The sequence below is a fragment of the Myotis nattereri genome (assembly GCF_964212035.1).
Source record: "Myotis nattereri genome assembly, chromosome: 13".
Lineage (NCBI taxonomy): Eukaryota > Metazoa > Chordata > Mammalia > Chiroptera > Vespertilionidae > Myotis > Myotis nattereri.
In genome coordinates, this window is record NC_138088.1 from 12469973 (window position 1) to 12610670 (window position 140698).

The 140698-nt window shown below is 58.7% G+C and overlaps 1 protein-coding gene across 1 annotated transcript; it reads right to left on the minus strand.

Moving 5' to 3' along the window:
* Positions 1-6131: 6131 nt before the first annotated feature.
* Positions 6132-106181, minus strand: ZMIZ1 (zinc finger MIZ-type containing 1; the record flags this gene model as incomplete). Its single annotated transcript, XM_081104557.1, has 21 exons — positions 6132-8016; positions 9396-9653; positions 13420-13586; positions 14839-15083; positions 15485-15553; positions 15852-15919; positions 16886-17046; positions 17959-18064; positions 18592-18802; positions 20347-20488; positions 20999-21173; positions 21778-21855; positions 22929-23111; positions 25743-26033; positions 26910-27108; positions 28037-28254; positions 29199-29313; positions 37057-37201; positions 93576-93681; positions 100450-100563; positions 106122-106181. 21 exons carry the CDS (start codon positions 106179-106181, stop codon positions 7909-7911), a joined length of 3219 nt encoding a protein of 1072 aa, XP_080960683.1. The 3' UTR covers positions 6132-7908.
* Between the last annotated feature and the right edge of the window lie 34517 nt (positions 106182-140698).

Consider the following 140698-nt stretch of genomic DNA (forward strand, 5'->3'; position numbering starts at 1 on the left):
GGATGAGTTGGTGTAACTGGCCCCGCCCAGATCTTGAGGGCCTCCCTTCCCTACCAGGGGCCATTATGACCTGGGAAACCTGTCTGAACAGAGCAGCTGGCCCTTTCTGAGGTTCTGCCACTCCTACGGGAAGTTTCCCCCGATCATCACTCTACCCTCCAGCTGCACAAGACACACGCGTTTCAGTGCTTCCTGCCAAGAGGTTTTCCCAAACCCTCACGCTTTGTTTTAAATCACCGACTGAGATCTGGGGCTGCAATTTCCTTTCTTTAATGAATCAGTGACACTTAGCAATAGCCACTCACTTCTGTAGTCTTAGTGGTGATCCTTTCCTTTTCTCTCCCAAACGCCAGAGACACTGTACCAGCTGGCACAGCCCCCTCACCTGTGAGCCATCCCAGTTCACTGCAGGTCAAAAGTCAGAGCAGATGCACGGCCACCCCGTGCCGGTGACTACCTCCCGTGACAGGCACTCACTCCCACCGGGTCAGTGACCCGCCTCCAGCATCCTATCCCCGAGGCCTTCCAGGCCCAGGTCCTGCACCCACGGTCTGGTCTTGGTCCGGTTCCCAGGAGCAGAGTCTGAGACAGGCCTTCAGATCCCCATGATTTATTAGGCAGAGCTCTCGGGAGACACCTGAGATTAGGGAGGGAGGAGACAGAAGAGGAAGGAGAAAGAGTTGAGCAATCATGTGGGCTCAGGTGAAGTTCAGCCCGACCTGATCCCCAGGGGAGACTCTGGAACTAAGTGCACTGCAGCAAAGAGCTGACCTTTGACAGCCGTTAGCTGTGGGCCTCCTGGACGGGGTGCCTCCCTGTCTGCTGGCAGCCAACACCCTTAGCCATGGAGGGATGGGTGCCAACCAGTAAAGGAGAGCTTGAGGGGCCTCCCCAGCCCCCAGTGACCACAGGACCCGTGACGATGGCAACAAGGGCATGGCTAGAGGGACTCAGCAGAACCCAAGGCCCAAAAGAGGGGGTTGTCATGGAACCTCCGAGAAGAGAGTTTCAAGGAAGAAACGGCGGCAGTCAAATGCAGCTGTGAGGCCCCGTCTCCAAAAGCAGCATCGGTGTTGCTGCAAGACAAGCCTCAGGGAGCTTCAGAGCATAAGCCGCTGGGTGTGGCGGACGGCGGTCAAGGGGAGACAGTCAGCGGGCAGCTTCCCAGTTGAGAGGTCTTTGTAAGAAGGAGCAGGGAGGCTGGGCAGCAGAGGGTGGGATGCAGGCTGTTAGACGGCAGAACGCCAGGGCCCACAGCTCAGCTGGGACCTGGAGGGGGAGGGGAGGGTGTAGGAGAGGGGCTGGCTGGTGGAGCCAAGTTCTTCCAGAAGAGGAAGTGCTGGTGTCAGGGGCTGGGGAGGGATACCACTTCCTGTGGGCCTGGGCAGAAGAAGACAGGCTGCGGGAGGATACAGGCAGGTCTGTGGGTGGGGTAGTTAGTGGGGTTTGTGTGATGGGGGTAAGCTGCTTAGCGTGAGGTGGGCATGGCTGAGCAGGAGGCTGGAGCAGAGGACGGGGGGGGGGGGGGGGATGGGTGGGTGGGCACACAGACCATGCCTTGAGGTCAGTGAGGCTGGAGACCCTGGTTTGTCCTGGAATCACCTGCGGGGCCCAGTGCCTCTCCCCAAAAGCCTTATGTGGAGGGACAGTTGTGAGGCTCAGGGCGGAAGCTTTGCAGGGTGGGCAGTGTGTTCCCTTAACTTCCAGATGAACAAACCTCCCCTGCATTCTAGCTTCAGAACCTGACACCAGCAATGCCAACGGCCCACTGAGACCTGCTACTTCCTCCCAGGGATCTGGAAGGAGAAAAGTCCATGGGCAAAGCCCAGCGGAGGGCCTGGCTCCGGCTCCAGGGTGCTTGGAGTTCAGCTCCCGCCCCCGCCCCCCTCCCCCTGCTGCCCTCCCCCCAAGCCCGGGGCCACACATCACATCCTCCAGCCCATGGGTCATCTTGTGTTTCTGTTTTTCCCACTCCTACTTCCTGCCTTTAAGGCAATGACATTCAAACTTTTTGTTTTTAACCACAACCCACAAGTTAATTTTACGTCATGATTCAGCACACATACACGCACATACACGGCACACACACACACCTGCACCGAGTTTCATGACGCAATCCTCACCTTTCTTTTTCTAGGGTGCTCTTGATGTTTCTATTCTCGATTATTTCATTAACAAGTGCTGGTCACAACCCGCCAAACTGATTTTTCAGGTCAGTCAGCGATGGGTGGAGAGGCACTGCTCCCAGGCCATGGCGGGCAGGGTGTGGACGAACAGGGGGCCACTTGTTCAACCTGACAAGCTCAGGGGAGGCCTGCATGACGGCCTTACAAACTCAGAGACTGAAAGCAACCACGTAGGATGGTGTAAAATTGAACCTTCCTAAGTCATGGCATCTAAGATAGTATCCCTTTGGAATGTCAGAGTGAGCTTCTTCTCCAGACCCCTCAGGGCACAGCCACCACCAGAGCAGCCTTCTTTGTTATCCTGTGACTCAAATGCCATCTCTAAGCGCTGTAACTGTTAACTGTCCTGCACCCGTCAACGTAAAAGGAGTATGTGTCTGTCCGTTTTTGTTGTTGATCCTCACCTGAGGATATTTTTCCATTGATTTTTAGAGAGAGTGGAAAGGAGGGGGGAAGACAGAGAGAGAAACATCGATGTAAGAGAGACACACGGATTGGTTGCCTCGAGTCCCTTGACCAGAACCGAACCCAGGAACCTTCAGTCTACAGGCCAACACTATCCACTGAGCCAAACCGGCAGGGCCTGGTTCACATTTTATCCAGTCTCAGAGCTCTCCCTGCTCTTTCTCCCGCCTCCCTAATCTATCACCAGTGAATGTCATGTAAGCCCACATGTCTTCCCCTTTGATTCAGATGCACAAAATACGTAGCAAAACTGCCATTTTCCAGAGCATTTTCTCAGTCCAGTGAGATTTTGCTTCCCTGCAATTGCTGACAGTTTGGTTCAAATAAACTCATAAAAATTCTCGACAGGTTTGGAGATTTCGACGGGGTGGGCCTTCGGAAGCTCTCCCTTATGCCCTCACCGCTCCTCGCCGAGGCGTGTCTGTGCTAAGAGAAAACCCCTCCTGCTCTGTGAGGCCGGCAGGAGGCAGTGCCTGACTGACGTTCAGCAGTGACCAGGATTCCATTAAAAAAAGTGTTTATTGATTTTAGAAAGAGGGGAAGGGGAGAAACATCAATGTGAAAGAGAATCATTGATCACTTGCCTCCTGGATGCACCCCAACTGGGGACTGAACCGACAATCTGGGCGTGTGCCCTGACCGGAAATCGAACCTGCGACCTTTGGTGCCCAGGACAACACCCAACCGACTGAGCCACACTGGCCAGGCCCAAGATGCCATTTTAACGTCATTTCTCCTTCTGTCCTTCACCTTCCATCTCCTACCAGAGAAACTGGCCCTTGGAGAGGCCCCAGAGGTGGGGAATTCCACAGGCAGTTTAGTAGCTGATGCAACCCCGCAGCCTGCACCCCGGCTCACTGCTGCACACACACCTCCTCACAATTAGACCTCACTCTCCTGACACGCAGTCCCCCACACGCCAGGGGACACATTGTGGGGTGCCATCCTTGGACCTGCCCTCACCAGGCCCTGCAGAGGGAAGGCTGCAGCCGCTATTTTGTGGCTTCTGCTGGAAGCAGAGCTAAGTGCAGGCACGGCAACTGGCTGCTGGGCTCCGGAATCAGGCACCCTTCCCTGAACTTGGTGGGCACAGGGAGGGCAGTCAGTTGTGTCGGGTGCTGAGGCTGTAAGGATAGTTAGAACCTTGGCCTGGGGCGGGGCTGGAGCAAGAGAAGCCCAAGTACAGTGCAGTCACAGGAAAGAAAAGCCGAGGTTCCCTTAGAGGGGAGGGTGCAGAACTGGGTGGCCAGGGAAGGAGGTAGGCAGTAGAGAGACAGCCAACAGAGAGAGTGGCTAAGTCAACACCCAGGGCTTGAGGCCTGGGCTTGGTTTTTCATTCCCAAATGCTCTGGACAGCGCCCTCTGGGGCCAAACATGGGGAACAGGCTCCTGTTCCTTAAACCCAGAAAACAGTGTTGTTGGCTACCAGAGCCCAGCCAGCACCCCTGGCCCTGTTCAGGCCCCGCTCCCCACCTGCCTGTCCCACCGCTGGGGCAGGGCCTGCTGAGACAGGGGCCCAGAAGGCGAGGGCACAGGCTCAAAGGCTCTCACCTGGCCCCGGGGTTTCAGGGCCTCTTCCAGGGGCACCCAGGGCAGGAGCTCCTCCGACTCAACACTAAGCCACCTGCTTCCTTGCTTTTTCCTTCGCAGGTGACTGGGCAGGGTGGTGGTTTAAAAGCAAAAACAAAAATGCCCAAACCACTCCTGAACGTTCACAAAATAGCTAATTCGCCAAACCTTCATTTTTGTCCATTTATTTAGAAAAAAATTAACATGGGCAAATGAGATACCTCAGTGTTACAACAGAGTATAGAAATGTCTAGCAATAGTCAAATAATTTGATCTTTAAATACAAAATAACCACATGAACACCTAATATACAGGTTTCATCTGAATACATATTTATTAGATAAATATTAGAAGTTGTCACATCATCTAACTACATACAGCTTTGCAAGACTAGAAACCACAATTACTTTTTCTGAGCAGTTTAAGGTATGAAATGACTGCATTGTACACGATGTACAAAGACGATGGAGATTTCTGTGGGAGTTACTTCGGGCCGCACGGTGGGTGTGTCTATGTGTGTGTACGTGTGAATCACCTGTGATCATGATATCAAAAATTATACAAAGTATGAATTTGGTTACAATTTTCTTCTGAAATCCCCATTTCTTCTCATTATTTCCATAGCACCCTAAAAATACACAGGTGGCAGGACTAGTACACTGAAGCTAAATAGTACATGTAGGTAAAATAAAAACAAAACAGAACAAGTTCCTTTCCACACGGGGTCAGAGTATATTACATAGTGAGACAGATGCAGAGAGACCTCACGAACGCTAACAACAGGATCTAGTTTTTCACGTTAAGATGGAGTTCCAAGCCTTTTGTTTTGTAAAATAAAAACAATACACATTCCGAGGGAAATGAATGCATCTGTTAGCATGTCTCTATTTCTCATTTACATATGTACACACGTCGCTTGAGTCGCTGCTGCTGACATCTCCCTGCCCGGGTGGGCCAGGCGGAGGGAGCAGACAGGTAGCTCTCTGGGGGTGTAGGGCTTCCGTTAGGGAGAAAGTATTAGACGTTTCTCAAAAAATAAAATGGTTACAGGGAACATGATACATGGGTAAAGCTTCAAACCAAGGAGATGGGGTGATTGCCTGCACGTGGGCCTCCCAGCCGGCCGCCGGCGCCCTGTCTGTCCGTGGAGTGGCAGCTGTGGCCTGGTGCGTGCCTGGCGCGGAGAGGGGCTTGCCGAGGCCTCGTTTTTGCTGAGGTTACTTATGGCTCCAAGTGGTCATCCAAACAGGATCAGGGAAGCATCTCCTGAGCTCAGAATTGCCCTGCTGGGGGAGGCTGCCCCCGGAACCTGCCACCAGCTGGGGCTTTCCCAGCCCCGGGGGGCCTTCATGCCTCCCTCGCTCCCTGGCCTGGCCCCCAAATCGCTCTGGAAGAGTTCGACCCAGAGGGCGGCCTTCGGCACCTCGGTTCAGGAAGGCTCTTTGCTGAACTTGCTGGTGGGGGCCCGGGCTTCCCCAGAGAGGGCGGAGGAGGCCTGGAGCCCGGCTGTGGGAGCAGTGCCCTCCTGCACTAGGAAGCTGTGGGCAGGTCAGCTGAGCAGAGCAGGGACACCCCGACAAGAACCAGAACGAACTCCAGGCCTCTCTGGGGAAAAGTACACGGCTGGAAGCAGGAACTTCTAGGGAAGGTGTCTGTAAGTCTGTCTGGGGCGGAACATTCCCACACGCCCGACCCACCTGCCTACCAGCCGGGGCTATGGGCACTGGGCAAGGACGGCCGCGTGCTCCCTGGTGCGTCTTGTCCCACCAGCCTGGGCCTGGCTCTCCCAGTGGGCAGCCTGGTCTCTAACTCACGGCACAGCCACCTCTGCGCTTCGTCCCTTCATCAGTACAAATAGCCCTGGTTGCTTTTTTGTTTTTGTGGTTTTTTTTTTAAAAAAAGGACTCGGTCTTTGTCGTTGAGTCAAGGCATTTTAAAAACACCAGCAAAGGCTATAACCAGGTCATGAAAATGCTAAAGATTATCAAAGACAATACTAAAATATTCACAAAGATATTTACAAAAGCAATTCTTAAAATAATCGATTTGCATACTGAACACCACACTTTTTGAAAAAACCTCAACAACGGGACAAAGGAAACAAGGTGGGAGCGGACAACGGCAGCTTTCCTTCCGGAAACCTTGTGCTGGCCGCTGGTAGTGACTGGAAATCGACAGCTAGGCCCGTCCCGGCCAGAGGCAGAGGAGTGCTGGGACCACCCGCCCCGCCCCGCCCCGCCCCAGGGAGCCGGAGACTGAGAACACAGGTGGACAGGAGAGCGGGAGGCCCCAGGCAGCAGCAGGGAGGGCGCAGCGAATTTACAGACGTGACACAAGTGAGCCGCCGGCCCAGCAGCGTCCCAGGCCGTGCGGTGGAGGGAGCAGAGCACACACAGCTACCTGGAGACTCAGAGCAGTCGGCCGAGTGGGAGGGAAAACCAGAGGCTGCTTCTGTCCGAACCAGCAGGAGTGTGGGGTGAGCTTTCGACGGCAGAGGGACACAGAGGGGAGCAGTGGCAGCCAAGTGCGGTGCCTGAGGCAGCCATGCTAACACCCTTGATGCTTGTGGGCGCACCCCAGCACACACAGCAGCCTCGGACATCGGCAGCCAGACAGCGGGGGCTGGGGATACCGATGCCGGGTTCCTGCTGCTAAGCCTGCACACACCCGAGCCAGCGTCTCCCGTGCCTGTCCACCATCCCACCTTGCCGTCTGCGGGGGACAAAGGGGAATCAGTAGAGAGGGAAGTGGGTGTCCCACATAACAGTCTGGGAGAGGTGGGAGAGGAGCAGGAGGGCGGACACAGCACACATGGGAGAATCGGTCTGCTTGCTGTCCAAGTCCAATGTTCTCTTCTCCAGATGACTTTGTAGCTTTAGGCTGTTGTTCAAAAACAGGAGTGGCTTGGAGCAGTTTTAAGTTGCCGTTCCTACTGACCACCTGGCAGCATTCCCCCGCCCCCAACTAAGGGCACAATAATTTCCGCTGGGCACTCGCTCTCTGCCCTCCTAGGCCCGAGCCCAAAGGTCGTGGAGCCACCTGCTGTGCTGTCCTGGCTCTGAGGAGGCCCTGACCCTCTCCCCACCAGCCCCCAAGCAGGAACGGCACACCCTCTCTCAAACACAGGATCGTGTCCTCCTTCTCTGCTTGCTGAGACAGAGTGTCTACAGGGTATCTTGGCTAGAGGTCAGGGGTCGAGTGGCAACCGTGGCCCCTCCGTGAGTGGGCTTTCCCAGAGGCTTGTGCTTTTCTGTGGTGGGTGACGGTGGTGGGCGGGCTGTTCTCCCTGCAGCCGACTGTCACTGCTCCCCAGGGCTCGGCCGCCTGGGTCTGGGGGCTTCTTTTGGGCTCAGTCACAGAAGGAGGCTCTGGGCCAGGAAGCAGGGAGGCAGGGTTACAGTTTGGAAACTGGAAGAACCTGGCGGCCACTGGAGGTCGTGGGGGTCAGCACACGGAGGGACCAGGAAGCTGTCGGGTGTCCTCTCACCGCGCTCCCATCGTCAGGGTCATCTTCCGGCCGGCTCCGGGCACCGGCCCCAGACCACAGCCTTCACAGGGCACCCTCCGCCCCTCCGCTCTGAGGCCACGGCAGGGGGGAGGGTCTGAGGACTCGGCTCCCAGCGGGAAAGTGTGTGGGACGACGGGAGGGAGCGGAGTGGGGAGGGGTGGCCCCGGTGGAGGGCGGCCTTCAGTTGTTCTCAAAGAGAGACAGGAGGTCATCGTTACTATTGCTCGGCAGGTCGGGGGGGTCCAGGTACGAGAGGAGCTCGTCGGGATTTGTGAGTTCTGGCAGGAGCTGGAGGAGAAATACAGAAGCCAGATGAGGTGCCGGCGGAGGGGCTGGTGAGGGACACGGGGCATCCCCATGCCCGTTCCCTTGCCTGCCTGCCTCCCAGGGTCCTGGCCCGACAGGGGCAACGAGCCGCGCTAGCTGTCCCCAAACGCCCGTGGCCACGTGTGGTCGGGCACCCACGCTCGCTTCAAGCCCACCAGCTGGGAAGGCCCTGGCGGGGCGAGGCTTCCTCGCAGCAGACCCTCTGGCCCTGGCACCTGCCCCAAGGACCTGCAGGTCCAGTGGCCTCCCAGCGGAACCCAAGTGCATAGAGGCGGTTCCTGCAGCTCCTGCTGCCCGGATCCCTTGCTCTCAGGAGCTCTCCGCTCCTTGGCAGGCCCCTGGCGGGCTGGCAGCACGGCCCTGGGCAGAGGCTGCAGGCTTCCTATCCTCTACCCTGAGGCCCTTGGAGTCTTCCTGTCACAGGGGGGCCTCGCGAATCTAAGGCACCCCCTGGCCTGCTTGGTGGAGGAGAGCTGGCAGAGCCCCGTGACCGCACAGCGAGGGCACCCATTCACCCCAGACTGACACTGCGGGGCCACAGGTGATGGGGCTGGGACTGCAGGGCAGGAGGGCTCAGGAGAGGGCAGGCCTCCTTCCTGGAAAGCTAGAGCCTGGGGCTGGGGAGGGAGGGCAAGTTCTGCGGGCTTCCTGTCTCGCCCTGGCCCGCCCCCAGCATTCCGAGCATCTCCTCCCATCTTTCAGGCCGTCCAGCTCTCAGGCGGGAGACTGAGTCTCAGCCTCCCACGTCCGCCTCAGCAGCCCCCGTGACCGGAGGCTGGCCCCTCGCACCCCGTCCAGGGGCCTGTCTCAGAGTGAGCGATGGAGCAAGCAGAAGCAAGGGCATGGATAACACACGGACAAGAAACTGGAGACAGACACACACCAGTGAGACAGAGGGGCTGTCATTCCAGCCCCTCCCCTGCCCCGACCAGAGAGTGTGGCAGACACGGAGATGGCAAACTCAATGTGGGCGGAGAGGGGAGGAGGGGAGGGGGAGAAGGGCAGGAGCCTCCTACGCTGCCTCCAGACCGGGCCCAGAGGGACTCTGTGAGGGCCTGGGGAAGGTGGAGTGAGGCTGGGCTGCAGGGGGCGAGGGGCAGGGGCTGGGAGGGCAGGGGAGGGGACCCTTGGACCCTCAGTGAGGCTTCCCCATGGTGGGGGTTCCTGGTTTTGAAGCCAGGGGAGACAAGCTGCCTGGGCCCACACACCACCCACCCAGCCCCTCACAGCTACACCTCCTCCACCCGGGCCTTGGGCCTCAACACCCAGCCCTGCTCTTTGGGCAGGTCTCGGGCGCCAGGCCTAGCCCCAGGCCAAGGCAAGTGGGGACCCCAACTTACATCCAGCGAAGGCTCCGGCATGTCGGATGCTCCCTGCGCTCCGGCCTGACCCTCTAAGGCTGAGGAGGGGTTAAAGGTCAGGTCGCTGTGTGGATGGTTGCTGGGAGCGGCCTGTGGCGGTTGCCGGGGAGGCTGGGAAGGAGGAGGAGGAGCCCCACTGTGATGTAATGGAGGCCCTGACTGGCTGCTGGGGTGTGGGACGTGCAAACCTTGTTGTATGGAGGGATGGGGCTGGTCAGAACTGCCAGCGTGTGGCATCTGTGGAGGAGGAGAGAGCAGGAGAAAAGAGAGGTGAGGTGACGAGGCACAGCGACGGATGCCTGGAGAAATGAGAACCAAACAAAACCAGGAAAACAACACACCCCCAAAACAGAGCCACCCCCTACAAAGCTGAATGCTGCTCTTGTTTTTGTTTTTGTTTTTTTTGCAGAGAAACAAACAAAATCCTCCCCCAGAAGTGCCAGTTGGGGAGGTTGTGGAGGGCAAAATGGGGAAGGGGCGTCTGAGGCTGTGGGTCCAGGAGGGAGGTGGCCAGGGGCTCGGAGACAAGCAGACAGCGCCTCCCAGCCTGGACTCCACCACAATGAACAACAGCGAGGGCAGGATGGACAAGCACAGTGGGCAGGTTCCCAGGGCGTGGGTGGGAGGTGCTGCTGGCAGCATGGTGCGGGCGCCAAGGGCCGGGGGAGGAGAGCAGACGCGGACAGACAGCATGGGGCAGGCGTGCAGCTCATGGGTCTGTGCCCCCCAAGTGGGCACACAGGTTTCCTCCAGGAGCCTCGGTACTGGCCCTGCCTGGTGCCCTGGGGCAGGGAGAACTGAGCCTCAGTCGAAGGAGCCGAGTGGGGCCTCCCAGACTCTTCCTCCTGCACCCACCTACTGCTGTACCCCGGGGCGCTACAGGAGGCAGGCACCTCCCCCCTCCAGGGCACCACGGCTTGCCCAGGGGCCGCCTTGCTAAGGTGGAGGTGGGTGGTGCCTCTCTGACAGGTGAACTAGAGGACCCTCTTTCTCCCGTGGGCATACGCCCTGAACATGGGCGCTGTGGGTGGGCAGGGGAGGTGGTGCGTGGGGCTTAAACTTTACTGCTGGTCTGTTGTCCCCCATCCTTCAGAGCTTGGGTCTGGAAGAGAAAGTCTGAGTCCAGTCCTCCCCCTCCCCCAGCATACCTACAGGCCCTCGGCCCACGCGCACTGCCAGTGAGGGGAGTGCACGGACTCACCAGGGCAGCCTGGTGAGCAAATGTCTCCTTGGTCTTTGGTACGTCCTCCCCTCCCCACCTTTTGGGTCACACGAAGCATTCCTTTTTCCCTTTGTGGGTTTGAAAATGGCAGCCACACCTTCCCTGATCTTCTCTAGACTAGTTCCTCTTCCGGTTCTCTCTTGCTGTGGGCTGGCCTCTGCCCTTGGCCCAGGTGGCCCCTCGGAGCAGTGTCCCGTCAGCCGGGGCCCTGAGATCGGGGCCCAGGGCACCGAGTGTGGGGTACACATACGGTGAGAAGGACCAGGAGGACCGGAGGGATAGGGCCAGCTTCTGACTCTCACTCATGCCTGTGGATGCCCCACAGGGCACATTCTGGGGGGCAGGAGGGGCTCCATACTCCTGGGGCATCCCAGCCCAGGACAGTCTCCAGATGTGCTGACACAGCTGTTCCCTGTGGCCCTGACATTCTGCTGGAGTCAGGGGCAGGTGCTCTCTGGACCTGCTGACAATACCCGTCGACCTGCCACCTGGCTGAAGCCCTCCCGGCAGTCCCTGTGCACAGGGGACTCCTGGCCAGCCGTGTGCTCAGCTGAGGCAGGCTGCCCTGGCGGGGCAGGTGTGGGGGGCGTTCATCTGTAACTGCACCACCCCACCCCACCTTGCACCGCTGCACTGCTGTACTTCTGGGTCCAGTTGCCATCTACAGAGAGCCCAGAAATGGGGAAGGACAGTGCATATTTGGGGAGCCTCCTGGGGGACCGTGAAGTCAACTCATAGGCTTAGATCCCCGAGGAACCAGACGCAGGGCTAACAAGGCAAGAGAAAGCCCCGCTGGACACAGGCAAACGACATCTGCTGCCATTTGCCAGCGCTGGGGATTGTGAGGCTCCGATGTGCAGCATGTGAGAGTCGGGGGGTATGGGGCGCTGGGGACTGTGAGGGCCCCGATGTGCAGCATGTGAGAGTCGGGGGGGGGGGCGGTGCTGGGGACTGTGAGGGCTCTGGATGTGCAGCACTGAAAGTCGGGGGGTGTGGGGTGCTGGGGATTGTGAGGGCTCTGGATATGCAGCACTGAAAGTTGGGGGGTGTGGTGTGGTGGGGATTGTGAGGACTCTGGATATGCAGCACTGAAAGTCGGGGGGTATGGGGTGCTGGCCACGGAATGCTGAGGTCCTGGGGGGGCAGGACTGGGAAAGGACCCCAGAAGTAGGGAGCCCCACAGGGCAGAAAGTACCTAGCCGAAGCCCTAAGAAAGCAGCTATTTCTGACCTGGCATTCGGGGATCCTGCAGGAAAGCTGCTACAGCGCCCCTCACCCAGATTCCTGGTTCTGCCCCTGCGCTAACCATCGGGTGGCTCTGGCCCCAGGACGGCCCGCTCTCGGTGGCAGGGCCACCTCCATGTCATGTGTGTGGGACACAGCCCAGCCCAGAGGCCCCTTCCTTCCAGGCCACGTGACGAAGGGCCTGAATGGCGCCTTTCGGTGTATGACGACCCAACCTGCTGCCAAACAGGACCCCTCTGTGGGAGTCCTGGCCCTTCCCTCCTGCCCTGTGGCCCAGGACCCCCTGCTGGGCCTCACCAGCCTCCTCCCACTCCTCCCCTCTCAGGAGCAGCCAGAATCCCTGAAGCCTCAGCCTTCGGCCCTCGGGCTTCCTCCAAACCTCGACTGTTCTTGTCCACTCAGGCCCTGCCAGGACTTGGCTCCATTAGTGCAAGGCCCGCGTCTGTCCCGCTTCCATCAGGTACAAGGCCCAGGCCGGGCCCAGGCTAAGGAAACGCTTGCTAAATCGAGTGGAAGCATCTAGTGCTCACTGGCCTCCCACCTCTGCCGCCAGGGCCACGGGGCGGGAGGCCTCTGGGTGGCAATGGACACCTTGCCCGCAAGGGCTTTCTCAGGAGCGCAGGGATGTGTGACAGGTAAAATGGGACAGGAGTGAATGCGCCCGGAGAAGCAGATTTCCCGGCATTTCTTTTTGCAGGAGGTTGTGATACCCCAAGGATTCAGACCCCTGGGGAGTAAGTGCCTGGGTTTGGGACAGAATTCTACATGGCCGGGACTACAGTAAGATAATGTAAGAGTGGGTGTAAGTAGGGGAGAGAGGGAGGGAGTGGCATGTGGGGATGTGTACAGTGAGGTTGTAGATGGGGTGTGCATGTGTGTGAGGCTGTAAATGGGGTGTGCATGTGTGTGAGGCTGTAGATGGGGTGTGCATGTGTGTGAGGCTGTACATGGGGTGTGCATGTGTGTGAGGCTGTAGATGGGGTGTGCATGTGTGTGAGGCTGTAAATGGGGTGTGTGTGTGTGTGAGGCTGTACATGGGGTGTGTATGTGTGTGAGGCTGTAAATGGGGTGTGCATGTGTGTGAGGCTGTACATGGGGTGTGCATGTGTGTGAGGCTGTAGATGGGGTGTGCATGTGTGTGAGGCTGTAAATGGGGTGTGTGTGTGTGTGAGGCTGTACATGGGGTGTGTATGTGTGTGAGGCTGTAAATGGGGTGTGTATGTGTGTGAGGCTGTAAATGGGGTGTGCATGTGTGTGAGGCTGTACATGGGGTGTGCATGTGTGTGTGCAGGGAGGAGCCTGAAGCTTCCATCTCCTGAGCCTGTGTCCTGGGTGAAACAGGTCCAAGGGTGCCGATGGGCTACGACCCAGCCCAGATAGTCTCTCACTCCTTCCTGAGCCTCAAACCCAATTCTCAGCCCTCCCCTTGGCCTGGGAGGAACGAAGCAAACACTAGAAGGTCCTGGGGGAGCCGTCTGCCTGTCAGTCCCACGTGGAGGTGGGGGCTGGGAGGTGGGATGAGGAAGCGGTACTCACAGTTTCCTGCATGGGGTGGCTGAGGGGCTTCTCCAGGGCAGCCATGTTGTTGGGCATGTCTGGCGGGTGGGAGAGCTGGGGGGGGCCATGCATGAAGTCGTTCATGGACGTCCCACCGGGATTCCCATGGGGGAAGTCAAAGTTGCCGTGGCCCTGGTAGTTGTTGCCTGGGGGGAACAATGGGCAGGGTCACGGGAGGGAAGACAGCACCCCTGGGTTGCAGGCGGCGTGTAAATTAAGAATCAAGTCCTGTCCTTTGAGGCCCGAGCTGGCTCCTGCAGCCTCAGCATCCGGGCTGTGCCATGGGCAGCCATGCGACCTCGTCCAGTGGGCCTCAGCCCCAGGGCCTGTGCTGCTCTACGGTTAGGAGCGGCGGAGTGGGAGGAAGGGGGGCCTGGTCCCTGTGGGCAGGGGACACGGAGTGAGGCCACGTCTCAGGCCTCTGCAGGATATGCCGAGCTAGCCCCTGGACCTGCTTCCCCCGCGCTGCCACAGGGCTGCACCTCATGGCTGGGACGACCATCCCAGAGCGGGTCAGATCTGCCAAGTTCACAAAGAAAACTGCGTCAGAATCCAGATGACACCATTAGAAGCCAGCTGTCTGGCCTCCCGGCTGCTGTGCCCAGCACGTGGCCTTGGCGAGGTCAGATCAGCACCCGGGGAAGCTGGGCCTTGGCCTGCTGCGGACACGTGCTGTGGGACACTGCTGGGTGGGCTAGCCTTCCGGGCCTGCATCACCCAGGAGCTCTGTGGACCTAAGAGCAGGGTCCTAGGAGGGAGCTGCTGCCCCGTGTCCGAGGGGGCGGGTACTTTCTAGAAATGGCCATACGGTGAAGCTTGGTCTGGGCACCAGAGAGCACGAGGTCAGTGATGGTGACCTTGGTAGCCCAAGCTGGAGCTCCAAACCCTGGGACTCTGCCGCTGGCAGGGTGGCAGCATGCAGAGACAGGGACAATAATATAGACGTCACTGAGAGGGGGGGCGGGGGCAGAGAACTCCACGTGAGAGTATTCTGCTGGTCCCACTGAGCACTGAGGCTGGGGAAAGGGTGGCAGTGTGCCCCCAGCAAAGCAGGCTCGGGAGCCCCGGGCTTGGCACCTGCCTGCCTGGAGTCAGGAGCAGGCCAGGCAGAGTGGGTGGGAGAGGCCGGAGGCTGGCTCCTGGGGCAGCTCTTCACTCAGGCTTCCCAGCTGGGCGCCAACCACAGGGCTGGATGGAACAGGCAGCTGGACTAAGGTGGGAGGTGCATGGGCTGCCGCACCCCCAAGTCCAGTGATGTGGGATTGTCCTGGGGGGCGTATGCCACCTCTGCCTCTTCACAACGCCCCACCCCCCACCCCCCTTCTGCCACCATCAGAAAAGAGGTCCTTTGCCCCCGCTGGGACCCCGGTGCTGCCCTCCTTGTCTGGCGTCACCCACCTTGGTTGCTGTAGTCGTTGGAGTTGTTGGCCCCAGGCGGCGGCGGGAGTGGGTAGGGGGATGGGCCAGGGCCCAGGGCTGCGATCATCTCCATGACGTTGGGCATGATCATCTGGCTGGGACTCATGGTCTTGAACCGCTTGGAGGGGATGCCGTCAGGGTCATCCTTAATGTGCAGGTCCGACTTGATGGGCACTGGCCGCCAGCTGCACGTGGGGTCGATGGTGACCTCTTCGAACTCGGAGCTGGGGGAGGAGGGGGCAGAGCTGAGGCTGCAGGGGCCTGAGCTGGGACCGGAGGTGTCCTTGCCCAGGTCCCCTGCCCCAGGCCTGTGACAGAGGTATGGAGTTTTTACAGCATGTGAGAGAGAGGGAGACGGAGGCTAGGAAAAGTAAGTGGCCGGGCACCAGGCAGCTGGCCCCACCCAGGAAGTGGCTGCTGGGGGCACTGTCAGCTTCCTACCCTGGCTGAGTTTGGTCCTTTCTGGAAAGTGCATTTGCCCCCAGGTACAGGAGCCACAGAGGCAAAGTCAGAGGAAGGTGAGAGATGGGGTAAGGGTGTCGGGGATGTTGACATGCTCACCCCCCCAATCCAGGCTGCCATCCCCGTCCCCTGCCCCCCGCGCCCCTCGCTGGGAGCCACTTACTGTTGGATGGCATTCAGGATGCCCCACATGTACTGATCCACCTCCAGGCCCTCCAGCAGAGCAGTTTTACTGGAAAAGGAGAGAAAAGGCTTGGCGGTGCCCCTGGACCCTAAGGGGTGGGCGCGCAGCCCATCCCGCCCACTGTGTCAACCACACCCTGTCCCCGCTGCTGGTTATGCTGCAGGCACTGCCAGGAGGCGGCCCTGTGACCGCTTGCCACAAGGGGAGTATGACTATGCACAGCTCCTGTCATCCGAGCCTCTGCTGTAGGTGGGTTCTCGCTGGCTCTTAGGGCCGGCGGAGGTGCTGGACCCCAAAGAGCAGGGCCGGGAGGCTGAGGAGCTCCACTGGGGTGGGTGTCACTCACTTGCACACAGGACACCGCCAGGTCCCTCTCTCACAATTCAGCTGCAGGTATGATTCCAGGTCAAAGCACTGCAGAGGCCGACAGACAGACAGACAGACAGAAGAGGTCAGGACTCTCAGAAACTGCTTTGATGAAATGCTACTGCTTCCGAGACCCTATGAAGGCCTCCCACCAGGGAGGGATACATGGTAGAGAGATGCAGGGCTGGCTGGTGGGTGAGGTTACTTTTCTGTCCCCGCACACCTCTGCCCAGGCCCCCTCACACCACCCTGTGCCTATATCCTTCCTGGTTCCCCCGCAGCTGCCCCTCACTGGTCGTGCCCTTAACTGCCCCTCTTGCTGAGGCTGGGGGCAGCATGGACTCCAGTCTCCCACCCGCCCAGCCCAGGTACTGAGGACACACATGGTCCAGTGTGTGTCAAATAAGTGACCAGGTGTCCATCTTGCTCACATCGTTCTCCCATAGGAAGCCCTGGGAGGGTGAGTGGGAGGGTGGGGCTGAGAGGGCAGCTGGCCCGGCCTGAAGCCTATTCTCCTCCTGCCCACCCTGCAGGCCACACCCGGCTCCTCCCGGACGGCTTCCCACACCGTCTTCTAGGATTCCTTCCCTGAGCAGCCCCAGGACAGTGAACCCCGCCACCCCGGGCTGCCCGCATCTGCACAGCGTCTGCTGTAGCCACCCGGACTGTGACGGTCACTCATTTCCTGAGCACCTGCTCGGGCAAGGCCCTGGAACACAGCAGTGACCGGGCAGAGGCGTCCCTGCCTCAGCTCCTGAACCAGCCGGGGCTGTATGGGCGGGATTTCCAGCTGGCACCTGCCATCTGCCGGGGCAGGAACAGCCTAAATCCAGTTCTGCAGCCTCCTGGCCCCAGCCCTGAGCACGCAGATGCTCCAAGAGTAAATGATGGCTGACGTGGTGGAATCACTGCTGGTGGCTACTGTGGCCTTCAGAGGTCCGGGGCAGGCCCTGCGGCCCCATGCTCCCCCCTCACCGCCCCGGCCAGACACCAGCGGCTCTGCGAACGGCTCACCTGGACGTGCTTGCAGTCGTGACCTCGAGCAGGCAGCTGGATGCGCCGGAATGTGATGGGGCACTTCAGAGACACTTTGATGGCCGTCTGCTCCACGCCGTCTTCCCCATTGAGGGTTGTGTTGCCCGACGAGGCTGCCACGCTGCTGAAGTTCCGCTTGACTGTGGGGTGGGAGGCACAGGTGGGTGAGGAGGGCAGTCCCTGCTCCCCACACCCCTCCCCACTTCCTCAAGCAGCTGAAACACTGGTTCTCTGCCCTCCCCGACACTGGGAGGCTCTGTGAATAACTAACTAGCCAAGGGAGCTCAGCCTGCCGGGCACCCCCGGCGCCCCGCACTCTGCAACGGCAGCCCCACGTTCGACACGCGTGGAGTGCGCGTGCACCTGGAGGGACCGCGCCAGTGCCCCAGGCTCCGCAGAACAAGCCCCGCCTTCCTAAGAAGGGGACTTTCTGCAACACTTGCAGAAACCCCGTCTGGCACTTCTCCACTGATTTTCTGGGTCAGCGGAGCCTCCTCAGGCGCTTCTGCACTTAATTCTGTGAGTGTGGAAACGAGAATGGACAACGGACTGCCCAGCGGGGTTCTTGGGAGCAGGCGGTAACATGCAGCATAATCACAGGGAGGAGCAGCAGGGCACCTCCCCGCATGGCGCCCCCAGAACGGTCACCTGGGGACTCCTCCAAAGGGACAGACTCTGAGACAAGTCGTTTTGTCTACAGTTAGGCGTGAGCTGTCGGGGCCTCCCTCCCAGTGAAGATGCCTCCCTTCTCCTGGTCTTCCCATCCTTCCAGGTGCTCACCTCCTCTAGGCAGCCCACCTGGCCTGCCTGCACCACAGGACAGGCTTGTGTTCATCAACCTCACATCCTGTGATGTGCACCCGGTGGGTCAGGATTCCCACCGGGTCCTACAGTTCCCTGCTCATTGGATCATCGCCATGGCCCCGGAGGAGGGCAGGAGCCAGGGCTGGGGTGTGGTGTCAAGGAGCACTCAGGGCCCCGGGGTGTCGCACACGGAACCAAAGGTCCCCGATGGGCCGAGCCTGGGAGGCTGGGGTCTGGCGCGCACTCACTTTTGGTGATGCAGTGCTCAGCGGGCAGGAGGCGCTTCTTGAGGAGGCCTTGCAGCACGGAGCGCACGGACGGCCGGTGGACCAGCTGCAGCACGAAGAGGTGGGACTGCGAGGAAGAGTGATGCTTGGGCCTGTCCCACGGCCCTCATGGCCCACCCACCTGTAGCCTCTTCGGCTGCCCCTGTACCCGAGGCCCCTAGGAGGCCACGTCCATAGTGACACACTTCAGGAGCAGGTGCCCCGAGACCTGGGGGAGAAAGCCCTCAAGGGCCAGGACGTGTCCTTGGACCTGGGAGTCAAGGGACCAGGTCACTGCCTGGGAGCAGCTGCCTCTGCTCTAAGCCAACAAGGCTATGACAGACACTGAGGCGCCCTGGGATGGGTCGGGGGACACTGGGCATCAGGACTGGAGCCTGCCTCACTTCCCAGCCCTGCCCACCACTGACCGCCCTCCTCCCCCTGCATCCTCCACCCTTTCTGCCCGAGAGTGTCCCTGTACGTTTCTGGGGTGTGCTCCTCAAAGACCACTTCAGTGGCTGTGGGGATAGGGCACGAAGACCCAAGGACAAGGCTGAGAAGGGGGGTCGAGGCCCCTGGCTCCCTGCGCTGTGCCCAGCGCTCCCCCACACTCACGCAGCAGCAGGCCGTGACGGTGATCTGGATGGTGTTGCGGCCTGGCTGGCACACGTGCTTGAGGTGCAGGGGCTTGTGGGAGGTCTTGTTGTCGCCGCGCTCGATGGTGAGGGGCGTGGCGTTCACGCTGACCTGCACCGAGGCCGGCCAGTTGGTGTTCATCTGCCGGTCCTCGTGGTGGTAGCACTTGAACTGCAGCTCCAGGTCAGACCTGGGGGAGGGGCGGGGTGGGGTGACGCGGGGCTCAGGTCGGCTCTGCCAGGGGGCTGCCCGTGGCCTCCATGACACCTCGCCAGGCCATGCATCCCGAACTCAGTACAGCCCCATGTGTCATGCAGACCGTATCCTTGGCCTCAACTGCTCCCCCAGCCTCCCCAAGCTCTCCTCTCTCACCCTGGATATTCCCGCTGCCCTCACCTCCAATCAAAACCCATCCCAACAACCCAGTTCCCCCCATAAGTCCACATACCCATTCACTCCAGCCACCCCTCCACCCCAGCCATGATCTCCAGCCCTATAAGGGCCATGCCTCCCCCCCCCAGCTCCCCCCACCCCAACCCCCCGGACAGGAACAGAGGAACTAAAAGACACTAATTTGACAAGACCAGCCGAAAGGCTGATTATGCCCATTGCAAGGCTCCTGTTGTGTGGGAGAAGCACCCAGGCCAGGATGGGGTCTGGCTCAGGCCCCCTGAGTGGGACTTGAAGACACATCACTAAAAGGAGACACATCACAAAACCAGCAGTGACCATATACACATGAAACCCAGCAGGGCTACAGGAAACCTCGTAGACAAGGGCACTCATGGGTAAGGAGGGGTGGGTGAGCAGGGCCCCTGCACCAGGGTCTCTCCACCTTCCTGCTGAGCACCTGAGCCGCATGCCCTCACGGCCACCCAGCTGTCTCTAGCCCTCACTGCAGCCTGCTCGAGGTGGCAGGTGTGTGCATGCACCATCTCAGACCATCTCCTGCCTCGGAAGTGCTCAGTGGGCAGCTGAGTGGCCCTGGTCACAGGCATGGCATGGAATCGAGTCCTGCCTTAGAAGGAAGGACTGAGGGTGCAGGCACCACCAGGTTCTGGCATCCAAGAGACCCAGGCCCATGTCCCAGCTCCGCCCCGTGCCAGCTGTGAGAACCCCCCAAGCTAATCCGCTTCTCTGGCCTCCGTTTCCTCATTGTTAACCGGGTAAGCACTGCCTACTCCAAAGGTCAAAGATCAGGCATGGAAGGCAGGGAACACAGGACCTGGCCCAGCAGGGACCTCCAGCCGCTCAGACGCCTGCCCTGGTGTCTGAGCAGCAGCCCCGCCAGGTGGCAGCCCCGCCAGGTGGCAGCCCCGCCGTCTGCAAGTCTTGTTCGTTCTGCCCCACCCAGCCCTGTTCTCACTCCAGCTTCTCTCTCCACATTCCTGCTCTGGCCACAAGGAGCCGCTCTCAAGTTCCTCTTGCCAGCTCAGGGCCTCTGCCCTTAACACCCTGCGCTCAGCCTGTAGGTCTGGGAAGCCGTCCCTGACCACTCTCTTGGGACTGGGGTGAGTGACAGCTCTCTTCCCTCAGGCCACATGGGAAGGTTGCTTGTCTGTCTCTCCTGTACCTGCAGGTTCCCCACGACATCCCCAGGGCCTTGTGCACGGAGGGCCCAGTCAATGTTGCTGGACAGGTGAAGGTGGCAGGCTCATGTCACCCCCAGGGTCTTCCCCACCCAGCCTGGGCCCTCCCCACCCAGCCTGGCCTGTGCCCCCGCCCTGAACTCACCTCCACATCAGCGTCTGGTGGACTGTGGGCCGCAGGTGAAAGACATGGTTGCTGACGGCCAGGTTGTGCTCGAGGCGGAAGGGCTCCAGCACCACGCCATCCCGCACGGGGAACGTGAGCCGCAGCTCGTCATTGTGGGTGGCTGGTTGGGGGAGGAGCCGATGAGCCACAGGCCTCTGGCCGCCACGGGCGCACAGAAGTGTGGGCTCCGGGGCGTGGGGGGGCTCATTCACCCCCATCACACGCCCCCTGGGCTGCATGCTCAGAGGAACACACAGTGTGGGTGCAAACAGGGCCACAGACGCTGGGCTGTGTGCTCCACTATACACCAGCGAGCCCATCCCTTCTCCCAGGCTACCAGGCCCCATCCCGGCCATCCCTGTCTCCTCCTCCCCCCACAGGCTCCCTGCTCTGGGAGCCCTGGCTTCCTCTCCCAGCCCCTTCCCAGCTGCTCCTCCCCCAGCCTCAGGTGGTAGGCAGGTGATGAGGGTGCTGGCAGGTGGAGGGTGCTGGCAGCTGAACCTCACCTCAGATTTCCCTTCTGGGTGTGGCTTTCAAGCCCTCCTGCCCTTTCTACATGCCCAGTCCCCAAAAGCATCCTCCAAGCCCCTGGTTCCTGGCCTGACACAGGCAGGGAGAGTGGGGCGCTCACCTGGGGGTGGTGGCAGAGCACTCATATTTGGCTTGATGTCAGGTGGGAAGGGTGGCTTAACATCTTGGCTGGGGGACAGGTAAGGGGGGATGCTGCTCCCAGGGGTCATGGGGGGTGTGGGATTCCCTGGAACAGGCGAGTGGGGGTAATTTGCCACAGGAACTGGCCTGGGAGGCTGGAAGGAAAGAGAAACCACACATAGGTTATGGGGTCACAGAGAGAGAAGGGTCCATGGCTGTGGACATACACCCCACCCAACCCAGGTCCTAGGCTATGGGCCCTGCTCCCCTGAGGAAGGAGAGCCCCTGGAAAAACTACTCCCTCCTTCTTGGCTGCACCCAGGCTTCTGACCCCATCAGAAAACAGGTAGGAGGTGCAGGGCCCCCCAGCCCATTTGACCAATGGGGACCCAGGCCCTGGGTGATGGGGACTTGTCTGATGTAACCCCGGGAGGAAAGAGCTGGGTCAAGCCTAGGGTTCCTGCTCCCACATCATGACTCTGGGCCAGCCCACTGGGGTCTGCAGCATCATAGGGCAGTGGCTCCCCAGGAGCCCCTCTCCCTTTCTCTCTTAGTCCCCACCTTGCTTTCTTCCAGGACCGGCCAGGGCCACCCATATCCCCCCCCCCCCCCCCCCCCAGCCCCGCCACCCGAAGTTGCGGATTCTCTGGCCAGGCACGTGTGCCCTAGAGCAGATGACCTGAGAGCGCACCCCATCGCCAGGCCCCCCTCACATTCGGAGGCACTCGGGGCATAGTTCCTAAGACAAAAACTACGCACCCTATTGACGTTCCCTTGGCTGTAGTTACTGTAGCTGCTTCCCGAGAAGGTGTTATTCTGTCCATTAAACTGCTCTGGCTGTGAAAGCAAGATCAAGAGCGCGTGAGTGGAGAGAAAGCCGCTCTCCCTCCTGCAATGAAATCTGCCGGGAGTACAGGGGTGCTGAAGAGGCCCCCCGTGCTGGTTGGGGAGCAGAGGGGGTAGAGCAGCTCACCCCCTGGGGGCAGCGTTCCCCTTCTCTCTGTCCACAGTTACTAACTTAGCAAAAGAGCTTACAAACACGATTGTGCCGAAGTTGGAGCAAAAATAGTAATGCCACAAGGCAGGTGGCCTTGTCAGTTGACATAATTCCTTGGCAAATACATGTAAGCTATTTCCAGAGTCTTCTAATCCCAAAGAAGGAAGACACTATGTGCCCGAAGACATTCATCGTAGTATCATTTCAAAAGCGAAAAGTCGGAAAAACCCAATGTCCACCAGAAAGGAAGGATAAATACGGCAGCTACCTCCGGGGAATGCGAGGCGGCCAGCGCAAGTGGAACCACGGGACACCGAGGCAACAAGTGGCATGCTCATGATCTCCTGTCAGAGATTAAAACATTGCACCACGCCCTGGCCGGTTTGGCTCAGTGGATAGAGCGTCGGCCTGAGGACGGATGGGTCCCGGGTTCCATTCCGGTCAAGGGCACGCACCTTGCTCGCAGTCTCTTGGCCCTGGTTGGGGGCATACGGGAGGCAACCAACTGATGTATCTCTCTCACATCAGTGTGTCTGTCTCTTCCTCTCTCTCTAAAAATCAATGGAAAAAATACCCTCGGGTGAGGATTAAAAAAAAAAATCACAGCCACAACAACTCTACACCATGTTGGACATGCACATGGAGAAACAAGGTTTTGATGAAATGTTAATGAATTCAGGGTGCTTTCCCTTTAAAAGATGTATTTCCTTTATTGTTATTATCTTGGGTGTGCTGCAAGTAGTCAAAAGAGAAGGAAAACCATCCTCTGAGCCCGTGAGGAGAAGAACCAAGAGAAGTTAGCCTGGCCTCTGGTCACTACATGCAGAGCTCCGGGCAAGGACACGTCCTGGTGACTTCAGGGGACACCCACACCTCGAAGACATGGTGGGGTGGGGGTGGGGGGGGGACTCACCTTGTAATACTGCCCCATGTTGACCGTGGGGGGCGGGTACTGCCCGGTGCTCGGCTGGCTGGGCATCCTTTGCCCGGGGTAGTTGGGCGAGGTGAGCGGCCGCGGGGGGTTGGGGGTGGGGTACTGGCCTGGCTGTGTGGGGAACTGGCTGTTTGGTCCGTATTGCTGGTTTCCATAGTTGGGCTGTGGCAGCAGAGAAAGCGGGAACCCGTCAGTGTCTGGGAGCTGAGCTGCTGGCTGGGCTGCCAGGACCGCCCACCTCTCTCCACCCTTGTCCCTGCCGTTTCCCACCCTCGGAATCCCTCCCACCTGGAAAGGGAGGTGGAGCCGATGAGCTTGGGGCGCTTCTTGCCCGGACACGCGGGGACATTACATTCTGTCCATCTGGCCCTGAGCCGTCTTTTTCAAAGCACCGGGCCCTCTGAACTCTGGGGGTACGGCTAAAGCCTCTCGTTAACACCACTGTGTGGGGGCTTGATTCTACAGCCCCCTTGGGCGTCTCTCTCCTGGTGCTTGGTATGTGACGGGCACACAGACCACAGGCTGTGCCTCCGGGAGGTGACCCACCCTGCATCTGAGGCTGTCGGAGGGCAATGTCCCCACACCCCACACCGTGTGGAACACTGTTCAGTTCTGGGCCATCCGTGCAGAAGTCAGGAGACCAGGGTGGTGAAGGGCTAAGAAAACCCTCTCAGGGGAGCCACTTGGGAGAGGAGGGGAGAGGAGAGGAGAGGAGAAGAGAGGAGAGGAGAGGAGAGGAGAGAAGAAGAGAGAGCTCCAGAGAGGGGGAGGGACAGGCAGGGGCACGGTCCTCGGAGAGCTACGAGGTGCACATGCCACTTCTGCCCATGCTGGCCTCCACCCGCCAGTCCCCTTCCCATCAGTAAGATCAAGTGGCCCAGCCATTATGTCCTGCAGAGCCACTGCTTTCTCCTCCCCTGGTGCTGAAACCCCTTGTCCATTCATCGTCTCTCTTGCCCTCTGGCCTCGGAGACGCTCTGTCCCAGGGCCTGGCACAAAACAGGCCCTCAATAAACACTCGCTCAAGGACCGAAGGAAGGACCGGATAAAGCACAGAGGTGGGAGGCGTCTGCAGTGCTGAGGAACTCTAACTCCGTGCTGCGAACGTGGCTCTGCGACAGCGAGGTCCCCACCACCTCCCTGGAGGCTGCGTCTGCCCCCCAGGCTGGAGAAGGGATCCTGTACGGGACAGGGGCCCTGACTCAGCCCCACCCCAGGAGCCCAGCAGTTCACAGACTCTGGGGGGTGCCAGTCAAGCTGATGTCAGCTTCCCGGACAGGGCCAGCCTGTGCTAGCTGTGCCACCCAGTGCCACAGCCCAGAGTCAGGTACTTTGCACCGGGTCACCCCAGCGTTCTAGGGAGAAGATGATCTAGTGAAAAGAATCAAGAGCCTCTGGTGGGCCCTGCTGCGGCAGGACAGCAGGGAACGGGGCACTGGGGCAGGCGCTGGGCCGATGTCAGGCTGACGACCAGGAAGCCCCAGCCTTTTCCAGGGACAGCTCCTTGGGTACCAGCAGCCCTGCTGTCCGGGCTACGGAGGCCCCTGTGGCCCAGGCAGTAGGGATGACAGGAGTTTGAGCACAGAGAGTGCTGAGAGGGCTGAGCATGGGAGTGAGGCCAACAGCGCGAGGTCCCCTGAGAACAGCCAAGATCTTGGGGGCCAACTGCCTCCTCTGGCCCCTTCCTGAACTGGTGCCAACCTGAAGGCATGTCAGGGCCTGGCCCAGGCTCCTGGGTGTTTTTGGAGATCCCTGACCCCTCCCCGAGGACTCAGGACAGCTCACCAGTGGCCCAGCCACCTGCTAGCCCAAGCTAAGGTGGACGCCGAGGAACCCCACGGACCTTGAAGGGACTTACGGCCTTAGGGCTTTAAACTCACTGTGAGCCCCGGCTGAAGGCCAGAGTTCCGAGACAAAGGGGTGAAGCTGACCTGGGAATGGGCACACAAGCCGAGCGCTGGGGAGACGCTCGGAAGGCCTCTGTCCAGGGGAGGCATCAAGGCAGGCTTCCTGAGGGCTGTGTGCCAGCCCAGGGTTCTGGGATCCCCGTGTCTTCTGCAGCTGACCAGACAGGCCACTTGCTACCAGCCCGTGGTCTGAGTGCTCCCTGCAGGCCTGGGGACACCCCCAGAAGGCCTTCCTTCCCTGACCTCACTTGGAGCCCCATATGGGTCCCTGCTCAGACCTGTCTTTCCTGCTGAAGCCTTGGATCCCAGAGGCAGGAGGTGTGCATCTGACCTGTAGAGCAGCTGACTACGGACGGAAACAACGCTGTCTGCCTTGCAGCCTCCTCTCCGATGTGGCCAGTCTTTAACGCTTACAGGCTGTTGTCTCCCCTCTAATGCTTGGAGGGAAGTGGGGGAGCCCTGGTGCGGGCGGGAGGCTGTGGGCCTATGGAAGTGTAGTTCCTTCCAGTGTCCCCGCTACCACCCACACGAGACAAACGCGAACGCTGACAGAGGCCACGGCTCGCCGGGCCCTCCCACGCCAGCCCGGGGCGAAGCTCCTCGTCTCCTCACTCAAGTCCCACAAGCAGCCCTCGGAGGGAGGCTGAGCGCCACCGCCTTTTCCGGGTGATGAGGCTGAGCTTCAGGGAGGACTTGCTCAAGGTCTCCCAGCGGGGAAATGGCAGAGCTGGGCTTAAACCCAGGAGCCCCTGACTCCTCGGGCTCTAGCTTTTGGGCCAGGTTTTCCAAGGGGGTCAATCCCTTTCCAAGGTACTTCCCACAACTTCAAGCCCCAGGACCCTCCCTCCTCCAGCCCTGCCCACCACCTGCCTGTGGTCACACTCACCTCTCCTGGGTATGGCCTCTTTATGCTCTGAATGGGAAGGGACTGGGGCCGGGGGCCCGGGTAGGTCTGCTGGGGCATCCGCTGCCCATGTGTGCCAAAGGGGCTGATGCCTGGCGGCCGGGGCTGGTTCATGCCCATGGGAGGGCCGCTCATCCCGGAGGGTGTCATGCCAGCCGCCATGCTTGCAGGGTTCATGCTGCCCCCCATGGAGGCAGGCCCCCGTGGCCCGGGCTGGTTCATGAATTGGCTGTTATACGCCTGGGTGGGACCCATCTGGAAAGAGGAACAGACCTTCAACGGGAGAAGAAGAAAAAAAAAGAATAAAATGCCACATGCATTGAAAGTGCAGGGAGGGAAGGGGAGGGAGGTGGGGGACTTGGGATGGGGGGCACTTTCCGGTGTGGTTGCCACTGGGGACCAGGCCCCTAGGAGCAGCCAGCCTCCTGGGCTCACTGCTGCCCTCTGCAGACCGCACAGGAAAGATGCAGCCCGAGGGGTTAGGGGTGGGGCATGGTCACTCCAATGCACAGGCAGCATTTCCAGGGAGGCAGGCAGGAAATGGGTAAGAGGGTGCAGGGGCGGGCAGGACGTGGGAGGATGGAGGCTGATGAGGATGGAGGCAGGAGCCCCTTTCCTGGAAGCCCTGGGCCCACCCTTGGTCCTTGGCCAACGGAGATACACCCTCCATCCAGATGTGACCCAGTTCCTACCTCAGCCCACCAGCCCTGCTGTCCTCACCCCTGCACCTGTCCTGCATTCCTGTGGGGGCTGCCCCCTCCTCAAACCCCACCTCGTCCTTCTGAAGGTCAGGAGGGCAGAGCTAGGACCTGGGCGGGATTCACAGATGCTGACTAGGAGAGCAATGGCCCTCAGAGGCACCCAGGGACAAGCTGGTGACAAGGCTGTGCTAGACACTGAGCCCTCTTTGGTGAGGAGGAGCCCAGAGAGCAATATGGAACCACATGCAGACACACTCTACACCCAACCAGACACATCCACACCCTAACACAATTTCCATGTGCTCCCACGAAAACCCAATGTACCCCGACACCATCAGCTCCCTCAGCATACACAGCCCCACTGGCACCAACACCCCAATTCTGACACCCGGGGGCTCTCTGCTGGGCTGGCTGGGCAAGACTGGACCAGGACTAGAGGGGCCCTTACCGGTCCATATTGGTTTATATCCTTATTCTGCGTCTCCTGCAAGGCTGCCACAGTGGCAGTGGCTGTGGCCGTGGCCGTGGCTGCGGCTGCTGCCACTGCAGCTGCGGCGGCAGCGGCGGCCGGCTGACTGAAGTCAGCAGGCGGCCTGGTGTGCGGAGGGATGCCCATGCTTGTGGGGGCGTTAGGACCCCCGGGGTAACTGCGAGGGAGAGAAGGGGAGAGTTAGACATGCCTGGGCTGGGAGGGAGAGGATGGGGCCGTTCCAGGCCTCCTGCCCTCTGCTCACGGAGCGGGAGGTGTCTAGACTCAGCCCAGAGGGGACAGGGGCCTCTTGCGGGTCGGCAGCCATTCATGCCACTTGGCGACCACCGAGCGGCTGTGTTCCTGGAGCCCTGGCTCGACGTGGCTGATGCTCACTGCCATGTGCATTAAATCACTGCACCCTGCCCGCCCTGCTGCTCAGCCCTGGAGGAGGATGTGGAATCTCAGAGAGCCCTCCAGAGGTGGATGGACTGGCGATGCAGCTTCAGGTGTGTATGGCACCTGCGTTTAACCACCTGCTGCGCTGGTACTCGGCAGGGCTGCCATCAGCCCTGGGAGCTGGGGAAGGGTGAGGTCAGGGAGGTGGTCTTGGACAGAGCAGGGCAGCAAGAGGAGAAATGGGGCACGTCCACCCCACCCATGTCCCGGAGCACCTTCCGGGGGGCTCCTTGCCCTCTCCCTCTTCCTGTGAACCGGGGACTCTCAGCCTCTGCACAGCTCGGCCTCTGTAAGCAGCAGGCAGGGCGGAGCTCCCACGCCCCATCTGTAGCTGCCCTTGAACTCCCCTGAGCCAGCTTTCAGTGTCTTCCAACTTGCACAGGCGTGAGGAGGAAGCACATTTTGAGGAACGGGGTCCTTCTATCCCCATGGGCCTGGTGGCTGTCACAATGCCACCCAGCTGCTGTGGGCCAGGGATCAGCGGCCCGAGAATGAGGGACAACGATGTCCCTTCATCTGATGGGACGGCTGGCGGCAGAGGTGCCTGGACTCATCCGCCCTGCAGGCCAGGAAGTGTGGCACTGGGACTTAGGTCGGACTCTGCCTGGATGAGGGGAAGAGCAGGTGCCTGGCGCTCTGAGGCTCACCTGGCCCCGAAGCCGCCGCTGCCAGGGTAGTTGGGCCGGCCGTACATGCCCTGCTGGATGTAGGGCTGTGCGGGACCCGCCTTGGCCGAGAACTGCTGCTGCTGCCCAGCGAACTGGGGGGAGTTGAGGCCGGGGTTGCTGGTGGTCATGCCCGACGCCATGGGGTTGCCGCCTGGGTTCATGGGGTTGTTGGCATTGGCCATCGGGTTCCCGAGGACCTGTGGGCAGAAAGGGTGGCTGTCACCCGAGGGAGTAGCCCCAGGTGACATGGGGAGAAAAAAGAAGAAACGGGGAAAGGGCGGTGGAGAAAATGAAGCAGAGGGAGGGCAAGAGAGGAAAAGGAGAATAAAGGGGGCATTTATTGTGCCCAGAGTGCACGATGATCAGAGGAGTAACCCAGCCAGAAGCAGGCAGCAGAGAGAACCTCGGCCAGCGGGGAAGCGAGGAGCTGGGCCTGCACCGGCAGGTGGGGAAGCAAAGGGGCCCAGACGCCCAGAGGGTGGCCACGCAGAGGCCCTGGTGGCTGCCATGTGACGGCAAAGAGAAGCCCAACTTGCCAGCGACGGAGGGCAGCAGAATCCTGGCCGAGGGGCCCCTGTGGCCCGAGACCACAGGTGAGTCCCTCCAGGGCGCAGTAGCCCTGAGCCGGCCTCATGGCCATGGTAGGGACCGGGGCTGGGCGGGCAGAGAGGAAGGAGTGGAGAAAAGAGGAAGGCATGAGAGTGGGAGGCAGGGTTGACTAGGGATTTGTCACAAGTGTAGGCTTCACGTTTTGCTGAAATCTAAGCAGGTCCTCCAGGGTCAAAGACCCCAGATGTTGGAGCCCTGATGCCATTAACACTCAGGAAGTCCTTCTGTTTACCCAACCAAGGAACCGCGGGCCGGGGAAGAAGCCCTGCGGTCCGTCCGTGAGATGAAAGCTACTCCCCCAGGAAGGCCCCAAGAGGGGGCAGTGCCCAGGGTCAGATGCTGCCCTCCGGAGGCAGGTGTGAGCCCATCCTGGGTGGAGGCATGCCCACGGCTGGGTGTGCCCTGTACACTGGTCCTCCAGCTGGGCAGAGCCTGGGATAGCAAGGAGGGCTGGCCTGTGACCCGCGGGCCCCAGGGCTCGAGGGATGGTCCCATCTGGAGGGGCTATAATGGGGGCAGGACAGGCTCTTACCTGGCTCTGGGATGTGTTGGTCACTCCCCACACCGTGGTGACCACGGAGAGGGAGCCGGGAGGCTGGTTGGTGTTCTGCTGCCAGGGGACAGGGTCGTAGGGGAATGACCCATCACTGCAAAGGGAGACAGAGGGGTTCTCAGGGGCTGTGGACACTGAGCAGGACAGGGCGTGCCCACCACCCGCCGTGCTCTGCGGCTCCCAGCCAAGCCTGGCAGTTCCGCATCCCCAAGGCTTGGCACGGAGGCCGGTGCAGGACAGGTGTACCTCAAATGGTGACAGACTGCCAGGGTGGCCACCTCTCCTGACACCCCAGCACCAAAGAGGTGCCGCCCCCAGGCTGTCTGTCTCACCCGAGCCTGAAGTCCACAGGCCGCACCACGGAGGAGGAGGACAGAGACCCGCAGGCTGACTCTCAGCGCTCCCTGCAGCCACGATCGGCTCTCAGGGGCTGTCTAGAACCATCTCTCACCCCCCTGCACCAGCTTCCCCTGGGAACTTCCCGGGCCCTTCTCAGAAAAGGCCAGAAGGCCCCAGGCTGAGTGCTGGCTCTTCCCCTTCCTCCCGGGCCCTCGTGGGGGGCTGCCTGCCCAGGCGGCCCACGTGGCCGTTGGAAGGCGCTTCCTCTGTCACTTTCTTCCCTCCAGAGCATAGGTCTCGGCCACCTCTCCCACCGCCTCTGTGCACACCTGCCACGCTACGCGCTCCGGCACCTGAGACCTGGCCACAGTCAGAGGTTTACAACTGCCCCCATGTTACCAGGCAAAGTCCAAACGGACACTGCAAAATGACCTACCCTGACCACGTCCCACCGGGCTTCCCGCCTTGGCTCCCTCCATCCCGGAACACCCCCCCTGCTGTTCCCACATCTTCCCAGTCACCTCGCTAGGCCCAGCAGGACACACCTTGTTTGGTGACATTTCTCGAGGAACCCCCAAACACCAGAAGCCAGGGCCTAACCTCAGGCCCTGCCCTACAAACAGTAAGTGCTCACTAGTGGCTTCTTTTTATTAGCGGCCATGGTGCAGGCGGAGAGTGAGGCCCAGCAGACCCAGAGAGAGGGCTGGCAGGGTCCCAGCCCCGGGGGTGCCAGGCTGGGCTGCCTCGTCCCTCAGCGACTCCTGCACCGACGCTCTGGCACCTTGCACACAAGATGCATGGCCCCGGGAAGGACAAAAGGCAGAGCACTCAATTGGGGTCCCACCTCGGCCCACAGTATTCCAGCGGGAATGAGGCCTGCAAGGTGGCACTACTGGGTACGTGGGGGGAGCAGCTCTGGAGGAGGGTGGCATGGCAGAGGGCATCAGAAAGTCAGCAGAAGACAAAGACCTTCACTCACACCCAGAGGTCAGGACTTCCAGGAGGGCTGCTGTCCTGTGCCACAGGCACGGAGGGCTGCTGTGGGTCTTGTACCCGCTCCTTGCCAGGTGGAGCCCTTGGCAGTGTGGGTGGAGTCGGGTGGGCACCCTGCAGAGGTGCTCGGGCTGAAGGGCAGGACCGTGTCACTGTGTCCATGCATGCTGCTCTTCCCTTGCCTGGCCCGGGCTTCCTTCTTGTCTCTGCTCACCAGTCATTCCCTGGCGGGCCTGCCCGACCTCCTGGTGTGAGAGCAACCCCACTCCATCCCCTCTCCTCTTGCCCTGCCTCTTTCGGTAGCCTGGGTCCAAGTGCTGGTCCTGACCCTTCCTGGCTCAGGGACCTGGGGCACGTTTCCGAGCCCGATGCATTCCGCATCCTCTTCTGTAAAAGTGGGCCTGAGAATGGCGCCCTCCGCCACCCCCACCCACTCTGTTTTCCAGATGCTGGTCATGAAACACGATCGGGTCATGACATCAAACGGGGCCGGGGAAAAAGAGGGACCCACACAGCAATCGAGCGAGGTCACTGGTAAGCCTGGATGCTGTCCTTGACCTTATGTCTTGGTTTCAGTCAGTCCAGATGCGCCCTCCCAGGGCAGGTCAGGGTGTGATGTGCACGTTCACTGTGGGTCAGGTGGGCTCGGACAGCACAGGCCTTGGCCGTGCGCCCGCGGTGAGTCAGAGGAGAATGCAGACGGAGGCTTTCTGAGCTGGAAAGTGACCCAGACTCAGGCGTACTCATGACTCCCGGGGAAAACAGCAGGTGGAGAACGGGGAGAGGAGCTGCTCTCAGGGACCGGTCCTCCTGCTCCCTACTAGCCAGACACCCACCAAAGGGGTCCTCGGAGAGGGGCCGAGGCCCAGAGGCACAGGCCACAGGGGACAGACAGCTCACAGTACACACACCTGGGGGTGCCGATGGGGGACCCAGAGAACCCGGGCGGGAGGAGAAACACAGGAAAGTGAGCAAGGCGCCCGCTCCTCAGTGCGGCCGGGCCGGAAGAACCTCTGCTCGCCAGGCCAAGGTCCCCGGCCTTTGCGGCTGCCTGCTGGGAAGTACCTCCTTCCTCTGTCCATATCTGGCTGCCATTTAGAGGGGGCCAGAGCGCCTGGGATCCGAGAGCCCCACTCTTGGTAATCCTGCCCACGACAACGAGGAAGCCGCTGGACCCCCTCTCACGCGGGGCCTCCGTCCTGGGTGTGGTTGGATGGAACTCAGGACCCCCAGCCACTGCCCAGAGCACAAGCCGGGTCTGTCCTCTCTCCCTCCAGGTCTCCTGCCCCACAGGCTCCACCCGCGGGCAGGCTGACGTCCGCCATGGCACCTGCAGGTTGAGGAAGTGAAGCCGGGCGAGCCCCAGAGGCCAGCAGCTGCTGCCTCACCACCTCAGCGGGGAGGCCCCTGCTCACCAGGATCCTTCACAGGCCCACAAACAGCTCCGACTGCCTGCCTGCCGCTCCGTGGGTGGGCCTTGTGGGCGGAAACCGGCTCCTTCCTGTTTCGCCCCCTCTACCCCAAACTGGGTGAGAAGCAAACTTAGCCCATGTTCCCAAACTGGGCATTCCGCCGTCTGGCTGGTAGGCTCCCCCAGAGCCCAGGCGCACACCAGTGGGCAAGCGTGTGTATGAGGGACACGTATGTGTGCATACGCACAAGCCCCGCTGGCAGGCTGCTGTGCACACCGGGGGAGGAGAGGGGCACACACACAGGGGTGGTCTCGGGGACTCGCTCGCCTCCACTTGCACCTGCTGCAGAAGCAGAAGTGGCAGCCGCACCAACACGGCTGTGACTCATCTCCTGGGCAGACAGCTCCTGCTGTCACAGCGAAGACTCTCGCCCCCACAGGCGCGGCACTCAGCCCTGCCGATGCCATTGCCCAGACATCACCACTGGGGCTTGCCCAGTCCCTGTGCCCAAGGATCAGGGACAAGCCAGGCTCCTGGGCCCTACAGGATGAGAGGGGGCCCAGGGTGACAAAGATAAGACCTGTGTGTGTGTGTGTGTGTGTGTGTGTGTGTGTGTGTGTGGAGGGGTGTCCCGAGGCTCCTTTCCTCCCTCTGGCAAGTCCTATTTCACCAGCAGATATGCCCAGCCCAAGCCAGAGGTCCTTGGCCTTTCCCCGCTGCCCACTGGGCAGAGGGAGGCCTGAGCCCCCAGGATCCGAGAACCCCACACCTAGTAATCCTGCCCAGCTCTGCACATCCTTGATCCAGCCAGACCCAGCCTCATGTCTGAGCTGCCACAGCCACAGCCCTGCAGCCAGAACTGCCTCAAATCCCGTTCCTCCTGCAGAGGCACCTGTGCCAGGAGTCGCGTGCATTCTCAGCGGTGTTCCCTGCCAAGCGCCTTCTAACACAGGGGGCAGCTAGCTGCTTTCCCACCTCTGTACCTCTTCCCAGCTGGATGCTTCGTCCCCACCCTGAGAAATGCCACTCATCCTCTCCAGGCTCCTCCTCCAAGGGCCACTTTCTTCAGGAAGCCCTGGCCATGTCCACTCACTCCTCCTGCTTTTGGGGTCTGCACGAGCCCCCCTGTCCAGGAGCCCGAGTTCTCGGGCTCCCTGTTCCTGGCAAGATGCCTTCCCACCCGCACAGGATTGAGGAGCCCTTGCTAATCAAAGTGCCAGAGAGAAACAGCACCGACCGTGTTCATCCTCCGAGGGCAGCTGGGGGTGAACGAAAGTGTCCGTGCATTAAGTTTGACTGCCGACCACCTACACGTGCTTGTGGCCAGAGGCACCTGCACCCAGGAAGTGGGCGGTCCTGCCCTCCAGAAAGAGGGACAGAAGGAGGTGAACGAAGCCACTACTCTCTCTGTGCCTCAGTGTCACCTGTAAAATGGGGATGGGAACTGCCCCTCCCTCCAGAGGTTGTCATGGGGATTAAGCGAGCCCACATGTGTAAGGCAAAATGACTGACTCCAGCACATCTCGGCACCCCAAAACCGTTGGCTGCGGTTATTGTTGCTCTTGTTATGATGTATGTAGTGGCTTCTACACGCAGAGACAATGTGAAGTGACTTTCACTTAGAACTTGTTTAATTCCTTTAAGTGAGCTCAACGGAAGCATTTTTTAGGATCAGAGGGTCACTGGGTCCCAGAGCTCAAGGGCCAGGGCGCAGCGGGCCCGCCCATCCCTCCATCTGAGGGGGCTTAGGATCCAGTAGGCAGAGCTGCCCCTACAAAGATGGCTACAATGCAAGGAGGCACGTGCAGCGAGGATGACCGAGAACGGGACAGCTTCGGGGGGCTTCCCGGGGCGTCATCTTTGGGAAGGCCCCCGCATGAAGGGACAGAGGATATGTAAAGTTTGGCCTCAAAGACAGGCTGCAGAGAAAACCCAAACAGTGTCCCAGGAAAACAACACTTTCTACATCACATCACTAGCTTTGGCCTGAACTCAGTTTACGGGCAAATGTTCAAGGGTTCTGACTTAACATTTTTGAGGTTGACATTCAAATGGCACAGGGAGGCCTTGGAGGACAGTTCTTACCCATATGGGCTCTGAACTTAACTTTTTGGGGAGTTTTGGCTTTGGTACTGGTGATTTCTATGATCTGGGGCATGTTACTTAAGTCAGTTTCAACTTTCTCATCTGTAAAATGGGACTAACACTCTTCTAGGATGAATCATACAAATACAGGTAAAGTTTAGCACAGTGCCTGGCAGACAGCCCCTGTTCAACTGTAACTAACATTTTTCTCTCCCTTTCTCCAGCCTGACTGCCCTGTAAGTACCCATATTCGCTTGATGATACACTGAAGGTGCTTGCAAGTTCTGCAAATATGCTACCCATGGGAGGAGGCGTTATTATCATTCCTGACTGTTGGGCATATCTTCCACGCCTCTGAGGCTTTCCTTCGTGTTCCTCCGTCTTCCCTTTTCTATCTAGTGAACTCCTACCTCTACTTCAAAGCCCAGCCTGGATACTCCCTTTTGTGACTCTCCTAAACAGGACCAAGGGAATTTTCCTGGTTCCCTCAGCACCTTTTTCATATATATTATAAAGAGCTCTTCACACTGCAGTTAGAGTAGATGGCTCATAGGTGTGTTTGCCAGCTCCATGGGCAGTGACTGGTGTTTGCTAAATGTGGGAAATGAGTCAAGCCCAGGAAGAGGGAGGGATGGGTACCTCCCGTGGCAGTGTCTGCAGGAGGGAAGAGGAGGAGGGCTGAGTTATTTCTTCCCCTGCACTCCTAACAGCCACTTTATTTGGGAGAAATAACGAATTCCGATTAAGGGCATTGTCAGACCCTAATGAATTTCCCCGATCCAGCTCTACTGGCCCCGTCTCTGTGCGAGGCTGTAGTGTTATCACTAATGAAACACAAGGCAGTGAGGAGCCAAAGCCCCCGCCCGCTTTAATTTAGGGGAACCATTAACAGCGCTCTCCATCATCACAATTACTGGGGCTTCTTTCCTCCCTGCGGTGAAGCTGAGAGGAACTTGTGCAGCTAACTGCATATTGGAGGGCCTTAAATTTTTTTGAATAGGAAGGAGGAAAGGAAAAGATCCGTGCATTTTGGCAACCTGGGACTGATGGAGCAGGATTTATGAGTCCTTCAATCTCCCTTTCACTTACTGTTTCTTTCTTTTTTTTTTAATTTTCTGGGGGCAAGAAGAAGGGTTAATTACAAATTGAGCTTTTAGGTAGGTGTGCAAACAGCTAAAAACGAAAGTGGTGAAGGTGGTGTGATATGACCAAGGGAATTAGACCCCTTCTTTGTTAGCTGACCATGAATGACCACATTAGAGTCGATGTCACCAGGCTGGGGTTGGGAGAATAACAACTAGCCCAGTGGGCTCCCTGTGTGCAGGCCTGGTGATGAGCATGTAGGTCTTGTGCTGCTGCTTTTTCACTTCTATAGATGAGGAAACTGAGGCACAGAGAGGTTATGGAACTGCTCCAAAGTCACCCAGCTAGAAGATGGCAGAGCTGAAAGTCGATGTCCGGCAGCCTGGCTCCTGGGCCTATGCCCCAACCTGCTGCAGTGGGGAGCACCAGCACCCTGCCCCGGTCCAGGGGAGCACCAGTGCCCTGCCTAGGTTCAAGGGGAGCACCAGTGCCCTGCCCAGGTTCAAAGGGAGCACCAGTGTCCTGCCTCGGTTCAAAGGGAGCACCAGCACCCTGCCCAGGTTCAAAGGGAGCACCAGCACCCTGCCCAGGTTCAAGGGGAGCACTAGTGTCCTGCCCAGGTTCAGGGGAGCACCAGCACCCTGCCCAGGTATAAGGGAAGCACCAGCACTCTGTCCAGGTACAAGGGGAGCACCAGCACCCTGCTCAGGTCCAGGGGAGCACCAGTGTCCTGCCCAGGTACAAGGGGAGCACCAGGGTCCTGCCCAGGAGCCTCTCCTCTGGGGGTCACCTGGAAGAGGTGGCACCCTTCAGCTGGAAGAGGTGGCACCCTTCAGCTGGAAGAGGTGGCACCCTTCAGCCTCAGAGTCTTCCCCAGCAATTTCGGGCTTTGATTGTAATCAAATTAAGAGTGAAACAAGATTTATTAGGCTTTTAATTACCTTTGCAGCACTGATTTGCATACGAACAATGTGTCAATCACAAATGGCGTTTTTAACCACTCATTAAAAATCCAGGAGCAAAAGGCAGAAATGCTTGCTGGAGTCAAGTCCGGGTCACAGTGCAGGGGCTGGGAGGGGTCCTGCTGCCTGGTCGCAGGCTGGAGCCCCTCCTGCCCTGGGCTGGCCTCTCCAGGCTGCCCTTCCCCTGGGCAGGGCTCTGTACCTCCGACAGCTCCGTGGTCAGGACCAAACAGGGAGCGAGTCCAAACGCTGCTTCCCAAACCCTAAGGCTCTACCCAAGCCTGTGGGTACTCAAGCTTCTTCCTGGCCACCCTCAGGGCCGCCTCGGGGCCGCAGTGACCTGACCTTTTCTGACACCTCCTCAGGGTGGGCCTCGCCTGGAGGCACTGGCCCCAACCACAGCTTGGTGCTGTGGCGCCCACCTCTGCCCTCTGTGGCCTGTAACGGGCGTGACTGCATGACCTGAGCTACAGAAACCCAAGTCACAGAGTCCCCAAAACAGCCTGGGCATCCAAGCTTCCGGGCATTCCTCACCCTCTCCTGTCCGCTTGTCCTGAGAGCCCTCAAGCGGGACCTGAATCTTCAAACAGCCAGGACCTCCTAGCACCAAATCCTGAACATCCCAGCCCCACGCTCACCCGGCCCACCGGCTCCTTATGAGAAGGCAGAAGGAGCTTGCTTCCTCCACGCCACTCGGTACAGTGTGGAGGAGGATGGTCAGACTGGCGCTGATCTTCCCGGTGAACGTGCAGTTCACCCTGAACAGCGTGGGCTTGGACTGCGCGGGTCCACTGACAGGGATTTTCAACCGACCTGCGCAGTCCAAGCCCGCGTTATGCAGGCTGCCCCCGAGCAGCCTCCCGACTGTCAGCCTGGCCACCTTCCTCCTCCTGAACCTCAAGGGCAAGCCTGCCTACCACCCAAGCAGCCCCTGGCCCAGCCCTGGGGACACTGCCCTCTCACCTGTGCGACAGAGTGGGTTTCATGGAGCTCATGGAGTTGAGGGGGGGCTGCATGGGGAGTTTCCCAGGGGGGTCGCTCTGGCGGCTCTTCTGATGTCGCAGCAGCAGCAGGCGGCCGAGCTCCTCGCACCAGGAGGACAGCAGGGCTGCAAGGAGAGGGGGGACGATTAGTGTCACCTCGGCCACCACCGTGACGTGCCCGCCCCACCTCGCTCTCCCAGTGTTAGCAACGCTCCCCACTTTTGTGTGACACCAGGAGGGTCACTAAGACTGCACAGGAGGCACAGTGTTCTCACCTGTAAAGTGGGACTAACACCCCCCTGAAAAGCTTCTGTGGCTGTAGGAGCAGCTCAGAGGGGGGCCGATTTCAATGGCAAAGAAGAGAGGCAAGATGGTGGAGGGGACGGCAGAGACGATGCCAAGGGGAGACCAGGGGGAGCCAAACAGCACAGCCAGCTGCCCCCAGGCGTCTCAGTGAAGCCCACCCCCAGACTTTGGACAAGCAGCTCGACGTGGCTTCTCCCCATGGGTGGAGCCCAAACCACAGGCTGAAACAAAGCCCAGAGCCTTCCTGGAGCCTGCGGACAAGCCCAGGAGTGCCTGCACCATTCTGCACGGAACCCCTCCCGACCATGGGCTCCCCTGAGCAGGTGTGCGCACAGCTTCGGTCACAGCTGAGACTGGCCCTGCGCTGCTGGCACAAGGCTGGAGAAGAGAGAGGACTCCCAGGCCAGAGGGCTGCCCAGGGGTGGGGTGGGGTGGGAGCTAGGCCAGAGTCTCCCAAGGGCACCAGAGGCAGGAATGCCTGGGAAGCCTCCACATCCAGCCTTGGAGACGCCTTGAAAACCAAGAGCAAAGCAGCTCTAATTAACAGGGTAGGAAAGTGCCCATTTTCTTTCATCCGTCACTGTCCCATGTGGCCACCGGGGGCCAAAAGCTCCCTCAAGGTCAGCATGTCTGGCCAGTCTTTCCAAAGCGCAAGAGCGAGCGAGGTTTGGGGAGGGAGTGAGGAGTCAGGAGGGCTGGGCGGTCAGTTTGCTGTGTGACCCGAAGGAGCTGGCAGACCCTCTCTGGGCTCAGTTTGCTTGCCGGGGAGAGGAGTGGTGACTCTTGCCCTCATTTCCTCCCAGGCTGTGGTGAGGAGATGGGGGAACTGCTGAGCCTGTGCAGAAGCCAACGGGAGGGCGGGGGGACCGCACCCTGGCCATGCCCCACTCCTGCCACGAGCACTTCACTCAGGCTGGTCTGATAGCTCTGGACAGAGTCAACCAGGCCAGGTGGCCAGGGACCTTTTGAACCAGGACTGCTTCAGCCACTTGGCTGGACAGACTCCACTCCCTCATTTCCAGGGTCTCCCATCTGGACGCTGTGCAACACGCTTCTGTGGCCTTTCCGCGAATGCCCCGCATGACCCAGGATGTCAGCTACTATCCCCATTCTACAGACGAGACGGCTGAGGCTCAGGCAGGCGAAGTCACTCGCTCCAGCAACCGGCGAGGGCCAGGCACACAGTTGGTGCCCCCGCCCCAGTGACAGAGTCTAACATGGGGCCAGAATGTGGGGAGGAGAGGAAACCCTTCAAAAGGCAAACACCAAGCAGCATGGCCTCCAGCCCCTCGGACGGCATCGCGGGCCTCGGCGGAGCCCACCCTTTCCCATGTTCAGCCGGCACTGGGGAAAGACGCCCAGAGTGACTGGGCAGCTGCCAGTTCAAACCGCTCAGAACCTGAATAGGGTCCCCCATCAGCAGGGCTGGGAACCATCTGAGACCTGCCAGGCTCTGGCCCTGCCTGTGGCCCAGGCAAGCTCTATCAGGAGTGGGGAGCAAACGGGCCCAGCATTTGGGGAGCAGCGGGTCCTTTCCTCCCCCTCACTGAGTGGGCAGGGTCCAGGAGGCGGTTTTAGGACCAGCAGAAGCACTCTGCCCATCCAGTCCTGCTGTGAGCTGCCAGGGAGAGAGGTGCCATGTCCCCATGGGCAGGCTGGGGCCCAAGGTCAAGGGAAGGGCAGTGGTTCTTACAGGGAATGGGGCAGAAAGGCAGGCATCCCACCAGGGCTGCTGGGTATATCTTCTCAGCTGTGTGGGGCACAAACATGCCCGTGGGGGCCACAGTCCAGCGTATGCCCCCTCCCAGTAGAGTACCCGTGTCTCTCTCCAGGCCGGGGTGCCAATGGGCCAGCTATGTCTTAAAAGCTGCCCCTTCCTGTGGGGCTCACCTTGCCACCACTGCACAGGGAGGAGAGGGCTGGAGAGAAGCCCCCTCCCTAGCCGGTGTCTGCTCAGAAACCGAGGCAAAAAGCCTCTAGAGTGGGCGCCCAGCACACGGCTGCCGCAGCTGGGGGGGGGGGGGGGGCGGGGGGAGCAGCTATTCACAAACAGAAATGAATTTCTAGATTGCGCCATTCTTCTCCCAGGCCCCTAGTTACTGCTTCTTTGTGCGGGGGGCACTGGGCATCTGGAAACTCATTTGCACACCAAGCACGAGGCGCTGGATCACAGCGATGCAGGGACTGCTCGGCTGCCTGCACAAAGGACGGCACAGATGGTGCGCCCGCTGCCCGCCCTGCCCTCCCTCCCTCCCAGCCCTCGCTCCTCCTGGGGGCCACCGAGCCGGAGCCGGAGCCTTGCAGGAGGCATTCAGAGCTTCCTCCAATGACACCGGCCACCCTCCCGCTTGGTCAAGGACCGCCCTCATCTTCCTACCGCTAATGGAGTGTTTCCCTTAAAGGGGAGAAAATGCAGGGAGGCGGGTGGCGTGGTCGGGCTTAGGATGCTGTGACAGATGGGGTGTGTGCATCAGGCAGCCAGTGCACAACACAGATGCCAGGGCAGCCACGTTCCTGCCACTAAGAGGGACAAGACGGGGAGCGAGGAAGCAGCGCCCTCACCCCTGGGCCTGAGCACAGAGCCCCCGGGCAGACACGCGGCGGGGAGACGCATCCGGGCGGGGAGAGGCGCGCAGACGGACCCAGTGCATGCTGTCATCACGGCTTAAACCAACACAGGCTGTTCCGAGGCAAATGCTAGTGAATGACAGCGTGTGGGAATCTGCAGCCAGACAGGGAGTCTGGGCGCTGTCAGAGCCAGCAGGACCGGCAGACAGAGGCAGGTAGAGATGACACACACAGACAGACAGGCAGGGGGGTGGGTGTCCAGGGCTCCGGGAGTGTGTCTGCATGTGCCTGGGACCTGGCTGTCCTGCGTGTCTCTGCTCTGGGCACTTGCTGGACAGGGGAGGAGTACCGGGCACGAAGAGTCCCGGGGTGGGGAGGGCGGTGGGCAGGCCTGGTGCGGTGTGCACAGAGTACACCAGTCACGGGGAGAATTTCAGGGAGACACTGGCTGTGCAGGCAGGGTCAGGAGTGTCCCTCCGGCTGCTCGGGGAGCCACCCTTCCCTCATCCTGTGAGCGCCACCACCGAGAACTACGTGACCTCGGGCAACTTACGGAAGCGCTCTGGGCTTCAGTTTTTTGATCTGTTAAATGGGCACAACACGCATGCACACTCCTTAAGGCAGCGGTTCTCGACCTGTGGGTCGCGACCCCTTTGGCAGTCAAACGACCCTTTCACAGGGGTTGCCTAAGACCATCCTGCATACCAGATATTTACATGACGATTCATAACAGTAGCAACATGACAGTTATGAAGTAGCAATGAAAATAATTTTATGGTTGGGACACAACATGAGGAACTGTATTTAAAGGGCCAGAAGGTTGCCTTAAGGTTATTCTGCCATCTGAAGGACACTAACACGCATCACGTGGTTAAAACCGCGTCTGGTGCGTGGTGAGCACAGTCCTCGCGAGCGCTGCGCGAGGTCTCCGAGAGCAGAGGGCACATGTGCGTATGTGCTGCTCTCCGCAGGCAGCAAGGTGCCTGTGACTGAGAGGAAGCCATCCCAGGCCCCTCCAGAAGGTGGCAAAGAAGCCCCGAGGGACACCAGTGCCACAGCACCCAGGAGAGGGAGGGGAGGGGAGGGGACCACAGAGGGCAGGCCATGGGCAGCAGGGCTAAGAGCCCAGGCTCTGGAGTCCCACAGGCGGGACTTGGAAGTTGTGTCCCGCCACTCAAGCGGCTTCACCATGTGGCGCTGCGATTTCCCCATCTGTGAAATGGGCTGAACAGAAGCTGCCCGCCTCAGCGAGTGCACCTGAGCCGTAATGACTGCTGTCAACCAACCGCAGGGGTGTCCGAGAACGGGAGGGAGGGTGGGCAGAGACCACAGCAGCCCCAGAAAAGCAGCCCCTCAATCCAACACCCACCGCCATACCATGTAACACCAGGAAAGCTGGGAGGCACCGCCTCTGGGACGGATCTGCAAGACCTGATCCCAGCTCTGTCTCTGCCACCCACGTGGCCCCTTCAGCAACTCATCTGACCGTCCTGTGCCTTGGTTTCTCTGTCTCTAAAGTGGGGTGGTGGTAACTCCACTCCCACGCATAGCTGTAAGGAGGAGCCAAGTCACCAGGACAGACGGGGCCTTGGCACCTCTGTGCACTCTGACCCCACGGCGGAGCACAGAGACACATGAACTGGGTGGTGTGAGCTCTGAAAGTCACAGGTGTGTGTGTGTGGGGGCCTCAGTGTGTGGGAGGCCCCGGCAGACGACGAGGACCCCCCGCAGCACTGTGAGTGGGGTGGGCAGGGCAGGCTCCTTAGGGTCCAGAACAGCCGCAACCCAGGCCCAGATTTCATTTGGCCCCATCTTGAGCCCTGGCTTTTAGCAGCCAAATTCCAGAAGGCCACGTCCACAGGGGAAGCAGGAGTCCCGAGGGGTCAGTGGAAGGGAGAGGGGACTCCAGGGAGGGAGAAGACACGACGGCTGATCTCTGAAGCTCCCACTGCCGACTCATCTCTCCAGCCTGTCGAGGAAACCCCAAGGGACCCCGGGGTCCACTCCAGACCTGCCACGGACGTCAACAACGCCGGGCACCTGCCAGCAGCACGTGCCTCACGGCAGATGCTGTGCTCTGTGTGGTCTGCACCAGGGGGACAGGAAACAGTGGTGCCTGAGACCAGGGGCGGCGCACCTTCTATTCCTGGGCTCCGGGAGACGAGTCTAGGGCCCTGCACCAGAGGACCCCATGGCTAAGGCACCATGAGCGCCTCTGGACAAGAAATGAAAGTGAATGCTGGGTCCGAGAGTCAGAGGGGTGCAGGATGCAGGTCTGGGGGAAGGCAACACGGGGGAGCCCCAAGATCTTCCTGGCCACCCCCCCTGGCAGCCCGCAGCCACTACAGTGTCCTTTAGGGACAAGAAACAACAACAACCAACAGATGGAAGAGTGAGGGCAGGTCTGCAGTGGAGCCCTGGCCGGGCCCAGGTGTGCCCCCCTTGGGGACAGTGTCCAGCCTTGCATTTGCCTCTGTATCTGCAGCTTCCAGCAGAGCAGCCGCCCAGGCTGGGCTGACCAGATGGACCGGGACCAGGGCAACATTTTCTCTGAGAGGCAGCGGGTGGAGGAGCCTGCATTCCCGACGTGGGAACTGCGGGGCTCCAGGTAGGGAGGTGCAGCTGTGTTTTCTAGAGCAGCTCTTAGCCAGCGGACAGGGAACCGCTGGGGGTGGAGGGGAGACAGAGGCTGGGGTCTGAAAGCCAGAGCATCAAAGGGGAAGACAAGCTCACTGGGTACGTGAGAGGCTGTCCCTCCCAGGCTGCACGCAGGCTTGGGAAGGGGCCAAAACCAGAGGCAGCCATGGTGGCCACAGGAAAAACAAGGCAGCTCCTCCCGTGAAGGCAAGCAGGGGGAGGCTAGCTGGCCTGGGATGCTCATTCCCAGTCAGGCCTGGGCATCAGGAAGGGGTGGAGTGGCAGTGGGCCAGCCAGGAGGATTAGCAAAGGTGCTGCCGCCTGGGGACGCCTCGCGCAAATGAAACAAAAGCGTGCTGTATCAAAGAGCCTCCCAGCTGCTAACAGGCTGCTGCAGGACAGAGGAGCAGTGTGTGTGAGCGAGAGAGGAAGGGGCTTCCAAGACCCTGATGGACAGGGCTTGGGTGCCCAGGAGGTGACCTGCCAGGCATGGCCCTCTCAAGCCGTGCCCTGGTGGAGGGGGGAGGCGAGTGGGGCAGAGAGGGGTGGAAAGAGGCCCCGGGAGCATGCAGCCGGGTTCACTGCCAACGAAAAACACGAATGGCACTTTTTCAAATGCTTCCTCCCCATCCGCTTAAGTAAATCCATACAAACGGCAGCAGAGCACAGGGGTCCCATTCCCAGGGGGAAGTCTGGCCTGGCAGCTGGGGGACCTCCTCGGGGAGTCAGGATGCAAGAACCAGGCAACCACGCTGGGCTCCTCCCTCTCCCCCTGCCTCCCTGACACAGGAGCCTGTGCCATGGCCACTGGATTCCCAGGAGCACCTCAGCCACCCCAGGCGATGCCCCTCCAGTGCCCTCTCCTGCCCCACCCTCAGATCATCATGGCCTGCGCCTCTGCAGTCTGTCCCTTCGGCTTCTTTTCTGTCCCCATCACCTTCTGCCGCTGTGTCTGTTCTCCCCTGAATTATGACAAGTGTGTCCTATCCTTTCTCTCAGCCTCCAGTCCCGCCTCCCAGCAACCCACACTCGACAAGACAGCCCCAGGACCTTTCCGATCGCGTCCCCAGAGGCGGTGCAGGTGGACAGCGGGGCTCAGTGGTTAACTGGGGAAAGCTGTGGTGTTCTACAGCGGGAACAGGAGCCCCGAGGCCACCCTGGGATCCAAGGGGTTCGCTTCTGCCACCCCAGCACCCAGAGCAACATCTGGCACAGGCTATGCAAACACACGACTAAGGGACTGAAATGAATCACAGCTGGATAAGCCAACATGCAAAGGACGGGTGAGCGGGACAGACACTGGGCACGCTGTGCGTGAGACCCGGACCCCCAGGGCAACACCTGCGACCTGCCGCCGTGACCTTTAAACCTGCCAGCAGCCCCCCTTCCTCCAGGGCAGGGCCTTAGTCTCAGGGGCATTAGCCCGGAGAGATATCCCTTCACGGATGTGTACAGAGGCTAGTGCTTCATCAAACACCATCTGCAACCCAGTCAGGTGACCCTTGTTTTGTGACCTGCAGAGCCATTGGTGAGCCGCCAAAATGGGGACTGAAGGTAAGCAGTTGACAGAAACAACAAGGTCGTTTCACTTGGGAGCCGGCTGCAGCCCTGGGCTCCCTCTGCTCAGGGGCTGGCCCAGGTCTTCATGCTAATGGTGTCTGCCCAGGTGGCCTTCCCACAGCCTCGCACCAGGGCTCCCGGGGGACGCTGCTGCTTCTCTTCCTGCTTCTCTTCCCGCCTCCCCGGCCCCGGCCACACCCTCCTACCCTCTGATCTTCCTCTTTCATCTCCCAAACACGGAGTCCTGGGGCCACTGCCCAGGAAAGCTTGGGGGTCAGGATGGTGGGAACTCCTGCCTGCACCTGGGGACCAGGGCTCCAGACTCCAGGCCCGTGCAGAGGAGGGGTGAGGCCCCGGAGGGGAGGCGAAGGGGGAGGACACGGGGTTGGAGATGACAACGGCCTGGGAGAGCCTGTCTCAGCTGTAACGCGAGGCGACAACAGGAGGGCCCTCTGCTCTCAGGCCTGGTGCGAGGAGCCCCAAAATGAAGGGAAGGCCCGAGTTTTAAAGCACATGTGAGAAACGGCTAGCGTCGTGCCAGAGAGTCTCAACTGGAAACCTGGGAGCTATAAAAGGCCGACTACCTGCTGCCTCCAGAAGCAGCGTGGCCAGGCACTGTGCACACTGTGCCTGAGACCCGGACTATCAGGGTAACTGGAACCCAGGCTACTCAAGTCCCAGCTCAACCTCTTAGCAGCTGTGTGACCTGGGGTGCATTACTTAACCTTTCCGCACTCTGGTTTTCCCTTCTGTAAAATGGGGGTGATAAGCATTACCAGCTCCTCAACTGTCATGCGGATTAAACAAGCGAATAGGCATAATGTGCTAGTACAATGCCTGACACAGAGGAAGGATTATGTAAGAACAAACTGTTATTTTGTTGTTGATACTGAGCACATATCCCTTTAGGATTAAGACGCGTCTGTCTCCCATCTACTGTGCTGCTGCCCAGATAAAATACAATTCCCTTCACCCATCTCCAAGAGGATCCAGTGCTCAGAGGCCTGGGGCCCAGCCTGCACCAGCTCCTGCATATGGGGCGGGGCCCAGGGTTCTCCCTGCCAGGACTCGGCACTGAGGGGAGCCCGGGCCCTGGGAGCTGCTCCCCGCCATGCAGTGCAGGCGGCCAGTCTGGGCCAGTCCTGCTGGGAGCCCCGGGTGTGGCGCTGGGGTGGACCTGGCAGCAGTCCTCCGCATACCGGGCCAGCAGAGTGGCACCAACAGGGGCAGGTCACTGAGGCCTGGCCGCTCCGCAGCCCGCACCCCCAGGTGCCCAGCAGAAGGTGGGACTGGGACTGAGCCAAGGGCAGGGCTGCCCCCACCCCCATGCTTCCAGCAGGAACGGGTGACCCGAGCCTCCCCCACCCCCGCACACAGCTCTCCGCAGCTGCGCTCTGTGGGCCCGCCTCCGCTGGGCGCCCCCAGAAACGGAAAAAGAGCCCCTCCCTGCCATTTCTCTCGGGCCATCTCCTCCCAGGAGGAAACAGCACAGGATGCACATGACCAGAGGGGCGGGCGCCGGGGCAGTGGCTGCTGGGCCTCAGGAAGCCAGGTGCCTGCGCCATCATGACCACGAACCCAGCGGGGCAGCCGGGGCCACGTGGGCATGTCTGTGAATGGAGTGGCACTCCCCACTGTGGACAGTGGAGACCTGACGGGGTCAGGAGGGCGCACTGACAGCCCTTTCGTTTTCCCTACAGCCTGGTGCCCTCTGCTTCACTGAAGCCCACACACGCACGCCGTGAGGGGCGGGCCGAGGACGCTTCCTGTCTGTTTACGAAGCAGAAATCGCAGCCCAAGGGGAGTGAGTCACCCCTCGTCACACTGCGGGACGGATTCTGCTGCCGGCCCACAGACCCGTGATGTCACGCATCTGGGAGCAGGCACAGCCCCAAGACAACAGTTCTGTGCTCCCGCCCACCGTCCCACGATTAGGCATCCTCCCAGCCTCTTGTCCCAGTTTGCTACCAACTTCCTGCGGGGCCTTGGGCAGCTTCCTCTCTCCGGCTGTAGGTGAAAGACGAGGTGCTGGCCTCTCTGAAGTCAGATGGCCCGGGACTCAGCCCTGGCCTCACAGTGGGGCCACACCTCTCGCAGCTGAGGTCAGCCTCGACCCCTTCTCAATCCTGCAGGAGCTGTGGGATGAGCGGCCCATCCTCACGCCTGGACTGGGCCCTCCCCCCAACCAGGTGTGGGCTGTAGACGGGAGGGGCTCCAGAGAGCTCGCCTTGCCCAGGTGCTCGGTTTCCTGAGGCAGAGGCCCAGAGTGGGGAGTATCTGCCCAGAGTGGGGAGTACCTGCCCAGAGTGGGAGTATCTGCTGAGGCCTGAGGGCGGAGTGTGCAGGATCAGGGGTGACGGGAGCTGGGAGGGGAGGACGTGAGGGGGGAGGCTTCCCCCTGGTTAGAGGAAATGTCTTTTCTGGAGGGTTGTAGGTTGGACTGTGGGGACCCTGACAGTTGACCCTTGGGACATAACACCAGAGAGGTTTTCCTTGGGGCCATCTTGCTCTCCTGCAAAACGGCCGTATCATAGCACCTAGCTGCACGCTGTCCTGACTTCTAGCTACTTCTGGTTTTTCTAGATCATTCCCACACTCTGCTCCCTGTTCTGCCATCTCCCATCACGGTGTGGGCAAGAAAGTCAAAACAACCCTGCCCCTCTCCTGCCTCCCCCACATGCAGGGAGACCGAGCAGGTGATGGTGTGGCCGGCCCAGGATGCATCTGCAGGCTCATGGCCCACCCCACCCTGCCCCGCCCCACTGGGCCCTACCTGCTTCCCAGTGGTTGGCAGGTCCTGCCATGTCAGGTCCTGAGGTCCAGCCCAGCCCGAGAGGGACTCTGGGCCATTCCCTCCAGGAACACTCGTCCGTTCCCACCCCCCTCCCCAAGGGATGCCCGGGTTGGCAGGAGCTGGGAGTCTCAAGGCGTGTGAACTCACCCTGGGAACTGAACTCTGGGGACCTCAGAGCTGGCAGGGCTGATTCCCAAACCGGTTTGGCTGTCCATCCCTCACCCAGGGGAGGCTGGGCCTGCTGAGCAGGCGACTCAGCCTCAGAGAAGTCAGCCAGGCTGAGCCTGTCCAGGCTGAGGCTTTGGGAAAATCCCAGCCTGGAAAACTCCCCGCCCACCGCCCACCTCCCACCACCATCTGAACCTTCCTGGATAATGCAGGTCCAACGAAAAAAACACCCCGGAGAAGCTCAAGGTGGGCAGTTTCGTCGGAAAGAGAATGTTACCCTCCTCCTGTAGGTGCGCCTCCGTCCTCCAGCCGGAGGGAGGGGCTCGGCAGGGGCGTCGGTCAGCGTTGCTGTCCGGGGAGACCAGCTGGCAGGGAGCTGCCACTGAGCACTGTGTCCCCTCGAGGGGGCTGGGTCACACACCCCGGCCCCTGGACTCTCACAAGCCACCGGGTGGTGGGGGTCTCACAGGCCCCATTTTAGACATGAGGGGTGCCAGAGAAGAGGGTAACCTGGCTCCGGGCACACCTGAGCCTGCAGCAGGACAAGGGTGGGATCTAGACCACCTCCGCTGAGAACTATACAGCATTAATAGCAAAGCAGGTGTGGGGAGGGCTGGGGCCCTGAGCCACCCCACAAGAGGCTGAGGCCCGGAGACCTCTGTGCCTACCCCCCGTATTCTGAGAGGACGTGGGTTCCAACAGGACAAGTCCCTTTGGCTACCCCAGGACTGACCAGACTACCCATGGGGGCGGGGGTGGTGGTGCTGAGCGTCACCAGTCTCCCCACTTCCAGCTCATTCCGCGGCAGCCCCTGAGCAGAATGGAGGAGGCCAGAGGCCCAGCGCAGCGAGGATGCTCTCCCTATACCAAGACGCTCGCCCCGTATGTTGCAAGACAAGACCCGAGCCACACCTGCCCTGCCTCTGCAGCCGGGAGCCGTGCCCCTCATTCCAGCAGGCGCCACCTGAAGAACTATTTTCCATTCTGTACGGGTGGTTTCTCCCGGGGGCTGAACACCACGGCCCATACTTGCTCCCAGGGAGCCAGGGGGTAAGGAGGGGTTGCGGGAACCCGCTTCTTCCCGGGTAATTGACTTTCCTACGGCTTCCCAGCTGGGTGCGTGCAGTTTGGCTGTGTCCTCCTGCTCCCAGCATAAGGAGAGATCGGAGTGAGGCCAGTTCCTTCCCAAGGTCACCGAGACCCAGAGTCTAAACACCACGGCCTTCATGTGTGCTGGGAGGCCTTGCTGTACACTCCCTCCATCCTCTCCGGCGCCCGTGTCCAACCCCATGACTCTCAAATGGAAGTTTTCTCCATGCCCCCCCCGCCCCCACACCGGCCTGCGAGTGAAGCAGGATAGAGGCCGTCCTGGAGCTGAGACTCCTCTATAGAGGAGCCGCCTGATAAACCTCTCAGCCCTGAGCAGTGACAGGGTGTGTGCTGCGGGGACGGGGCGGGACAGCGGCTGGGGCGGGCATCACCTTGTCAGGTGACCCTTGACCACCGAGAGTTGGGTTCAGGTCACTGCTCTTTGAGAAAGTAGATTCAGGAAAACCTGCTGACGGGACCCCCAGCTCTCCTGCCTCCCACCATCTGCACCTTACACTACTCCTTCCCCTGGCTGAGGTACCTGGTTATCTCCAGAGTCTCGGGTTCCTGGTGCAAGAAACACCGTGAGTGCTTCTCCTCCCACTGCAGGCCTGTGAGCTGAGGCCCGAGCCAGCCGGCTGCCGTAGAGGCAGAGGGACCCTCCAGCTGCAGTCACTCTGCACACCAGGCAGGTGTTTCAGCTCAGGAACATTCGAGGCGGCCCCACGGGCGTTCAGTGGCAGATTCAGGAGATCCTTCTTGACCCTGCACTGTGGGTTCTCCACCCAAAACCACGGGCAGGGTTTCCCCTCTCGCCCATCTATCCAGAAAGAGCAGTGGATGGCCTGCCTGCACATTTCACGTTTCCAAGTACTGGCTTCCTAGTTGGTCACGCCACCCCTTTTCCAAGAACCCCCGAGTGCGAATGTTTGAAGGAGCCCTGGAACCCACTCATGCCCGGCTGTTACCTCTCCACGTGCCCAGCAGGGGCTGGCAGGGGCTGTCCCAGCTGCCCTAACACCAGCCTGGCCTTCACTCATCCCACAGAGCTCTCCTCCACCGCAGGGGCACCTGTGCATTTTCCAGACTACTTGTCATTCTTTATTTTATTTAATGTATTTCTTAATTTTACTTGTCATTCCATAGTATGCCATCTACTTGTTTTAGCTACGCAAAGGTGGACACCATGCCAAGAAAACCTGACAGAGAGACTGAATTTATAGAACACGGGGGCGGGGGGGAATGGGCAGGAAACGAGAGCAGAGCTTTCCCCCTGCAGAAGCGCCTTTACGAGACGAGATGATTCTCTGTGAGGTTTCTTTAAATATCTAGCTGCCTTGTTGCAATGAAAATAAGAATCATTTGTAAGGGTTCCATTTACATCTAGTGCTTCCTGGCTGCACCTGTGACTCAGGGTGTAGCACACCTGGGTGAATGCACGTCCTGGATGGTGAGGTCCCAGGGCAGGCCTGAACCACAGAGGTCTTGCCCGGGGGTTCCCAACTTTACCTGCGCATCAGAATGATCTGGAAGCTTGTTAAAATACAGACTGCTGTGCCTCACACCCAGGGGGCTGTGTGATTCAGTGGGTCGGGGGTGGAGCCTAAGACGTTACATTTCTAACCAGTTCCCAGGTGATGCTTGTGCTGCGGGTCCGGGGACCCCGCTTTGAGAAGCACAGGTCTAGAATGGTGGGTGAGCTCAGTGGTCATTTGCTGCAGGAACAGGGGGTGGGGTGGGAGAGGAAGGAACCACTCTTCCCTCGCCCCTTCTGAGTTCAGAATGCACACAAGCTCTCAGACCAGGACATTGCTGCTGACCTCCCTGATCTGAAGGCCCTGGGGTTCTGACCTGGACTCTTCCTGGTTTTGGTACAAAAGAAAGAACACGGACGGGGAGTCAGAAGAGGGTGCGCCTGGCTGTTACCGACCCGCTCTGAGCTGTGTGGTCTGGGGCAGAGCCTGGCAGGTGTGCGCACCTGTGCTTCTTCACCTGCACGTACCTCTCTCACCGAGTTGCTCGAAAGGTGTCCCGGGGCCATCTTGACAGTGGCCGTTACCGAAGGAGAACTTGCTTCAGGCCAGGCTCTGTTCTGAGCGCTTTACATGCATCTGCATCGGCTCATTCAAGACTCTCTGCTATGAGGTCACAAGTATTGTCTCCCCATGGAATTTCTCAGCCCCACCACTTGCTGGTGTCAGCTGTGTGGCCCTGCACCCTCCCTCTGGGCCTGCCTCCTGGTGCTGAAGGGCTGCGTTAGGCCCCACAGACTCACTCAGCAAGCTCACTCAGCATGCTGAGGCTCTCAGGAAGCAGCCGGGGCAGCTGTCATCACAGGCGGGGGACAGACAGCAGCCTGGGCCATCTGCAGTTCAGGCTAGCTCCCCACTTCTCCTGCAGAGCGGCTGGGGGAGGGAGCATCATTTGTTTAGGTCTCTGCAGTGTTTAATCACCACCCAGCTCTCCCACCCTCTCCCCCCTCCAGTGCCTGCTCTGTCCCTGCAGGAAACACTCCGTGCCTTCTGCCTCTAATGGAGGCAGTGAAGAATGAACACAGCACCCAGAGAGAAGGCAACACCAGGCGGGGAGGGGGAGACCAGCCGCCCGGGTCCTGACACAACTGACCACCTGGCAGGGCCCCAGAGCAAATGTGACTGCCTCCGAGGGAGCGGGAACACAGAGCCCGGGCCCTCCTGGGCCCTTGGAGAATCTGAGGCCAGGAATCCATTCTCTGCCCCTCCCCGAAGAGCGACAGGCCATGTGCGGGACATGCCCCCCCGAGGGGCAGCTGCAGCCAGGCGGGAACGCCACACGTGCCTCCTCTTCTGAGTTCTTTTCCTGACACTCCCCTGGAGTGGGGATCACCACCCCATCTCACAGGAGGGAGCTGGCGCTCAGAGAGGGACAGCAACCACAACAGGCAAGTGGGCACTATTTATTTTACTTAATCAAAGTACCTTTTATTTATATAAGTTACACATAAATCCATTCTCCTTAGAAAACTAACATTGCAGGTAGATTCCAGAAGAGGGATTAGGCCCACTTTCCCACTACATCTGATGGTTCCACCTCACCGTACCTTGCGCCAGCCTCCCTTAACTTTTAACTGTTATTTTGGAGAAGTTATGTGTGAGTGCGATTAAAAATACACAGAAACAGAAAAAGGGTACGCACTGAAAACCAGTCTCCCCACCCCAGGCTCGCTGCCCGTTCCTCTCACCGGGGAACCACACCAGCAGCTTTGGCTTTCCATCCAGAGCTATTCTGTTGTTTACATGCACCACAGCCTTTGCAAAGCCTGCCTGCAAGGTCCTGGCCCTGGACACCCATGTGGTTCACCCCTCCCGCGCATCCTTACTCTTTCCTGGTGAGGGCTTCCCGACGTTTCCAGCTGATAAACTGCAACACCGCCCCCTGCACCGACTCCCTGCCCGGCGCTCGCCTGCTATTCCTCCTCCAGAGCATTGGGCACCTTCTACTTCCTCTCGTATTTACTCCCTGGCAGCCCACTCCCTGCACTGAGAGAGCTTTTGTTCCGGTGCAGGGTTTCCACATGCTGTGGTCACTGCCACATCCTCGCGGCCTGGAACAGTGCCTGACACATGGGCAACAGTCAACACCAATGGATGGTTGAGCACGGGCCTGGCACGGATGGGCAGATCCCACCCTGACACAAAGGGTGGCGTGTCATACATGCTGTTCTCAGCCGCCTGTTGGAGAACTCCTGTTTCTCCTTGCCTCTCTGAGGACCCAGCCTGGTCTGAGGCACACAGCACATGCTCAGAATGACTGGCTGGAGACCTGACCCCTACCTCACACCACAGACCTAAATAAATAAATAAATAAATAAATAAATAAATAAATAAATAAAAGGCGATACAATACATTGTCTAGAAGATGATATAGGAGATTATCTCCATGACCTTGGGATTGGAGAAGATTCTCAAAGGAGCCACAGCAAGCACTAATCAGGAAAAGATGGCAAATTTTCCAACATTAAAGCCAACAACTTCTGGCATATCAAAATACTCCATTAAGAGGATGAAAAGGCTAGCCCAGGGTGGTGAGGGAGTCCGAGAGAGACGGAAGCCACGGTGAGGCCCAGGTCCAGGGCTCTAGGGAGTCAGCTCCTCAAGATGGTCTGCAGAGGTGGAGGTTGACTCCGTCTCACTTGTCCCCCTGCTTTTGCCTCTTCTGCCTCCTCCCTGAGAAATCAGAGGCTTAAGATAGACAGGAGCCCCAGCCCCCTTCCTGCCCCACGCAGAGACAACCAAGCAAGGAAAAGCAAATTCAAGAGCCCAGGAGCCTGGCGGCCTTGGCAAGTTTGGCTTGACAGGGCAAGAGCAGTTAACAAAGCTCACACCATCCATCACTGGGCCCAGCCATTTAGATACTGGACATTTGATTAAACTAATATGGGTGGCGGGGACGAGGCATGGCTGGGCGCTTCCTACCCTCGCCTACAAATTAGACCGTCTCACCCAATCCGATTACCTTGACTGCCACATTTATCTCAGGCACAGGGCCATCCATCACTCCTCACAGCTGGCCCTGTGCCTCCTCCTGCAGGAGGGGAGGGGAGTGCCCTCAGTTTCAGCAGGCGGGGCTCACTCAGCGCTCCTCCCTTCGTCTGTTCCACAAGTGAGGCCCCTTATCCTCACCCGCACACCGTGAAACGGGACAACACGGAGCCGTGCTGTCCAACAGAGCTTTGCAGGATGGAAACTTCCTGTCTGTGCTGTTCTGCCCGGGAGCCACCAGCCCGTGTGCCTAGTGAGCCCTTGAAAAGTGGCTGGTGTGGCTGAGGAGCTGAGTTTTACCTTCTATTTAACTTGAGTTCATTACATTGAAGGGTAAACGGCCACGTGGGGCTCTGGCTCCGCCGTCAGGCGCGGAGGATACAGTGGTCGCTGCCTTTCTGGGGTTGTCGTGAAGGGTCAACGAGGCAGCGTGCCATGCCTGCACGTGACCAATGCTCTCCAAAGGCTCGGCCTGCTCCCCTGGAAGGGAGGGCTGCACTCTGAGGCCGAGGACAACAGCCGCTACTCTCTGAAAACCCTGAACTGACAACGTGGTCACCTTTGCCGTCTCACAGTCCGGCAGGTGAGCAGGCTCCGTTTTAAGGAAAAGCACGGAGGCGCCTGGGTAAAGATGGCACAAACCACACAGTGGCAGAGACAGGACTCAAGACTTTGTGGCTCTGCCTGCCCACTGGACACCTGGTGACCTAGGAGACGCACAGCAGGAGCAAGATTCAGGGTGGGGCAAGTGAGGGCAGGTCTGCTGGGTAGGAGGTCTCCCTGGCACCGCATCGCCCAGCTTCCCTAGACTGGTATCCTCCTCTCAAAGCCAGCACCGAGGAGGGGGGTGCCAGGCACAGGGGTACCCAGAGTCGCCTCCAAGCCGGGCCCTTCCCAGCATGCCCCAGCCCGTCAGTCCAAGCCCAGGGCGGCACTGAGGCCCCTCCCAGCACGGGGCAGAGCCGGAGTAACCCACAGAATTTTTGGTTCTAAATATACCAACTCTAGATGGGCCGGGCCTGAGGCTTTAGCAGTGACCAGGGCACCCAGACAGGGAGCAGCCTCAGGGGCACTTGGACCAGTGAGAGCTCAGGGACACCAGGCTGCCTCCTGCTTTACAGGATGCCAGTGAGCACAGGCTGGACTCGAAGGCTGGCAGACGGGGGTCCAAACCAGCTTCTGGGCCCAGGAATGAATCTGAGGGCTCTGGGCAAGCCGGGTCCCCTCCCAGGGCTGCGGTGGGGACGAGAGGTGCAAATGCATGTGTGAACAGAACGCAGCACCCCACAGAGCCTGTTCACATGATTGGTATTGTCAGAGGTCTCAGGGCAGGTCCGAGGTCAGGGGAGATGACCCCCACCCGGCCCTGGCTCCAGCCCAGCCTGCGTCCTGCGGGCCTGGGAAGGCTGGCGAGGGTGGCACACCAGCAGGGGCCTGAGACTTCATTCTCCAAGGATTGACTATGTGACCTGCCATGAGCTGCGTCACATCACCGTTGGGGTCTCCTTTATCAAAAACAAGCATAAAATCACAAGCATGTGCAAACCCTTCAGTGAGGATCAGATGAGACATGCAAAAGCACTTAGAACCTAGATGTGAACAAATCTGCTAGAATCTAAGTGTGCCAGTGGGCAGGCTTCCCAGTAACTTCAGAGCGGCCTGACCTGCAGAGAAATAGGCTCCCCAAGGGAAGACAAGCCCCGCAGAAACAGCAGGCGATCAGGAGTCCGGTCTTCCGACACTTGAGAGATGTCCCGCTGGCAGCGGACTTCCCACAGGACCAGAGGCCGGGCAGAGGCAGGCAGGTCACCCGCAGCATGCCTGGTGGGCCCCCTCGGAACCTGCTGTAGCCGTGGCTGGCCAGCTCCCAGGAGTGGGCTGACCAGGCCCACGGGGCTGGGCACTGTGGCCTGCAGCTGGTGCAGCGGCAGGAGGAGTAGGCTGCCCTGGATGGAATGTAGGAGGTTCCTGGCAGGAAATCACCACCAGGCTGGGAGATGGGGGAGGGAAGGCAGCAGGGTGCGAGCCCGACAGGAGAAGAGCCTTCTGGGACAAGGTGCCTGGACGAGCCAGAGGTGAGATAGGATTTGGGGAGTGTATACCAGGGGAGCTGAGGAGGCCTCCCTGGAACACCTCCCCCGAGATGCACCCTTCTCCGCCATCTCAGCTGAAGGTATACTTAGCCACTCACACATTAGTATAAATGAGTTCACAACAAACTGTGCCAAGACACCCAAGTAATTGAAGGGAAAAGAATGGGGTGGGGGAAGACGGCAGGCAGCTCTCCCTAGCCAGCCACTTCCTCAAAGGCAAGACTCCGAGATCTCCCCAATGGAGACCCCGCTGCTGGGATCACCAGCATTCCCTCACCCCTCCCCAAAATGCCAACACTCTTTTGTTGCCACTTAAACCAATTTGGGGGTAATTCTGCAGGCAATTGTCTTCCGATTTACAATGCGGCTCAGTGATTGCATCAAGGCTGATGGTTCAGGCTGTAATTGTATGGTAATCACTTCTGTTTATGATCGATGCGGAAATCACTATTGTTTTCCAGCAGGCTTGTTAAATCAAAAAAGTGCAGGGGTGGGAAGGGAGGGTTTATTTTTGTGAGTTGGGAGCCCTGAGAAAATGAAATTAAGGAGAGCAATCCAATGTGGGGGGTGGTGGTGGTGGCGGTGGTAAAGGCACTCTCATTGGCTCAGAACTGAAACAGAGGGAGGGACACAGACAGTGAGAGCGACATGAAGGGCCAGGTGGAGAGTCAGAGGCACACAGGGAGGCAGGCAGGAAGGCCCAAGGATTGGCCAGGCTTGGGACAGAGATGGTCAGAGCCACACAGGACGCCCCGACAGACCCCACTGCTCACAATGCAGAGATGCCACAGAGATACTAGGAGATCCCGTTTACACACGCCCACACTTGACCAGACCTGCCCTCTCCACTCCTGGAGAGGTGGGGACAACCAGGTGCCAGGTGGCAGGCCAGACACTACCTGCCCGTGAGGGCTGGGGTGCCCTACCTGCCCCATCTGGGATCTGCCTGCCTTCTCCTTGCCCTTACCCCAAGACCGCCTGAAAATAGGGTGGCAGATGGCACCTGGGGTCTCAGGTGGCAGGAGTAGGGCAGTATTGTGAGCTGAGCTGCTGCTGTGGGGAATGGAGAGCTGCCCACCTGGCGGGCAGAAACCCGAACCTCCCAGAGGCTGCAGGGAACAGGCCTGGGCTGGGTGAGGGGCCACGGCTCCCAGGGCAGCCACAGGCACTCCATGGCACCACAGGACTAAGCCAGTCCAGGCTGGAGGCCAAGGCCCTGTATGGAGTGAGTAGGCACCAGCTGTTACATGCAGCTCAGACAAACCTCCCGGTTGCAGGCTGAGCTTGGCTACAAGGCATATGCTTTTTCAGCGACACACCCTTCTTCCCCAGCAAAGGTGCACGGAGACCACGCACGGGAGCACTGAAAATCACGACTGTGGCGAAGAACACCAGGTGTCTGGTCTCCAGCGCCTGCAGGCCGCCGCCCTCGCCTCTGCCCGCTCTCCTTGTGCTGCTGCCCCTCTGTCTAAATCGCCCTCCAGATTCCATGGTTCTGCCTCCTCTCCACGGAGCCTTTCCCATCCAACTGGACCTTCCTCTCCCGGGCCCCGGGGACTGAACGTCAGGCTGACTGTGATGCAGGACTTCGGCGGCCCACAGCCCGGCTCTGACTTCGGCAGCTTGCTTCAACTGTCAAAGGGGACTGGCAGGCTACCCCCTAGCACAGTGACCTCCCAATGGCTAGAGCGAGAGCAGCATTCAGAGCCTTCCCCGCAGTGTTAGCCTTAGCATGGAAGCCTCCCCACCTGATGACGTGGCCTCCCTCCAACCCAGTGCACCCCAGCTCTGCTGCTGTGCCCGCATGGCGTCTCAGACAGCCAGGGCCCGGGGTAGTGGGCAGTGAGCCTGGCCCTCCTTGAATATAGGAGAGGACCGTCCCCTCTCCTGTAGGCCCTCCTGGGCCTGAGCTCAGGCCGTGAACTTGCCCTGGCCTGGCCCTCCAACAGGCCACCCCCAGCCAGGCTGGCCCCTGAACTGAGGTGCCCCAGCTGCCTAACCGGGGTTCCTCAGGGCATTCCAGGAAAACCTTAGGAGGGGAACAATCGCTCCTAATTCTACTTCCAGGATTCAGCCTAAGTTAACATGACTTTCCCCGGGGAATCGGCTTCTGGAGAGTGTACACAAACAAGTGATGGTCTTCAACATTCACAACAGAGCTGGCCACAGTGAGGGTTTCCACTGCACTGGAGTTGCCTCAACAGAGAGGGACACGCCAGGGTGGAGAGCACATGTGTGCGTGTGTTTGTGTGCGTGGCCTGGGTGACCACACAGGGCATGTGGGATCTTTTATGGGGTCACAGCCTCATCCTTGCTCTGCTCAGGGATCCCTAACCACACCCCAGATCCTGCGGTCTGAATACCACGCTGGCTCAGCCTGTCGGGGAGGCAGGGGGAGGTCTCCTGGTGGGCACTAAAGACACACTCTGAAGGTGAAGGCCAGAGGTGGAGCGTGAACTTCACCCTGACATTCCCACCCCCGCCCGCAGTTCCCTCTGCTCAGTGTTGATAATGACAGCAGCTCCCCTCTCAGGAGGCTGAAGAGCTCTAGAAACATCGCTATTTTTACTTCCTGCTCCAACTTGTAACCCTGACTCCTGCTGACTTAGCACCCTGAAGTCTGGGCCCGGGGTGAGCAGTTTAAGGGAAGGCCCCTGGCCAGGGTGTTCGCCCTCCCTGCACCGTCCTCCCCCAGAGGGGAAGAGCAGCCCAGGTGAGTTTGCAGGGCTGCCAGCAGGATATGGGGGGACCTGTTCCCGTCCACGTGGCTGTGCCCAGGAAACAAGGCTGTGAGGGCTCAGGGGCCCAGCCTACCCCAGGTCCTTTAATCCTGGTGCTCAGTAGGGTAGGAATCAACAACCCCATTTTTCAGATGGGGAAAGTCGGGGCCCTGAGAGGCGAGGAGTGGAACGCAGGACGCCCTGACTCTGCAGGCCTCCATAGAGCAACAGCCCGAGAGTCTGTCCGCAGGGCGCTCTGAGAACATTCACACAGTTCTGCCGGCCCCGAGACAGGCAGAGGGGAAGCTGTGGCCAGCCAGGGCGATTTCCCGGGAAAGCCACAGAACGCCCTTCCCTGGAGGTCTAGGTCCAGTCATCTTCCCAGAGATGGGACAGGCCTTCTGGGTCCGCACCAGCGGGCCTTCCCAGGCCTCCCCCAGTCCCGGGAGCCGTGCCGTGAGCAATGCTGCTGTGCCAGATGCTGTTGGCCATCTGGGGGCAGAGGGGCACGCGCCCAGAAATGTCCAGGCCTCAGAGTGAGCCCGGGTCTGCCCTCTGGTTGGAGGGGGCTAAGGGCCTGCCTGCACAGGGGAAGGCAGAGGCCAGGCCAGTCACAGGACGCCCCTCCTACCTCAGCATGGCGACAGCAGCTAACATGAAATGCATCCTTTGTGCCAGGCACGTGGACTCGGCGGTCCTCACCGCGGCCTCGCGGCCACTGCTATTACCGTCCCAGGTTCTGGGTGTGGAGGCCGAGGCATCGCAGACCTGACTGAGGCCACACAGACTGGCCCTGCCTCGCCCTTTCATGGTGGGAGAAATGAAGTGGGCACCGGCATGCCCAGAGGAATCACGCCGTGCTCACCTCACACACCACCCAGCTCCCACGCCACAGACACCCGCCAACACCACGTGCTAGCAAATCTGCACAAACCCGTGAGAACACCTCCATCTACACTCAGTCAACAGTCATCCAACATGTAAATGTCCCGCACGGCTCCCAGAGGACACATGCGCATTCAGTTGCATGGGTACATGATACACGTGTGCAGATGCAAACTGCACATCACATTGCCAAAACGTTCCATCTTATACTTCTATTCTCCAGTCCCACCTCCCCCCGCAATGGGCTCACCCCACTTCACTCGCAGGCACACGCACAGCCCTGCACACCCACTGCCTTTCCTCCATCCCCAACATCTTCACCGGGGGACCTTCGGCTCCCCGAGGGCAGGGATCCTGTGCTTTTCACATTCCCACCGACCCCACCCAGAGCTGGCCCTCCACTGTTTATTCATTCGCTCAAAACATATTAGTGTGTACGATAGCCCACCCGAACGCAGCACATCCAAACTTGAATGAGCTGTAGCCATGAACTTGAATACAATGCTCCTGCACAGCCCAGGGCTGGACTGAGCGCTGTAATTCCTGCCCCGGGAACCGGAGGGGTGCAGGCGTGGACATGAGTGCGCACACAGCACGGAGGGTGTGTGATGCGTGCCCAGCAGGACACTCAGCCCCTCCCGTTGTTACAACAGGCCTACTAGTTGAGGGCGCCCCCATTTACACAGGAGGCAACTCAAGTATCAAACTCTAGATCGCCTGGGTGAGGTGCCAGCAAGGCCGGGGGTACCCAGTGTCTAAGACCAGGGAGGTGTCCTGTACATTCCTGTGAGAGGGGACGGGTATCGGAAGGCCCGCCTGGGAAGAAATCTCCATCGCGGAGAACAAAATTTCATCCCGGTCAACGAATGTATTTCTCAGGAAAGTTCAGAGCCCCGAGAGGACTATCTGCCTGCCGGTCCCGTCCTGGGGAGGCTTAATTCTGCGGAGGAGTGGGGGTGCTGGGCTAGAGCGTGGCTGGGCAGTGATGCCCCTCATCTGTGGCAGGAGCCTGCCAACCAGGGTGCCTGCTGCTCACTGTGCCTTCGGGCAGGGCACAGAGGGTGGAGGACCCACCCCTGTTTTAGGTCAGAGTGGCCTGGACAGAAGCCAGAGCCTGTGCTCTCAGAGGGAAGCTCTGGGCAGCCCCCTCCCTGGGCTGGGCTGCCACCCTGAGGTGGGGCGGGGACCCCCAGAAGTTACTGAGACCCAGTGGGCGAGGTTGCCTTGCCCTGAGTCTGGTAAGGTATGTGGGGGGTGTTCGTGGCTTTGGGTGCTGCCGCCCTGAGCTCCCAGGACAGCAGGTGCGCCTCCCATCCAGGGCTATGCTGGGCCCTGGAGCTTTCAGGGCCTTTCGTGAGCAAATGAGAAGCAGACCCAACTGAGGGTTATACCAGTTGTCCTCAAGCCTGCAGAGCAGCCACAGTTTCTCTTAGCAAACACTGAGGCAGTCCTGAGCCTCGGCCAAGAGGCCTGGGGCCCCAGAGGCCAGGCAGGGGTGCAGGGGAGAGAGCAGAGCATTCCTCATGTTGTACTGGAGTAAAGGCCCCCACACAGGCCGGTGGGCGGGTGGGGGTGCAGGGCGTTCCGACAAGTTCTGCTGCGATGGAGGATCACAAGGTAGGGAAGCAGGAGGACATTCCCCAGTGTAACAGGCCGTGCACACATGCAGGGAGACCCACGGCAGAGCAGCAAGGACAGCTGCGGTTTCCTCAGGGCTGACCAGGTCCTAGCACTGTGTTCAAAGCTACAGCAGGAATATACTCTAACGCTCCCACAACCCTGTGAGCTAGGTACCATTCCATTTTACAGATGAGGAAACAGGCCTGGAGAGGGTTATCAGAGGTCCCAGTGTGTGGACAGTAGAGGGAGGGGAGACAATGGTGATCAAGGCTCGGGAGGAGAAGCCTCTAAGGCAGTGGTTCTCAACCTGTGGGTCGCGACCCCTTTGGGGGTTGAACGACCCTTTCACAGGGGTCGCCTAAGACTATCGGAAAACACATATATAATTACATATTGTTTTTGTGATTAATCACTATGCTTTAATTATGTTCAATTTGTAATGATGAAAATACATCCTGCATATCAGATATTTACATTATGATTCATAACAGTAGCAAAATTACAGTTATGAAGTAGCAACGAAAATAATTTTATGGTTGGGGGTCACCACAACATGAGGAACTGTATTAAAGGGTCGCGGCATTAGGAAGGTTGAGAACCACAGCTCTAAGGGGTGAGGGCCTCCAGCCCTAATGGGGCGGGGGCGGGGGGGCACAGGAGGGCCATATCCTCCCACTGGAACCCTCTCAGACCCCCACACAAGGCCTGGGTGAGAGAGGAAGCAGCGCACTGGCTCCTGCGAACTCCCCGCAATTCCTAGAATTTGCTGTCCCCGTGTCCTTTCCTGGAGCCCTCTGCACAGCTGGAAGCCAGGCTTGGCCCTGGGCCTGACCCCAGAACCACCTTAACATGGCACAGCTCATGGACCCTCTACTCAGAAAATGTACCCTGCACAATTTGGGGGCTCCTAGACCCCAACAAACTCTCCATGGCCCTCAGAGGGGAGCAGAGACGTTCTTGTGCGTCACCAGAGGGCTCAGAGGCCCAAGGCGCAGACTTCCTCCAGAGGGAAATGAAAGTGGGTGTGTGCCGGCCATGCGTGCTTCCTTCAGGCCTGGGACACACACCGGGCCTCCCAGGCGCAGCCACTGGGGACAGAACGAGGGACATTCGCACCTCCTCTCCCTCCACTGGTTTCTTCAGGCTCTCTGTCTGCAGCAGCCACCATCATGCCGGAGGGGGAGCAAGCCCGGGGCGCCCCGCCCTCCACATGACACAGCGAGACCTGTCTGCTCCCAGCACCTCCAAGAACATCTTACAGAAAGGGAAACTGAGGCTGGAGATGGCGCTGGGACAAGGAAGCACCCAGTCTCTCGGGCTCTGGAACTCGAGAGACCAAAAGCCCGGCTGGTTTGGGAGCTAACTGTCTGCTGTGCAGAGTCACGTCAACCTGGTTAGTGATGAGAGCTGCCACGCAGTGAGCAGTTACGGTGCTGACAGCCACCGTTTCTCTTAGCAAACACCGAGCTGAGCCCTCCCAGCCCACCTCGTGACGCTCCGTTACAAGGGGGCCAAGCAGAGGCAGGCACATCTTATTGATCAGAAGAAAGAGGGTTAGAGAAGTCTTAGACTTACCCAAAGTCACCCAGCAAACGACAGGTGTGGGTTTCATAATTGCTCCCAACACTGTCTTGGGAAAGACACTGGGCGGCCCCATTTTAAGAGCCTGGGGGGTGAGGCAGGGGCAGGAGGGAGGCCCAAGCCCCGTACAGGGAGATTGGGGTAGGAGCAGCGACTGGAGCTGCTGACAGAAGGCAGGCAGTCCCCATCTTTCAGGCCCTGGGCCCAGCTCCTTGTGGGACGGCGATGACACAGCTCCCAGGGCCTTTACACAGACCCCCAGGCGCAGCACCGTCCCACACAACTTCCTGTGCTGATGGGGCCCCTGAAAACTGAAATGTGGCCAGTGTGATACCGACTGAGGTTTTAATTTAATTTAATAGACGTTTAAATGGCCACATGTGGCTAGTGGCTGCATAGGACAGCACAGTAATCCAGTGCTTCTCCCTACAGTTGGGGGCCCGACGAGGGCTCCCCCACGTCACATGGTCCACTTGGAAAGCCACAGCTGGCCAAGAACTCGGGCCTCCTCCTTTCTTCCTGGGTGATTGCCTTTGCTGTGACCCACCGATGCCCAGGGTGGTCATTTAAGAGACAGTTGTTGAGCACCCAGCACTGACACGGTATGGGTGCCCCATCCTGCCACTCATAATATAGTGGGGCCGACACCGGGTGCACAAGTGACCCCACAAACAGTGCGGGTCCTGGGCATGCAAAGGAGTGGAAGGAACGCAGGGGACAGGGTACCGGTCTGTGTGGGTGTCTGGGGCGGGGACCAGGGAAGGCTCCCGGGTGGTGACATTTGAGCAGGGCCTGGAAGCAGGTGGATGGAGGAGACAAAAAGAGGGCACCTCGAGTCCTTTTCCCCTCCCCTCTGAAGCGCCCCCCCCCCCCATTTTCACAGCCCTCCCTCTATACGTCGGGGCTGAAACAGAACCTGTTAAATCTGTGAATCACCAACCAGGCTACACCCTTAGGAGGCGGAGAGGGTGCCCATAAGTCTCCTGCTGCCCCAGGCCTGACTCTAGCAGCCCAGAGGCTGCCCCGTCACCTGCCCTGGAGTCCCAGCCCCGGAGAGCTGAATGGCCCACACTGATTTGAAACCTCCGGGGCCTAGCGGTCACCCCGGAGAGACTGGGACAGGCTCCACAAACACGGCCTCTTTTTCCAGGAGAGAGCAGAGGGCGCCAAGGGGAGGTCTGGCCAAGTTCCACCAAGTTCCCAGAGCTCCTCAGAAGAGCTGGCTGCCCTTGCCCCCCACCATGGGCGACCACAAAACAGGAACCCTGTGACAGGGCAGGCTTTCCATTGCGTCAGCAGAGGCAGGGGCATTCCCGCAGCAGAGACCCGACCTCGCATGCTCCCCCACTTCCCTGCACGGACTCCGGTCTACGGCTCGGCAGCAGCTACTCCTGGGCGTCCTCTGTGGCTCCCACAGCCCTGGGACAAGATCTGTGCTCCCCAGCGGGCTTTCAGCACTGGCTCCACTTCCCCCACTCACCTCCACCAAGTCCTCTGGAGGGACATCCTCCCTTCTCCTGAAGTGCCACACTTCTCCTGGTTCCCCGTCTTTGCACCTGCAGGTCCTCCCACCCAAATCCTACCCATTTCCAAAACCAAGTTCCACCTGTGGGTTCTTGGACTCGCGTCCTCAGCTCACTTCTGTCCTAAATCTCCGTCCTTCAAGGCCAAAGTTGTCCAGAGGAACTTTCTGCCACAGTGGAAACATGCTCTAATCTGAGCTGCCCAGTCTGACGGCCACCAGCCACATGTGGCTGCTGAACATTTGAGATGTGGCGAGTGACTACCATCCTGACTGCAGAGTTCCAGGTGCAGCTCCCTCTGAGGCCTGGAAGAGTAGGCCACTCCAGCCCCAAAGTCACCATCACCCCCCTCTTCTTTCTAGAGCTCTTAGGGTGTGGAGCCTGGGCCTCTGCTCATTCAGTTCTCCTTGCCCTGCTGCACCAATATTCCCACTGAGTCCCCAGACTCGGTTCCTGCCCTTTGTCCCCCCCCCCCCCCCCCCGCCCACCTCCCAAGCACGCGCGCGCGCGCACACACACACACACACACACACGCACACTCTCTAGCATGAGATCAGTAGTTGGACTCCGGAGTGCAGTCTTCCCTTTTACAGATGAGAACACAGCAACGTTCTCAGTACAGAGATGAGAACAGAGGCCCCCAAAGGGGAAGTGACTTGCCAAAGGTCACACACTAATTTGACACCAGATCACAGACATGATCACTTGAGGGCTAGGCCCCAACAGCCATGTTTCCACGAAGAGTGTGGGAATTATCTGGGCAAACTTTGTAAAACCAAAGCCCAAAGCCTTACCCCGGAACTACCAATCCGCCAATGTGACTGGGAGCCTTGGCCTCCTGGGATGTGGGTGTCCTGGCTAAAGCTCCTAATTCAACACACATGCACGAAGTACCCACTACTGCCCCAGGCTGGTCACTCAGAAGGCCTGGCCTGGCCTGGCCCCACGGTGGGTGGGGGCAGTGGGAGAACCCAGCAGAGTTGTGAGAGCTTGGAGAGGCCCCTGCAGCTAGCTCCAAGCTCGAGTGGGTGCCATGGCTGGGGCTATTGAGAGGGAGGTAAGGGCCTACTTCCTAAACCTGCTCAGGCAGGAGGATAGCAGAGCGCCCGGCAGGCCCAGCCCAATGCTCTGGGCGGCAGAGGTCAGTCAGTTTTGAAGGGCACACAGGACAAATCAGACAGACTCTGGGGAACAAGAGTGCTGTGGGCATCCCCAGCAGAGGGGGGGGTGGTGGAATCCTGACTCCTGGGAAAAGCACAGTGAGCAGGAGGCTTGAACACTCCCCCTACCACACTCGAGCCTGGAAAGCTGGGAGTGTCCCCAAAGGCCCCCTTATCCCTCAAGCTCCACTGGATGGGCCTTGAAGACCCACTTTCCGGTGTGCTGGGACCCCTGGCCAGGAGCCACCCCCAGTCAGACCTCCCCTCCAGTCAGCTCAGGGGCATGGAGAGCTACAAGCTGCAGTGAGCCTGATGCTGGGCAGAGGTGGGCACCTCAGGACACAAGGACAAGGCCAGAGCAAGTGACCTCACCTGAGGGTTGGAGCAGGAAACTGAAGCAAAGCACAATGAAACCTTATCTAAGTCTCAAGTTCAAAATGGCAGACTGGACAGTGGGATTTACAGTGCACCGCGAGGGCCCTAGCTTCACGCACACCGCACTGCGTGTGACCTTGGCAGGAAGGCCCCTCGCCCACCCAGGCAGGGGCTGCCTGTCCTTCCCTGGCCGCGGTGAGTGCCCAGGCGCTCCCTGGGGAGCTGGCAGTGAATTGGGGAAGTGATTGTTTTTCCCTGAGCAGGCTCCCTCGTGGGCTGCTGCTTCTCTGCCGGCCCCGGAGACTTTGCTCCCGCAGCTGCGGCTTCTGGGGAGCGTGGCACGGTCACGGCCCATGGCATGAGGGGCAGCACGCCCTGGCAGGGTGGGAGCAAATGTCCCCCAATTCTCCTACCCCAGGGCTGGGGCCTGGGCACCTTCTCTGGGGAGGGGCTAGCGGACCTGGCCACAGGCCCACTGACAGTCCTTCCCGTGGGGAAGAGCCAGTCTCTCCCTCAGGACCGTGTTGATCAGGTAAACACCTCCCTCGCCCGGAGCCTCGCTCCCTCTCCTTCCAGCTCTGCCAGCTCAGAACTCTCTGTTCCCGGACCTGGAGCTGAGCTGGCTCTCCCGCCCGATCGATGGGTGAGTTCACAAAGCCTGACGCCTACCAGGCACCACAACAGTCCTGAGGGAGGTCTGAGGCTGCTCCTGGGACGGCTGCCTACCCTTGCCCCCTGGCTGACCTCAGCTGGGTGGCGGAGCCCTGGCAGAGGAGTCGGAGAGCTGGAGCTCATGCCACTTCCTGGGTGACCTTGGGCAAAACAGAGCCTCAGCTTTCTCCTGGGCTACATGGGAGCAGCTGGCTTATCCATATTCCCTCACCGGGAGGCTGTCAAAATAAAGTGCTAAGAAAATGGAAGGCGCCTTTATCAAACGGACTCACCCTGCACGGCCACACCTGTGGGCTCTTGGACTAGTGTCCTCAGCTCACTTCTGTCCTAAATCTCCGTCCTTCTAGGCCGAAGCGGTTCAGAGGAACTTTCTGCCACAGTGGAACCTGCTCTAATCTGAGCCCTAGGGTGACAGCCACCAGCCACGTGCGGCTGCTCAACATCTGAGATGTGGCGAGTGACGACCATCCTGGCTGCAGAGTTCCAGGTGCAGCTCCCTCATCCTTCCTCTGAGGCGTGACCCAGGAAGAGCCACCAGGAAGCTCCCAGGCGGGACTCGGGCTGACCATCTGTGGGAGCGCCTCTCAGGCTGACTGGCCGACACCAGACTGGGGGCTCATCTCAGAGAGCCCAGGGACTAAGCATGGCCCGGCTCTTAGTTCTCAGCAAACACCGACTTCAATCCAGAAGTGCTCTTTCAATCCCTCCAGCATCTCCCACTCCGATAGGGAAAACAGCCCTGGACCAGCTGTCCCCTCATTCCGTCACTCAGCAGTCATCGAGCATCCACCACTTGCTGGGCACTGTGACTGGCACTGGGGGAGACAGTGATGAGTAACACATGGCCCCTGCCTTCATGGAGCTCACAGTCAAGGCCTTGCTCCAGTCCCAGTGATAACTGGCTTCCTCCATCCCCTACTGGGTGGTTGACCTCAGACCCATCAGTTTCCCAATTGAAACGGGGGTGGGATGGGGGGGGGGGGAGGCAAGTCCTAAGTGCACAGACTGTGGTGAGAACTAAGAGGCAAGAAGAGATAGGTGAAGGGGCACTAGGAAGCAAGTATCAAACTCAGTGCCGGCTGCTGCTTCCGGTAGAGACCCAGATTCTCACCAAAGCATTGCTGTTCGGTGGTTTCTCACTAAGGAAGTTCAGGGTAAAAATAGCTCAGGAGGGGACTTGAATCCAACTAGTTTGGGGGTAGTCACTGCCTGGCTACTAAATAAGAAAAGGGAAGAGGTGTATTAGTAGCCACATGGATCTCAAGACTCACTGTCCCCCCGTCCTAAAGCCCCCAACACACAGTGGGACAGGGCCTTTGGCCCTGTATTGGATGGGAGAGGGGTTTCACGTGCAGAGCCCCAGAACTGGAGAGGGGCTTAAGTCCCCATACACCACCTGGGTCACCCTGATTTCAGGACAGTACCACCTTGCCCTCTCCAGCTCTTCCCAGCCAGATTTCTGGCCCACTGTAGCCCACTCTCAAGGATAGGCCTTTAAGAAGCACTCTGGCACCAACTGCGTACCAGCTGCCCCACAAAACCTTCCTGCTGAAGAAGGCACAGCCATGCCCAGTGCCCATCTGGCAGTCTGGCCTAATAGTCAAGGGCAGGGGACCTGGGACCCCACCCTGAGAATGAAAGTCTCCTGAAGCCCATCTAAGGAGTGCCATCTACCTGCACTGGTGCAAAGGGTTAGGGCAGGGAAAGTCAGATCCCTGCCCTCTTCTGGTCTCACCCAGCCTGGTTTCCAGTTGGATCCAGGAACTGGGACCTAACTAGCGCCATGGGTAACAAGACTTATAAGATCCAAACACCAAAACCACTGGCTCAAACCTTTTAGCCCCAGGGCAGTGATCTGAGAAATCTACTCTAAGGTCTTAAAGATCTTTACAGGCTGGTGTCAGGCATCCCAGAAAGGCCCCTTCCTGCTCTCCAGTGCAAACCTGTCTCTTGCCTCCTCCAGCCAACCTCCCTAGCAAACAGTTGTCAGAAGTCTGTTTTGCACCTACCCTCCCCCCTCCCGCCCCCCCAAGAGAGCCCTGCGGAAACGGTGGCATCACCAGCCACGGCGGGGGGCTCTGGAGGCTTTCAGCATTAGGGCAGCACCCTGACAAAGGAGCAGCTTGAAGTTAAGGACCCTTGGCCGCTGCCTCCGCGGAAGGCTTCCTGGCCATTCTTCTTTTTGCAATAGGAGTCTATTGAGGACTGAGCCTTGTAAAATGTCTGCTGGAGAGCCAACACTTCACCTTCGGGGAGCGGGTTCGGGGGAGCCCCTGGCCCCGGGGAGAAATGAGGACCCCTTCTGTGGGCGCACAAAACGGCCCGGTACACGCCGGTGCCACTCTCGCGGCCAAGCCTCGGGCTGACACCATGCAGCACACGGCGCTACCCACAATGCACCGGCCCTCTCTGTCACACACAGGCACGCACACTCACCCCGGCTCCCGGAGGGAGCCCGGCCCGGCCCGCGGGCGACCCGGCGCCGACCCCTTCAGCCATACACTTACCTGGAAGTTGCACCGGCCGCGGTCCCGCCCTGGCGCCCGCGGTGGGCTGGGGCCCCGCCGCCCCGGCCGCAGCGAGCGACTCTGGGCAGGTTTCAGCCGGCGCCGAACAAAGGCTGCACGCAGGCAGCGGGCGCCGCCTGCATCCCCGCTCCGCGCCCGGGCGGCGGCGGCGGCGACGCGGGGGCCCCGGCAGCTGCGGCGCCCGCTTGCTCGGCGCAGCCCGCTCCGAGGGCGCTCCGGCTCCCGCGCTCCCGCTCGCTGCTGCCCGCCACCGCCACCGCCGCCGCCGTCCGGCTACCGCACCGCACACATCAATTATTCATCGCCCGTCTCCAGCTTCCCGGGCGAAGCCAATCACAGGCGGAGGCTCCGCTAATGGGGCCGCCGCCGCCGAGGAGGCAGCCAGCCGCGCGCCCGGGCGCAAGCGACAGCCCTCCGGGGACGGGGATGGGCCGGGGGCGCGCGGGAGGCGGGGGCGAACGGGGCGCGCCAGCGAAACTTCCCACGGCCGGCGCCCTGCGCCCGGACCCCGCCGGCGCGACCACCCACCCTGCGTGCGCCCGCGTGGGGCTGGAGGACTAGGGGGGAGGTCGGGCGCGCCGCGGCGGGGAGGGGGAAGGGGAGGGAGGAGGAGGGCGGGAGGAAGATGAAAGGCTAGCAGACCTGTCTCGGTGTCTCCAGGGAACCTCGGCTCGCGCGCGCCTTACCCGCCCCGCGAGCCTCGCCGCCCACACCCCCGCCCCCAGCCCGCGGCCCGCACTCACTCGCGCGCAGACGGCCAGCCCAGCCACTTTGCTGCGAGGGAGCACGAGCGAGTATGAATCGGAGGCAGCTCACATTTCAAACTTGCACGCAGGGGTGGTGCTGGTGCACGCCGCCGCGGAGCGAACGCACCGCCCGACCAGCGGCGCTCCTGCCTCCGGGCGGGGGCGGCGGCCAGGTCCCTTCCCCCCCACCCTACCCCCCTCCGCCTAGGCAATTAATTGGAAGCGACGCTAGTGCAAGTGGGGCTCGAGGAGCGCTGTAGCCCCGAGGGGGCCACCGGTAGGGCGCTGGTGGGGGATGACTTCGGGTGTCTCCCGCCTCTCCACTCCCCCCCCGCCCGCAGCGAATCATCCCAAGTGGTCATGCTAATGAGGGTACCCCGCGTGGTGAAGGCGGAGGAGGGAGTTGGCCTAGAGGCGGCCGCGGGCCCGGGGAGGGGAGGAGGCGGGCACGACTGGGCGATCCGGATTGCGACGTCGACTTAAAGGATTTCGGGACGGGTTGGGGAGGAGGAGGCAGGCAGCATGGCATCTTCCCAGGCACAGGGGCCCCTGCCACCCTGGGGTTCCCCGAGTGTGGAGCCCGGGCTGGATGAGCGGGCGCACGTACACTCGAGTTCCTCGACTTCGGGGAGTTCCTGTGCCCTGCAGCCAGCGGCGATAGGGAAGCCGGGGGCCGCAGCTGCCTGAGGCCCCGCCCTTCCCCGGGGAGCTACTGCCTTCCTGACTTTGCATCCTGTGGTGGCCGTGGCCTCTTCCTTCCAGCCTGTCTGTCGCAGATGCTCCTGGCACTGAGCTGAGCTTACCCCAGGTGTACCCCTCCGCACGGCAGACACCCCTGGAAGCCCACCCGCTGCCCCACCCCAAAGGGCTCTTCGCCCCTCCCTCTTTGGTGGGCACTTCCCAGCACTATCATCCCCTAGGCCCCGGGGAGAAGCTATTTTATAGCCCTCTCCCCCGGCCCCGCCCACCCGCCAGTGAAAGTTTCTTGAATGGTGACCTAACTGCCCCAAACAATTAGGAAGGTAAGCGGGGCGCCATCATTCATCAGTAAAGGTAGCCAGAGCCGTCCTTAAAATCTCTGTTGGAGTGCCCTGCACTGCTCTCCCCACCATCTCAGGAAATAGATCAGGCTCACCAGCCTTTGCCATTGCATCTTCGACTTCGTTCCAGGATTACCGCCCCCCTCCCACCCCTTTTCAGTCTGAGCCTCTGGCTGCCCCCTAAACCTTCCGGTGGGTCCCACTGCCCACCCTGGAAGTGGAGGAGACAAATCACTTACCCAAAAATTATTTCTTACTCCTCGTTTGACATAAACAGTTAGCAGGCTCTAATCCCACCCACTGATACTTGAAACACCTCTTTGGGGGTTGGCATTTGTCATGAGGGTTTCCCCTGAGAGGGGATGATTAAATGGACTAATTCAGACTTTTTAACACTCTGCCTTTTGGACAAGAACTAGCTCCCTACAGGAGAGATTAATTGGCGTCCCCTTCCTGGGGGCCAAGCTCAGGGCCTCCAGGGGAAAAAGACTAACTTCTCTGCCCAGCACAGATCCCACCTTTGCTCATCTCACCTCCTCTAAAGAAAGGCTTCCTTTCGGACAATCCTTTATTTGCTGAGAGATTCATTAGGGTCCTGCCCATCCCAAGCAGCCCCACCGGGGTTTGGGGTCCCAGAGAGAAAAGCCCTGTGGGCAGCGAGAACTCTCCTCTTTCTTTGGTTGGCCCAGTGCCCATTGCAGACCCTCAGGGACAACATACTCCAAAGCCCAGTGCTCGGCCGAGACACCCAGAAACAGCCGGGATGACAATGTGGCCCGTCTTTCAGAAGAAACACTGAGATGGGTGTCTCGGTCCCGGTTTCTAACATTTGGTTTCAACCTCATGCCAGGGTTGCATACAGAATCCAAACAGCCAAGGCCTCAAGCAAGTAGGTCACTTTCCGCCTGGAAGCGCCCTCCCTAGAAGTTCTGTGCGATGATCGTTCTGAGCCACCAAGGACCCGAGGTTTGGAATTCGAAGGGTCGTCCTTCAAATACCCAGTATGTGTTGGCGCTATGCGGCCAGCCCCAGGCACTTAGTTCAGAAAACCGCTCCTATAGGTTGAGCTACAATTGGTTCCTGGAATTGAGCAGAGGTTTATACCAGAGGGACACACCTGGAGGCACTGCCTGGGAAACAGATGGCCCCACCAGTCCCCCTCCCCCACCTTCCAGGGACCCACTCAGGGAAAAGCCCTAGGGTGGTGTAGAAGAGCATGCATATGCTAACATTTAAGCTTCTCTGGCCTGGGACCTACAGTTTTGTACTTTCTCCAGGTAAGAGTCCCCCTCCCCCAAGTAATTAGGAAAACAAAATATTTTCAAGTTTGCATTCACCAGCCAAAGCTAGGGTTTTCACATGCTAATTTCAGGGTTGGCTCAGGGCCCCACTCAGGCACCTCTCCTGCCCAATTGGTAGCAAGCTCTCCTGAATACCACACTTCCCAGCCTAAGGAAATCCGGGTACTCCCACCAGTTCCTGCTTCAGAAAGGCTTCTCCCTACTAACTTCACATTCCAACTCCACTTTTCTAACTTCCAAAGGTTTGCTCAAAAGCCTGGGGCCCACAGTGGGCCGTCCCACCCCCTGGGCGCCTGCCTTGATAAGGATCTACAGGAAAGGGGCGCAGACAAAGGAGCTCCACCTCAGCGCTCAGTCGCTCTGTGAGCTCTCCGAGTGACCTCAGCGAGGGGGGCCCAGCCCGGGGAATGACTTGGGAGGCAGAAGAAAGGAAGAAAAAAGGGAGAGCTGCGCCCCGGGGCCCTGGCTCCTTGATGAATGCCCCAGAGCGCTCGCGAAGCCTGACTCGGGGATCAATAGCGGGTGGCTTTTCTTGCGCGTGTCTGAACTCCTCCTGCTGTGAGCCCTGTCGAGGAGGGGCGGCCAATAAATCACAGCTCTGCAGCCAGGAAGGGAGGAGGGTGGAGGGAGGATGCTGCCCCAGCTGGGTTAGCCTGTCACGTGGAACCCACCTCCACAGGACCCACCAGGCCCTGGAGGGAGGGGACTGCTCCGGTTGGGTCGGGTGTGGGAGAAGCCCCCTCTAGGATGCCAGCTCACCTACAGAGGGATGGGGCTCCCAGACCCTGAACCAGCTGTGCAGGCCAGTAAGGAGAAAAAGGGTAAAGCCACCTAGGATGTAGGTCACCCTGGGGTGGAAAGTGGCTCAGGGCTGGGCCGCCCCAGTGCAGAGCTTTGCGGGAGGCCTAGGGGCACACGAAAGCCAAGCTCCCTCCCCTGAGATTGAGGACCAAGAGGTGGCCCTTGGGGCACTGGGTCTTCCTGGTTCAGGCCTTGCTCATTCAGTAGGTCTCAACAAGGATCCCGAGGACTCAGAGATGTCACCCCTGCAGTGCAGGCTCAAGCACTCACAGGGAGAGGGAGGTAGACAGGAAGGCCCTGGGCAGGTCTGTGGGTGAGTGTGACAGGCATGAGCTCAGGTCCTGGGCCATCCACCTTCAGACAATTGGTCCTTTTCAAAGTGCATGGCAGGGAGCACAGGGCAGGAGTGGATGAAAGGACACACACAGGCCCCGAGTGCGTCTCCCCGACGGCTCAGGCAGCGGCCCTGGGTGCTGACTCAGGGGCGCTGCTTCCAGGGACCTTTTTCTGGGGCTTCTGTCCTCTCACCTCTGAGGGGACCGGGCACAAACTCCTGTGTCTTTTGATAATGCTGTTCCCTCTGCCCTTTCCACCGCCCTGGTCAACCTCTTCAATTCTGCCTGTCCAGGCACAGGTGAGGTTCAGCTCCTGGCCAAGGCAGGTGTCCCCCCAGGCCTCAGAACCCTGCCCACACACCGGGACAGCAGAGGGGCACACTCCTACTTGGGACACAGAGCTGGGCCCGAAGCCGGATCCAGGCCTCTGCTGGGTCCGGAATAACACAGAACCCACGGCGACAAGGCTGTCTGCCCGTGCCACTGGGGTGCCCTGGTTGCCAGGCTTGGGTCCAGGCACTTTCCAAGTATCAACACGCCGTCCTCACCAACAAGCCTCTCTGATAAGGTGTGATTATTGTTTCTACCCTAGAGACAACAACATCGAGGCACAGAGAGGTTTAGACCACCCGCTGCAGGATTTACGCTACCCAGCAATCGGACTGCAAGTGCACCTGTAACCATCGCACGCCATTTCCAAGATGGGCTCCGGGCCCAGAGCAGAGAGGCCGACACAGCCACACAGGGCTGTGCTGACAGGGGCGTCCCTGAGCCGTTTTACATCCTTTCCAGCACACATCGCATGTCCTGAAGAAATTCCTTTCCTTGTGCTTCTTTTGTGTTTGGTAACCACCTGGCATTTGGGGGTGGCTGGGACGCCACCTGAGGTGGGCTGGGGGACACGGTAGAGGAGACCTTCCTGGGTCCGACTCGCCACCGCACCCCTCCCCTATCCTGGCTTGACCCACTACCAGGCCCTCATCCTAAGCTCAGCCTGCATTCCCAGAAGTCTGCATTTGGCTTCTGCCCAAATCTTATCATTTCATTAAGAAAACAGAACTCACCCCTGCCCCACACCTCCTTTCCGCACCTCTGAGAAGCCCTACAATTGCGAGGTGAGTGGGGGCCCAGGAAAGCCCCCTGCCAGGCCGAAGGAGAGAGGACGGGGGAGGGAACCCAGGAACCAGGTACAAAATGGCCAGAGGTGGCCTCACTCTCCAAGAGCTGCCGCCTCTCTACGTGCTCAGCTGGGAAGGTGGCCACCTCCAAGGCTGTCTGCCCGTGCCACTGGGGTGCCCGCAGCCCCTCAGCCACCTAGGTATCATGTGAGCAGAGAAGCCAGCAAACGGGCTAGAGTGGATCAGGAAGGAACTGTCCATGTCCCCTATGAACGAGCTGTGGAGGGAAGGGACGGGCCTGGGTTTGGAGGCCGAGACTCAGGAAACAAGTGCTGACCAGCTGGTGCCCTGGACAAGTCACTCAGGCTTCCCGGGGCTCCGCCTCCTCATCTGTAACCTGGGAGCGAGGACACCTAACAGCAGGTCCTAGGGAGGACGGAAGGAGGTAACAGTGATGATTCTCCAGCGGTTGGGAGCGTGCTGTTGTGGGTGGAACTGTGTCCCCCAAAGATGTTGAAGTCCTGTGACCGTGACATTATTTGGAAATAGGATGAGGCCGTTGGGGTGGCCCTTGATCCCATATGACTGTGGACTTATAAAAAGCAGAAATTTGGACAGAGAGAGAGAGAGAGAGACATGCACACTGGGAGAATGTCGAGTGAGGAGCCACATGTCAGGGACACCGAAAGCTAGAAAAGGGGCCTGGAACAGACCCTTCCTACAGCCGTCAGAGGGGGCCTGGCCGGGCCAACACCACACCCTGACCTTGGATGTCTGGCCCCCAGAACTGTGAGACGTATGTTTCTGTGGTTTAAGGTCTGTGAGTCTTTGTCACAGCAGCCCCAGCAATGAATACCCACGGTGACGCTGTGACACGGAAGTTGCAGAACATCATTCTCGGCTCCTATCCCTCCAGCGACTCCGGCTTGCTCAGTGCAAAACGCGAGTACTTATGGCCCACAAGACCCCGGTGACCGGGCCCTCACCCCCCTGACCTCGTTTCCTCCCCCCAGTTACTCTGCTCCCGCCTTGCTGTCCCTCTGGCTGCCGCTGCCCCAGATGCACCCTCAGGGGTTTGCGGGGCAGCTCTTCTCCGGTCCCAGGCTCCTCCTGCCTCCTGCAGGCTCTTGCTAGGTGACCCCTTCTAGGGAAGCCCTCCTCAGCCACACTGGCCCACCCTGCTGCACTTGTCCCTGACTCGGCTCTCCCTGCACACTTGTGACTGGCCTTTGTGAATTACTCCTCTCGTTCCCTCTGTCTTCCTTCCAGAAGGCAAGCTCCCTGTCGACGGTGACTTTTGTCCCTTCTGTACAGATTATTTCCACAGCACCTGGAATGTGCTAAGCAGATGTGTGCTATTTGCTGCCTGAATGAGTGAGGGGGTCAGGAACGAATGAGTGAGCAGCAGGGTCTGTGAGCCCTGCCTCCCCTGCCCGCCCAGGTCCCCGGCCCGCTGTGTGGAAGAACATGGCTGTTTCTCAGTGGAGGCAGCCTGCTCAGACAGGAAGCTCAGGCGGCTAACAAAGGGGCTGCCGGAGGTGGTGGGAGCGCAACACCCAGGCCTCTAATGAATCTTTCCCCATTGATTTCTGGAGTCGCCTTTGAAGGCCAGGGACAGCGAGGCAGCTCGAATGTCCATGCCTCAGCAGTCCTGGGGTTTTATTGCTCTTCCAGGACTCAGCTTTGACAGGGGCTTCCGGATGGCCCCGGGGTTGGACTGACATAAGCTCCCTGCAGTTGGAAAGGCAATTTCCTCTCCTGTTGAAGCTGTCTGTTTGTCGGTCTCACTGCCTGGCTGTGCAGCACACCTCCCGTCTGGGCTGGGGCAGCAGGATTCCACTCCTGATTCTCCCCAGACAAAGGCTCGTGCAGGCCCAGGAGGATGGCGTCCACTTTGCAGAGGGAGAAACGGGGCTCAGCAGGGAGCGGGGAGGGGGGCGGGAGATGGAGGGAGGGAGGATTTAAGGCCACACACACAGTCTGACCCAGAGCTGAGTGCAGGCTTGGGCCACACTGGGGTCGAGTGGCTGCTGGAGCCCAGCATCTGACCCCACTGTGCCCCCAGTCTTGCAGGGCCTGTTGTGTCCAGCACTTTCCCCTACAGGGCCTCTACTGGCTTTGGGGTGCTACGGTTGGTACGAGCAGAGGAAGGGTGGTTGAGAAGCACGCCGAAGCACCTCTGTACGTTCTGGGCAGCAGTAGATAGAAGCCGTACAAACGTCCCAAGCCCATTACAGCTCATCAGGAACCCGACATCACCAGGGGCACTCCCCTCCCTCCTTTCTTGACAGAGAGATGCCTGCTCGCTCCCAGCCCATGGCAGCCCAGGGATCCAGTGGCCTCCTTTACGCCCCAGTGTGGTCCCAGGTGTCCCCCACTCCCTGGGGCTTTGGACTTGAGCAGACAGGCCATGTAGGAATGTCTGTCTGGGGAAAATCCAAAGTGGCCGCCAGGGCAGGGCAAGGAGTGGGAGGCCTGATGTTGCAATCAGGATCTGCAGAGCTGAACTTGGCAGGTGGGAACAGCACACTCCTCTGCCTGACGCCAAGTGCCCAACTGAGATAGACTCTGCCTGGGAGAGAGACTTGGGGGCTGGCTGTGTGACCAAGAGCAGGTCACGGTGTCTCTCTGGGCTATAGCCACCCTCCCCAGCCCCTAGTGACGACATCTAGTGCAGGTGCTAGATCTCAATTGCTGCTGAGGGCACTGGTCTCCCCAAGTCCAGCTGAGAAAGCCCCAAGAAGTGTCACTACTGAGCTGACCACCACTGATTTCCTATAGAGACCAGAGCAGGCCAGACAAGATGCCTACAACACATGGAGTCCTCTTAAGGCAAAGAAGCCAGTTCCAAAAGAGAGGGCCCATTATGCTCCCATTCTTGTCCATTTACTGGCATCTGTAGGCATATAATTTTTGGTGCACTCTGAATTCCATAAGTGGCAGGGATTTTATCTGTTTTGATCACTGTTATATCCTCGGTGGCTTTGTACCCAGCACATAGTAGGGACTCAACAAATATTTGTTGAATAATGGCTATTCACCAAGTCATCCCATGATAGTGGGATTTCAGCTATTCTTTACTTTCTTTATAATTTTCTTAATTGTTTACAAGGAGTATGTGTTATTTTTGTGATTAGAAATAAACACCCCATGAAACCACTTTCATTTTCGAGTTAAGTGAATACAAAGTTAAGACTTTCCCCCCCAAAAGGTGCTGTGCACCATCTTCAGAAGCAATAACTCGAGGGTCAAGCATAGAACGACTCCGCGTAACCAAGTGTTCTTCAAGGCCCAGCCTGTGAGTGGCCTGAGCATGACATGGACAACAGGCATCCTTTCCCTCTCCACAGGGCACAATTCCATCCCAGCAGTCTCTTGTCTGGACCCCTGGAATAGCCTCCAAACGGTTTTCCTGGCCTCTGACCCCTAGGTTCCTCCTCTACCTGCTGAGCCTTTCTAAAAGACAAATCTGATCATGTCACTCCCTTGTCTAAAACCATCCATGGCTCCCCAGTACTCTCAGAATCAAGTTTCAAATTCAAGTTTGAGTTCCTTAGGCGTTCAAGGCCCTGGAAGTCTCATGCATAGTTTCTGGAAGGGACCTTTTGCAACCCTCAACCTGGGTTGCTCCTGTCTGGGTGCCTCCAACAAGTTCCTTACAGGCATTTATAATCCCTGGTTTGCTCACCTTCACTGGAGGCAGGCTCTCCTTAGAAACCGACTGCCAATCATAGTTGAACAGGGTCTGGGTGCCAGCATGCAGCTGGGAAGGGAAACTGCCACAAATCCCAGGGTGGCAGGGAAGCTTTCCCCCCGCCATGCCCCCACCCCTCGCCCTCAATCTGGGGGCCTTTCCAAGGGGATGAGGAGCCAGATGCCCTTGATGAATTGAAAGGCAGGGCAAGCCATGGCCAGCATCGTGGACTGGGGCTCTTAAGAAGGAAAAAAAAATCAGCCCTGGGATCTCAGCCCTTAGGATGCTATGGTTGGGGCCAAGCAGTACTACTTCTTCACTGCCTCAGTTTCCCCATTTGGGGTGCAGGCAGTATTCTGGGATGCATGGTAGAAAGCTGCAGCCCTGGGAACACTGGTCCCCTCAGCAAGGGGAGCCCATGCCCCCCTCGGGCCCCAGACAGACCCGGGAGTGTGGTGTGTAATTGAATTTGGCCTAATTACCTAATTGCACTGAGGAACAACCAGGACTGACAGAGACCTCGGGTGGTGGGAAGCAGGAGCCAAGAGGCAGTCCCCAGGTTGCCTACGTAGGCATTCAGGGAAGCAGTGCCAGGAACTAGCACCTTCCTGTCCCTTAACCCCCAGGTGGCTTGGAACCCTGGTGTCACTGTTCCCATTCTAAAGGTGAGGAAACTGTGGTTCAGAGGGAAGCATGTTGCACAAGGGACACCAAGTCAGAGACGTAGAGAGGAAATATGAACCCACATTCCTCCTGCACCTGGGGCCTTTGCACATGCTGTTCCTTCTGCCTGGAATGCCTTTCTCCAGCTTCCTCTCTGGGCATATTTTCTCCTTGCAGCCTTCCTGCTAAGGCCATTTCCTCAAGAAAGCCTTCTCTAAGCTCCCAGGCTCGTGCCCCCCCCCCCCCCCACCTGTCTTTATAGAAGCCATCAATGATTACATCATCAGGAATCTGTCACCACGGTGCACTCCCCTCCCTCCTCTCCCGACAGTGCTGAGTGCGCTCCCAGGCTCCTGGTCCCCTCCACCTGCCTTTGCAGAACCCACCAAGGATTACATCACCGGCGAAGGGCACTTATTCCCAGTCTGGAGCTCCTGGAGGACAAGGGCTACAGCCGCCTCGCGCACTCTGCCCGGCACCCAGCACAGGCCCGGGCACAGGGGTGCTCACACCTGTTGGCTGAATGAGCGGCTGAATACCCTGTGCCTTCCGGGCCTTTTCCAGACACAGTCGATTGGTTTTCTGCCACCTCTGGCCTGAGTCCTGGGGGTGAGGGTCTCATCTACAAGAAGTGCTGCACCTGGGGCTCTGCCAGGAGTCCTCAGTGTCGGGGGAGCTAGAGTGATGCTGCAGGGCAGACGCGCGCCCCGGACATACTGGCCCTCAGAGTGGATGGGCAGGAGGTCCACTCTGAGGCCCTGAGCTGGGCTGCAGATACAAGATCCCACTGTTGGGGGGCAAAGGGACAGGCCCAGGGTCACTCAGCTTCAAAGGGCCAGAGCTGGAAGCCAGGCCTGCCCAAATCTGGGACCTGGGCTCACTGCGCCTCACTGCGCTGTGAGCGAATGAACAAGGCTAATTTACAGAAGGTCAAGTACTTTAATCCAAAGAAAACCATGTGAATGGTGGGATTTCAGGGCTCATGAGATAAGGCAGGACAGAGGCAGTTGCCCACTGGGCTAATTCACAAGGCAGCTCTGCTCCCAGAATGCATTAGGCCTCCATTCATCCAGGACTCGGGCTTGTCAAGCCTCTGGCCTCCTGCCTCCTTTTGGGACGTGGTCTGACCTGGCACCCAAGTGTGTGGGTCTGGAGCAGGACTGCCTGGGTCTAATTCTAGCCCTGCCACTTGCTGGCTGTGTGGCCTTAAGCGAGTAATTAACCTCTCTGACCATCAGTTTTTTCTTAATATCTTTGTAAAGATGGACCAGGTTAAGGACTCAATACAAGTTAACTCCTTAACTGATTAGGTGTAGTAGTAGAATAATGGGAGTATTAGAAGTTTAGCATGGCAGTATTAATAACGGTAGCATTACAGTAACTGTAGCAGTCCTGGGAGTACCAGTACTAGTAGTATTGGGAAGAGTATTCGTGGTGTTTTATCATGCCAGCCCCATCCTGGTGCAGTGAGGGACTGGGATGACTGCCCCCTCTCTCTGTGCCAAGCTCCTCTCAGATAAAAGTAGGGGGTTGGGCCAGGTGATCCTGAAAGGCCCCTTGCACTCTGACCTCCACGCCAGAGAGTAATAGTTGCAATAAAAACAATACCACTATCGATACTTATTATTTATGCTTATCATAGGCCTGGTGTTCTCCCAAAGGCACTGTCCTCCTGCTTCCCCTTCCTCTCCAGCACAGAGCATCCTCCTCCTCAACCCAGCCTTCTTCCTCTCACAGCTGATTTTTTTGGTGGGATGTTTTCTCTACCCAATGGTTTCACCTCAGCGACTGGATGTGGCAAATGGATGCCGAGTTTTCACACCATGCAGGGCACAGTGAGGGTCACCCCATGTAATCCTCAACACCAACAACCCTAGGAGGGAGGTATGGTTAGCCCCATTTCCTGGCACAGCTAAAGCTCAGAGAGGTGGTGTCCGTGACCTACAGCCACACAGCATGAAAGCAGGGGAGCAGCATGCAAGCCCAGTGTGGCCTACCTCCACACCTGAACGGGTCCTGCCCTCCCCACCCCCAGCCCCACTCAGGTGCTCCTCGGCCCCAGTCCTCCCCTGCCGAGAGGGCATGAGGTCTCTGTGTATTCAAGGAAGATGACATAGTCCATGGACTCCACAGACGGACCCTTCCTCCTCCCATTGGCACGGCCCACCTGTCTCTGCCTTGGTCCTCAAGACTGAAGTCCCTGCTTCCATGGCCACCTGAGAGCCAGCGCAGTCACAGCTGGACTGGTCAGCGCTGGGTCTCAAACAAGAGGTGGTCAGTGATGTAAAAAACCTCTGGAGTTTTCTTGCCGAACTGGAAGCCCTGCTAGTTCTGGGCATGTGTCTCCTGTGGTCTCAGGTGGTCCCCTGCACAGAGGCTGCCCTGCTGGGGGCGCTGGATCCCCCAGAGCCAGCCAGGGCCTTCCTCCTGGATGCCACCGCTCCTGGGTCAGCTCCTGGCTGTGAGCACGTGGGGGTCTGTGACACTGAGCTGAGGCAGCCTTTTCTGCACAAGGAGAGACCCCGGACCCCAGAGCCCAGCCTTGATGGACCAGGACAAGAGTGCCTTGTAGGAAACAGACCCTCACCTGCAAGGCCACCTCCACACCCCCTTCCTCTCTCTCTAGATGGGCAGTCCCTGTCCTGCTCTCTTCTTGTTTTTCCTCTCTCACAGTTCTCTCTCCATTTGGGGTAGGAGGAGAAGAACCAGATGCAGAAGCCCTGTCCCCCGGGGGCGGCACACCAGTCTTCCCCCGGAGACCACCCAAGAGCCTCACTTCCACAGCGGCTCACAGCCAAGCAGCCGGCGATCTGGCCACACTTCCCTGCACTTGGCTTCCCCATGGAGCACCACAGCACACCCATTTCCTGCCTGCTGTCTGCACGGGGAGGGCGCGCTCCCATCTTCTCTCTCCCAAGCTCCATCTCACAGACCTGAGCCCTCCACACACGGGGCCCCTGCCGCCCGGCCTCCGGGCAGACGCTTAATTGGGAGGAAGTGATTCTAAACATCTGGGGTGCACATCTGAGAGTGGGCTCAAGACCACACGGAGCCCGGAGGAAATGGCAATACAGGCAATTATGTCACTTCCTCAGCTGAGGGTGCTCAGGAGGGGGCAGCACCAAAGGCAGCAGGCATTTCGGGGGCACAGTCCAGGCCTGGGCTGGGGCAGATCAGGGGCATCTGTGGACAGTGAGCCTGGGCCCCAGGGCAGAGGATGCAGGGTACTCCAGGCAGAGCTGAGCTGCAGTCCCCAGAGGAAAGGGGAGACAAAGGCAATGAAGGCAAGAGAAGGAAAGAGAGGGAGGGATAGAGGGGGAGAAGAAGGGGGCAGGAGAGGGAGAGAGTGAGAGAGGGGAGGGAGGAGGGAAATAAGGAGCGGGAGGGGAAGAGAGGGAAGGGCAGAGGCAGAGGACTATTTTGCTCAGCTTACAGAGGCCTCAGGCTTCCAGGGCACGGAGCTGCCGGGCAGCCAACCCATCAGGAGGCGGAGAGACCCTGCCCTGGCCCTGCTGAGACCCCGGGCATGGCCGCCACTTTCTGAGCTTCTGTTTCCCTGTCTGGAAAAGGGGCCAGAGCTCTCCCTGTGGGGGAGTCAGGGTTCTCCTAGGTGAGGTGATGGTGGACCGGGGCTATCCCTGCCCTGACACTCAGTTTTCCAACCCTTCGGGGCTGGGAGCTTACTGCTGGGAGTGGCTGGCCCAGGAGGTTCCCCTCTTCTTCAGCCCCCCTTTGCTCATGTGGGCCTGTTGACTTTATGCCTTCCCTAAGCACACCCAGGTCTGTGAGCTCCTGGAGGGTTCCCTAAGTGCCAATCACCGCGTCGGCATATAAATGAGGGCCCGCGCCGCACGCACCATGGAAGGGCGAAGCCGTTTATCCTTTGCACCGAGTTTCGCTGGCGTTATAATTATGTGCCTGTTTCAAAGGCAGACTCCTAATCCCCTGCCCCCCGCCCCCAGTAATTCCTGTTTCCTGCTGTAGACAATGGTGCTCTTCATCCCGAACAGGTGAAACTGGGTCCTTTGGAATGATCTACAGGAGCTCAGCCCCAGGCATCGGTTCCCACCTGGCCAGCCCCAACAAGCCAGGAAATGCGCCTAGGAATATAAGGAAGCCACTGATAATAAATAGCTCCTCAAGGAAAGTCATTGGCCAGAGGCCCCGAGCTCTGGGGTCTGCTCCTCTCTGGGCCCAGGAATAGCAAGGGCAGACTTGGCCTAGGTGGCCATGCTTCCTTCCAGCCACCTGCCTGGCCACCACCCTGTCCCCAGTGAGGAGAATTACCACCGTGTAGGGCTTCCACTGCAAAACACAAACACCTGGTTGCCTGGGCAGCACCTTGCCAGGGTGATGTGATCCAGATGGTCCCTTGAGAGGCAGATGGGTTGCCACGGAAACAGAATCCCTGCCTCTCCAGCCAGGAGACTGGGATTTTAGATGGGCTGGACCCCAAGCTTAGAGAAGTGAAGTGATTTGCATAAAGCCACACAGCAAGTAGGTCTAAGAGCCTGTATGGCAAGGCAGGATTTCAGAATCAGAACAATTATGCACGAAGCCCTTTTGCGATGGCAGCTGGTGCCAAGTACTTTGTACCCATTCTTTTGCGAGAGGCTGGGGGGCTTGGCCGCGGTCACACGTGGCATGGAAGTGATGGAGCTAAGCCGCGACCAGTCAGCCTGATCCTGAAACCTGAGCCTGGACCCCTGTCCCATGCTGTCCCCAGGTTGTGCATGTCCTGAGACCAGCCCCATCCTAGGAGACCGCACGAGGGCCACCGGAAGTGTGGAGGTCAGCCAAGCCGGGACCCGCAGGCTGAGACCCACAGTTTCCAGAAGACAGAGCAAGTATTTGGAGTTGGGGCAGGCCCTTCCATCCTGGTCCACACCCTTCCGTCCTCATTCTTTTGCTTCTTGCCTCCTCCTCTTCAGTCGGCCACGCATAAAGCCATCCATTCAGAGCCATCTACTCATTCATTCCTTGCCCTCTTACACAAAGGATTTGAGTTGCTTTAGAAAATTAGGAAGTCTCTCTCTGTGCCAGTTTTCCAATCTATAAAATGGGTTGCGCCATTGTATCAGCTCGGATGTTCGTAACATATCCAGCCAGTGCTTGGCATGAAGGAGCTCATAGACAGCACTTTAAACGTGACTTTCTCTCTTGAAGGAATCTTGGGAAGGGTGGCTGGGAGACTGGGTGAGACACAGGCCCTCAAATCTCCCCAGCCCGAGGCACAGACAGGTGCTGCTTGCCCTGTGCAGCCTGCCGCAGCTCCCCTCCCCTCCCCTCCCCTCCCCTCCCCTCCCCTCCCCTCTCCTCTCCTCTCCTCTCCTCCCCTCTCCTCTCCTCTCCTCTCCTCCCTCCTCTGCTTGAGAGAAAGGAGGTGCTCTTACCCCCTCTGAGCCTCTGTTGTCCTGGAGACAACTTTGGGCTCTGGCCTGGAGCCTCAGGAAGGGGCTGTGCCCTGCCCGAGTTACTAGGACCCACTCATCTACTCACTTGGAGGTGAATGTGGTTGGTATTTACGTTGGCCCTACCTACCCACACAAGTTCCATATTTTCCAAACCTCACACCACGGCACAGCATCAGGCACAGGGTTTTCAGCTGCCTCCAGGTAGGACGGGCATCCTGAGGAAGTCTGAGTGCCAATATGTGGGAAGAAAATGGCTAACATGTACACAGCACTTACTAGACACCAGGCCTGATTCTAAGCCTGTATATACGTTAACTATGATGTAGGCGTTATTGTTATCACCTTTTATCAAATGAGGTGACCGTGGAGAGAGGTTAAGTGACTTTTCCGAGGTCACACGGCTGACAGGTGAAGGGCTGGGTGGGACTCTGGGCTTTTAATTACTGCTCCTCTCTATGAAACAGATGAAGGGCTTCTGGAAAATATATTTGAAGCTGGGGCCGACCAGGAAATGTGGTGGTAAGAGCTGACATGTGCTGCATGTTCACTTTGTGCTGGGCTCTGCCACTCACCACCTTGGGGCTGTGAATACTGAATGAGCTCAAAGCTGGGTGGGTGCTTAGCCACCAACAAGGACAAATCTCATCAAATCCTGTACTTAATGCTTCCACCTCCGGCCCTGGCTGCGTAGCTCAGTTGGTTAGAGTGTCATCCTCATACACCAAGGTTGCAGGTTCGATCCCCGGTCAGAACACATACAAGAATCAACCAATGAATGCATAAATAAATGGAACAACAAATCGATGTCCTTCTCTCTCTCTCTCCTCTCTCTCTCTCTCTCTCTCTCTCTCTCTCTCTCTCTCTCTCTCTCTCCCCTCTTTCTTCCTCTTCCTATCTCTCTCAAAAAAACAAAACAAAAACACCAAAAAACTTGGCTGGCCAGTGTGTCCCAGTGGTTGAGAGCGTCAACCTATGAACCAGGAGGTCACAGTTCGATTCCCCATCAGGGCACATGCCGAGGGTTGCAGGATTGATCCCCAGTAGGGGGCTTGCAGGAGGCAGCCGATCAATGATTCTCTCTCATCATTCATGTTTCTATCTCTTGCTCCATCTCTCTTCCTCTCTGAAGTAGATTAAAAAAAAATTCCCCCTGAAAGCATTTCAGGTAATCATGCCAAGCTGGCCTGAGCCTTTCCCATCCTTTCCCAGGATTTCATGTCAATGTGCTCAGTAAAGGGCAGCTTATGGCCTCAGGGTCAGACAGTCTTGCTTGAATCACAATTCCTGCTCTTTGCAGCCAAGTGGCCTTGGGTAAATGACCCACTCTTCCTAAAGCCCATTTCCTCCTCTGGGAAAAGAGGAGGCATGGGTGTGGGATCACGTGGAATAAGTGAGTTCATGGATGCTTCACATGGTGCCTGGTTCTGGAAAAATGCTGATCAAACACTTACTGTCACCATCAGATTTCTTTCCTAATCCAAATGCCCTGGCCCTGGAAGTCTAAATAGGCAAGACAGATGACACCTGCCCATCGTTAATTCCTGCCTGCCTGTCTCACCCAGAAAGTATTTACAAGGCTGTGGCTTGCAGGGCTTGCTTAAAAAGTTCCAGAACCACCACACCCACTTTCTGCCAAGTCCCTGCTCCATTTCACTCTCACACCCTCGAATCCCACGAAATCCCTCCTCTGGGGTGAGAATGCTAAGCTCCATCTTAAAACCAAAGCTCTGGCTCCCTTAATCCTCTTACCTGGCTCTTTGCTCTGTGGAATTAATTGCTGCCACTGGCTTTATTCACTTTGTAGGGGCAGCCATGGCACCTGCAGGGCAGCTTGGGTCGGAGGGGGACTGCTTTGGCAGGACCTCTGTCCCGATGCCCCTTTGGCCTGGGCAGCCGAAGGCAGCACGGTGGCTGCAGGTGGCATCCTGAGTGCCTGTAGGGTGATAACCCTGTGGCCCTGCATCTCCCCGGAGGCTGTCAGCCTCGGGGGACACCTGCAGAGAAGCAGGAGAGCCAGAGTTCTGGTCCCACTTCTGCCCCTGCCCGGGTCACCTCCCCATCCCTCAGAGCCCCCGTCTCCTTATCTTTCAGTGGGAATCAGCCTGTCTGGGGGTCTCACGGGACTGGACAAGGAAGGCCGTGTGAAAGGCTGTGCTGGGTGCAGGATGGCTGTCATTTCTCCCCTACAGAATGGGGCATTCGTTGATTTCAAGCCCTGAGAGTGGAGACTGTGTGTGGTGCCTTTACATGTATTCGTAGCCCCTGTGCTCAGTGCAGAGTGGGCCTGGCACAAGACGCTAATCATTCCTTGTCCTAAACATTTCTTCTTTTAAAAAATGATTTTTAATTGAATTCATTGGGGTGGACATTGATTAATAAAATCATACAGGCTTCAGGTATACAATTCTACATCATCTGTATATTGTAGTGTGTGTTTACAACCCCGAGTGGGAGAACATATTGGCTGATACATCTGATAAGGGCTTAATATCTAAAGTTTATAAGGAACTTATAAAACTCGACACCAAAAAAACACCAAATAATCCAATTAAGAAATGGGCGAAGGACCTGAACAGACACTTCTCCAAAGAGGACATACAGATGGCCGATAGACAGATGAAAGGATGCTCACCGTGACTCATCATCAGAGCGATGCAAATCAAAGCCACACCTGTCAGAATGGCTGCCACCAATAAATCAACAAACAAGTGTCGGCGAGGGTGGAGAGACAACTCCCTTTCAATATTTTTTTATTTTGAGAGGCCTTCTCATGTCTGTGACCTCATCACACTTCCTGTTGCTGTGAAGGTGGAGAAATGGTGTAGATGCATTGGGCAGGGCACCGCCGCCCAGGGGAGACGGAGGTAGAGTGCCCCCCAGGCTTCATCACTTCTGTCCTCTGAGTGAGGCACCTTCAGGTGTGGCCTAGGGGATGTGGCCCCGGAGACGGCGTGGGAGGCTGTGGGACCCAGTGGGGAAACCACCACCACGCCAGCTCTCCTCCCGTGCCCCGGATGCCGCTATTTCAAGGAGGGGAGTCTCATTCCTAAAGCCCCGTCATGCTTTTAACGGGCGGAAAGCTGGCCCAGGCTCTAGCTGCGGAACCGGAACCTGTAGCTAAACCCAACAAGGGTGGTCTCTGTTGCCGTTCATTTGACAGTGTCTGGGGCGAGGGACACTGGTCTGCCAGTTGCAGTAGTGATGTACGATAGAGAGTTTCCTTTAAAAATGCCCATCTTGAGGTCAGAACGAGCGAGAAACAATATGAGAAAACGACCCTATTACGAGTGGGACTGGGCAGCGGCGGGAAGGGGAGGCTGGGATGCAGTGACTGGTGCTGGGAGGGCCTCTGCTGCTGGAGCCCAGGGGCCTCCTCATGCCCGCTGCTCACCGTGCGCGTGACTCAGCCACAGCGCTTCCACGCCCCAACCCCACGCAGCCCTCAACCCACAGTGGACGCCTGACGCTGGATCAACGCCTCCTCGTCCCTGCCTCTCAGACTGAGGAGGCCACGTCCTACTCAGTCTCCCAGAGCTCCTTGCAGGCCCCACAGCAGGTACTTGTTTAACCACACGTTTCACCAGGCCCCCACCCCCCATCTCTTTTCCCTGCTTCTCTACCAGTGTTTTCTGGGACCCCCCTGAATAAGTCTCGTCGCAGGGTCTGCATCTGGTGGAACCTAAACTCAGACACATATTTCACTGGGGCTCCTCCAGCAGCCTTGCCTTTCCCTACCATGTGCCTCATCGATCCCTCCCGTCCCTCGAAGACCCCTGTCCCAATCCTGGGGCCAGGGCAAGGAGTCCCCGAGTGCAGGTTAGAGAGACAGCCCCCGTGTCGAGAGGCTTCTGCACCGCCTGTCAGGGTCCTGGCCCCCAGGCACCCCCGCCAGGGGCGGATGTATAACTCGGCCACCCATCCTCACTTAGGACGGGTCTGGACGGCAGACATGCAGCAGCTGGGCCTCGGCAGCACTGCCCCTGCACAGCCCGGCTCCGTGGGGGAGCCAGCGATGAGCTAATCCTGCAGCAGACGTGGAGACAGGAAGAGCAGCCTCCCCGCGAGCAGAGGCCTGCCCCGGGCTCTGGGGAACCAGAGAGGCCGGCACTGGGAAAACTGCTGAGCCGGCCCGCAGACAAGGGCGCTCTTGTCTCCCCCGCCCTTGCCAACTCCAGCCAAACTCAGGAAGAACCCACAACGACCTTCGCTGCTTCTGCTTAAAAACAGAACCCGTGCTCCCTGAGAAAATGTGCGGAATCGAGTCACCCCCACCCGACCTGAGAGATTCAATATTTGTAGGCAGACGTTTGGGTATATCCCCCCCGTTTTCTGTTTCCTGTGCCTACATAAATATATGTCTTCTATGTATTCGTACCTGGTTGAGGTCATACAGAACATCCCCTTTTGTTCCCTTCTAAAAAAACGAACGTCATAAGCATTTCCACATGGCAATGATTCTTGGGAGAGCTCGTTTTCAATGGCTGTGGAGTGGCCACAGAAATACTCAGCTCCCTTTTCTGGGGACTTAAGCTCTTTCTAAATATGCCTTCTCTCATCCTTCCATGGCACTGTGCCCTCCTGGCTGTTCACGCCGGACACCCCAGGGACCATCACAGCCACCCCTCCCCCCAATTCCTTAGCCTGGGAACCATGTGTCCACAAACCCTCTGTCACATGGGCTCCTCCCACTGTTCTTTTTCTCCAAAAGGCCACTGGATCCCAGGCCTCAGCCCTCAGGGAGCTGGGGGAGGGGAGGAGAGCCAGGGGCTACTGGCCCAGGACAACCTACCCCACCTGCTTGCTCAAGGTCACTCAGAGGTCCAAGTCCTGCTTCCAGCCCTGGGAAGCCACGTGACCTGGGCCTGTCTTTTCCCTGTTGGAGCCTCAGTTTCCTCCTCTATAAAATGGGCATGCTGTTCAGAGCCCCAGTGGCCTCTCCAACTGAACTGAGGTAAGCACGTGAAAGGTTTGGTCCATTAAACAGGGCTGATTGCAAGTCCGTTCCCAGGGGCCCGGCGATAAAGTCCAGAGTCCTTTCCTGAGCAGGACCTGCCTGCAGTGCAGGGGCCAGGTCAGGTCCCTCCCCCACATCCCAGCTCTGCGGAGCTCACATGAAGAGGGGTGGGGGCCGATGTGCAGGAGGAAGTCTGTCCCTGGCCTTGACAAGGCGCCCAACCAGGCAGCCTGGCATTTCAAGGGCAAGGGAGGGCCTGCCTGCCCACTGTCTCTGGGAGAGCCGCAGGCGTTAACAAATCCCTTGCAATTTGCACCCACCAATCCCGCCTGCTCGCCGGGCAGCCGCATGCCGTTTTTCACGCAGAGCTGCGCACAGCTTTGTCTTAGAGAGACAGATCTGGCAGGGTGTTCCTGAATGAGGCCATTTGTCCTCCCTGGTGATGGTGACAGGAAGGCGGCTGCTGTGTGCTCTGGGGTGGACAAGAGGTGTGGGGGGGGGTGTGGGTATAGGGAGGCCATGGGGGATGTGTGAAGGGGGAGATAGGCCACCTCGTTCAGCCAGGTGGGAGCAAGGATTGTTTTCAAAGATAGAGGGTTTGTAACCCACCTTCTCCTGCTTAAGGAGCCTGGGGAGAGGTGGTGAACTGACCTGGCTGGCCCCCAATGCCTGTGCCCTGGTCCACCCCAACCGTCTGAAGGAGGCAGGACTCTCACCGTGGGGACCGGGTCTGTCTCTGAGCCCTGGGGCTGCTGTGGAAGCCCCTGGGGCTGAGGGCTCCAGGTCGGACAGAGACCTGTGTGGGCCCCCCCGCCCCCGCCCCCCGCGTGGTTCCCAGGCCAGGAGGAGCAAGGCAGGGCCCACCGCATCCTGATTCTTCACCTCCCTGGCTGGCTAGGGCCCAGGGCGTGTCTCGGGCGCCTTCCCAGGGTCTGCTGCCACTCCCCTGGGCGCTGTCAACACATCAGAGAAACCGGAGCAAGCAGATGCTGGTCAACACAAGCAAGCGACCAGCTTTGTGGGGCTTCCCTCCTGGGCCAGGGCTCAGGCTGTGGTGGGAGGTGAGGGTGTGCTTGGAGCAGAGGTGGGAAACGCACATGCCCACAGGGCCTGGGTGTGTCCAACTGTGGGAAATGCTCAGTGGGTGACAATGGGGGAGCATGGCACTCCCTGCGGCGGGTCAGCCACCACCAGTGAGTCGTGGGTTCAAGGTCCCCACTGAAAAGCAGGCATGTGACTGGACAGTGAAGAGCCACTGTAGGCAGCTAACCTGCGGTAGGACCTCAGGTGTCGGTGGCCACCTCCAGCTCACGGCGGGTGATTGACAGCCACGCTCTCCACTGCTCACTGGGAAGGCTGAGCTCCTCTCCTTGGGTTTCAGGGGCTGCCTCTTTCAGCCCCCCCTCCCCTCCTGAGTTCTCTGCTCCCTTGTCCTTCCTTCTCCAGGCACGTACAGGCTGCCTCTCCCAGGATGCTGCCCGGGCACCCTGGCAGCCCCTACCTGCTGCTCTCTCCACACTTTCCACTCGGCCACCAGCCCGTGCCTCGCATCTCCCAGATGACAGCCCAGTCATCACTGACCTGTCCCAGGGAGACAGGCAGGGCACGAGGACATGCCCCTGCACCCTAGCCTCTCGTCCAGGCTCTGTCTGCCTTGCTGTGACCAGGGGCAGTCCCCCCCTTCTCTGGACCCGGGCTCCCCATCCTTTGGATCTGGCATTCCTATTATTTTAACACACTGCTGGGCTGTTACAGAGGTCAGCTGAGCGGACACGGGCATTCAAGCTGGACAGTAGCTGAGGCACGCAGAGGGCTCCTGGGGACCTCGGAGGTGGTGACTGCTTGGTGCTTGGCGCCCACGGAGCCAGCAGGCATGGGCCCGCTCAAGTGCCGAGGAGGCTGACATTTCTGTGCTGCCTGCCAAGTTGCTGCAGGCTGGCACACAGTGGCAGTGGGGGCGGGTGGGCATGCTGCAGTCCTGGGGGACAGGCCAGGTGACCTTCCGTACTAAGGCAGAGGAGGGAGCAGCTTGGCCCCCAAGGACCTTGCCAGGGAGGAGGCTCCTGCCCGCCGCGTGTGCGCCTGCTCCTGTGTGCGAGCGTCAGGCTAAAGGCTGCACCAGAACAAAGAGCTGGGGGCTGGGTATCTGAGGGGCCCACGTGGAGACGCCTGACTTGGCGGTTTGCTGCAGTGTCTGCTCTCTCTCTCTCTCCCTCTCCCTCTCTCTCTCGCTCTCGCCCTCGCTCCCTCTCACACACACACACTCACACACGAAGAGCACTGCCCCCAGGCCTGAGCTCCAGCTCCAGAGCCCACCAATGCTGGCGAGCACAGCCAGCCCAGCCCAGCGCCATCCCTCCTGACAAAGCACCGCTCCTTACTGCATGATCTCATCCCACCAGCCCTCATCTGGCCCCAGCTTGGCCTCCTGACAAGAGAGACAGACAGGGAGAGGGAGCAGGAGAAGGGGTGGGGGAGGCAGGCCGGGAGAGAAGGGGAGACACACACACAGACACACAAAGATACAGCTCCCCTGACACACACACACACACACACACACAGGCCCCCTCATGTATCCCCCCGAGACACACTCACCATCTCACACACACAGTCATGTGTGCACACACGAACACCAAGGAGAAAGTCTGAGAGGCGGAGGGAAGGGAAGGACAGACAGAGACAGACAGACAACGTCAGAGACCCCCAGAGAAAAAGGAGGGGAGAGACCGGGAGGGTGAAAATTGCACAAGCCAACCAGACATGGTGGGAGCCCAGATGGAGACGGAAAGACTGGAGGGCAGAGAGGCAGCACACGCTGGCTGCAGGGGCTCTGAGGAGAGAGGACACTCTAGAGCTGCCGAGGCCTGGCTGGGAGGGGCCTGGGCAGGCCCAGCTGTGGGCAGGGTGGCCACGGGGGCCCCCACAGCTGTACCAGAGGCGGGTTACACAGGCCATGCACCCACAGAGCCTCAGGGAAGGAGCAGAGGAGTGTTGTGTAACAACAGGCAAGTCACAAGGCCTCCCTGAGTTTCAGCTCCCTCCTTCATAGGTGTGGGACATACCCCCTGTCTCACAAAGCTGGGGCTGCAGCAAGATCGGGGAGCACCCAGCACGCATCAGCGGGGCCATAAGAGACCCATGAGGGAGGGCTGCAAGGGGCCTGACCTCTCCCTGCGACAGGGAAAAGCTGGGGCTTCTGGGGGACCCCACTTTCCTGCTTACCCCTGACCCTTTGACGCTTTCCTGCCTTGGTTTTGCCTCTGACCTATCCTTTAGGTAAGGGGTGGGGAACCATTTTTCTGCCAAGGGCTATTTGGATATTTATAACATCATCTGAGGGCCAGGCAAAATTATCAACTTAAAAATTAGCCTGCTATATGTGGTCAAACATTTAATTAACTCAGCCCTAATGCTTCGGCAGGGCCAGACCAAAATTCGAGGGCCTTATATGGCCGAGTGCCAGATGTTCCCCAGCCCCGTCCTAGTTTCATCCCCTTGTCTCCACCCAACTCCATGAGAAGTGGAGCCTTCCTGGTCCAGCCACCAGCATCCTTGTCCTAATGTCCCCAGCAATCTGTCAACCAGTTCCCCTCCTGCCCCCCACCCCACCCCTGCAACCTGTTCTTTTCTAGCTGGAACAATCTTTGCAAAATGAGAATTTAGCCATGTTCTCATTACTTTTAGAACAAAGACAGAATCCTCAAGACAGGCCCCGTGGGTTCTCACTGCTGCTGACTTCTGCTTCTGGGCTCTGGAACCACTGCTGTTAGTTCTGCCAAAAGCCATGCTTCCTTCTACCTCAGGGCCTTTGCACAGACGGTTGTTCCCTTTACCTGGGAGGAAGCTCTTCCTCCTTCATCTATTCAACTCTTCCTCAGCCTTCCGCCACCCCCAAGTGTCTCATGGCATCCCTGAATTTTCCTTCATGGCACTTACCACAGCTTAAATTTACACACATGCATACATACACATACACAAATGCACATGCGCATACACCTGTGATTATTTGATCAATGTTTCCCTCTCTCTCTCTCTCTCTCTCTCTCTCTCTCTCTCTCTCTCTCTCTAGACCAGGGGCCAGGAAACCATGGCCTATACCTGCTTTCGTGGAAAAGGTTTTATTGGAACTAGCCACACTCATTCATGTCGCCTTTGGTTGCTTTCATATGGACTGTGAGGCCTAAACTATTGACTATCAGGCCCTTTACAGAAAAAGCTCGCCAATCCCTGCTCCAGACTGCAAGTTTGCCAAGGTGGGGCCGAGTCTGTTTTATTTCTCATGTAGCCCAGCCCTGGCCAGGTGCCTGCGCAGAGCAGGTGCTTAACAGAGACATGGATGCGTGTATTTTTTGGAAAAGTAGCCATTTTTACCTTGTCAAAATTGTACTGACTTAAGTCATTACGAAAACCGCAGATTCCATCAGGAACAGACATCACTTATGAGATTCCAAGCGCATTTCTGGCAAGCAGTTCAATACAACAGCGACTTCTCAGGCCAGGCCGGCGCACCAAGGATCCCACAGCAGCGACTGGCCAAGGAGACCCTGCCCCACGGTTCAGAAGTGCCCGCGACCCTGTGCACGACGGCCACAGACCTGAGAGGGAGCCCACCTCTCACTCAAGAGGTTAGGACTTAGGAAAACACATCACGAGACGCCCTTTACATGCTTCCATTAAGGCTCTTTCTACATCTACTCCAAAGACCTATCAACGAACTCAGAGAAAACGTCTGTTTTATCCTTATACGGAGAAATCATTGATTTTTTTCTTTTTCAATGAGTTGTTCTGACTTGGTAAGAATGTTAACAACAGCTAGACACTATGCTTGGTGCTGTACAAACTTCTAGAGCTTACAGTGATCACTGCAAGGTGGGTCACATGGTCATTCCTGCCTTCCTGGGGAGGGGAACGGAGGCTCAGAGACCACGTGCTCAGCAGGGGCCGGGCTGGGTAGTGACAGGCCCTTGGAGTGTTAAAGCTTGCACCGCGCCCCTGCCTCAGCGGTGTGGATGGCGGCGAGTGTGCAGCCGTGTCTGCCTGGTGGGCGTGGAGCCCTCACAGACAGAATGCCGCCGGCCTCCTTCAGGGCCTCTATTTAAGACGGGGCCATGAGGTCCCTGTTAGAAGCCTGGATGTGCTGATTTATTTTTATTTAGCAATTTTTTTGAATGACTACAGTGGAGTGTCAGGGTTAAGAATGATGACTCTGGAGTACAGACCTGGGCTTAAATCCCAGCTCGGCCACTTTTCAGCTGAGTGACCTGGGGAAATCTCTTCAGCTTCTCTAAGCCTCAGTTTCTTCATCTATAAAATGGGAATGATCCCAGTGCTCATGCCCAGGGGTCACTGTGGTGATGAAATGAGACAATGTACGGCTCCCTTTAGCCTGCTGTTGGGGTCTGGTGTGCCTTGGACCACCTGCTGGCTCTGAAGTGCCCCTGAAGGTAAGAATACTTCCCGAGACAAGGAACAAGTCCCGCCCACGGGCTCTGAGCCCGGCTGCTCCTGGAGGCTCACACCACATCTGGGTAAACCTCGGCACCAACCAACGGGGGTGGCGAACAGCCCTGGGTTAGAGTCCAGTTCCCCTCCCACATCCTGATGATGTCCGTGGAGCCCCCAGTCGTCACCTACCGGCAGACTTCGGAGTGAACTTGTCTCGGTTCGCGGCACACACAGCCAGCAGTCTGTAGCCGAGGTCCAGGTCGAACCCTTGCTGAGCTGCCACCCGACTGACCACCTGCCAGCAAGAGAGGAAGGAAGGGCGGGGTGAGTCACTGCCTACCCCAGGCCTCTGAGCCCAAGGAGCAGATGTGCCCATTTTATGGGTGAGGCGGGCAGGCTGAGGCCTCGTCAGTCACTCAGCAAACACGGACAAGCACATCTTCCACGCCAGGCTTCCCGGACTCCGGGAGGCCCATGCCCACCTCCTCCCTGCCATCATCATAGATGTCCTGTACCCACCGTCTCAGGGCCTTGCTACCCTCATCCTCCAAGCACGGTCCCCTCCCAGAGCACTGACACCCCCTGCCCCGAGTTCGAATCTGCCCAGAAGGAGAAACACTGACTTAGGACACTGGACTCCCGTGGAACCTCAGCTTGGAGTTGCCCAGAAAGACACTCCTACACTCCTCGCGGCTCAGCACTGGGCCAAGCCCCTTGCAGCCCTCGGACCTCAGCCCAGAAACTGTACACTCTCCCGCGTGGCCTGTCAGTCTCCAGGGCCAAGCACCGCTCACACACAGGCGGCTTCCATAAGGGCATTGCCAATAGCTGCGTATCCGGAGCCTGGAGGTCCCATCATCTCCCGTGAACCTAGAAGTATGGCCCAGGAGGGAGCGGGGAGGGCCCAGGAGGGCTGGCCGTCCCGGGGAGAGGTGTGGGCCAGGGTGCTCTGGGGGCCCTGCGAGGGGTCCACAGGCTCACAGGCTCACGGCCATCAGGCACCGCTCCCTCCCCGCCCGCTCCCAGGTGTCCTGCGCCTGCCAGCTCTGCTCCCTCCTGCCCGCCTCCCTCATTAACAGCAGGCAAATGAGATTCCTTATTAAGAAGAAAGGACCTTGGAAAATGGAGTCGCTTCAGGAAGCAGTTGGGCGGCCCTGGCTGACTGGGAAAGAAGTCCAGAGGTGGGGCTCTCCCTTGAGAGGCAGACTCGCCCTCAGGCCCTAGAGACCACCTGCTCCCGAGGCACGCGGAAGTGCCATGGGGTTGGGCCTGGTCCCTGAGGCCATTAGAACAGTTCCCCGTCATGTGCTCTCTATTCAGGGGTCCTTACAAGGGCTCTAGGGCTAAAAAGGGTGGGAACACCACTAATCTAGGCCGACCCTTTCATTTAAATAATGCAGACCCTGGAGAGTATCCCTGGTGAACCAGGGAGGAGCGGGGATCCCCTTCCCAGGACCACCAGAGCCTCTTGGAACGGTGCCCGGCCTCCCCCCACCATCTCCTGGGAACCCCCTGCAAGGAGGAAACACGACTTTCTCAGGTTAGAATGTCTGCTCAGCGTCCCAGCCTCAAACAGAAGCCCCTGAGGCAGAGGTCTCCATCCCCCCATCCCCCCCCCCCCCCGGGCCTCTTTCCCACGGGCTCTATTCTCTCTTGTCTTGTGGTTCTCATCCCCCCACCCCCCACCATGTGCCAGAATCTCTGGGCCACCCCGGAGCGGGGCTGTCCTCACGGTGAGTCTCAATGTTCAAGCAGGAAAACAAGGCCCCTAGCTCTATGGCAGACAGACAGGTCTGCAGACAGACACTGCGCAGAGATCCCCAGGGAGGAGAGCCCTGGGGTGTGAGCAGTTTGCACAGGGAGTCCGTTTGGACTGGAGCATCAATGAGGCTGCTGTTTATGGGAAATGTCAACATGGGCGAACGGTATAGTGAGAGAGTTGGCTCCGGGCACTGAGGGCTGAGTAAACGTTTTGTAAGCAGAGATGCGCCAAATTCTTACAGCGGCTCACGAGGGGGTGTTATCATCTCTGTTTTACAGATGAGGAAACCGAGGGTAAAATAACAGCCCAAGGTCCACGGGAGGGCCAGAATGTGACCCGAGGCAGCCAGGCCGCGTGCACGGTCAGCTCTTGCCAAGAGGGGGCCTCTTTTTCAGCCCACAGAGGGTTAAGGCCATAGCTTCCAACCGGCCTGGCCTGGAGCACCCTCAGGCCCTAGTTTGAGGGCAGGAAGGTAAAGGTCCCACTGCTTGGCCAATACTGGCTAATCCTGTTGCTCTGGTTTAAAAAAAAGAAAAACTAGCTAAATTGAGCAAGAGGGGCCTGGGGCTGGTACAAGGGCTGTCCTGCAGGCTGGGCTGACCCTTCAGAGGAGCAGGAGCATGTCACCAAGTCCCCCGAGCGCCCGCCTGGAGAAGAGTCACCAGGAGGCTGAAGCCGGGAGAAGGCAGAACCTCACTGAAGGTCACACAGCACAGGTGTGGCGAGCGTGCTCAGCTGGACCCTGTGACCCCAAAGTGCGCATGTGCCCCCGGCTTCTGGGCCCAGCCTGAGGACCCTGGGAAAGTCCCACGAGGTGGACCCAGCCGAGCAGCCTGTCGTGTTTCAGAGGCCTGCTCCCCCCGAAATGGGCAGCACCCTCCCTGAGGGTCCCCTGGGAGGAAGGCCCCTCCTCCACAAAGGCTGTGGCGAGCAGCCTCGTGCTGCTGCCCTCTGCTGGCTGCAGAGCCCACCCAGCTCACCCCAGCGGGCCGGAGGGTGTGTGGGGGGTGCTCCTCGGGCTGGCTGGCTGAGACCCCGACCCCATGCCAGGGGGACTGACAGGTCAGAAAATCCAACCACTCAGGCCACAGAGAGAAAAGAAAAGGAAGCCCAGACTCGAGAGAGGGGGTGAGCTCAAGGTCGTGTGGCAAATACGTAACTCCCACGAAGGGAGTGTGTTGCTTTGAAAAGCGGCGAGCCTTCTGGCCGGGAAGCAGGACAGGCTGCCTGGGAGAGGTTAGAGAAGGGTATCTGCTCCCTTCGGGGGCCAGACACACAGCCAGCCCCTTCGGACTCCAATGGTCAGGAAACTGGAGGCATGCAGGGCCTGTGTGCTCATCCCGCTCCACCCAATCCTGTGCGACCTACAGCTCAGTCACACAACCTTTCTGAACCTCGGGTTCCTCTCCTATGAAGGTTTGAGGATGACCTCCATTTCCACAGTTGTGTGTAAGGGGCCCTGCCATGTTCAGTCTCATGGCTGTACCCTAACCCCTCAGGGCACGTCGCTACCAGTCTCAGCACAGGGCTGGTCTGGTCTTTGTGCTGCTGCTTTGGATTAAGGCATGAGACTGGGTTCTGGTTCTGCCACTTACTAGCTGTTCTACGTCACTCGAGTGACTTAATCTCTCTGGGCCTCAGTGTCCTCATATGTGAAATGGGTACAAAATGCCCTCCTTGCAAGGGTGACAGCCAGCACAGAGTTCAACGAACGCTGTGTGTGAACGTCCGCCCAGGGCGTTGGCAGTGAGGGCTTTGAGGCTGCGGGGACTTCCTCACAGGAGAGATGAGGCCCCTGTTGCTGTGCTAACTGGTCTCGGTTTCCTTCTTCCACCTTCTACCTGCCTCCCCTCCCCTGAGCCTTCTAACAGGAGGAAGAGGGAGCAAGTCCAGGGAGGCCTGACTGTGAGGGGACACCCAGAGGAAAATCCTGGCTATGTCACTAAGATGGGGGGCTGGGGAGTGGGCAGTCAGCACCATCAGGAAAAAACTGGTCCTGAGGGTGGGGAGGTGCTCCAGGCTCCTGCACTTCTGAATCCTGGGGTCAGAGGGCATGAAGGGGAGGGTTGGCAGAGGCCTGCCAGGGGCCCCATGGGCCCAGAGCCAGTCACTTGAATTGTGCCTGAGCTGCTTGGGGGCAGCATGGCACACATGTGCCCATTTTCTGCCTGCGGCTAAGTGGTTTTTAATTGATATCCTCTAAGTAAGCCGGATCCAGAGGAATTTGCTCCCAGAAGTCACCCAGAGGATTGTGGCAACCTGGGAAGTGCAGGCTGCCACCTGGATGGGGCGGGGTTCATGTGTTTGGGGCCTGGACAGCCTTACCGGCTAGGGCCCTTGGGATCTCTGACCTCCCCAACCCATCCCTCTCCGTGGGCAGGGCTTGGACTAAGGGTGCCCGGGGGAGGGGAGGACTGGTAGAATGGCCCTGGGGCACCTGGGGGGTGGTCAGCGTTACCAGCTGAGACTATAGCCAGCTGCTCCCCCTCTCTCAGTTGCCTTGCTTGTAAAACAGGGGTGATGATACCTTCTCTGCCCACCTTGGAGGGTCTGCATAAGGATGCAAGGGGGCAGTGCCCAGGAAAGTGCCTCGGGCACTGCGGGTGTCTTCTGTGACCCTCCACCTCACCTTTCTCTCCCACTGGTTCTACTGAGCTCCAAGGACAGTCAGACTCGGCTCCCTGCAGCTGTGGCTGGTGGGCCCAGGACCCCTTTCTGACTAAGCAGTAGGTGGGGGGAGTGGGGGCAAAGACGGCTGTTCAACCAAGTATATGCCTTAAGCAGGGGTGCAATGAGGAGAGGCTCAGCAGAGCAGCGCTGTGCCTTTGTCCAGTGTTCCCTGCCTGGGAAGCACAGCCTCTCCCCTGTCCTAAGGGACCCCCCTGGACTTCCTCCTCCAGGAAGCCCTCCACAATCCCTCCATCCCACCCTCTAAGGATGCTCCTCTTCAGAGCTCCTATCCTCACACAAATCGTACCCCATCACTCATCTGCTGAAGACCTTTCAAGGGCTCGCCACCGCCCTTCAAATATGCAAACTCTTCTCGCTTGGCCTGCTGGCCCTGTGTTAGCTGCTTTCTGCTTCCTCTTCAACCTCATCTTGTACCCCTCCCCCTTCCGCGTGCTCTGTACCTTGAATAGATCAAGCCTCAGGGCCTTTGCACTAGCAGCTCCCTCTGCCTGGGGACCCTTCCCTCTCATCAAAGCTGACTCCTTGCCATCAGGTCTCAGCTGGAGGTCGCCCCTCAGGAGGCTTTTCCTGGCCACCACCCTGCCCTTCTCGCGGGTGCATGTCCTCAGGGTCAGCCTCCCACCGGAAAGTTAGCTGCGGGAGAGAGGCCCGCCTGTGGCACTCACCGCACTCCCTCTGTGCCCCGCACAGGGCCTGGCCCCCTGCAGGGACTTGATGGGTATTTACTGAATGAATGGATGAATGACAAGGCCAGGGCAGAGCCAGTTACTGGCCATCTCATGCCCACCTGCCAGTCCAGCCCAGCCAGGGCATTGTCTGATTCAGCTGCAAGCCCCACGTCCTAGGCAGGGCCAGGCTCGGGGCGGGTGCTGGGGAACGTGGCGGTCTGTCTGGCCATGTATTATGGGTGAGGCCCACCTCCTTCACTCTGGCTGCCCGCAGCTGGGGCGGGAGTGAGGGCCTCTGTAACATCTGTCCCTGCCCACAGGGCTTAGCCTGAACCAGGATCCCCACAAAGAGGATTAAGGGAGCTGGGCAGGGACGGGGGGAGAGCCCAGTGCGCTGGAGGTTGAGGAGAGCTGCTGGGCAATGCCGGTGGCAGCCTGAGTTGGCTTGGTGTTCCCAATGGGGGCCAGATGGTGTTGGCTTGGGACAAATAGAGGCGCCTGGGAGGGTCCTGGCGGCATCCCTGCCTGGCCTGCCTCAGGGCCGGGAGCTGCGCTGTGGAGGCAGATGGGCCTCAGCTTGAATCCCGGGCCTGCTGCTCACGGGCGGTGGAACCTTGGGAGGTCCGTCACAAGTCTCCGTTTCCTCCTCTATAAATTGGGGAAGGTGCAGGACCAGCCGCACAGCGTGGGTGTGAGGAGTCAGTGAGAAGGCGTGTCCAGTGGGCCAGCTCGGTGTCAGGCAGAGAAGAGGTGCTTGGTAACGATGGCCCACGTGTGGTCATTGTGGTCGTTATTCCTCTCAGTTATTCCTCTCACTTCCGCCTCCCCCCTGGCTGCAGCTTCCCAGGAAGTGTGATGCCCTCAGGCTTGACCCATTGTTTCCCCGGGCCAGGCATCCATCTTAGTCTCTCCTGCCCAAGCCTTGGGGTGGCGGGGCTCCCCAGCAATCTGTTTCCCCACTTTCTCCTCAAAGCTGACTCAGGCCCTCTGAGCGGCCGCCCTCACACTGACGGATACAGGTCACATGGCTGGGGACATTCACGAGGGTCGGGCTCCTTCCCTGTGGCTGTCCGCCGGCGAGCTCTTAGGCTTGGCCGGCCACACCACCAGCTCTGGGTCTGGCCTCTGCTGAGCTCGTATCCTCCATCCCGACCAAGCTCAGTTCGTTTCAGTTCTCGGGTTCTCGTGCCCAGCTGGGCCTTGCACGTGCCCCTGTGCCTGGGACACCCTGGCTACGCTCAGCGGCGTGTGCGGGGGCCCACACCCCTGCAGATGGTCACGTGGCTCCTTTTCTCACTGTTCTGTGACCCGCCCACCCCGTCTCCCAGTTCAAGCTCCCTTTCTCTTCTGTGTTTCCTCCACCTTGTGCACAATTTTCTCAGCCATCTCTTTCCATGGCTGTCTCCTCTACTGACGAGGAAATCGGGCTCGGCAGAGTCTTACTCATCACTGGGTTCACAGGGGATTGTGCGTGATAAACGAGGGATCAATCAGTATTCATTTAGATAGGCGGATGGGTGTAATAGGAGCTCAATAAATGCTCATGTGAATAGCTAAGTGGATGGATGACCATAAAAATAGCTCAAGAGATGTTTACCTAAGTCAATGAACAAATGCCTGGGTAGATGGGCAAACCCTTCAAGAGTCTCTCTGCTTTGCTTATGATGGAACATTTACCCCATCAGACTTATAACTCGCCAACATAGGCCGGGTCTTTCTCACCAAGTGTGGGGAACCCACATAATCATGGAGACTGTGTCTCCTCATCAGACCGTTTCCTCTGGTGCATGTATGTCAGGGGTGAGCAGAGGCCATCCCCTCCACCAAGGATGTCTTCCCGTCTCTCATCCCCCATCACCTGTGGCCTCCCCTGCCCCTGGCCAGGCATGCTGGTCCCGGCCATCTTCTCTGCGCATGTGAGGCGGGGAGGGTGCGGACTCACCGTCAAACAGCCCATCAGGCTCTGCTCGAAGGGCCGCTGGAAGGCTCGTGGGTCTCCACACCAGTCCAGCAGCTCGGTGGCGGCATTGTGGAAGTTGGCAGGGTTCTGTAAGTGCTGCGGGAGGGAAAGGAAACAGCATGAAGTCCCAGGGATGCAGACAGCGCGGCAGCAGGGAAGACCCCAGGCCTTAGGGAGAGGAGACTCAAAGGCTCGATTAACGTGTTTTCTTCAACTTCTCCTCAGACAGCTTCCCTTTGCACCTCCTTCCCCAGCCCAGTCCCTGGCAGGATGGGGATTAGCAACCCCATTGTAAAGGCAGGAAAACCAAGGATAGAGAAAGACAACGACATAGGTATTAAAGTGATTTCTGGATCCTGGCAGTGCGGGAGGTGGGCCCTGCATGGTTCAAGAGGGTGCCATCTGGCTCCCAAAATTGGGGGTTAGCTTTTCCTGAGCCAAGACAGGCTGGTCCTGGAGATTCCTTCTTGACAAGCCCCCTCCCACCCCCTCCACCTGTGGCTTCAGAGCAAACGCTACCACAGCTAAGTCACACAGGAGCAGGGGGCTGGGAAGGTGGACTAAACCAGGTGGTCACACCAGGGCCTGGTGGACGTGGCTTTTCGACCCCTGGTCTTCTGGGCCCAGTCTGGCTTGGCTCGGGGCTGTCGGCATCGTTGGGAGGGGTCCCAGCCGAGCCCAGGCCCCTCCCGGTCAGAGGCTCCTAATCAACAGAAGTGATTCTGGTGCCAAGGTCTCTAGACCTGGCCTAGGACTCAGGCCTTCCCGCCCTGACTTAACACATATCCGTGTCTTCCCAGGCCCCGCTGGGCGAGGCGCTGAGCCCGGCATCATGGAGCAGGTGGGGAGAAGCTGGGAGTCCCGCGCTGGGGTGACTAAGTGTGGGTTCTCCGGCGGGTCATCTCGTGGATGTGCCCAGAGGTCGGCGTGTAAGCAGCCGCAAAGGGGAAGGTGGTCCCTCTGAGCTCCCTGTGGCCTTGGTGCTGGGAGACACAGGGAACAGTAGCTGCCCCGGGGACTGCAGCCTCCCTTCCTGCAGCACGAGTCAGCCTCAGTGCCAAGGCGGGGAGGGGTCTTCGGGCTGCAGGTGCCAGCAGTGGGAAGGGAGAGGAATGTGCTGTGTGAGCCTCTGGGCCAGGGCCTCTGGGGGTCACACCTGCCTTCACCTCTTACTAGCTGCTGCCTAGGGCCTGGCAGGTCACCGGATGGTGGTGGAAATGCTTGTTTCCTTCACTTAGGGTTTTATGACTGTTGTTCTATAAACGTGGCTTGTGCAAGGCAAGATTTAAAAATGGGTGGAAGAAAGCGGAATGAATGAGAATATCCTCCTTCTATGAAGGAACAAGAAGGGGAGACGAAGGAAAGGAAGTGGGCAAGTGTGCAGCCACTCAGCTCTGTCACAGGGCTGGCTGGGGACTCAACAGGAGGAGGCTCACGTGGCCCTGGCAAAGCGCCTGGCATATGGGGTGTGCCCGCGTGGGGCTGCCCTTGGCCGTGTCCGCCTCCCCGAGGCTGTCCAGGAAGCACAGCTGAGCTCGCAGCTCGAAGCCCTGGCTCCACCCAGCACTCACTCTGCAAAGGCCGAGCTCTGCGCTTCATTTGCAGCGCATGGGAGGAACTTCCACATATAGAAACACGCCCTTTGGGAGGGCACAGAGGTCCTCACCTCTGTCCTTGTGCGCAGAGGTGACTGGTCCCCTCCAAGGCCACGGGCAGCACCTGGGCTGCACGAGGAAAGCCAGGAAAATTGGCCAGTTCCCTGCCCAGCAGCCTCCTTTCGCTAACTGAGTTATTACGTTTATTTACATGATGTCACACCCAATTAGTAGGGTCAGCAGCAGCCACAGGCTGCTCTCTGAGCTGCCTGCCCACAGCACCCCCACCCTTGGCACCCTCTTTTGGGGCTTTGGGCTCATAAGCGGCCTATGAGGCCAGGCTCAGGGGCCGTCAGCTTGGGCTCTGAGTGGTCACCTGTGGGCACAACTCATTGGTCGAAAGAATGTCAGGCATCCCCTTCAGTGGCTGTTGCTCTGCGGCTCTGGCCAAGCCCCTCGCTTCTCTGTGCTCTGGTCGCTTGTTTCCACTCTGAGGGACTGGCGGGCACGGAGAGACTGAGTGATGTAGTGAAGTGAGCGGGACAGACCTGGGCCAAACCCCACCAGCCACTGAGCCAATCAGCCCCGGTGGGTTCCGAGCTGCAGATCCCTCATCTGTAAAGGGGGGTAATGACAGCTCGCAGGGCTGCTGCAAGGGATAGAAACGATACCCCTGATGACATCCGCCCACAGAGGAGGGCCAGGGGGCGGTGACTGCTGCTCTGCATGCCGAGACCTTTGCACTGTCTCTTATTCCTTCTATGAGCATCTTGAGCATAGAAACAACGCTCTGTCCGCCTCTGGACGTGGAGATGGCACAAGGCCAGGCCCGCACAGAAATGGTCGGTGAGCAGCTAACTGTCCAAAGGAAGGTGCCTCTATGGTGCAGGCCAGCAAGCTGACCACTTCAGAACAGGTCCCAGGGGCACATGGAGAGGCTGGTGGGTGAGGCTGGCCAGCCTTGGATGGGCTGGGCACGGGAGCACAGATCTGAATCACGGGCACAGGCCCCCCTGGCTCTGGCAGGGAGCACACTAATCCCCCGTCACCCACCAGGAAACCTGCCCATCTCCACAATTCCTTAGGAGATCTGGGCTCTATCCACTGGCCACTGAGTTTGTTGGGACAGGAATAGTGGACATCAGTGCCCAGACCAGGAATTGGCTACCCAGACCAAGTGATGAATGCCTTTTCCTGTCCATCAGCCTGTAAATCAAATGATCCATCCATCCATCCATCCATCCACCCACACAAATATGAATCAGTTCATAACCATCCATCCACTTACCCACCCACCCATTCAGCCATTCACTACTTTATCCATCACTCATCCATCCACTCATCTACCTATCTACCTATCCATCCAGAATTTATCTAACCACCAACTCATCCATTCATTCACCCATTTATCCATCCATCATCTAAATATACCCACCATGTAATCACCTCACTGCCCATCTACATGTCCACCCACCCACCCATGTATTCATTCCCTCCGCTACCCACTTATCAGTCCACCCCTGCCCCCTTTCCCCAGCATACTTGGGCCTCACCCTGGCCTGGGCACTAAGCTAGACTTAGAGATGGATATGGCACACCCTCTGCTCCCAAGGAATTTAGCCTGATGAGGGGCCTGATATATGCCCTGCAGGGCCTACAGCTCAAGGCAGAAAGAACAGGAGGGGTGAGGCAGCTGCGTGCCCAGGAAGCACTAGAATTCAGAGATGGGCACCGGGGGTTTGCAGAGGCTGCTGAGCAGAAAGGAGCTGATTTGCATGGCTTTGCAGGTAAAGCCCAGATGTGCCGGTGACCTCTGAGTGGGGCACATTGTAGAGGGCACTGATTCTTCTGGTACCTGAGGCTGAGAAGGGGAAAAGGCAGCTGAGCCAGAGGCCCGGAGGGAAGATGGGCAGCAGGGTGTGGGGGATGGTGAGTGCAGCGATGGCTAGAACAGGGCGGGCGGTGGGGGAGGGAGGACTCTGCTGTTGCTGTAACAGGGGCAGAGCGGAGAGGGGAGAGTCGGAGGCTGCAGGCTGGAGGCCCCTGCCTGGAGCCCTCCCAGAGAGAGGTAGGCATAGCCGCCACATCCATCATCCTCAGCATGCAGACCTGCCTGCCTTTCTCTTCTGATTAGGGTACAGGATGTCTGAGAATCAACAGTCCTCAGCCAGCTGCGGCCACCCTCTGGGGCAGCTGGGGAGCGTCTGACCTGAGGTGTGGGAGGGGGCGTGCAGGGTGCAGGGAGCTCTGAATAGTGAGGGAGAGCATCTGGACAGCTTGCTCACCCTCACAAACATGCCACTGTCTGGCCCAAAGACAGAGCTCCGTGGGTGTGCGCACACGGTGTGCAGGCAGGTTGGGAAGAGCAGCTGCGGTGACCTCTGGCCTTCCGCACTCTATGGCTGCATGCGTTACCATGCCCACTCCGCAGGCAAAGCGAGATAAAAGCGGCAATTTAACCAAGGTCAGGTAGCTAGTGAGGGCGGGACTCAGGTTCGCTAGTAAGTCTGAGCTCTGGGCACCGCACTTCGAGAGGGCTGGACCCCGAAAATAAAGGGCACCCTGATTCCTGGTGACGCAGAACCAGGCGGGGGTAGTAAGGGCAAGTGCTGAGCAGGCCTCAGGAGCAGCTGCGTGCCTGGCACACAGTCTCATGCACAGGGGGCATGACTGTGTCGTTGGGGGGTGGAGGCCACTCACAGCCAACCCTCATGGGCTGGAGAAACTGGGTCAAAGGCAGAGCCCTGCAGAGGAGGAGGAGGGAGCAGGGGAGGAGGGAGCGCACGTCTGGTTTCTATTCTGTGACCGTGAACAGAGGCGTAATTGGCATTTGGGAGAGCTGCTCGGGCTGAGTTCAATCTGTAACAAGTCCTCTTCAATTTCCTCTCCTCAGCCTGCGCACAGGCTTCCGAGATTGCCCTGCTTGATGCTAACGGGAGGGAGGACACATCCCTCATTCCCGGGATCAGCCTCAGCTCCACTGGCCCCGGAGCCCAGGGAGGACCTGCTGTAGGGGGTGGGGGTAGGGCTGCGAGCTGGGGTGGTAGGCCAGTGGCCCACGCTGGTTACCTGAGCTCCCTGCCAAACCCGCTGAAGCCAGGGGACATGCCCCAGCACTGCCCTCCCTGTCGCTGAGACACCGAGGACAGCCTTGCCACCATTAGCTGTCACCTGCCAGGCGCCAGGGCTGGGCCTGTGCTTCACCCACAATATCCTCACAGCATCCTACCAGGTGGGCCTTATCAGCCCCAGCTGACAGATAGAGAAATTGAGACGCCGAAAAACAAAAGGACAGCACACGGTGGGTAGATACATAGAGCTGTGAGGATTGGGCCCAGTTCTGTGTACTATCAAAGCCACACCCCTTCCCCGTATCTGCTCCTCCCTGGAGTAAAATAACATTCTGCAGTCTGCAGAGATGCTGTCACTCGGAGCTGCAGGGAAGCTAAGCTCAGAGGGTGGGCACAACCCTCCCAGCCATCACTGGAGGGAGCGTGGAGGGCTGCCTCAACCAGGCTTCTCAAAGTGGGGGTGTCTCTGAGCCCACTGTGAGCGTTCCCCACCTCTGAACAATCCAGACGGGTTGCTGGCAGGCAAATCGCCTCTTGAGCTGGGTGTGAGCATTGGCAGGTGGGGCTGGGCTGTGACTTCAGGCTACTCCCTTCCCCTCTCTGTGCCTCCGTTTCTTTTTCTGTAACATGATCAAGTTTCCCAGGCCCTTTTCTTCTGTTTCTTTATAGAGAAGTCACTGGAGCAGAGGGATGGGAGCTGAGGTCTGGGAAGGAGTTTGGCACCTACTGCATCCTCAGAGTGCACAGCAGAGCCCAGAGAGGGCATGACAGCTGGGAAGAGGGGCAGGGACGAGGCAGAGCCGGCATTTGAACCTAGTGTGTGTGATTCCAGTGAGGATGGTCCATGCCAGCAGTGCTCTCCCAAGATGGGTGGTCAGGGAGCCCCAGGCATCATCTCCATCCTGGGCCCCAGATGCACACCTACAGGGCAGGCCAGCACCCGTACTGCCTGTCCCTGCAGTGGAGTGAGCTCCGGCCACACACCCACCTGCTTGATGCACTGCAGGCGGTCATTGGTCTGCTGGATGTGCCTGTCCATAGAATTCATTCTGGCCGTTTCGCTGGGTTCTACCCGAGAGCCATGAACGTTGTCCAGCCTGTGGAGAGAGAGGAGCATGGGCGTCACTGGGGTTGCGCCAGGCCCGCCAGCCTCACAGCCACCCTCCAACCCCAACGCTGCCGCGCTGGCCCCGGCGGCTGCCATAGGTTCCTGGGCCCTTTGCGAGCCATGGCGGCCTCCGTCCCAGGCAGCCCTGCACTGGAGGGAGGAACCGTGGCCCCAGCTGCCCAGCCTGTCCTTCCCCAAGCGTGGCCCTGGGAGCCCCATCCGGACTAAGGACGGGAGGTGCTCCAGGGTGTTCTCTGTGGTGACTGATGTGAGCACTGGGCAGGCGTGTCCACCATGGGACGTGCAACACACACTCAGACATGCATTTCTATGCACACGCGTGTGTTAGGTGGTGGTGGTGGGATGGCAACTTCATTTCAGATTCCAGTTCAGGGCTTAGCCTACTCGATGTGGCTATGTGTGTGTGAGCATGTATGTGTGTGAACATGTGTGTGTGTGAGAGCATGTGTGTGTGTATGAGCACGTGTGTGTGTGGCGGGATCTTCCCCTGTGACGACCTCCACTGCACTTGTTGGTGTAAGTGCAGTGACCCTGACGTGAGTGTCGGGTGCCTCCTCAAACCCCCACACTTTAGAGTCTTCACACTTTACAAACCGCTCCCCCTCCATTTCCCCTGTGCCCTCCCGGGAAAGAAGGAGGGAGGCCCTTACGACCATCTCACTTTCTAGATCAGGAAAAAGGCTCACAGAGAGGAAGGGAGCTACTCGGCGGCACAGTGCTGGCCCCTGGCTGAGTGGTCTTGGGGACATGAATGTCCTGGCCACCGGGCTCACTCTTCCTGAATGGCCGGCGGGAGCACTCACGTGAGTGCCACTGCTCCCAGGCGGCGAAGCCAAGCGGGAGAGGCCCCTCAGCTCCAAAGACCCTGGAGACCCCAGGCCTCTGCAGGGGGGCCACGCTGATAAAGGCGGAGAAGGAGATGGAGAGACGGAGTGTTCCGCTCTGGCGTCCCCACCGCTCAGAGATCCAGGTCTTTGGCCAAAGCAGAAGTCTGCCCAGTGCTGGGTGGGTCTGCCCTCCCACAACTCAGTGGGCATTTCAGACACACGGTCAGACCCGGGGCACGGAGCAGAGGCTATGGCCCCAGGCCTCTCTGCTACTCTGAGACACTGCCCCCCGAAGGTTCCTCCTCTCTGGCCCCACTTCCTGGGCACTTTCTGTGTCTCACTTTACTTCTCATGCTCACTCTCTAAGACTACAATTATCTCCATTTCACAGATGAGGAAACCGAGGTCCTGAGACCTGCCAAGTCCCCACGGCGACTAGGTGTTTGGACTGGGCCCATATGCCTGTCCGCTTCCATGCCTGGCTCTGGCCCCAGTGTGAGCGCCAGCCTGGGGACCAAGGTTGCTCCTCCTCCTCCAGGGAGCTCTGCTATGCACTCCACACTGCTCAGTCTGTGCTTGACAAGACAACTTATTTGCCTGGGTCACGACTGAGAAAGTCCACAAGGGGATCCAGTGAAGTGCTGGCCATTCCCCAGGCCCAGCGCCCTTCCGGGGAGGATCAGTCATCAGTCTCCTGGCGGTGGGGGGTGGGTTGGGGGGCTCATCTTGGAGAAGCAAATATCTACGTGTCTTCTCCCTGCCACCCCTTAAAAACCAGAAAACGAAAGCATTGTACACACACTATCCGAACCTTGACTTTTCCCCCCTCTTAATGATATATCAGAGTTTATTCCACTCAAGACATAAAGAGCCTTTCCATTTTTAATGGCTGCACAGGATTCCAAGGTACGGACCAATCGCCTGCCCCCACCAGGTGCTGTTCTAAGGTGTGCGGCCCTAGTCCAGGCCTCCTCCTGCTTGGAGTGATAAAGCCAAAGCCGTCTCCACATGTCATTACTGCACACAGCGGTGCAGGTCACCTGTGTCCTGCCCACACCATCCCTGTGTGGGTTAGCCTGGAGAACACGCTCGGAAAAGCAGAGCTGCTGCCTCACGTGGGCCTTGTCCTGCTGATACGTGCTTTCTGGGTTCACTCCATCCAGACCACGATGAGGCATGTCCCGTATGTATTTCTTCTACCCTCACCCCACCCACCAACCATCCCTCCACTCCCCGCACTTAGCACACATTTATACACCCCGATGTCCGACTTCTCCATCCATCACTGATCCAGCTACATGCCTGTCCATCCACCCACCCGTGCACACATCTTCGTGCCCACTTGCCCATCCATGGCTGCTTCCAACTCTCCCAGCGAGTGCTCTCCTGCACCGGTCCTGTGCCGGTCCTGGGCTAGGTCACGGGGCATGCAGAGATTAAAATGAATTAAGTTTACAATGTTCAAGAAACTCTTGGTCTAAGTCTGTATTCACTCCAGGTCACCTTCCAGGTGACTATTTGTTGAGCTCCTCCTATCAGTCAGGTGTTTCGGGCACCGGGCACAGATAGACACTGTTACTCTACCCCCTCCCACTTTACAGATGAAGAAACTGAGGCTCAGAACTTATAGTGCAGTGGTTCTCAACCTTCTTAATGACGCGACCCTTTAATACAGTTCCTCATGTTGTGGTGACCCCCAACCATAAAATTACTTTTGTTGCTACTTCATAACTGTAATTTTGCTACTGTTATGAATCGTAATGTAAATGTCTGATATGCCGGATGTATTTTCATTGTTTGCGACCCACAGGTTGAGAACCGCTGTTATAGTGGAAACTAGCTCCAGATCCCGGCTTTCCCACCACAGCCTAAATTGTACAGACACAGGGAGGCCCCTGCAGGAGGCTTCTCTGATGCTGTAAACATGTGTGCTGGGGGAGAAGGAAGAGGCGAGGGTGTCCCTGAAGCAGGGGCTGAGTTTACACGCACAGAGCCTCGGCCAGCCTCACATGGCAAGTGCTCTGGGGCCAGACACAAAGCATGTGGGCACGGGCACATTGGCTGCCAGGGTCCCCATCAAGGAGTGGTTTCCACAGCCAGCCAAAGGGCAACATTATTGCCCCAGGCCAGCTCCACGGGGTGTGCAAGAAAGCCCAGGTCTCTGCAGGCCTCAATCCTGTCCTCAGGCCGCAGCCAACCAGGACAAAGGGCCTGCGGCGACCCAAGCGGCCAGCAGGGGGCACTGTTGATGAGCCTACGTGCCCAGAGGGGCTTCGAGCAGGCTTCTCTGGCATCTAGGCCTTCGAGTCCCCATTTGTAGAGGAGGGTGGTGAGGGTGAGGGATCAGATGGCCTCATGAAGCTCCATCTCTAAGAGGAGCTCTGCCCAGGATGGGCACAGCATCCGGCCTAGGGTGAGAGACCTCGTAGGGCCTTGATAAGGCACCTGCCAAATGACTGACAGGTCATTTCTGGAGCCTGGGGCGCTTGGGCCACCCAGGGAAGCCCCCAGCAGGCATGGGGAGTCCAGAGCCCCCAGGCAGTCACCTTTGGGCCCAGAGGCAGTGGGGCCACAGTTCTCACGTTAGGAAGCAAACGGAAAAGGCGGGAAGGAAGGGAACTGTCCAAGCTCAGGCCGGGCTCCAGGGAGCTCGTGGCCATCCTGCCTGGAAGTCAGTGGCTGGTCGGAGTTGGCTTCTAGAGTCAAAGATTCTCCGAATATCAATACCCAAAGGTCCTTTAACGTCTCCCACTAGCCTAACAGCTCAGCTGGTTTTATGTGGGGGAGCCCGAGGCCTGCAGGAGTTTGTCCAAAGCCACACAGCACAGGGGGCTGGGTCCAGGCCCCGGGCACTCTCCTTCCAGGCGAGGGCTCCTGACTAGAGGAGCCAAGAAATGGACAGATGGGCCGGGGATATCTGTGAGACCCAGTGACAGGGTGGCAGCTAGCAGGGAAGACGTCATAGGTCACAGCTGTGTGTCATCTGTAATAAAGGAACAGAATGCCTGGCTGGTTATGCAGGCACTCACAGGTGAGGTGACATTTTTAAACTGCTGAGATCAATGGAAAAATCAGGGTTATTAACATCAGGAACAGACGCGGCTGGCAGCTCCAGCCCCTGCAGAAGAGGGGTCAGGACCTGAAGGCTAAGGGCCCCAGGCCTGGAGAGAGGGGTGGGCGAAAGGAGGCACGGGAGAGGGCACTCACTGAGGGGTGGTCGGGAATCCCCATTAGTTCTGCACCTGCTATGTGCAGGCACCAGTCCTGGTCCTGTGCGTTGCTAATTTATTTAGTCCTAAAAGGCTCAGCGAGGTGGCACAGCTCGCTGAGATGCAAATGCTCTGCCTTTCTAACTGTTTATTTGTTGTTTCTTCCACTCCACCAAGAATGAAGCCTCCTGGAAGCCCCCCCCCCCCGCCCCCCCCGCCCGGGCTGTGACTGCGCCCAAAGAGATATCCCTTTGGTTCCACCCAAACTGTCCAAATCCACCCACTTGCTTCCAAGACTCCCTGCGCTGTCTCGAGAAGTGACCGGTGTTCAGCGGCCAGCAGAGGTCGCCCTCCACCGTGGGAGCGTTGCTGGCCACAGCTGCCTCCCTCCTCAGAGCCTGGATTCCTATAAGCCTTTACAAGTCGCTACAAATCCTCCCAGGCGGCAGCTCCAGTGCCCACCATGGCATTCCCTCCCAACTGGAGACTGTGCGGGCCTGGCCCCGGGTGCACCGATGGCCCCAGCCCTTCTACCGCCGTCTGCCTCTGAATGGAGAGTGGGCTCAAGCAGGCAAGCCCCCATCGCCTCTGGCCCCTGGCTTCTCTCCTGGTCTGAGCAGACAAGAGCCAGTAGGAGATGCAAAGCTAGTCAGCCTGGGGGCCTGGAGAAGACCCTGCTCTGCCACGGCTGCGAGGCCTGTTTCCCCTTCTATAACAGGAAGGCTAGCAGCCCTTGGCAGCCCTTCAGACTCCAACATCTTAGGGCTTCTGTCAGGAGCTTCAGCTGTTTGAATGCTCCATCTCGACAAATGTAGAAGCTTGGCTCCAAACAGCAAAGCAAGCCCGTCCCAAGGCAGCCCCAGGGGGGGAGCCGCCGTTCCAGGGGAGCCTGCGGCCGCTGCGCTGCCTTTCTCAGCTCACACTGTCCTCGCACCTGCGCTCAGCTTGGCGTCACTGCTCCTAGGTATGTTTTCTGACTGATGGTGACATCTGGGTGGGCTAGTCTTCCCAGGGCCTAGTTGAACTCTCGGAGGGCCAAGCTTCCGTACTACACTTCTTAGCACCTGGCACAGCGCTGGCCAAGTTTACCTTAGCGGTGCCCAGCACCGGGACGTGCTCCAGAAAAGTTAGCTGCTATTACGCACACAGGGCTGCTCAGAGAGAGAGAATGCTGGGAGCTGAAAGGACGCCTGGGGACCACCTGGTCCTGTGCCCTCATGAGGCAGGATTGGAGGTAGGGGCTGGAAGAGGGGAAGGTCACAGAAGGGGACAATGGCCGAGTGGGACTGAAGCCCACCTGGCTGTTCTAAGTTGGGCCCAGGTTGTCTCTGAAAGCATGTCTCCTGGTCTGAAAGGCTGGGGAAGGCACATGGCCTCGGTGGGCTCCTCCCAGCACATGGGAAGTGGGGTGCTCTTAGCTGCCCCATAGAAATGTGGATGGAGCCCTGGAGGCAGCTCCCTAGGATGCTGGGCCAACATGAGCTGTGCTAACACCAGTGTGTTTTATTTTTCACTTTGGAGGCCAAACAAGTTAACCAGTCCTCCTAACACGCATGCATCTGGGCAGAGGTTTGCTTACGTGTGTGCATACTTACACACATATGTACTCCTTTGCATACTTGAGACTAAGTACGTGCACACACTGAGTGATGCACAGGTGCACTTGAGCACACACAGCTCATGACAGCTTGCACAGGCGAGCGCGGGTTCCCGGGGAGCCCTGCGAGCAGTGGTGTGCAGAAATGACTCAATCACCCTGCATCTGCAGTGCAGGTCCCGGGCGAGCGGAGCTGGCGGTGGGGGTGGAGGGCCTGTGCCCACAGCTCGCAGAACAGAGGCTGCATTCCAAGACAGCGCCAGACCAGGGAGCTTGGGACCTACCCACAGCTCAGCCTGGTGGACGGTCCTGGGGGTCCCGGGGACCTGTCCCTGACAGCCCCTTTACCAGCTCTCAGACTCCAAGAGGGCAGAGAGCATGGGCCCTGTGTTCAGCAGGGACCTGCCACCCCTGCATGTGACAGTCCAGGGCCTTCTCGCTTGATCTCCACTTTCTACCACTTCCAGCCGCACCCTGTGTCCTCCACATGGGGCTGCTCCATCTCCTGGACTGTGCTCTGACCATCACACCTCCCTGTCTTGCCTCTGCCCCTCAGCCCCAAGCTCCTGGCCCCTTCACCCATCTAGGCCTACTTCAACTGCCACCCTCTTGTTGGTTTCCCCCAGCAGAGCTACTCACTTGTACATCCCCAGTGTCTTTGCCCCGCACCCCATCTCGGTGACACTAGACAGTGGTGTACCTCTGCATCCATCTCCCCCATCAGCTGGGATGTCATCCGGTTATGAATTCCCAGAGCCTAGCCCAGGGTCTGGTACCCAGCAGGTGCTCAGCAATGCTCATTAGATGGACAGACAAATGGGTGGGTGGACAGCCATTGTGATCCAGAGTGGCAAGAGCTGAATACACAATGGCCCAGCCTAATCAGAGGGTCTTGGGACTGGGAGAGACTCCAGTAACCGAGTCCAGGGTTCCCAAAGAGCAACGCATGTACCAGCAGCGGAGGAAGAATGATTTTAGGTAGTCCACAGAAACCTCGTCAATATTCCTAGTGACATATTTGGACTAGAACAATGATCACTGCTGGGTTTGTTGCTATTATTGAGAACTAGAGGCCCGGTGCACGAATTCTTGCACAGGTAGGGTCTGGCCAGCCCACCCTGATCGGAGCTGATTGGGCCAGGCTGGCTGGGGGAAGGGGACATTGGAGGTTGGAGGGCCGGCCCTGCCACCGATCAGGGTGGGAGGGATGGGGGCGCGGCTGGGGAGGGGAGGAGCCGCAGGCGGTTCCGGCCCCTGGTCAAACTCCTGGTCAAAATCCCAGTCAAGGGTAGCCGAAACCGGTTTGGCTCAGTGGATAGAGCGTCGGCCTGCGGACTGAAGGGTCCCAGGTTCGATTCCGGTCAAGGGCATGTACCTGGGTTGCGGGCACATCCCCAGTAGGAGATGTGCAGGAGGCGACTGATCGATGTTTCTCTCTCATCGATGTTTCTAGCTCTCTATCTCTCTCCCTTCCTCTCTGTAAACAATCAATACAAAAAAATATATATATATTTAAAAAAAAAATCCCAGTCGAGGGGACAATTTGCATATTAGCCTTTTATTATATAGGATAAGGGTAAATTAGGGAGTGATGGTAGACCTGAGTGGGTTAAGGGACCATCTTAAACAGCATAAAGGGAATGAAAGCCACTGAGGTTAGGGAAGGACTGATCTAGCCCAGTGCCCTCTTCGTCTTCACGCGAAGGAGCAGAAGCCCAGAGAGCTGCAGGGCCTGCCTGTGCTCACATGTTTATGACTCTCCCACTCCCCATCCTTGGGAGACTGCACACTGCCTGGCGCCGGAGGAGGATGGAGGTGAAGCAGAGACAGGCAGAAGAAAGTGGCTTTGTGCCCTGTCCCAGGGAAGTCAGGGAAGGGCAGAGGGACAGGAGCTGAGGACAGAGGGAGGCGAGAGGCAGCTCCGGGCAGCTGCCCAGGACCAGCTGCTCCCACTCTTGGCCGGGCGGCCAGAGCAGGTCGTGGGCCAGCTTGAGGCCTGGAGCAGGGCGAGGCTCCCGGGGAGGGGTGGCCCTGAGTCCAACCTTCCTGCTCTCTGGCGTGGTGAATGGCTGCTTTATCGCCCTGAGTCTGTGTCCTCCCCTGTCAGACAGGAAGTGCCCCTCACTGTGCCACTGGCCCGCAGAGCCGGCTACGTGCAGTCACTTCGCGGACAGTGGTCTGAAAGGGGAAACTCTCACTTGGACGCCAGCTCTTCCAAACCCAGCTGCTCCCTCCACGCGGGGAATGCCCGTGCCGAGGCCTCACAGGGCTCCCTACCTCCTGCCCAGAGTTCGGACACTGGCTTGCACTTGGGGTTCCTGGAAGGGTGGACCCCCTTCTCCCCATAACCCAGTCTCCCAGCACCCACCCTGTCTACAGGAACACCTCTGTCAACGGTGGTCTGTGGGCTAACACAGTGAACCCTTGTGTTTCAGAGTGAGGGCTCCTGAGGGCCGGCCCCACACTGCCACCTCTGCCAACCTGCTCTGGGACACCACCGTTAACCCAGAGGGAGGAAACTTACTTGGGGAACATGTGTCGATGCTGCCCTGACAGAGGGGCCGGCCCACTGGTCAGACCCACGCGGGGCTGGGAGTCCCAGCTGCGTTCTTCGGGGGAGCCTTAGCCCCAGCTTGCGAGGCCTCAGCTGGCGCAGGCCATGCCCTTGAGGCCAAACCCTCCTGCCATCCTCTGCGGCACTCAGAGTCCCTGACCTCGGGGTGAACTTCCTTTGGCAGCTCCTCTCCCCAAAAGGTGAAGGAGGGCCAGATGCAGCCCTGGACAAGGTCCCGCACCCATGGCAGCCCAGGCAAGGTCAGCAAATGCAGGATGTACAGCCATCCCCACGGCTACGTCCCTGCCTTCTGTTTCCCAGGGTGGGAGGGGACATGGAGCCACTACTCTACATGTCAGCCACGAGGGGACTCAGCTCACCTTGCTATGAGCTTCAGACTTCTCCTCGATGTCCCAACTACTATCAACAAGCAGGCTCAGAGAGGTCCAATGACTTGCTCAAGGTCATACAAGTGACCTTGGACTTGAGCTCCTGTCTGGCTACAAAGCCCATGACGTTTTCCCGTATCATACTCTCCATGGGAGTGTGGCAGGCCTTCACTGGCCCCCACTGTCGGCACATGAGGACAGTGTCCTGCCTGGTGCTGCGGGTGCTGGGCAGCCACGAGCCTTCAGGATAGCAGGGCCCATGCAGTGGCCCCGACCTGCCTTCGTCTAGAGCAGTGGATCTCAACCTTGGCTGCACATTAGAATCACCTGGGAATCTTGTTAAAATCCTGATTTCTGGGCCTCATCATTGGTAACAAAGAAACAGAATTTCTGGAGGATGAGGCCCTGAAATCAGGATTTTAACAAGATTCCCAGGTGACTCTAATGTGCAGACAAGGTTGAGAACCACTGGTCTAGAGGCTCTTGTCTGTGATTCCAAGGCTGGGATGCCATGAAGTGGGAAAGAGGGAGGGAGGGAGTTCCCTGAGGGCCCTTGGGAGATATGGGGTGGAATGAGGCTAGAGATGGAGCCAGGCCCCCTAACCACCAGCTGTGGCCTCTAGAACAGTGATGGCGAATCTTTTGAGCTCGGCGTGTCAGCATTTTGAAAAACCCTAACTTAACTCTGGTGCCGTGTCACATATAGAAATTTTTTTATATTTGCAACCATAGTAAAACAAAGCCTTATATTTTTGATATTTATTTTATATATTTAAATGCCATTTAACAAAGAAAAATCAACCAAAAAAAATGAGTTCGCGTGTCACCTCTGACACGCGTGTCATAGGTTCGCCATCACTGCTCTAGAAGGTTGTAAGTACCCTGCAGACTTCTCTTACAGCTCTAGGGACAAAGGTGTTCTCTACTGCCCCTCCCTAAGCCCAGCTCCTCGAGGCTCCAAATCTACCCACCTGGCATTCTCAGGGAGGCACAGACAGGCACGGGGCCAATGGCATGTCAGGGAGAGCCAGAGTTAGACGAGCCCTTAAGGATCACCTGGCACAGGGATGGCAGGACGATGGGGTACGGCACACCACCTCCATGTCATACCCAAGGCAGGCATGGCGAATCAATCACCACTCCCCCGGGTGGGTCCCGCCATGTCTTGCCCATCCTCCACACACCCTCTGCCCAGCCCTCCTGAATCACCTGAACCAGCCCATCTTTGGAAGGGGAGGGCTTCGCCTGAGGTCAGCAGCCCGTCAGGCGTGAGCACAGCCGCATGCAGACTTCCTGATGTCTGACTCGGTGCCCTTTCCCCTGAACTGTGACTCAGAGCCAGGTTCCTCTGGAGTGGAGTGCCCATGTATGGCCCACTCAGGTGAGCCAGCCACGCTGCAACGACCTATGTCACAGCCTCGCAGCAGCTTGCAGACAAGTACTACCCCCTCCTGCAGATGAGAAAACTGAAGCTGAGAGTAGACGCGTGCTTTCTTCCCGTCACACAGGAAGCACGGCTGCCCTGGGACAGCAGCTGCTCCTTGCGCGTCTGGGCTTTTCCTTTCACTAACTGGACATGCCTCCTCCTTTAGTTAACTGTTACAAACTGTCAGATTTTTCTTAATTCTCATAAAATAAAATATTAGAGAAACGAATCAGAAAGCAGACATTTACCTGAGCTAACAGTGGGGAAAAAAAAGTCCTCATGGCTTAGGTCTGGAGGGGACCTGCTCAGGCCTATCTACATATGAGGAAACACGGGGCTGGGGCAAGGGTCCGGTGGAGCGAGAGCAGAGACTTGAGGCCCCATCGTGGGTCAGAAGTGGGAGGTCAGGGCTCACACCCCAGTTCCCTGAACTTCTCGGCTCTCTCTGGCACTAATTCGGTCGAGGCACCCCCTTGCAGATGCCTGTCCAGGCCAGGCCTGTGGTCACAGACAGCTAAGATACAGAGGGCCTGCCCGGCCACGCTCCCAGCAGCCTGGAGGGGAGGGGGGGGTAGGACAGGGTGACGGCAGGCCATGCCCCGGGCAGGAGTCGGCTCTGCTCCCACTCGGAAACTGCGGTTTCCCTGGCAGAAGAGGACCCGGTGGATCTGTGCGGAGATTTTCACCATCTCAGCTGGGCTGAGGCTGGCACAGACCCCACAAGCCCCCCTCACCCCATCTCTCCAGGAGGCCCTCTGGCTGGGGTGGGGTTGGGGTTGAGCTGGGTCTGGTGCCCATCACCCACCCTGTCCTCTGGTCTGTACTCGAGAAGTGTCTGGGTATGAGGCTACTTGGGGACTGGGCCTCCCCATCCCAGGCTGGGAGTGGGGGTCTCATTCATGGAACCCTCCAGGGATAAGCTAGGCACCCCACAGGTCACCTGAAGATGCTTCCTGAAGTCCACAAGACAAAAACTCACACCCGGTGCCCCACGGCCACACGCTGACTCGCTGCTCTAACTGTGCGGGGTACTCTGCAGTTTACAAGGCACTCGGGTCAGAGCCCCATTCGACCCTTTAGCGCCCCATTTACATGGGAAGTGTGGCTCAGTGGTTAAGGACACCAGGCTGTCTGGGCTCAGATTCTGACTCTGCCACTTGACTTGCTAGCTCCTGTGATGTAGGACAAAATGCTGCTGCCCTCTGCGTGCCTCAGGCTCCACGTCTGAAACCAGGAGCAGGAGCCGTGGTGCCTGCTGCCCAGGCTGCTGTGCTCGGTGGCAAGCCAGGGCGTGGGGAGCACTCGCTGGCTCGGCACAGGACCCAGGATCATCTCCAGCAGAGGCAGTGGGACCTGCCGAGAAGAACTGGTGCCACTGAGGGGACAGCAAGGGCACTGAAAGCGACCACCAGACACTAAGATCTTCAACCTTCAAAAAAAATCCTATCCTAAAAACTTATTTATTTTTAAGGATTACAACAACATCTTAGGCAGAAGATCCAACTATGCAACAATGGAAGGGGCCATGCTCCGGACGGAGGGGTGGGAGTGAGGCTGCCCGCTTCACTCACCCTCACACGGGGTCTCTGGGAACCACCTTACAGGCTCAGTGCCAGGCCTCAGAGGTCGTGGGTGGCTGAGGCGGGGCTCTGTACCCACTGAGCAGAGGAGCTGGAGGGAGGTGTCCTGGTGGCAAAGGCCAGTCGTGGAAAGTTCCAGAAGGAAGGAGAGATAGGGTTGGACCTTCAGGATACGTGAGCAGAGCACTGCTCCTCCAGTGCAGTGGCCTGGACGCCCAGTGATGTCTGTCGGGGCGGGCACGGTGGGCAGTGTCACTGACAAAGGCCGGGAGACCAGGGAGGAACCAGTTTCCTCTAGAAAAGGAGGCAGAACACCTGAGGTCCGCTCCTCCCTGAACAAAGGATTCTCTGCTCACGGCTGCTGGGGGCCAGCTCAGACTCTCCCCGGGAGGTTACTGAACCCCTCCCCTGTGAAGGGCCTTAGAATCTGGCTTTCCCAAAGTTATTGGGTGGAAACCACTTTTTCCACTAAACACATTTTAAAATCCCCTCGGACTAGTTTTCCCGGAACTCACTGAGAAATTCAGACCTAAGGAGGGTGGCTGCAGGGTGCAGAGGCTGGGCAGCAGGAGAGAGAAGGCGGGGGAAGGCGGGCAGCAGGCAGGCTGGGGGGCAGGGGCCAGAAACGGAAGTGTCTGCCGGAAGAGAAGCCACAGGGCACCCTGGCTAACGTCTGAAACCCTTCCCCTCAGGACTGGGGCCCCAGATTCTGAATCCAATATCATGGCCAGCTTCATGCGGCCACCACCATCTCCACAGACCTAACCAGCCAGGAGCCTGCCTGCCCGAGGGCCCCCTGGGCTCTGTGCCCCAGGCCACTTGCTGTGAGGGCAAAGACCAGAGCTGGAAGGTCCAATGAGCTGCCTGAGGCACAGGCTAGGTTGGCTGGGGAGACTGGCCCCTTCTCTGCACCACCCAAGCCATGAACTCTAAAGAGAGGACACCCCGGCCACAGGAACCACAGGTCACAGGCCAGGGTGGCCCAGACCGAGGTGGCCCAGACAGCCAGAGCTCTCTCCCTGAGGCTGCGGAGTGGGCAGCCTCAGAAATCTCAGTTCCTGATTTGAATTAACAATGAGAACAATCCAGGTATCTTAGTATCTACTGAGTGTCCGGGAGCACCTTTGGCATTTTATGTGAATTATCTTTATAACAATAGACTGTACCCGAAAGTAGAGTGATTAGCACTGTCCCCAAATGGGAAAACTAAGACCGAAGTGGTTAAGGAACTTGCCCAAGATCAGAAAATGGCAAAGCGTGCTTTGAATCCATGTCTGTCAGACCCAGCATCCACCTGCCAAACCATGCTACCTTCCAATGAACATGGTGCCACGGACGGCTGGCCTCCAGGCTGTCCTGAAGCAGGCCCTTCAGCTCAGCCATTCGCCCGGCACACTGTGTGCCAGCTCTGCACACCGGCTGTGCCCAGCTGAGTGGGACACAGACAAGAGGCAGCTGTCCTTAGCGGCTCCAGATCTGATCCCACAGGGGGGTGCCCCCAGCATGCCAACACACGTGCACTGCTGTGGCCACACAGTAGGCCTCCTGACTCTGGCCTTGTGCGATGGGGTGAGATGATTCCTAAGGCATCTGCTAGCTTTCATGCCCTGGCAGGAGGCTGGGGAAGAGAGGAGTAAACAAAAATGTAAGACGACAACCCTGCCTTCCAGAAGCCTAAAATCCAGGTGACAAGCTGTTCCACCCCACCTGCTGGCGGTCCCTACCACCGGGACTAGACCAGGGCCGGGCGGGGGGCATCCCCATGGTCTTTCTGCAGGAGGCAAAATGGAGTGAGGCCCAGAGGGCCAGGAGGTTTGGTCCCCAGGGACAGTGTGGCTGGGCAGAGGGCCAAGACTTGGGAACAGGCTGGGATGCGGCAGGGAAGGCCAGTCTTATTTCGGAAATAAAACCACATGCCCAGTGCCCTTCTGACCAGGCCTGGCTGGTCAGCCTGGCAGGGTGGCATGAGGGTCTTTCTTAAAGGAGAAGGCATTGAAATGAAGCAGAATGCTCACAACTCATCTGTTTTTTAATTAACTCACACTGCTGCCTTAAGTGATTCCCTGCTTACGCTCATTCTTTTGAAAATTCCAAAGTGCTGTTTCTGACCTGTGATTTACTACTGCCGTACGTCTCTATAAGCAGTGTTTTAGCTTAAGTGGCAGTTGCATATTAATTACAAAGTTAATTATGTGCTGTGTAATCATGCTGTAATTCATTAGTTTACTCTACACTCGGAGAGCCTCATGCTAATAACCAGATCTGACAGAGGGTTTCAGGAATCACCAAACATTTCCACTGACAATCCCGAATGAGGCTGAGAAGCCCTCGAGCCCCATCAATACGCCTCCTTGGGCCAGCGGCTGGACCTCAGGCCCGGTCTTCGTGCTGTCGGGGGCCGGACCCTCGGGGGCCGGACCCGCGTGGACTGCAAACCCTGGTCTGCTGAGGACAGTGGAAAACCCAGCTGGGGCTTATTTTCTCCCCACGGAAGTGCAGGGACAGGAACAGAATTTGTTTAAAATTACTTACGGAACACAGTCAGTTCTAGGTGAAAAATAACAGCTCGGATCACTACAGTGGCCGTGGGAACACTGGCTGCGGGCAGGCCCGGCGGGGCCTCCAGGACACAGGTCTGAAGCAGTTGTTCAGACAGGGAGACCCAGGCCCAGGGTGGGGGGTCGGGGCCGGGGGGCTTGTCTGGGATTTGGATCAAAGTCTCTTTTCCTTCTCTACTGAGTCCCCCAAAGCATCCAGGGATCTGAAAGTGAACGCTGGCCATGCTTCTCTCTCCCTTCTTTCCTGTTGTGTTTTGTCTCCTAACAAAATCACCGCGGGGTGTCCTCTCTTCACTCCTGAGAGAAGCTCAAAACCCCACCGAGGCCCAGCTGCCCGGCCTGTGAATCGGGGTGAAAGCTCCCTGCCTCCTTGCACAGCCTCGGATGATGGATGGGAAGGAAACGTGGGCACTCCGGACCCTGCCCGCACCTCCACTGCTCAGAGGACTCTTTTCTAGAACCATCTCTCCCCAGGGTCTGTGTTGCCAGCCGCTGAAGAATCCCCACGCTCCTCCAATGGCATTTAAAAGTCAACGTGCATAAAGCAGGCTTGCTGCAGCCACCCGCACTCTGCAAATCTGCGGATCAAATTTCAAGCCTTGTTGCAGGAGGGGTACAAAGGCTGTGACCTACCCCGGACACAGCGGCCTGGCGGCTGAGACCCTCCTCTGCCTTCCAAATATAAACCTGCTTGTTTATTTCTACTGACAGCTGAATGAAGAAAAAAAAAAGTGGAAGCCCTTTCCCTTCTGGCTCTAGTCAACAAGAGGAGAGAGGTCTCAGAGCCCCAGCTGGCATGGGAGGAAGACAAATAAGAAAAAACAAAACATGCCCTTGTGTTGCAGCGGAATGTTTAAGAAAGAGGCGAAAAGCACAAGGTCAGGGGCAGCTTTCATTTTCTATCATTTCAGCAGGCTCAGGGAGGAGGCAGGATGCTGCCGACTCGACAGTTTTGGGGGAATCACTTTTGGAGGGAACTCATTCTGGGGGGAGGGGGGGGTGCTTCTTAACAGCCCAAGCGCTGCTGTGGTTTCCTTTCCTGGGAACCCTTTGGTTTCCCTGGCAACAGAGAAGTCCAGCCTCCAAAGTTCTGCTCAAAGACCAAGGCCTGGCCTGGGATGCTCCCAGCAATTACCCCCCGGCCAAGGCTTCGCCATGCTGCTGCAGGGGCGGTGAGCTGAGCGGGAGAGGTGCAAAGTGTCAGCTCTGCAGAACGGCGGGCACTGGTGTGCCGCCCCCGCCTGTGCAAGCAGCGACTCATCCCCAGATCGCCGCTTTCCAGGGCTTCATGGCTGAGCAGGTAAAAATGCCAGGGAACAGCTAGGAAGCAAGCCTGTGTTTGCCCGCACCCAGGATCGGGAGGGCGTGGGACAGGCTCGGAGGTGGGTGGCCGAAGGACGAGCGAGGCCGGCTTTGTCCCGCAGGCTTCGGCCTTAGGTGGCTGCACAGGGAGCTATCAGATGAGAGCAGGTCTGAATTTCTGAACCATCTCCCTCCATCCAGGCTCGCTCCAGAGGCGCCTCGTGGATCTTAGAGCCCATCTTTTTAGAGAGAAATATTGAAACGTCTGGCCTGGGAAGATGCTTTTTGGGCATCGGATGTGGGAAAGGACGGGAGCAGGAGAGCAGGGGAGGCAAAGAGGGGGCCAGTGGCGGCATTTGCGGAGCGCTCACCTGGCCGCTGGGCACTGCGCTGAGTGCTCCATATCTCATTTAACTTACTCGCCAGTGGCGGGCTGCAGCAGGTGCGGTTAGCCCTTGCTGGAGGAAACCAGGCGGGGAGTGCCTGCCCAAGGCCACCCAGTCAGTGAGTGGCAGAGCTGTGGCTCACACCTGCCAGTTTCAGAGCCTTCTTCTCAGGAGAGCGGTAGGAGTGGCAGTGGGAAGAGGAGGGCTTGGGTGGAAAGCGGTTTACTTCCCTGGTGGCAGAAGGGGGACAGAGGTTCTCAGAATCCCTCCCCAACCCCCACACACGGAGCCCTCCCCAATCTAAACATTCCCCAGGAAGCCAGGCCTTCAACGGAGGCCCACCTTGAGGCTGATGTGTCCTGATGCTGCATCTTTTTTGAGCTTTATCTCTGTGAAAGCCCAGAACAGTCCCGCAAAGTAGGTAGTGATAGTCCATTTTATAGACGAACGGTGGGGGCTCCATAGCGTGTCCCAGTTCACACAGCTAGCAAAACTCAGAGCTGGGTTCAGGCCCTGACCTTATGTTGAAATCTAGGCGGGGTCTTAAATAATGAGGGTGCGATGATGATGATGATGATGATGGCAGCCAACCCTCCTGAGCTCCTCCAGGTGCTCGTACCGTTTCAAGCACTCCATGTGCATTAACTCATTTTATTCTCTCCACCATGCTCTGCAGCGCACACTATACTTAGCTTCATTTCACGGATGGGGAAATGGAGGCAGGGAGCTCTGCAGGCAACATGGCCAAGGGCACACAGCTGATAAACCGTAGGCCAGGATTTGGACCCAGCCAGGCAGGCAGCTGAGCTCATACTTATAGCCTATGTGATGGCTGTTTCTCTAATCACTGGAACACCCTGCCTCCCAGCCTTGAGTCCTTGATTCTGGGTGGTTCTGGGGTCCCCTGAGCCAGGAAGAGCCCTGGAGGGCTCCTTTCCCTCCCTGGACACATCAGGCAGGGGCCAGACCGCCTCTCTGGGTGTGTGTGTGAGCGCCAGTGCGCACGCCTCGGGCCTGCACTGCATCCAGAGTGTGCGTGCAGCTGATTTATAACCCGTACAGAAAACAGAATTGCAAATCTCCCCCACAAATCTTCCCTATCGAGGTGCTGTGACAGGCAGACATGCTGTGAATTGCCAGGCACAGGCCGCCCTCCACCAGCCTTGGCTCCCCTCACGCTCCCGGCTCCGGGACTGAGCCCTGGGGACCAGGCCACCCATGGCTTCCTGGGGTCCTCTGGTGGCCAGCAGTCTGGCCAGCTGGGCCCTGGGAGTGGCCGCCGACCTAGAAGGCCCAGTCCTGTTCCTCAGAAACGCTGGCTCCGGAGCGGCCAGGCCCTGGGGAAGCCCCATGTGGCACAGGTGACCGTCCCTCCCGGCTGGGTCCCACACGCCGCCTGCCCTCACACTTTCCTCACTGCTCAGGGCAGGGCCGTTGGCACCTACAGACGGAGCAGGAGGACACTGGCAACACGTACGGTGACCTCGGCTGCACTCATTGTTTCCCCTCGTCTCATGTGATCAGCACGCCAAGGCTCAGAGAGGTTCTGTGGCTTGGGCCCTGGGTCTGAACACGGGCGGCCTGATTCTAGAGCCTGGGCTGAGAACCACTCTACCCTCAAATCCTCAAACCCTGCGGAGGGCCCTTCAGCCCTGTCCCTGACACTCACACTACCTTCCTGTCCCCCAGAGGGGACAATGGGAGGGCCCAGGTTTGGGTCTGGTGGGGGCCACCCCAACTGTGTTCTACCCCATCCCAATTTCCACAGTTGGGAACGTGGGAGGAGTTCCCTCCCGGCTTCCGCAGACCTGGCACTCCGAGTCCCGTTCACACTGTCCCGGCCAAACCCGGCCCTGGGGGCCATGGTAATGGCACTACCCTCTGAAGGTGGCACCCAGCACTCAGCCCCTCGGACTGGGTGACAGCCCAGTCAATTCCCTGCTGCCCCATCCTTCAGGGTGGGCCAGGACAGGGCAAGAAGGAGGCTGACAGGCTGGGTGACGACAAGGGCAGCGGTAGGGCCCTGTCTTGGCTCTGCCCTAACCTGCTGTGTGACCCAGGCCAGTGCACTCCCCTTCCTGAGTTTTGTCTTTTTTTCCTGGAAAATAGACTGGGCTTGCCTGCAGGCTTATGGGAGGATTAATTTAAATGAGCACAAGGGGTCCCTCCACCCTTTGGAGATGTGTACACAGGCATGCACACATGTTCACACTCACACACATACATGCACCCACAGCTGGTGGCATTGGGTTACAGGAATCCCTGTCGTGGCCCCAAGAGCACCCCGCACCAGGCTGCCCTTCTGGGGGTGTCTCTGGGGCCTGGCATCAGGGTGAGAGGCCTGGCTCCTCCTCCTCCTTCAGCTCAGACTCCCTCAGCCCCAAACCTATAATCACTGGCAGGGAAATGACAGCCTCGCCCAGCAGCCACCCTCAGCTGGTGGGCGGGAAGGCGGGCAGTGGCCATGGTGGTGGCTGGAAGGCAGGCCTGGGACACAGAGCTGCCGAGTCAGGGGAGGTCAATGGCGCGGACGATGCCATGGGGACTGTGGGCTTTGGGGTGGGCAGATGATGAATGAGAGGGAAGAGTGGGAGGGGGAGGCACAAGGCCCAGGGCTGGTCTGAGGCTGACCTTCTGCAGGACAAGGCCCAGAGGGGGTCAGCAAGGGGTCATGACCCTGGAACCAGAAGCACGGGCCTGAGACACTGAGGCAGGCTGACTTGGCCCTTGGAAGAAGCAAGGCCAGCAGTGCCCCCAGTTTGGGTTTGAGAAGCTGCAAACACTGGTTGCAGGGAGACCAGGTCAGGGCCTGGGGCTCTGCATTTTAGAATGAGCTGCTTGGGACCCTGGACTTCCTCTGTCCCAGGAAGGTGCTGGGGTTCCTCCTGCCTGTGCTGCCGTCCCCTCGGCACCCGCCTCCATGTGGCAGGAGGGCCAGGCCATGGGCAGTGCCATGGGCACTCTGACCACATCTGCTAAGCTTGGCTGCTCAACATTTGTCCCCTCAGAGGCACATGCCCGTTGGTGGGTGGGGCTGCAGGGCTGTCCCTGTTTACTAAGGCCCAGCCAGCCAGCTGGGTTCGCAGGGAGCACGCCTCTTGGGCCCTCCCTGACGACAGCCAACAGGAGGCTCAAACCCGGCCCCAAACTTGCTGGGCTCCATCCAGGGCCACGCGGACCCTTGGCCCATGTCGGTGGGAACCAAAGGCTTGGCCTCCTGGCAAAGGGACATCCCACCCCGGGCCCTGCTGCCCCGGCTCTCCTTGGCCTGAGACAAGTCACTTGCACTCTCTGGCCTGGGTTCTTCATCTGCAACAGGAAATGAGAGGAGACGCCTATGGGGCTGGGCAGCGGGAGGGAGGAGCGTTCAGGGTGGAGGAGCGGCTTCAGGAAAGCTGGGTGAGAGAGCAGTGCACACGCGCCCAGGTGGGCTGTGTCAGGAGCCTGGGGTGGAGGCTGGGTCTGGAGTTAGGGTTAGGGTCAAGGTTGAAAGTGTAGTTGGGGACAGCGTGGGGTTTATCTGACGGGCACTGTCTGAAAGGAGAGTCTGTGGGCAGCTGCCTCAGTGTCTCTGGACCGCAGGAGGGACCACTCAGAGGGAGGCAGCAGTGTCTGCTTGGGGCCACTCGGAGGGCCAGCGTGGCTCCCACCCCACCAGGGAGGCTGGAGGCGAAGGTGCAGCCAGCCTCCCTCGGACCAGCCTGAGCACAGGCTGCTCTGAGACTCAAGGCCTGGGTGACAGGCGATGGGGCAGGGACCTAAGGAAGAGCCCGTTTGGGCATCAGGGCATTTGGCTTTGGCCCAGGTGAGGGCCATGGGGATGACCCAGCTCTGGTCTGGAGCCAAGAGCACTGCCTGGGCCTTCCTCGCTGGGCCAGGACTCATGCTGGCATCATCACAGCCACTGGCACACCTGTTGTCCTGTTTGAAATCTGGGGACTCAACCTCTTTTAAGAGGGTTCAGCTTGAGGACAGGGTCACCAGGATGACCCTGGTCACACAGGAGTGCTGGGTGAGTGCTGGGGTGTGCAGAGCCTGGCACCCCTGGGCATTTCCTCTACCTATGCCAGTGAAGGCCCAGGGCTGGTCTCTGCTGGGAACAGGCCACTGCCCCTCCCAGTGCCCCACCTCCCTCCTCACCTTCCCTCTGACCTCCAGGATGGTGTGAGGCACGGGTCCACCTGCACCCTCGGTGCCCCTCGGGAAGGAGGCAGATGGACTGGCGGTGGACAGGTGGGCAAGGAGCTATAGTGGAAGCAGAGCTTGCCTGCTTCTGTCTGCCCAAGGATGGGGATCTGAAGCTGGGGGCCCAGGGCCAGGGCAGGTGGCATGAGTGGCAATTGTTCCAGTGGCTTGTCTGCTCAGCGTGCCTGCTCACCCGCTGCCCGGTCCCCACTTGCCATGGCCTCACCAGCCCCTTCCCTGCCCCCTCACGGGCCAGAGATGGCTGTCGCCATGGCAACCCTGCTCATTCAGTCCGAGATAATGAAGCCAATGTGTTTTTCATTTCCATGAGCTGGAGTGCGAGCCGAGCGGGAGAGGAGCCTTCCCTTTTCAGCCCCTCCTCTGGGGGAAGAGGCAGGCTGGAAAGAGAAGGTATGGGGTCTGACCGGCGGAGCCACACACACCAGCGGAAAAGGGGTGAGACCTGGAGCCACCAAGCTCTCGGCCTGCCACAGCAGTCATGTCAGTGGACAATGCTGGCTGGAAAGGCCAACATCTAGACCAGGAGAGGTGGCTTGCAGCCAGGCAAAGCGGGACTTCATTTCTAGCTGTGTGACCTTGGGTTAGTGGCTTCACCTCTCTGGTCTTATATCAGCACAACCAAGTTCACCAAGCATTTATTGGGTCCCTTCTGAGTGTCTGGCCTTCTGCCCTCCCAGAGATCCAGAGGAGACCCAGACAGAGCCCTGTTTTCCACAAGCCCACAGGTTATCAGAAGCAGCAGCTTACACTGGGTACACGTCTCAGCTATAAAAAGGAGGCCAGTAACTCTTACCTGTTGCTGCCTATCTTTGAGTTAATACGAAAAGGTTTATATGAAGGCATGCATGTGAACGTGCCTGGCGCACACAGTAGGTGCTTTATCAGTGCTAGCCTCCCTTTTTTCCTTCATCCCGGGTGTCTGGCCTGCAGCACAGAGAGAGCAGATGTGTCAGAAGTTCTCGTGTGTGAGCCAGAAGTCACAACTGCCCTAAAGTCTGTCCTTCCTCTGGTTAGAGACCTGCCCATTTGGCTGAAGGTGAGACTGAGGCCTGAGCAGGGCTGGGCTGGGCAGAGAGTGGGTGATAGAGCAGTGGCCCTTGGACAGCCTATCTGTGGCAGGGATCATCCTAGGCCCAGACCAGGGAGAATAGGGCTGTCTTGGAAAACCACAGCCCACAGTCGCCGCCATCATACCCCCTCCCCCAACCTCCTCGAAGGGCAGGAAGCCAAAAGCACTCACGCAGAAAACCCTGGCCTGTCTCCCCCCTCAATAATTCAATCACCTTGGAGGCCAGTGGCCCTCTCTCCTGGCTGGGCTGACAGATGAGGGGGGGAGGAAGGGAGACATGACGGGGGGAGGAGTGGGAGACCAGGAAGGCCGACATGGAAAAATCAGAGCAGGGCTTGAAAAATGAAGAAATAAACCTGCCAGGAGGGAGACAGCCTCATTTCGTCCTCCATAAAGCTGTCTAAGGGCCACCAAGGACGTTGGCAGGCGGAGGAGGCCGGAGATGGCTCCTCCTGGGACCCCCACCAACCCTGCCCAGCTGGGCTCCAGTCCCTGCCTGCTGTGGGGTAGGAGAGGAGGGGCCGGGAGGGCTTGTGGGTTAAAAGGGAAGGGGCTGTGGGAGATGCAACTAGGGGGAGAACAGCGCTGTGAACAGGGGCCTCTCGTCCAGAGGTTCACTACCACCTGCACACAGTGGGCGCTCAATGTTGGGTGGACAGAAGAAGGAATGCATCGCTGCATCTGCAGGCGCCAGTGAGCAGGACCTTTGCAGCAGGCTGACTAGATGCAAGGACTCCGAGAGCCCGTTCACCCACTCGACCATTTCCCACAAAGGAAGACAGGCCAGACAGGCCCAAAGTCATGGGCAAGTCAGAGCCGCTGGGTTCTCCAGCCAGGGGTCCTGGCCAGGCCACCTCCCCTGTGAACTGCAAGGCTGGGCACTCTCCCCACCACGTCCCTGGCGGTGCCACATCACAACAGCCCAGGCGGGGCCATGCCAACTGTGAACGGGCCTGGCCCTCCTCCGGACCCCTTAGCGGGCTGTTAGCAATCACGTTTCCTAAGAACATTGAATGCCTCAGAAACCTGCTCATAACCCCAAGTCCCAAAGGAAGGAAAGAAAGTATAAAGTGAGCAGAAAGAAATACTCTAGAATGTTGACCAGCGTGACCTCTAGGTGGGAAGATTCTGGGCAGATTTCATTTTTCCTTTTCCACTTGCCTGAGACTTGCAGACTTCCTGCAGTAAGCATGCATTACTTGTGCAATGAGGAAAAAGGGCGCAATCAGGTTTAACATAAATAAGTCACTCCCACTAAATGCCACTTGTGTGAGATTCTTCACCCACAGGACAGACTCCTACTGGTCAGCGGGCACCAATTCCCCCACAAGAACCTCGGTCGTGGCCTGCAGACTCTGGGGTCACTGCAGGCAGGAAGGAGGGGCCAGGGCTGCCCTGACTGCCCTTTGACCTGTGACCTGTGACCGTGGGTGAGTCCGTCCACACCTAACTGTGCATAGGTATGCTGCCCTCCCAGGCTGGGCGCTGAGGATTCACGGGCCCGGGCAAACTTCAGCTGAACTTGGAAGACTAGATGAATCAGGGCACAGCGCTTCTCTGATTGGAGGGGCACCGTATGGACAGAGGGGGCAGCTGAGGTGCCTCCAAAGACCAGGCAAGCTGGGGCCAGGCGGGGGAGTGGCTGAGCAGCCAGGAGGCGAGGGGCCAGCTTTCATCCCCTGTTTACAGTGGAAACACAGACTTGAAAAGGTTTCACTTTTCCACTGTTTTTGTGGCAGTGCTGTGGGGAGCAGGGCTTCCTGAGAGCGGGGCCAGCTTTCCAAGGCCACACCGAGTCCAGCCCTGCGCCGGCCTCCAACAGGAAACACCATGTTTTCAATTTACGGGTCCCTGCCAGGTGCAGCGAGCTGCCCGCGGTCCGCCAGCCTAGCTGTGCAGGGAGAGCCATTCCAGGCCCCGCGGCGGCTGGGAACGCACTGCGGGCCTGGGGGAGCCTCGCTCCGGGGCAGCTCCGGCCAGTGGTGGCTGGCGCAGTCGACAGGGCTTTGCAGCAGCTGATGTGCCTGGTGACTCCTCACTACAAACTCCAATCCCTGGCCTCCTGGCTCCCTCATCAGCAAGCCCTACTAACTCCTTCATGGGACAGAAGGGAAACTGAGGCCCACAGAGAAAAGAGGCTTCCACTGCCACCAGATTATTAGTGAAGAAAGAACCTCACCCCAGATGGGCAGATCCCCTACTGAGCCCCTAGCAAAGTGGACTGTCCTGCTTTCCCCATGATGATGACAGCTGGCCTCCACCACACACCATGGCCAGGTACCATCCTTGCCGTTAAGCCACAGAGAAAGCCCAAGCTGTCTGACCTTCGTCTTACAGAGTGACTGGAAACAGGCCCAGAGATTTAAGGAACTCTCTAGGCTCACGCGGCTGGGAGTCCCGGACTGCACCGCGGAGCTGCCCCTCTCCACCCCGTCCTGGTTTCCTGGTGCTGCCTTGTTCAGGCTGGCAGAAACCTCACTCCCATGCAGGCCCTACCAGCAACTCCTACCTTTGGATGCTTCTGGGAATCCCCAATGAGCTGAGTGATGCCTGCGGCAGGACCACTCAGCCCGTGGGCACTGATGGGCAGAAGGCTGTGCGCACAGGAGAGCCTCAGGCGGCCACCCCACCTCCCTGCCGCACACGGCAAGGCCTTGCAGGGCTAATGACTCATGTGCCTCTTTCCCACGGCTGGAGTGTCAGCTCCATGAGGGCAGGGACCTGGTCTCTTGCTCCCTGAGGCATTACAAACACAAAAGACGTGCAGGTAGACAGTAGGTGCTAAATAAACACCTGTGGGATGACTGAGGAGTCTGACTGGGTGGGGGAGGGGGCTCTCTTCACACTGTGGGTTTGAAGAGACCCGGAGGCTCTTCCCATTAGCTACGGATTTACAACGTTTCTAGGGGAAAAGGCAGCCCGTCTCGCTTCCAGCTCAGGCCCCACACGCAGAGCCCTCCCCATGCCCCGCTGCTCACTTTCTGGACTCACTGAGTTCCAGCACTAAACAAAGGGCGCATCTGGGGGATCATAATCCCTTGCTTGTTTGTTTTCCCATGAACTGTCCCCTCCCTGCTTCTTCCTGTCCAGGGCATTGCTGTTCCCAAACAGAGCCACTTTCTAGGTGTGATGGCCAGGCTCACACTGGCTCCCTGGAGTCCTGGGAGCTGGGCAGGGAGGCCCAGGAGATGCGGACACAGAGCCTTCTCAGCATGGGGAATACCAGGCTGCCATGGAGGCGGGCGCTCAGGGCTCCAGCTCCAGGCTGCACTTCTGCCGGTCGGCCTGCGGGGAGCCAAGCTGTGCCTTTAGAATTGGGAGAAGCCTGTGACCTGTCTAGTCCACAGAGGGGCAGGGGCTGTGTGTGTGTGTGTGTGTGTGTGTGTGTGTGTGTGTGTGTATTGTGTGCGCGTACATGCAGGAGATGGGAGGAAGGACACACACATAGGCACGCGAACATGCATGCACACACCCCAGAGAGGGGAAAAAAGAGATTGAAAAAAGAGGGAGAAACCATCCAGTAAGGACGAGGGCACAAGTTAGGGAGGCACAAGAGACAAACCAGCACTGAGATGGAGTCAGAAAAAGGCCCAGAGACAGAGAGCATCTGTGGAAAGGGCGCCCCTGGAGTGCGCAGCGCAGCTGCCCTGGGCAGGACAGACAGATTGCTGCCGAGTGGACAGACAAAAGAGATGTGTGAAAAAGACCCAGAGCGGGAAAGGATGAGCGTGAGAGGGAGGGCAGCAAGGGCGGTCGATGTGAGAGAGAGGCAGACAGGCAGGCAGAGCGAAGCTGGCAGTGGGGCAGACGGGCACTGCGGAGGTGGCAGCTCTGGGCCCTGGGACTTTTTCTGGGAAGGCTCCCTGCTACCAGCCTCCTTCCCTGTGTAGGTGCTGGGAGGCCCAAAGGAACCAAGAAAGATGGGCTGCTGAGGCCCCACTGTGTCCCATGAGGCCCCCCTGCCCTTCACCCTCCAAGGCCTAGCCAGGTGCCCCGGATGGAGCACAGTGACCCTGCCCTCCCCCACCGCTCCTTCCCCGGCCTCCGGCGGAGCTCAGGGAGAGGCCCGGGAGGGGGGGGCAGGCGGAGCAGCCCCGTTGGACCAGCCCTCCGTCTCTGGGCCTCAGTTTACTCCATCCAGAGGAGGAAGCTGTGTCCTTCGCTCCCCGGTCCCTCACACCCGGTGTCTCCAGAATCTCACATTTAGCTGGCGTCTGTGTGCCCCGTGTGTTCTGGGTCCTCTCCGCCTCACCCCCATTTCCTTGTTTCCTTTTTATTGCATGTATTGGGGTGACACTGGTTAACAAAACTATACAGGTTTCAGGTGCACAATTCCATAACACATCACCGTACACTGTACTGTGCACTCATCACCCCAAGTCAACTCTCCGTTCATCACGTTTATCCTCCTATACCCCACTCCCCCACCTCCCCTCCACCCCTATTTCTGAATGAGCTCTTTGAACTCTTCCAAACCCCAAGCTCATTGGACTTGCATTTGAAAGCCCAGACTTAAAAAAGGCCATCTCGGCTCGAAAGGGGCTCCCCAAGATGAACACCCCCTCCCCTGCCAGCACCCAGGGGAGGGACCCCATCCCTGCCCACATTCAGTGTCTTCTCGGACATGCTGGTCTCAGTGAAAGCCCGTAAGAGATGAAGTTGCTGAGTCTTTCTATAGATCGAAACCTTCAGTGGTTCTGTCAGCTAGAGGTGCAATCCCCCAAGGCCTCATCACAGCCCCGCCTCCTACCCGCTCTCTGGAGTCAACAGCTGGGTGGTTGGGGATTGGCAGGGCCCTGTCTTCTCTTAAGCTGTTCTATCCATTTTATCTCGGGCTTTCCCTGGCCCTCCCAGTGGGAGCTGTGTCCCAGGAGGCCCTGCGGTCGAGCCCACCTGTCCGCGAGAACCGTCCATGCTGGGAACAGCTCTGGGCACATCCTGATGTGGGCAGGCCTGACCCCTGGCTGCGAGGGCCGCTCCAGCAGCACCAGCTGACTCCAGGGCAGGTGCCTACTATGTGCCTGATCCTCCCAGGCCCCAGTGAGGAGCCCTATTCTCTTCATTTTAGGATAAAGAGGAAGAGCCCCTGAGAAGTCAGGTGACCTGGTCTCACCCAGCTCAGCGCTTGGAGATTACAGTTCAGGTCTGTGGAAGACAAAACCCGCGTACCTGCAGGAAGCCTCCTCTGGTCTCCCTGGTTGGCAGGAGGCTCCCCCCGCAACAGAAGTGGGTGCTCTGTGCCGTGGGTCTGGCTGAGGGCGAAGGCCCGAAAATCGGATGAAGCTGGGTGCAAATTTTGGCCCCACCTCCCAGCAGCTGTGTGACTGTGGACCTGCTACTTAACTTCCCTGTTCCACAGTTCACTTACTTGCAAAATAGGCTCTATGAGGATGAAATGAGACGATGCATTCACACAGGCACGCATCCAGGGTCCTGGTTTGGGTCATATCCTGCCTTAAGGTTGTGGCTTTTCCTATCTCACCCTTGGCCCCACCCAAATCTTGAAATCCTCTGAATGTCCATCTGCTCAGCCAGCCTCCTCCACAATGAGCTTCCCATAACCTCATTCCCCAAGGGCTCCTCATGGATCTCAACACCTCCCTGGCCCCAGGGGCACTGGGGACCCCTAATTCTGTTCCCTGCATGGGAGCCTTGGCCTAGACTGTGCTACCTGAAGGCTGGCATAGAATCTGCTGCTTCCTGTTTCCTCAAGAGCTGAGCACAGACCCACACACACAGTAGGTGCTTACTATGTACCACGGCCTTACTGACTGCAGACAGTGTGGGGAGGAGGGACAGGCTTATGCAAAGGCCTGGGCCCTGTACCAGGTGCCAGGGATGAACAGACGACTCAGCTGGGCTCCCAGCCCAGGGAGAAGGCAGGCTTGCTGTGCAAGAAGGATGCCCGTGGCCAGAGGAGCTCTGGTCCCTTGTGGCTGTGCAGCCCCGGTCCCGAGCCCCAGGCCCTGAGAGTCATCCCAGGCTGGGAGCGAAGGCCCGACAGTGAATAATTCCTCCCTGACACCTGCCAGGGCCTAGTCGCCTCAAGCGAGGTCTTATTAGGACAGGGCCGCCTCTTCACCTCTGCGTATTAACTCCCTTGAGCACCAGTGAGTGGAAAATGGGAGGGAGCCAGCGAGAGAGAGCCTTTTCATTTTGGGAGCGCGTCGCCCTCTGCGTGGATATTCCTGGAAAACTTCCACGGAGCTGACCTGGCTGGGGCAGGAGGACCTGGGAGCCGAGCGCTGTCTGTTGATTTAGGCTGACAGTTTGGGTCAAAAGGCCCCAGTGTTCGGGCGCAGGTGGCCCCTTGGTCCCTGTCCTGAGGTGGCCCCGTCTCTTCCCAGGGGCTGCAGAGGCTGGTGTAAGGCTCAGGTCTGATGGGCTGCCCATCCCAGATGCACTGCCCACAGTGAGGAGTGGCACAGCCCAGAGGCCAGACCATATGCCCAGGGGCCTGTTCCCCACTGTCCCCATGAATGACCTGGCGCGGCATGGTCTACCCTGGGCCTCAGTTTCCCAATCGATAAAGGAAGAGGCTCCACAGGGCCACCCTCCAGTTCTCACACTGCAGGCTTCCCAGTATGTTAACTAATAAGGCTCCGAGGCCCTCAGAGGAGTCAGGTGCCCCCACTGCACGCTGCCTCCCTCGCTGGCTCCACGTTAGTGGTCCAGCTCCTCTTGCAGAAACGATCTCAGGTCTGAGTGCACCTGGCAGAAGGCTGCGGATCTCGCCTCTGGAAGGCCCAGGGGACCCTCCTCTGAAAGTCGAGTCACACCCCAGGAACAGCTTTTCTGTCTCTGGGGCTCTCCGCCAGGCAGGGGGCTGTTGACCAGAACACTCTGTGGCCAGAGGGATGGGGCTGAAACCCCCAGAGTTGCCTCCAGGAGCTTGGCAGAGGGGACACCAGGGAACATCCTTCTGATAGTCACTGTAAAAACGATTTTATTACTTTCATTTTCTATTATTATTATAACATTAACTGAACCCCATGGGAACGAAGATAAATATCATGGTGTTTTAGGAGCAGATCATCTAAACTCCTGGTTTACTGGTGAGGAAAGTGAGCCACAGAAAGGAACAGGCTTTGCCAAATTCACCCAGTGAGGCCGTGACCTGGTCCAGGGTCCTAGCTCTAGGCCAGTTCCCCATTGCAGGCATCAGTGTGCCAGGATAGCCCAGTTACAGGTATTATATGGATCGTGTTTAAATATTCAGAGCCCTGGGCCCAACTCCAGACCCAGAGAATCAGACTCCAGGAGAGCGGCCTGAGAACATGCATGTAAACAAGTGCCCAGGTGGCCTGTGTCTGTTGTGTCTCTATCTTAAAGTGTCGTCCTGAAAGTTGCCACTCAGGAGCTGCAGAGAGAGTCTGGGAGGCCAGGATCCCGGGGGGTGAGGGGGGGAACGTATGTGGGTACCAGAGCTAAGGATGCCAAACCTCAAGCAGATGCCCCAGTGCTGAGATAGCAGACGGCTCCCTGAGAGCATCGGTCTACTGTTAAGAGAGAAGACTGGCGTAGCTAGTGTTGCATTCCATCCCCAATGCACCCATGTACCCCTTGCTGGTAGGCGGGCTTCTTTCCACTTTACAGATGAGGAAACTGAGGGTATCAGAGATAAAGTCACGTGTCCAGACTGGCCAAGGTGATAGATGGCAGAGCAGGGATTTGAACCCCAAACTGCCTGTCCCTAAAACCCTTGCTTTAACCACATGTCACTTGCATCCTTTGCCACACTGAGATGCACACGCATGAGCCTGTGGTGAGCTCTCAGCAGTGGAGGTGTGCCAGTAGCAGGCCCGAGGTGACCTTGGTCAGCCCTCCTGGCGCTGTGACTGAGGACGGGCTGGGCTGGTTAAAGGATGCAAGGGTGTTCTTTGTGTTTCCTCCACACACAGAGAAAAATGTTCCAGATTGTTTACAGGTTCCAGTTCATCACAGACCTCCTGGCTCCATCCGCGGCCACCCTGGAGTTGTGGGCCAGGAGATGGCTGGGTGCCTCAGCTGGGAGGGCAGGGGTTCAAGGGGCTGGCTCCCCAGGCAGCTACAGGGCCTGGGAGGTGGGTGGGGAAAGGAGCTGTGGTGGGGAGTCGAGGTGGGGGTGGGGCTGAGAGCTCAGCAGGCCACCCAGTGAGAGCTGTCACATGTTAGTTAGACTGTCCCACTGGAGTATGGGCCAGATGGACAGGGCACCATGAGAGCATTCTACGAAGGCTATGAAGCAGAGATGCTCCCACAGGCTCCAAAAGAGGTCCCCAACGATGCCTCAGGGAAGGACAGGAGGGTCCCAAACAGCTGGGAGGCAAGATGTGCTGCTTCCCAAACCGGAACTGAAGAAGGGCGCGAAGCACTTACCAGGAAAGACAGATGTGAGGGGAAAGCTGCCACAGACTCCCAGAAACCAACTGGGGCTGAGAGTGGGGTTGGGGGTGGTGCATCTGCAGTCCTCATAACCCAGGGCTCTAGAGGGTTCTCTGGGGCACAGTTTGCCCAACAGTCAGGATGAATTGAACCCTGAGACCACACTGAGGTCACCGCCTCCTCCCTACGCCTGCGCTGTCCATTACCCGGAACTGAAGCACCTGAAAAGACCTGATGCCTGGGGAGTGAGGGCAGAGAGGGCAAATTATGCCCCGCAGTGCATGACACTTTCTCATAGAGCCTGTGAACGGCCTCAGCATCCTTCTTAACACGGCCCACCCAGCACATTAAGAACTGGCATACCGAGGAAAGCCTGGCCATCCTCAGAGGAAGCGGAGGGCACATGGCTGGGTGCCTGCTGGCTTCCTGCTGCCACTCGGCACCAGCATGCCAGGCTCTGTGCAGAGGACACGGTGTGGAGCTTGCCTGAGCCTTCAAGATGATTACAGCCTACCAGGGAGACAGCAGGCAGCCAGCCTGGAGGACAGAGACAAGGAAAGGCTGAAGGAGGGGGTGGCGGTGTCCACTGGGCCAGCTCAGTGCACACAAGCTCTGCAGCCCCAGAGGCGGGCAGGAGGAAGCCCCCTGGAGGGGTTGTAGGCCCAGCCCTGCCTGTGGTGGGGCACCCATGGAGCGAGACAAGCCCAGCACCAGCGCCTTCTGTGACTTCCCGCCACCCCGCCTGAGCAGAGGGGCAAATGGGTCCGACTGTCAACAGAGAGGCAGCCAAGAGCAGCAGAGGGGCAAAGGGGACAATGGGCTCTGGGGCGGGCTGTCTGCTCCACTGCTGGCCTGGCTCCTGGGAAACACCTCGCCTCTGGAGAGCCCTTCAGGCTGGCATGGGCAGGGCTGGGTACGAGCAGACAATCCTCCCCTGCCCCGGCGGCCACCCCCCTGCGGGGAACCTCTGGGATCCCAGGGACACGCTCTGGGCACCTCTGCAGTTCAGACCAGTCGAGATGATGTGAGGGGGTGTGGAGCCAGGGAGGCCCTCCCTTCATGGGAGGAGCTGATGCATCTGCAGTACCCCCCACCCCCCACCCCTCCAGAGCCTCTGCATTCTAGGCTGTGAGCTTGCTGTTAGGCAGCTGGAAGTGCCGGGGCACGAATGAGCCCACATTGTTCAGGGCTGTGTGGTTATTCCGTGGAGAAGCCTGGAGTCTGGAATCCACTGTGGGGGGAATTGGAAGGAACCTTGAGATCATCGTCCCTCTGTTCCTATTGAGCTTTGGTTGCTTGGGTACTAGCTACAGTCCTGCTTGCCTCGATTTACCTTTTTGATCAGTGGGCCTCCATTCCTTATTTTTTAAAAATATATTTTTATTGACTTCAGAGAGGAAGGGAGAGGGAGACAAAGATAGAAACAACAATGATGTGAGAGAATCATCGATCGGCTGCCTCCTGCACGCCCCACGTTGGGGATCGAGCCCACAACCCAGGCATGTGCCCTGACTGGGAATGGAACCATGACCTCCTGGTTCATAGGTCGACGCTCAACCACTGAGCCACGGCCGTTCCTTATTTTGGACAGCAGAACAGAAGCGGCCTGGCCTACAAAGAGCATACTTGCTCTGCAAACTCTCATCTGCAAGACTGCCTCCCAGCGTCAGTTTCCCTCCCTACAGAGGAGAAGACTGGGGCCTCCCAGGCTGTGTGGTCCAGTACAGCAGCCAGGAGCCACACGGGACTGAAACCAGCGTCTGCAATGTGGTAAATTATGTTAAATACACACCAGTTCCAAAGACTCAGTAGGAGGAAAGAACGTAAAATAGCCAGTATTACCATTCCAATACATAATACAACGTACAAGACGACGCAGCGGTCTGATGGGCACTGTGAAGGGCGAGCAGGGCAGGGTTTTGGGTTTAGGAGACCGGGGGAGGAATCGACCAGGGCCCCTGACAGGTGGAGTCTGAGGGGCCCCAAGCTGACGGGGCCATGTCTGACCTTGAGAAGGAGGCGTGGCTGGAGGGAGGCTCAAGCCGTAGGTGGGTGTGGGTGGTGGGTTGGGCGGTAGGCTAGGTGGTGGGTGACAAGGCCTACGAAGAGCATACTTGCTCTGCAAAGGACTTCTGAGGCGGAGGAAGTTTAGGAGCAAAGGGGATAAAGGTGGGGGTCTGGGGCACGACAGATGTTAGTGTGTGATCTGGCCGGGAAAGGAGGCTGAGCCAGACGGTGGGGCTTCGAACGCCAGGCTGTCGGCGGGTACACAGCAGGCACCCCAGAAAGGCTGGCTGGCCAGGGGCTGGGACCCAGGGAGCTCCCCAACAGCATGCAGGGGAGGGAAGGGGAAGTTGTGTGGCTCCAGGGCCCACGGCCCAGCTCACCGATCAGACCTCAGGCCTGCGCTCTCCAGGAGCCCAGCCACAGCTCCTTGTCCCCTGGGGAGGACAGCTGGTTTATTCATGAGCATATGCCTGCCTCACAGGCAGCCTGCTTCTGCACACCTCGCTTCTAATTATAGCGGGGATTCCACTGGTGCTGGAGGGAAACCGGGTTTGCAGCGGCCCCCCAGGCTCCCCTGCTCTAGCCCATGGCGGTGGCCCTGGCCCAGGACAGCACAGTGCAGCTACTGAGCAGATTCTCTGCACCCCGAGACCGGGCTTCATCCTGAGCGGTCAGCGTGGTGGGTCCATGGGGATGGGATGGTGCCCCCCCCACCCCCCACACCCAGCAGTTGGCCACACACAGTACACAGCCTCCAAGCAGCTGAAAGTGCAGGGCACTGCCTCAAACACCTCCAAAGAGCTGGAGGGGCAGAGCTGTGTGTTGGCCAGAGCTGGGTAAACAAGGCGAAGGTGGCAGGCCGGGCGCCCAGGGGTCTCAGTTCTGCTGAGTCCGGGCGACGACGGGGGTGATGACAGAGCAGAGGTGCTGCCTGCACGCCGGGCAGGGAGTGACTCCAAGGGAAAGGAGCGGAGGTGAGGAGGTCTGGGACTCAGGAAGACAATCCAGACGGGGAGTGAGAGGTCTCAGACGTGAAAGGACAGGGAGAGAGCGGCTGAGCTAAGAGGTGGCAGTGGGGCTGCTGTGAGGAGGGAGGCAGGAAGGAGAGAGGTGTCCGCACAGAAAGAACCAAACAGAAAGAGACAGAGAGTGGACGGGGACACGGACACACACACACACACACACACACCACCCCTGAGCAGGGGTTGGAGGCCAAGGAGAGAAGTAAAGAAACAACTAGCACCAAGTGTGCCAGGCTGCTCAGAGGGCTCCCCAAATAGTCGGCCTGCCCTGCCAGGGGCACTGGGCCCTCCCCAACACTTCAGACCAGGCACTCAGGGCTTGGGAGTCCGGAGCAGGAGGCATGGACTTCCAAGAGCTGTCTCCTCCCATGACCGTGGGGAGCTGCCAGGAGAGCCAGCAGGGGGGTGGAGTGCGGTGTGCTTGACCTGGCATGCTTCCCTTCGGGTCCCTCAGGTCCCTTGTCCCACCACAGTCCACTCTGCGTGGTCAGTGGGGTGACAGGACTGCACTGGCCACTCCGAATGTGAGGTCTAAGGCACCAGGGTCTCAACAGGAGCTGCACATGGGGTGGGGGTGGCTCTCACACATGGGTGGGCACACGCTCACATATTCACACACCTCCTCACACTCATCCATGATGCACACCAGCACACACACACACACACACACACTACACACCCCTGCACACCCTCCTTCTCTCCAGGGAAATGGGCACAAAGCATCTGAGTCCTGCACGGGCAACCCCGCTTCTCAGCTGCCTCCTCTAGCCTTAGGGAAGGGGCTCCAGGGGGGAGGGGCTCCCCTCGGCCAGTCCAGCCTCCCAGTGTCCATCCCAGAGAACCGCACGGGTCACCCAGACTCAGGAATGCTCTGAGTCCTTCAAATCTGCTGCCCCAGTGCCCTGTGCAGCCCCAGCCTGTTTGCATACATTTTAGTGATGAGGAACTCACTACCCAGAAAGCAGTTTTCAAAAAAGTCCAGGCAGCTCAGACCCTTGGGAAGTTAAACTAGAGGATGTGAGGGAGGCAGCATGGCTGCCACCGAGGGGCTTGAGCTGTTGGTCAGACTGTCCTTTCATCATTAGTTTGGAAAATGACAGAGTTGGCCCATCACCTTGGCTGTCACTCCGAATTATAATAGATCTAGAGAAAAGATGTCCTCCATCCTTGACTTAGGATAGCTCACTAGGACCCAAGATAACCTTTCATTCAATTAATGAAGTGTCAACTGCGCACTTCCGTGTGCCAGGCACTAGGATGTGTAGTGAGCAAGTATAATCATTTAATATTCTGTTCTAGTCGGACACCGGCCTTTCACCCATTTCACAGGAGGCGATGCTGAGTCCAGGAAAGGCAGCGACCTGCTCAAAGTCACACCGGGAGCCGGTGGTCCTGGGCAGAGCCTCTCGCTTGCTGCTGCAGGCGGCCACCTGCCCGCCCCGGGGAGAAAGGGAGAAGCCGCCCACCTGCCATCCCGTCCCCAGCATTTCTGGGACACAGAGGTATTGATTACCACCTCACCCTGGAGGGGATTTCTTTTCTTTTTCCACCAAGGCTTTCTGTTTCTCCATTTTTTTTTTTTAAAGAATACACTCCAAGCCGCTCCTATGATTAATCACCAGCTGCCTAATGCTCCGCCACTGGCAATTTCTGGAAAGGGAATGAATTACCTTGAAAAACATCCGAAAAGAGAACCCACCGTGAAGGAGAATTTCAAAGGTTACCTCACAATTAGCAGGGGGTTCCCGCGGCCTTATTGCAGTGCCGGCAGGCCCTCGGGGAGGGGCAGGCTGCCAGCCTTCGGGGCCACCCTCTGGCTCTGAGGTCAGCCAGGCTCGGAGGCCTGGGCAAAGGCTGAAAGGCAGTAACAGAGGTGGGTTCCTGAGCACCTACTGTGAGTCTGCCCTTGGCTCTGCCCCTGCCTCTAAGGCATCACGTGA